General features: G+C 43.7%; 1 protein-coding gene across 1 annotated transcript; it reads right to left on the reverse strand.

The window, feature by feature from the left end:
* Positions 1 to 60,890: 60,890 nt before the first annotated feature.
* On the reverse strand, positions 60,891 to 121,506 carry LOC136582289 (SITS-binding protein-like). The gene is made up of 10 exons (XM_066583208.1): positions 120,866 to 121,506; positions 95,676 to 95,847; positions 84,220 to 84,427; positions 80,559 to 80,709; positions 80,199 to 80,393; positions 78,819 to 79,090; positions 74,013 to 74,149; positions 70,695 to 70,816; positions 68,783 to 68,962; positions 60,891 to 62,238 (listed from the first exon to the last, which is right to left on the reverse strand). Exons 1-10 carry the CDS (start codon positions 121,328 to 121,330, stop codon positions 62,062 to 62,064), a joined length of 2,079 nt encoding a protein of 692 aa, XP_066439305.1. The 5' UTR covers positions 121,331 to 121,506; the 3' UTR covers positions 60,891 to 62,061.
* Positions 121,507 to 121,896: the final 390 nt, after the last annotated feature.

Genomic DNA, 121,896 nt, shown 5'->3' on the forward strand with positions numbered 1-121,896 from the left:
TGAATTTATTCATCACTACCATGTATAGGAAATAAACATTTTAACTAAAAATTAAAAATAATTTATGTCAGAATTTAAAGAAAATAATATTAAACTACTAAGTCTCCTAAGTTGCTCACAAACTGGAATTTTTTCAAATGTGCTTCCAAAATAAAGTAAAAAAGTGGAAATACATATCTAATAAAAAATGAACACAATATGTATGCACATATTTCTCATAAGGCAGTTGAATAAAGTGGCAATTTTTTAAAACGTTCCCTCAATTTTGGTGTTTTTAATAAATACATGTAAATCACATTGGTCTAAATGTACCACCTAAATGAAATACAATATGCAACGAAACAATAAATGACACAGTTTACTTGAATGTGTAAAATGTTTCTAGAGTTATTCTCTGTTAAAGTGACACATGCCGGATATCCAAAATTTGGCCTCGTTATTAGGGCAAAAACAGGTTTGCTTCTAAAGGGGTTAATTCTAAGGCCAGCTTCAGATAAGCGTATTGTAGTATCAACCTGCTACGGATGACATTACAACCATAAATCATCAGTAAGTCATCAGTATTTGCCTCTGTACTGCTTTATTTTCTACTGGGCAAATTAAGATCTGTATTTGCCCAATAATAATAATCTTTATTTATATGGTGCCAACGTATTTCGCAGCACTTACAAAACAGTGGAGAACAGATACAAAACCACGGTTACATAGTAATCAGTTGATGGAAACAGTAGGGGTGAGGGTCCTGCTCCAACGTGCTTACATACTACAAATAATCAGGTGATACTGTCAGGACCGGCGGCTCGCGGGTCCGTTCCGTTGCTGCTGGTCCTGTCACACAGGCAGCGGCCGTGCGGTGCAGGGGAGCCCCAGTCCTTGTCATCTCCCCTGGCCGCCAGGCTCCTTCTCTCAGCCGGGTTGCTAGGGACGCAGCGGGGGCCGCCGCGCGCAGCGTCCTCCGCTCCCTGGCAACTCAGCACTCATCTTCTCCGCCTCCCGCAGGGCTGGGGGTGGGGTCCCCAGTGGGGCTGGGTGTTCCCGGTGGCTGTCAGACTCCCTGCCCCAATCAGCTGCTGGGGCGGGAGCTCTCACAGGATTTAAACCTGTCTGTGTGTGCAAATGGTTGCCAGTGTTAATTTGGTCTTCCAGCTGCACCCGCGTATTGTTTGACTCCTGTTGTAACCCCGGCTTTCTGACTTTCTGCTTTCTGGACTTGACTTCGTTTTTGCCTGACCCCTTTGTACCTCGTACCCTTCTATTGCCGACCCGGATAGTCTGACCATTCTAATGTTTGCTTGTCTCCAGTGTCTGTTTGTCGTTCACATGTCCCGCTTCCCTAGTTTAGTGTAGGGATCGCCGCCCAGTTGTCGCCCTGGGGATTAGCCCAGGGGGTCAAGTAGGCAGGGACAGGGGTTGCGGGTTTTTCTCAGGGACTTCCATTATCCCGGACCCTGTCCTGGCAGATACAGGAGGTAAGGGGGCTGGAGATGTGCACGGTATGGTGAGGTGCAGAGTGAGGGATGTTATACACACAGACAATGGTCAGACTTAGGCCTCGGTCAGACGACCGTTTTTTGCTGCGATTTGCAGATCGCATGACGGATGCGCATCTGCAAATCGCGTGACTGGGCCGATGATTTGCCAAAAAATCTGTAGCTAGCAGCGTTTTCGGCGAAACGGGGCCGATCAAAGGAGCGCTGTCCAACCCATTGAAATTCATTGGAGCGGCAATACAGCCGGCTCCATTGAAAGCAATGGGCTGCCGGCGAGTGCGGGATGAATTTTCGGGAAGGGCTTAAAAATATAAGCCCTTCCCTGAAAAACATCCAAAAATGTGTAAAAAAATAAATAAATATATATATATATATATATATATATATATATATATATATATATATACTCACCTTGTCCCTGCAGCCGGAGTTCTCCTGAACTACTCTGTGTAGTATTCAGCAGCCGGGGATTTAATATCCCCGCCTGCTGAATGAGCTGCCTCTCTGATTGGTCATAGCCCTCACCAATCAGAGGCAGCTCTCACTCACCCATTCATGAATTCATGAATGGGTGAGTGAGTGCTGCCTCTGATTGGCTGAGCGCAGGGACCAATCAGAGGCAGCTCTCAGAGGTTTGCGTTAAAGGGATGCCTAATCTTATTTCATTAGCGGAGCAGAGGGCGCAGACAGGGTGGTGGATTGAGATGAGGGAAGCAATGTAGGGCGGCGCAGTGCTATGAAGAGCTTAGTGGATGAATCTAATGAGTTTGAATTGAATTGTATTCGACGGACAGAGACTGCCACAGGGCAGAGGCGTCCGAGTAGCGGCTGGACAGGAAGATGAGCCTGGCTGCTGAAATAATACCAATATAGAGGCAAAAATGAACTGAAATAGGTCATGCTGTATATGAATAGATATATAGATTTACATTAGCTCCATCTGACGAGCTGCAAAACATGGACCTAATATAGAGGTAAAATACACTCCTCTGAAAGTGGCCTAAACTTTTGAAAGACGCAAATGGTTACAAAGGCTGAAAAGGAGATTATAGAAATTTTCAAGTCCATAGGACAGTAAGCCAATCTTATTTTTGATAATTTGATAGTTATTTCCATTAACTTTAGAGCTTATTTTAATGTATTCAGCTGCTCTGGTTGTGCCAAATAGGTATGACTCAAACGAAGACTTCAAAAGTGAATACTCAATGGCTTCAACTTTGTGTATAGGTGGACCAGAGATGAAGAAAAAAAAATGTAGAGAAGCAAACTGCTGCCCTCTAAATTGTTTCTGTAAACCAGAGGTGTAGATTACTTCAACAAGGTCAGTGTGCCCCGACCAAAAATCGCAGAGATCATCATCGCTGTTAACAAAGGGTGGAGCCCAACAAGCTTATTCAAGCTTAGACAACACATTTTGTAATTAGATTCATTTCTTCCTTGGGTCCATCATGTTGGTGAGAGCGATTATCTTCTCTACGATTTTTGTAGAGTATGGTCAAGACATGCTGCACTCCTGGAGGGAATGTGCATCTATAAAGAGTAGATCTTTGCCGAGCTGGAAATCCTTTATTGGAGGCATATGCTAGGCATGAATTCACAGCCTCATGTTGTCCACCTCCATCCTGAAACAATGATTGAGAAGACTAGCAATGACTGGATTCCAATGAGGTTTATCCTGAGTTCTTGAAGATTGTGTTAATCTTCAACAACCCTAAGCTTTAACTTGAAAATATGCTTTTTTCAGCCAAAAATCTTTTCCTGCAAGTTTCTACAAAAACTTTGGAAATTGTTGCTTGAAGGTACTCATGGCTGTAAACAACCCTTTACTACAGTTATCGGGCTACCTGCTTTTTTGACCATATAGATGTCGACATTTGTGAACTCCACACTTGAACCTAGATTTTTGAAGGTCAATGGGACTGCTAGAAATAGCTAAGATCAAGCTCTCAGCTATCTCCAGCAGTCCCCTTGAATAAAGTAGCAGTGCGCATGCATTACTACCGCTGTCTTAATTGCAGGACACTCTGGACACCCATCCTTGGGGTCATGGGTGTTGGACCCCCGCTGAAAGCAGCAAGTTATCACCTATCCTATGGAACATTTTTGTCTGAACTGACTCTTAATGCGCTATATTGTGTATTCTACGGACATCTAGTGGAACTCAGCAGCACTACAGTAATTGAAGGCAAATGCCTAGAACGTGAAGTCTGCAGCACTAGGTACAGTGCAGTGACTCCATTTTTCCTACGTCAACCCTGACCCTAAGTACAAACCTGATTCACTTAAATTGGGGTATGTTCAATTAGATAGTGTGGCTGGTCGAGAGTAGACAGTGGCAGAGGTAAGCTGAAGGGGTCACAGCTAGAGATGAGCGAGTATACTCGCTAAGGCACATTACTCGAGCGAGTAGTGCCTTAGCCGAGTATCTCCCCGCTCGTCTCTAAAGATTCGGGGGCCAGCGGGCGGGGGAGAGCGGGGAGGAACAGAGGGGAGATCTCTCTCTCCCTCTCTCCCCCCCCACCCCCCGTCCCCGCCGCAACTCCTCTGTCACCCGCGCCGGCCCCCGAATCTTTAGAGACGAGCGGGGAGATACTCGGCTAAGACACTACTCGCTCGAGTAATGTGCCTTAGCGAGTATACTCGCTCATCTCTAGTCACAGCCCCTTCGTTTCAGCAATCAAAATGAGAGTTGCAGTGGCTATCATCGCCCATTGAAAGAACTCTCCTTTAGGCCAGTTTCAGACGAGGGTATGAAAACACATCCATAAGGGCTCAGTCAGACGGGCGCTTTTTTTCACGCATGTTAGGCGCATTTGCGATTCGCATCTATTAGAACCAATGCTTTCCAATGAAATTGGTCACATGTCTGTTTGTTAGAAGCTGAAAAATTCACATCTGCAAATGATAGAACATGTACGTTCCTATGCAACTGGATTCATACTCCTTGCAATGTATCTGTGGCAACATCAGCTGCAGGGCAGACAGACGGAGTAGGAATCGCTGTAAGGAAACGAGGATGCTGCCGGTATATACAAAAGAATTGAGACACCCCAGTGGAAGAACAAGTGCGGTTGTTCAGCGCAAACTCTGCCAACGGCAGGAACTCTGCCCACTGATGAGCCTCTTCGCTAGCAAACAACCGTTGATATTGCACTAAATCTTGGTTCTTCCGCTCAGTCTGACCATTGGTTTGCGGGTGGAATGCTGACGAGAAGGAAAGCGACGTTCCCAGGTTTCTGGAGAAGGCTCACCAAAACTGCGCAACAAACTGAACCCCGCGATCAGATACAATGTTTTGAGGAACCCCATGTAGGCGAATGATTTCTTTTACACAAATCCTAGAAAATTCTATTGCCGTAGGTAACTTCTTTAACGCCAAAAAAAGTGCCATCTTCGAGAACCAATCGACAACCACTAAAATAGTGGAGAACTTCTGAGATTCCGGTAGGTCCGTGATAAAATCTACCGATACCTGCGACCACAGGCGTGAAGGTACCGGTAACGGTCTCAGAGGCCCCTCCGGAGGACACTGACGACTTTTACTGCATGCACAGACAGAGCATCCCGTAACAAAGTCACGGATCTCCTGAGCCATGCCTGGCCACCAGAAGTGTCTGGAACAAAGATCCAGAGTCCCCTGTACCCCCGGATGGCCTGCGAAAACTGACAAGTGACATTCTTCAATGACTCTGAGACATAAGGTCTCTGGCACAAACCAACTGCCCTCCGGCACCCCTGAAGGAGCGTCCTGCTGAGAGTTCTGTAGTTGAGGGACGAGGTTAGTTTCTACAGCTGCCACCCCAGGTGCCAAGATATTCTCAGGAGTGACTGTGTCACTTTCCAGTGACCCAAAACTCCTTAACAGGGCGTCCGCCTTCACGTTCTTCTCTCCCGGAATATAAGTCATGACAAAATTAAACCTGGCGAAAAACAACGCCCAACTGGCTTGACGAGCGGTGAGTCTTTTAGCATTGGCGGGATATACCAAGTTTTCGTGATCGGTATACACGGTAATGGGGTGTCTTGCTCCCTCAAGATGGTGTCGCCGCTCCTCACGGGCCCATTTGATCGCCAGTAACTCACGGTTACCCACGTCATAGTTACGTTCTGCCGAGCTAAACTTCCGTGAAAAGAACGCACATGGGCAATACCTGGATCTCCCACTGACCTCCTGAGACAACACTGCTCCTGCTCTTACCTCAGACGCATCTACCTCAACGAAAAATGGTCGCCGTGCGTCCAGCTGTACTAACATCGGGGCAGTAGTAAATGCTCTGTTTAGACGACTAAAAGCCTCTAGGGCCTCATGCGACCATCTTACCAAGTCAGCCCCTTTCTTAGTAAGATTGGCCAAGGGTTGAACAATAACTGAGTAATTCTTAATGAACTTTCAGTAAAAATTTGCGGAACCCAAAAACCGCTGGAGAGCCTTAAAGGGGTTGTCCCGCGACAGCAAGTGGGTCTATACACTTCTGTATGGCCATAATAATGCACTTTGTAATGTACATTGTGCATTAATTATGAGCCATACAGAAGTTATAAAAAGTTTTATACTTACCTGCTCCGTTGCTGGCGTCCTCGTTCCCATGGAGCCGACTAATTTTCGCCCTCCGATGGCCAAATTAGCCGCGCTTGCGCAGTCCAGGTCTTCTCCTGTTCTCTATGGGGCTCCGTGTAGCTCCGTGTAGCTCCGCCCCGTCACGTGCCGATTCCAGCCAATCAGGAGGCTGGAATCGGCAATGGACCGCACAGAAGAGCTGCGGTCCACGGAGGTAGAGGATCCCGGCGGCCATCTTCACCGGTAAGTATAGAAGTCACCGGAGCGCCGGGATTCAGGTAAGCGCTGTGCTGTTCTTTTTTTCAGTCCCTGCATCGGGGTTGTCTCGCGCCGAACGGGGGGGGGGGGGGGGGTTTGAAAAAAAAAAAACCCGTTTCGGCGCGGGACAACCCCTTTAAGATTATCTGGTCTGACCCATTGGGAGATTACTGCTACTTTATCAGACTCCATCTGAATCTCCGTGGGTGAAATCACATAACCCAGGAAAGAGACTTGTTTGGTACCAAACATACATTTCTCCAACTTGACAATCAGTTGGTACTCGCACAAACGGGTCAGAACCAACCTCAAGTGTCGCACATGTGAATCCCAGTCTGGAGAATACACCAGAATGTCGTCAAGATATATGACCAGAAACACCCCCAAGAAGTCGTGGAAGACCGCGTTCATAAAACCCTGAAACACAGCAGGAGCGTTACAGAGTCCGAAGGGCATAACCAGACATTTAAAATGTTCTAATAGGGTGTTGAACATGGTCTTCCATTCATTTCCTTCTTGAATGCAAATTAAATTGTAAGCCCCCCCTTAAGTCCAGTTTGGAAAACCATTGGGCCCTTACCACCTGACTCAACAAGTCCGGAATCAGAGGCAAGGAGCACTGGTTCTTCACTGTAATTTTATTCAAGGCCCGATAATCCACACAAGGCATCAATGTCCCATCCTTCTTCTCTACAAAGAACAGACCTGCCCCGGCAGGGGACCTGGACGGCCTAATATGTCGTTTGGCCAGAGCCTCTGAGATATAGGACTTAAGGGCGTCGTGCTCACGCCCAGACAAATTGAAAATGGCTCCCTTAGGGATGGGACTGTCGGGGATCAAATCAATACCACAGTCCCACTCCCTGTGGGGAGGCAAAGTGTCAGACAGTTTCTTGGAGAATACGTCCTGAAAATCAGACAAATACTCCGGGACAAACATGGTATCTGCTGAGCACAGGGATATAGTAGTTAAGTAATTATGACAGGATGACCCCCAATGTGCGAATTCCCGGGTGGACCAATCAAATTGGGGGTTATGCAGTGCCCACCAGGGCATACCAAGCACCACATCAACAGACATCCTTTCCATAACCAGGAAGGACAGATGAACTAGCCCGACAGGAATTAACCGCAGGTGGGATGACCTGGCAGAACTGGCAAACAAGCTGACAAACAGGAGCCTGACAGAGGCAGGATGCAAGCACACTGACAGAAACCAATAACTGGCAGTGAATGCACCTCACTGCCAGCCTTATGAATAGAAACCTTCGCCAAGGGGCGGAGAGAGGGAGGCGCTACCTCCCAGCAGGATCTAAAATACAGGAGCTCATGCATGGACCCGCAATCACAGGCACGCGCGCGGCGCCACCAGGGCCCACGAGCGTGCGCACCGCGCCGACCATCCACCGGCGCCCCCGGCAGCCGGACAACAAGCCAGGGAGACGTGCCCCGACCACGGGACGCAGCACCCGGCCGCCCGAGGTGGATCCGCAGCCGCCGCACGGTAACAGCCCTTCCCTGAAAATCCACTAAAAATAGTGTAAAAAACCCCACATACTCACCTGCCTTCAGCTGCCGAGGCTCAGCCGCGACTTCTGCAGCTGTCCATGAGTTCTGAGCTATCAGCAGCCGGGGATTTAAAATCCCCGCCTGCTGGTAGCTCTGATTGTGATTGGCTGAGTGTTATCAGCACTGGCCACTAGGTTTCATCGATAGCTTTAAAAAAAGTGGGTTGTGGATACAGTGCTGGTGTTTGCCACTAGGTGTCAGCAGACAAAATTTAGAAGTGTGTTAGTGAATTTATTTTATGAACTGGTGGATCATTCTTGTTGTGTCTCTGAGAACTTTTTAATGTTGCAAACTTGAGGCTGTCATTCCATAACCAGCCACAAGGTGGCAGCAGAGAGACAGTGAAACAGTCTCAAGCTGATGGCTGTAGATCAGATTGCCCGCTCTGCTCTAGCTGTAACTATGGCTGCAGAGTTCACAGGTGGGGGGATCTGGATCCCCTGCTCTATGCCCCGTCTGATGTCTGGAGCTGCTGATTCACAGGCACCAGCGCCTGCTGCTGGATATTGTGCTGCGGTGGATGTGGCTGGCCGACAGAACTGTTCAGACCTTCAGAGAGGAGGGGGGCTGGAGGGATCGGAACTGCTCTTCTCAGATAGCGCAGAACTTTCTCCTTTCACCTGGAGGCTGTGAGGGGGTGAGCGCTGGGACTCTGGGGCAGGTTTTTTAAATGGGCCAGTCATTTAATTTCAACTAATTTTCCAGTCGCGTTCCAAGAACCATAACTTTTTCATTTTTCCATTGACACGGCCATATAAGATGCAGCAGAAAAATCTTTTGAAAAATTAAATGTCTTTGAAAAAAAATCTAAGTACTACAGCAAAAAACAAACAAGTTTGGTATCGTAGTAATCGCACTGACCCATAGAATAAAGTTATCATGTTGGTTTTGTTGCAGTTTGTGCGCCGTAGAAACAAGACGCACTGAAAGATGTCGGAATGTCATTTTTTTTTATTTTACTCCACTTAGAATTTTGTAAAAGTTTTTTAGTACTTTAAATAGCACCATTGAAAAACACAACTCGTTCCACAAAAAACAAGACATACAGCGACGTCGATGGATAAATAGAGGAGTTACGGTTTTTTAAACGGGGGGAGGAAAAAAAGATAAGGGGGAAAAAAAGGGGGGCTGCGTCATTGAGGGGTTAAATAATGTACTAACTTCCTTCTCTGGGTCATTACGACGCAGGGATACCACATGTGTAATTTTGTTTTTCATTTTTTACAAAGTTAAAGGGAGAAAAGTGTTTTTATTTTAATTTTTTAAATACGTTTTTGACTTTTTTTAATTTTTCAAAATTTTTTTGTCCCTTTAGGCGACTTCCACAGAGACCCAGCAGGACCCCCTGATCACATTCCGGGGGTCAGCCCTTTACATGCTGCAGTCGTATAGACCATGGCATGCAAAGGGTTAACACGGCAGAGATCGGAGGTTTTCTCCATTCTCTGCTGTGTAAGAGCTGGTGCCCGGCTTTCCTCTGACAGAGGGAGGCCCCTCCCTCTGTCAGTCCTTTACATGCTGTGGTCGCATAGACTGCGGCATGTAAAGGGTTAACACAGCAGAGATCGGAGGTTTTCTCCATTCTCTGCTGTGTAAGAGCTGGTGCCTGGCTATCCTCTGACAGCCAAGCACCAGCTCTCCTTGCCACAGAGACCGTTTTCTGGCTTCTGACAAGCAGATGGACTCCTTGACAACCTGTAAACAAAGCAGCGCAGGAGTTTGAAAATAGAAGCGGGTAGTTGCTGGCAGATCGGTAATATATTCCTGCTTCTTTTTTTAAAGTCCTGCACTGTTTTGTGTGGGACTGTGCAGGCACAGCACAATGGCATTGTGTTCTGCAGGTCCCATAGTGAAACATAGCCCAGTAATCTTTCAGTCTATATCGCTATGGGCAGTGGAGCTCGTCCCGGAAAATTTCCGTGCCTGCCACTTAACCCCTTAATGACATGGCCTATTTTGGCGTTGAGGACCAAGCGAATTTTGGTATTTTTCCATCTCCATTTTTTAAAAGCCATAACTTTTTTATTTTTCCGTCGACGCGGCCATATAGGGGCTTGTTTTTTGCGTGGCGAATTGTAGGTTTTATTGGTACCATTTTGGTTACATAGACTACATTGTAAAACTTTTATTATTTTTTTTATGATCGTAGGGAGAGAAAACGCATCAATTCTGCCACAAATTTTTTTTTTTTTTAAAGCGTTAATTATGCAGCATAAATGATACAACACATTTTTTTCTGCGGGCCGGTACGATTACAACAATACCAAAATTCTTATATATTTTTTAAGTTTTTCCACTTTTCCACAATAAAAACCCTTTTTTTTTTAAATAATTTTTTTCTAAAGTCACTGCATTCAAAGGCCTATAACTTTTTTATTTTTCCATGTACGGAGCTCTGTGAGGGCTTATTTTTTGCAAGACGAGCTGTAGTTTTTATTGGTACCATTTTGGGGTACATACGTTTTTTTAAATCACTTTTATTGCATTTTTTGGGAGGCAAAATGCTAAAAATTAGCATTTTGCCTCAGTTTTTTAGCATTTGTTTTACGCTTTTTGCCGCGCAGGATAAAAAGCATGTTCAATGTATAACTTTTTGACATTTTTTTAATGCTAATATGAGAAAAAGCATAAAAAAGGGTTTTTTAACATTTTTTTTACATTTTTATTTTTTGTACTTTATTTTTTTCTTTTTTTTACACCACGTGTGTCCCTCTGAGGGACTTTTACTGCAGGACTTCAGATCACTGCGATAATGCATAGCAGGACTTCTCTCCTGCCATGCTTTATCGCTTACTATAGCGATCTAAGCTATGGCAATACAGGACGCCGGTATCTGGCGTCCTGTTGCCATAGCAACCAGCCGGGCTCTCGCGATGTTATCGCGAGAGCCCGGCTGGAGTCACAGAGGGAGTGACTCTGTGAACCCTTTCCCTGCCGCCATCTACTTAGATTTCGTCAGGGAAGGGGTAAACAGCGGTTGGGGCGCATCTCCGATGCCCCCCGCTGTTGCAGCGGGACGCCGGCTGCTAGTGACAGCCAGCTCCCGCTGCGGGATAGCGCGAGATCTGCTATGATCTCGCGCTATCCCCATGACGTAAGGGTACGTCATTTTGCGGGAAGTACCCTGCTCCCATGATGTACCCTTACGTCATGGGGAGGGAAGGGGTTAAGCGGTTAAACCATAGACATCAGGTTTACATTGCAATGTACAGTATCTCTAAAAGCTCATCTTCTGCCAGCTGCCCGTTTGTAATAAATGTTGGCATCCTACATACATGTATGTATAATAACATAATTGCTCATGTGTGTTTGTGGAATAAAAATTAATTAAAATTGTTGGCTGGTAAAATTAAAAACGTTCTAGAAGATAATTTGCTGGGGTGGGGTCTCTGAGATTTCGACTGCCTTGGGACCTGCACAGGGTGTAACCCAACTGCTCACATCAGTCTTCATTTTTTTCGTTAGCACAGATTAAGGAAGGAAACAGGCTTGGTCATGTCGACATCACAGAGTTGAAGAAGATTTAGGTTCCGTTTTACAACCAGTCGCATGAACTTTGTGAAATGGTGCGGTATCCTACTGCATGCAATAGCGGATGGGCAGACTGTGGCGATAAGGAGATGTAGATGGTTAGGGAAGTAAGTATAGAGGGTGCAAAAGTTCTTAAGAGTGTAAATGCTGCTACCTGAGTAGACCCTCGAGCTCCATAAGAAGCTACCAGAATAAGGAGAGGTGGAACTAAAAGCTCTTGGGCCCCAAAGCAAAATCTGTAACAGGGCCCCCAACCCATCATGTGCTGTCTATAATACGGGTGTCCTCTTATATGATAGAGGGGCCTATAGACCCCCTAAGGATCCAGAGCCCGGTAGCAACTGCCACCCCTGCACCCCCTATAGCTACGCCCCTGTAGCACATGGTGGGTTGGGATTCTGCTACAGGTTTTGCATGACTAAAGTATTATCAATATGCTGGGCTTGTCCAACTCAATTCCAAATCTGTTCAGTAACACCATGTAATGTTATTAATGCCCACAACGGCCTATTTATTAACCCTTTAAAGGGGTTGTCCCGCGAAACAAAGTGGGTCTATACACTTCTGTATGGCCATATTAATGCACTTTGTAATGTACATTGTGCATTAATTATGAGCCATACAGAAGTTATCAGAAATTTTTCACTTACCTGCTCCGTTGCTAGCGTCCTCGTTTCCATGGAGCCGTCTAATTTTCAGCGTCTAATGGCCAAATTAGACGCGCTTGCGCAGTCCGGGTCTTCTTCTTTTCTCAATGGGGCTCCGTGTAGCTCCGTGTAGCTCCGCCCCATCACGTGCCGATTCCAGCCAATCAGGAGGCTGGAATCGGCAATGGACCGCACAGAAGCCCTGCGGTCCATCGAGGGAGAAGATCCCGGCGGCCATCTTCAGCAGGTAAGTAAGAAGTCACCGGAGCGCGGGGATTCAGGTAAGCGCTGTCCGGTGTTCTTGTTTAACCCCTGCATCGGGGTTGTCTCGCGCCGAACGGGGGGGCTGTTGAAAAAAAAACAAACCCGTTTCGGCGCGGGACAACCCCTTTAACTACCAGTCATTTTTCACGTTTTCGTTTTCATGTTTATCATCCTCACCTTTTAGGAAACATAACTTTTTATTTTTCCATCGACATTGGCGTGTAAAGGCTTATTTTTTGAGGACTGAGTTGTATTTTTAATGGTACTATTAAATGAACCATAATGTATTGGCATTTTTGTTTGCCATGTGGGATAAATAATGCAATTCTTAAGCCCCATCTACACGGGGAGAACTATCTGGCAAACGATGTCTGACAGCGCGTTCCAGTGAAGCTCGCTCCTGTGCTGTTACACTGGAGCAAGTATCACTGGTATTGTGGAAAGTGCTGCCACTAGAGATGAGCGAGTATACTCGCTAAGGCACATTACTCGAGCGAGTAGTGCCTTAGACGAGTATCTCTCCGCTCGTCTCTAAAGATTCGGGGGCCGGCGGGGGGCGGGGAGCAGCGGGGGAGAGCGGGGAGGAACAGAGGGGAGATCTCTCTCCCCCCCCCCCCCCGCTCCCCGCCGTAACTCACCTGTCACCCGCGCCGGCCCCCGAATCTTTAGAACTATCTGGCAAATGATGTCTGACAGCACGTCCCAGTGAAGCTCGCTCCTGTGCTGTTACATCGGAGCAAGTATCGCTGGTATTGTTGAAAGCGCTGCCAGCATAGTGGTTGAGCAGCCGAGGACCGGCTGCAGTCTCGCCCCGTCTGCCTCTGTTCACTGTAAGCAGACAGTCATTTAGAACTGAGCGGCTGCTGTTTACACTGAATGGCTGCAGTCTTATATACACTTCCAAAAATACACAAGTGTCTGATAAACCCTCCAGGCCGTCCAATTATTGCTGGACGTGAATCCCTGTTTAACAACATATCTAGATTTCTAGATAGTGTCCTGAGGGTATTTGTGAGCAAAAGTCCCACATATATTAGGGACACCACTAATTTTTTTACTCAAATTACGGAGTGTCAAGATTACCAAAAATGTAATTTTAGGCACTTTTGATGTCACTTCCTTATATACAAATATCGAACACTCTAAGGAGCTGCAGGCTGTCACAGAACATTTGATGGGATCACAGTGGTCTAATAGATCCAGGGAATTTGTGCTTTCTTTACTTGAGGATGTACTCACCAAAAATGTTTTCCTCTATGGGGGCAAATTATATCGCCAAAAAATGGGAACTGCTATGGGTACCAATATGGCACCCACCTATGCCAACCTATACATTAATTGTGTGGAAAGATGTCGTGTATGTACCCTACCTGCCTGGAATCTTGTCCAGGCATGGTGGAGGTACATAGACGACATCTTCTTCATTTGGCAGGGGTCTGAGGATGAACTACATGGGTTCCATAAGGAACTCAACAATATATATGATGAACTTAAGTTCACCCTGAATTTCTCTACCAGCCAAATTCAATTCTTGGATGTTCTCATTACCATTTCGGGAGATACACTAAAAAACTGATCTGTATGTTAAACCTATAGATCGTAATAATGTGTTACTTTTTGATAGTTTTCATCCCCCAAGTATAACTCGCTCCCTTCCTTGGAGCCAAATGTTACGGGTAAGAAGAATTGTTGAAGAAGAGGTGCTGGATACACGGCTTAAATGTATGAGTGAGAAGTTTGTTAGGAGGGGATATCCAAGTGCTTTAGTCCAAAACGTTAGTGCTCAGGCGGCTACGGTACCACGAGAATCCCTCCTTGTCCCCAAAGACTCAGGTTGGAAACAATTAAGGGTCCCGTTAGTGTCTACTTCTGATATTAACAGCAAACGGGTTGCACATATTATCAAACAACACTGGTCACTCTTACAAAGATGTCATGCGGATATTGAGGCTTTTAACCCTTTCCAATCCAATTTATATCCTGGTTTTCCTAGGGGGCTTACTCTTTTCCTGTCGTTATACAACAGCGCTATATGCTGGCTACACCCAGTACTGCATGAGGTGACACGTTGGATAGGCTCCGATAGCAGAGAGGCTGGCAATATACAGTAAGAGAACCCCGACGGACGTCTTCCAACATCGGAGCTGTACAGCCTTAAATCATAATGTCTTCAGAGGTCAGACAGTGGATTGGAAAGGGTTAAGGCTCCTCCATTACTTTCATATCATCGAGGTCCCAATATTAGGGATAAAGTGATGTGTATGATGGCCACTGCTCTAAAACCACCATCTGAGCAGGGAACTCCATCTAGCCACAAGACTGGTGTCTTCCCATGCTCGGGTTGCACTTGCTGTGGCAATCTATTAAAAGGTAACAAGTTCTGTCACCCGTGTACTGGGGCTGTTTTTCCCATCCGTGGTAGATACACCTGTCTTTCTAGTTTTGTTATTTATAGGATTATTTGCCCCTGTGGTTTAATCTATATAGGTGAGACAACCACAGATGTAAAGAGTCGTATCACGAAACACAAAAGCAGTATTAGGACTGGCAAGATTGATGCCCCTGTTGCCAAATATTTTATTGAATGTGGCCACTCAATATCACAATTAACATTTCGTATCATCGATAGTGTTCCCAAATCAATACGGGGCGGCGATAGGGAAAAACAGCTTAAACTGTTGGAGCTGAAGTGGATTTTCACCCTTGATTCTTTGCAACCGGCTGGTTTAAGGCCTCATGTCCACGGGGAAAATCAGATCCGCTGCAGATTCTCCATGGAGAATCTGCAGCGGGTCCCTCCTGCCCCGCGGACATGAGCGCCGAAAATAGCAATTTAAAAGAATTTACCTATCCGGCGCGGGCGACGAAGGTCAGCTGTTCCTCACGGCCGGATCTTCATTTTCGGCCGGCGGATGAATTCCTGACGCCGGCGGCACGTCGCCGGCACGTCGTCGACGTGCCGCGCGCATGCGCCGGGCACATCCGCCGAGCCGAAGCAAGGGAGATGCGGCCGTGAGGAAGAGAAGAGCTTCGCGGTCCGCTGCGGGTGAGTAAATGCTTTAAATTCCTATTTTAGGTCTCCCGCGGATCCGGACGGCTTCCATAGGCTTCAATAGAAGCCCGCGGGAGCCGTCCCAACGGGAGACCCGCATGAAAATGGAGCATGGTCCAGATTTTTTCATGCTCCATTTTTTTTTAAAATCACTTTTATTGACGATCCGCGGGTATTTATGTACCCGCGGGTGGTCAATGCATCCCTATGGGGTGCGGATCCGCATGCAGGAAATCCGCTGCGGATCCTAAATCCTATTTTCCCCGTGGACATGAGCCCTAAACATTGAGTACAACTAGAGATGAGCGAGTATAGTCGCTAAGGCACATTACTCGAGTGAGTAGTGCCTTAGCCGAGTATCTCCCGCTCATCTCTAAAGATTCGGGGGCCGGCGGGGGTGACAGGTGAGTTGCGGCAGGGAGCGGGGGGGAGAGAGGGAGAGGGAGATCTCCCCTCCGTTCCTCCCCACCCCTCGCCGACCCCTGAATCTTTAGAGACGAGCGGGGAGATACTCGGCTAAGGCACTACTCGCTCGAGTAATGTGCCTTAGCGAGTATACATGCTCGTCTCTAAGTACAACCCTACCCCTTATATTTAAGTGTTATGTTTTTACATTTCTGTATGATGTCTCTAATGTGTTTATTTTTGTTTTTGTCTTTATCTGGAGGGAATTTGAGGACATCTCGTTCCGAATGTGCCCAGTTTTGCCTGAAATTTTGCTATATGTGCTATAAATTATGTCTCACCGATATTCACTGTTTAGGATTGATTGTCTTTACATCAGTGATTTTTTGATCTAGTATCGTTACTTGCTAAACATGTGCCACTAGAGGTTATCTAATAAAAAGTCTACGAGCAGCTAAATATTGAATGCTTTTGTGCTTATTATTAATATATTTGGTAAATGCAGTGAGTTTAGTAAAGGTCCTATTAAGTTGTCATGTTCATGATTGTATGAGCATATGGATACCTTTGCGGGTGCTGAATACATTAGTATATTAACCGCACAGTAGCCCCAGTAGTAATATTAAAGGAGATGTCCCGCGCCGAAACGGGTTTTTTTTTTTTTAAACCCCCCCCCCGTTCGGCGCGAGACAACCCCGATGCAGGGGTTAAAAAAACCACCCGCACAGCGCTTACCTGAATCCCGGCGGTCCGGTGACTTCAATACTTACCGCTGAAGATGGCCGCCGGGATCCTCTATCTTCATGGACCGCAGGGCTTCTGTGCGGTCCATTGCCGATTCCAGCCTCCTGATTGGCTGGAATCGGCACGTGACGGGGCGGAGCTACACGGAGCTACACGGAGCCCCATAGAGAAGAGGAGAAGACCCGGACTGCGCAAGCGCGGCTAATTTGGCCATCGGAGGGCGAAAATTAGTCGGCACCATGGAGACGAGGACGCCAGCAACGGAGCAGGTAAGTAAAAAACTTTTTATAACTTCTGTATGGCTCATAATTAATGCACAATGTATATTACAAAGTGCATTATTATGGCCATACAGAAGTGTATAACCCCACTTGCTGCCTCGGGACATCTCCTTTAATCTCTTTTGTAATAATATTAACCCCACAGTAGCCCAAGTAGTGATATTAACCCTCTCAGTAATAAAATTAACCCCACAGTAGCCCCAATAATATTAACCACTTCAGTAATATTAACCCCACAGTAGCCCCAGCAATAATAATAACGCCCTCAGTAATATTAAACCCACAGTAGCCCCAGTAGTAATATTAATCTCCTCTGTAATAATATTAAGCCCACAGTAGCCCAAGTAGTAATATTACTACCTCAGTAATATTAACCCCACAGTAGCCCCAGTAATAATATTAACGCCCTCAGTAATATTAACCCCACAGTAGCCCCAGTAATAATATTAACTCCACAGTAGCCCCAGTAATAATATTAACCCCCTCAGTAATATTATCCCCACTGTTGCCCCAGTTATAATAGCCCCCCAACCCATATACTTACCTCTTCCTTGTAGTCAGCGCCACTCCTCTTCTTCTTGGCGCTGATTCTCGTTGCACACCGACGGTAGTGTGTGAGCCTGAGACATTTCCTCCCTTCCCTTCTCCTCTCCCTTGGAACTAAAGAGGAGAGGTCTGGGGAGGAGGATCCCGAGTGCACATACTGATGTTAAAGTGTGCACTGGGATCAGCGCCACTGTGTGGATACTGGCCGGGGAGCTACAGCACCCCGGGCATTAATCACTATCATGGTGAGCAGCCGACGGTGCGCATGCCAGCAGAGAGAGCTCTGCATGTGCCCTACAGCCCGAGTGCCATAGGTTCGCTACCACGGACCTAGCCCCTGAGTTGGAGCCCCTGGCCATCGCTCGCGGAGCCCCAAGGGCTCTGCAGAGCACAGTTTGGGAAACGCTGGTCTAAGTGATAACTTGTTGCTCAGTGGTCACACAGTCGTCCCACTGATCTCATGAACTCCCGTCTGTGTCACCTTTCCTCTTATCAGTGCGGGTGCCTCTTGAGTATTTTGATAGTCCCATTGAAATGAATGGAGTGTTGACCACACATGCTCATTCAGGGTAACGTCACTGTTGGGGAAGAAGCGACACCCGCAGTGACAGGGGAGCGGGACATGGGATAGGGAATACCTTGTTATTCTGGTAAAACCCTTTAACCCTTCCCTGTCTACGTATCCCTAGAAAGTCTGTCATGTCCAGGCCTACACTATACCTGTATGGCCCAGAGCTTCATATTACTCTTCTTAATGTGGTCCCGGATAATATTCAGGTAAGTTGTGGCATTTAAATGTTGCTCAGGTCTTATTAAATTGGTTGTCTCATGAGGACACCTCCTGCCCATATATCCTATAAGCAGAAATTTAGCAGAAACTGAATGGACCTCATTATAGACAATGGGGTCCGTTTGGTGCTGCTTGGTTCAATCCTGAGCCGTTTGGCTGCGGGGATACCCCTTTCCTGCTCCATGAATGGAACAGAAAAGTCGAAGTCTGGGCACAGATATGAAAGCACCCTAATATCGTTATTTAGCCACTATGTAAGTGTTGTTTGGACACTGCTATGCCATTGCCCTGTACACCCCGTATAGTGATATTATTGCAAACTGCAAAGAAACATTACTTGTGCACATTATAGTAGCTTTAAAGGGGGATTCTGAGCATTTATTATTGATGACCTATTCTCATCATTAATTGTGGGGGTCCGCCAGTTAGGATCCCCGTGATCAGCTGATCCTCCTGTCTGCTGTCAGTGCAGCGGGGCCGGACGTGTAATACACAAGCTTGACACCCACTGAAACCAATGGGGAGAATGCCTTCTATTACACTTCCAGTTCTACCCCGTCTTCTGCTGTAACCCTTCAATCAGATCATTTTTTAAATTGAGATTTATAGTTTTTATACAATTACCGTGTTTCCCCAAAAATAAAACACTGTCTTATAATTTTTTTTTGCCCCAAAAAGGGCACAGTGTCTTATTTTGGGGGGGGGGGGGGGGGCTTATCCTCACCTGGTCCGCGGCGCCCTGATGGCTCCCGATGGTGTCCGGCGGTGCGGCTTCCTCCTCTTCTCACAGCTGTCTTCTGCTGGTGACGGGGCTTTGAAGACCTCGCCTCCAGCAAAGCGAGCGCTGTGATTGGCTAATTGAGCGCTGGCAGGGAATCACAGCCGGTGCTCCATGAGCCAATCACAGCCATTCAGTGATGCGTATTGTTTGCATTGTTCTGACTTGGAGGAAGAGCTCAGGCAGACCTCCCAGAGTGAAATTTATGTGTACCTGTATTTCAAATAATCAGCTACTCTACCACTAAAAAGTATTTGCATGCATTCTTCAATTCTGCTTCACTTTGTAATCAGTCCACGCTCAGGTAAAAACTGATCAGTTTTAGGGCTCAGTCGGACAAGCGTTTTTCTCTCGGATGTATAGGTTCATGAAAACAGAACGCAAAACACATTTATAAAAAACGCGTGACCGAAGTGGCAGACGCATTATTTATTTGCACTTGTTGTGCAGTCACATGAAGCTGAAATTTGCACATATAGTGTGACCCCATTGAAAGCAATAAGAGAGGATTGCTTTCCCCGTCTGAGGCTATGACAGCTGCAGCAGGGGATGCTGTCACATCCAGGGGTTTCACTTTGTTGTCAACAGAGCTGGTGGCAGCAGCCCCAGCCCCATTAAAAAGATATGGAGAAGATCGCGCTCCTCTACCACTGCTGTGACAGCTGTGGCAGGGGATTCCTTCATCTCCACGGGAAGTCACCTCATCGCTGAACACTGTGACAGTGAAAAATACCCCCCTCCTGAAAGCGCTGCCTGTGATTGGCAGAGCGCTTTGACCAATCACAGCCACTCAGCTGTGGTCAAATTTATTGTACAGGTTGTTATGGATACAATGATATCAAATATCGGGGTTTTTTTTCCAGTTTTTTTCAATATACAAAAAGTGGGAAGGGCACCATAAGCTTTTTTTTGTTATTTTTTACATTTTATTTTATTTTTTTTCTCCCTGTAGTGGACTTGAACCAGAAAACTCTGATTGCTATAATAATGTATTGCAGTACTTCTGTACTGCAATGCATTATCACTCACAACAGCAATCACAGGCCATGGCAGGCTCACATACCAGCATCTGTGTGCCATGGCGAGCCATCAGCCCTCCACGATTACATAACATGGGGCCGATGACGTCACGCTCCTTCTCTGAACCCTTTACATGTCATGATCTACAGGGGTAAACAGTGGGGATCGGTGGCCTCACTTCTGAGCCTGTGTTATCCACAGGACATAAGTTTGTGTCCTGTTGCGTTAACTGCCACCCTGCCAGGATGTAAACGTATGTGCTTTGGCATTAAGGGGTTAAAGAAGTCACACAAGCGTAGTATCTTGTTCCTAGTCTAGCTTTATTTCTTATTGGTGCAGTTTTGTTCCTGTGGTTATTTCTAGCTCAGTCCTTGCTTCTTAGCCTTGTAGTTCATTGTCATGCAGCCGCCTATACTTGTGATTGCACATTACTTCTACTTGTTTCGTACTCCTAGACCCTAATGCAAACTCATCACATGATATGACTTCATTGTATACTATTGCATTGCTCGTTTATAGTACTGCCGGCTTTTTATGTAGCAGAGAGGAATTTGGCCCCAGGATCTGAAGGATTGCCTTTTCTTCAGCATCATCTGTTTACTGCTGAACGGCTTTAGTCAATAAGATACACGGATGCATACAAGATACCGTAATTGTGGTATCTACTGGTTTAATGGCGCATAAAATCCACCGTTGAATAAAGCGTAATTATATAACTTACATAATAAAGCAAAATCTGTAAATTGTGCCTTTATACACTGCACACTTTAAAAGCATCCTGTGATGGCTCATTTGACCACCAGGTGGCAGACCAGTACTATTTTTGCAACAAAGGATCTATTTGCATTCAGTTGATATTAATCATGTATTGCAGGGGTGTCAAACTCATTTTCGCTAAGGGCCACACCAGCCTTATGGTTGCCTTTGAAGGGCTGATTGTAATTGTATAGTAAGGGCTTCTTCACATGAACGTATTTGCGCAGCGCATTACATAGTGAATAGAACTCAATGGGTTTGTTCAGATGAGCGTATTTATCTCACGCGATGCACAATTGCGTGAAAAATACACAACATGACCTATATTGGTGCGGGTTGTGCGCTACAATAGGCCATTGAAGGAAATGAGTGGGCACATAAGTGCAGCGAATACGCAGGAAACCTGCGTACTAACTGAAATATTTGCGCAACATTTCAATGAGCCATCTATGCCGAGGTGAGAGGTCAGCGGTCACAGACTCTACAGTGGTTAGCGCCGCTGGACCGGAAATGTAGGTGGGGTGAGTAGGATTCTGCCGGTGGGCCTCACAAAATAAGACTGCGGGCCGCGCTAAGCCCGGAGGCCTTGTGCTTGGCACGTGTGATATAGGGGATGCAAAGGCAGCCATCACACTGATGCCGCATAAGACAGTCAAAATTCTGCACAACTAGAAACACTTAGGCCGGCTGCTCACGAACGGATTTGCATTGCGGAATCCGCGGTGGGCGTTCGCTCCGCGGATCCGAAGCAAATACCATTCGTAACATGCTATGGAAATGCGCTTCTTCCTGCACACTTCTTACTCATCTGCATTACTTTACACTATATTAAATTACTAGAATAAACAATTGCAATGAATTACTTTGCATGAAATTAGCATTAAACTGATTATTTTATACTTGACATTACTTAGATATGAATATGTAATTACTTGAAATATGCAAATTGACTTTAAGAAAAATGACTTTTAAGAGAAATGCCTTTAAGAAAAATAACTTTAAGAGAGAGCGAATTAGCATGTAACTTTTAAACTGTATCTTTCTTTTACTTTCACCAGCACATATACTTAAACGTTGCATAACCTTTATAATACTTTGCAGCCTATGGTAAGTCTTTTGCATAAAGTATGAAAAAAACATGAAAAATGTGAAAAACAAACAGAGAAATGTCTCTTACGTAAAGAGTCTATGTTCAGAAGAGAAAGTGAGTTTTTTTTCTTTTTATCACCGATGACGCCGGGATCTCTTCATGATCCGAGTCCGTGGACCATTCGGTTAACGACAGCAGACTTTGCCAAGAACTTATGCCCAGCGAGGCCACAGAGGACGGACTGTCCGGGTCACGACGCCATCCTTGTGCCTTCCCGGGTAATGTGGCTGGTCAGCAGAACTCCTGAATCACCGGTGGGTCGGTGCGTGGAGGACTCAGCTTCCTCCTCTGCGGCCACAGATGCGATACCTGTCTAGGCCACCGCAGCAATGGTGGAATGGCTGGCAACAACATGGCATACCCCGCAGACTTGGGTGGTCTCCGCTGTCTACATGGCTGTAGAGTTCCTGGAGGAACAGGTCTTTTTTTAGCGGCAGTCCAGGGATGATGTCTTTTGTTATCTCCAAAGGTCCATCACCCCAATAGTAGCGGGGTTCGGGTGGTCGGTAACCTGCTGGTACTCCGCCTATCTCGCGGCTGTAGTAGCAGACATGTTTTTTGCTCTCTGAACGATAATGCTTCGCGCCCAGGAGTCTGCAGCCGCAGTTAGCTCCTTCCACTGTGGGCACCAGCAAGTCCATGAAGCAGGGGTAGTCCCCCCCACTTTGCGCCAGGCCATGGTGTTATCTTTTTGGCACCAATTGGGTTTAGTGGGAATTTGTTGGCGGAAGTGAGCTTTGGGGAGAGCCATTATGATGGGTGCCATCCCGGTTGCGCCAAATAAAATTTTAACAGTCCATCAATTTGATTAGGCGAACTAGGTTAGATCCTGTTCATGGGACGCCAAAGTTTGTAACGGGCTAGTCATTGCGGCCACCCTGCTACATATAAATCCTGTGAGTGACGCCAACTGCAACATTAGATATATAGATACTTGGTATAACGTAACGTCAAATAACATTTAGGCTCACTCACTCCCATGAGCTTCACATACGGTCAGGTAGTCTTTTCTTCTCCTCCATCTTCAGCAACATAAGGGCTAATGGTGCCCTCATGCGCCTCTGTGGTAGCAAACCTCAGATTGTAGATGGGTGCTCCTCAGCAGATGAGATGAATCTCTCTCTCTGGAACCCAATCACTCATACTTATAGATTCATCCACACTACGTCACATGACATAGCAAGATAGATACATTCATCATGCAGCAGAGCTGACAGGCAATGATTTTAATGGAGTTAGCCCTTCAGACGCTGCAGCTGTGCAACACACATACAGAAAATTGACATGACAGTTTTGCACAGGGCACCCACATAAGACAGACATGTATGACAATTATGGAGGGGTCCAGGATGTTGTTCTGGGACTCTAGGGTTCCCCCCTACTTAAAAATAACAGTTTTGACAGTGCATCTAAATAAGGCTGTGTATCCACGGGCGAATTTTGATTGCGTTCCCCGCGGCGCGGGGAACGCAGTGGACGCTTTCCATAATGTTGCTATGGAAAGTGCAGCCCCCCTTTCTATGACAATTATGGAGGGGACCAAAATGATGACCTGGGACACTACCCTGGGTGTGGAGCAGTGAGACTATGGAAATCTCTGCCTGAGGACATGGTGATGGCAAACTTACTAAAGAGTTCAAAAAGGGCCTGGACGCCTTTCTTGAGTGTAACAGTCTTACATGTTACAGTCACTGATTACTTAGAAAGATCGGTGATTCGGGGATTATTCTGATTGCTACACTTGGAGTTGGGAAGGAATTTTTTTCCCCTAAAAGGAGGAAAAATGGCTTCCAGCTCATGGGGTTTCCTGGCCTCCTCTGGATCAGTATGGTAGGATAATAGGATGAGTTGTACATGGGTGTCTTTTTTCAGCGTTACATACTATGCTACAATCGTCTACAGCCAGGCCATCATATGTAACCGAATCTGTTCCAACCCAACAGACCGGGAAACACATTGACATGATCTTAAATGTTTAGCTAACATCCCACTTCAGTTGATGATCAAATCAGCAGAGCCACCAGGATACCCAGAAGTCAACTGCTACAAATAACAAGAAAAGCTACAACACAACTGTGCACCTCTGTTGACGACCTACAGTACGAACTACAGCTGGAGGTACTAAGGAAAACTCCAAGTAAACATCATACCCTACAGAAGACATAGCAGGACCATAAGATCTTGGACAATCACATGGTCTACATCTAATGTTGTGTACCTGATTCTGCGCATTAAATCTTAATCGCCAATCATTTTGGAGAAATAGAAAAAAAAAAACTTAAAGCAATAATGAGATCTCATTGTCACATGTAAAGAAAAAAAAAGACTTATTTACCCGTGTCTAGGCATTTTTGTAGACAGGTTGTCTCAGCGATGATCATTTCTGTGCTTTCACACAGGAATGATCATTGATAGCGAATGGAGGTGGAATGGGCCGGGGATCATTCTGGCCGACCTGCCTCCATTCACAGTAAACAGGCAGTAGTTCATAGACGAACGCTTGCCTGTTTACACTGGCCAATTTGTCGTTCAGTTATTATATATGCAGAAATTGATGAGGAAAGAATTTACTGCTCGTCGTTCAGTCGTTCATGCATTTAGACTGAATGATAATCATTCAGGTTCTTCTCCTTGTATCCCTGTGTGTTCGCCAGTTAACCAACAAGACAAGGCATTATACAGACCAAGAAAGCTGTGCCATACGTTCAAATCAGCCCGAAGTGTCAAAGTTAAACATATAAAATGATGAGAGGCCTGTTCCGCGGCTCGCCAGGGAGAAGCCCCGCGAAAAACCCAGTTCATTGGCATGATGCGGCAAGTAAATATCAAAAGACGGAGAAGGCATCGCATCTGTTGTGTAACGTAACCTTTTTACAGGACAGAAGAAGATCAATTGTGTCTGACATTCTACTCAGTTTTTCCACCGATAACTGAAAAATCATCCTAATTTTGTTGATGCCGACACACAAAAAGGATAAAACCGCGGATGAGCCTTCGATTTTTTCAACTGACAAGGGGACACCAAATTTCACAGCAAAAAAAGTGAAAAACATTCAGTTAAAATTGATACTCGGAAGAGCCGCCCGGGCCGACAAATATAAAGTCGACCAAATAATGCAATACTAAGTTAGAGCCACATTCAAAATGGACGAGGAGTTTGTCATCATAAAATTCCCTGTCCAACTAGCAAGCCCAAAGATGAAAAACATTCCTGATGAACTGGAAACAAAGGAAAAGCCATATCGGACTTTGCCAACAGTGCCCCAGGACTCACCTATCAAACCAGGGTCACTGCTCTGTCAAACGAAACGTGTGATACAGTAACCAGATTCTTACTAATCCCATCATTGATTGAATCACCCCTGGGAAAAGACAGGTGGTCAATCATGCAGAACTTACCTCCTTTTGGGAACCAAATATTCCCACAGGTGAACCACACAAATTAGGGAAAGGAAGGAAATGAAAGGAACCTGACATCCTGCCAAGCTCCACTTCCTTCGTTAACTTTTCTCTAGCAACATTTGTTAACTCAATCACTAATTTTAAATTTTTTGAAAATGAAGGTTGACGAATTAAATGGTTTGAAAAAGACAAAACAAAAAAAACAGACCTAAGTAGGCTGGCTTACCTCCTCTTAAAATTCAGGGCGAGCGGCGGCTCCATCTCTCCCACTATTACTTTGAGAGCAGGTTTCAGATTTCTTAAAGCAGCGCAGAGCTAAATGCTTTCTTCCACAGAAAGAGCATTCATGCGGAATTAGCAAGCGTTATAAAACCGGCAGTGTCCTACATTTAAGGACCAGCATGCTTCCATTCATCGAAACATGGTGGAATGGAAGGACACTAAGGACCTCTGACCCATTATCATGAAGCTCTACACATGTGTCACCTGAGAATCCCAACCCATTTCTGGTCTTGTAGCTAGACGCTGCTGAAATTCTTCATCATAACGCCACCAGGCAGAATCACCGATTGTGTGGTGAGCCCTGAAAATCATACTAAAATAAATGAACAGCTGAGAAAAACGTTCTATCTGTATCTGACCTATGATGCAACTGAGGATAGCGAACCCCTACGCACTGCTCCTTACCGACCGTTGCCTGATCCATGCAGAGAAGTGACCAGATGTCCATGTATTCCAAACACTAAATTTTTTTCTTTCATCACCTCGGACAGGTGACACCTGGGAGGTGCAACTCTACAAAAATATGTATCCATTAGAGTCAAAGCCAAAGCTGGCTCCGGGGGCTGAGGGGACCTAACCAGATTAAGAGAAACTACGGATGAGGATGGAGCAGGTGTTAAAGCTGATGAACTGCCAGAGGCATCTAGCTTATCCAAAAAGGGCTGAGACAAATCCACTAAACAGCCCCTTCCACCCCACCCTTACGCTAGGCCTGAGGGCAATCCAATTCACCAGAAGCAGGAACCAGAGCAACAAAACTTGCACTGTCAGCAAATTCTGCACACCCAGAGGAAAAGCAGGCAAAGGAGTAAGCCGAGGAGCAGGAATGGGAGTTGGTGGGGGGACAGCTGCAGCTGCAAAGACACCTGCGAGCCTTTTGACACCAAAGGTCCCTTCTGCAGGCAGCTCCTACTCCTTTTCAGAGATGGACTCCCTGTGCTGGATGAGGATGAGGTGGAACTAGTGCTCGATAATGACTCAGATCACCTTGAAATTTCCCTGGTTAATCTACACCCTACAGAGCAGAATGACCTGGAGAGTCTGTGGTATAACTGATGCCACCCATCACACTATGAATGCTTGCATCTTGCACACCAACCTCTGCATGAGTGCCATATTGAAAAATAAGGGTGGCTAACAAAAGTTACCCACAGCAGGACATTGCACCGCCTGTGGGGGTGGAGGTGGGGATGGAAGAAGGAACTCATCCCCAAATCCTCCGATGCACCCCAAGCAGCTGGGCTTAATTCAGCATATGGCCAGCCACAGACCCAGTATGTCCGGAACCCACAAACCCTGAGAGTTTGAGCCTACCGCCCCAGCTTTCCCCCATCCACTACAGTTTTGCCACCCAAGATATAAGATTCTCTATACCCTCCTTTCTTTGCTCTTTCTCACCCCCTTTTGTTAACAATGCAAGGACATGGGAATCCTGTATTGGTTCTTCATAGATTAACACTTTCCTCCATTGGCCCCTACTCCTTGCTAATTACCCCATCCATATTAATAAGCAGTAAAAAACAAATGGAATGGAGCATGGCTGTAGCACTACAGTACACGGGATCATGGTCTATTTTACATGTTCCTTCTAACTTTCGGGCCCAACAATCGGGTTATGTAAAATGTCCAACTATCAGCCGACAAAAGAGCGAATGCTCATTTTTCAGCTAATTGTTCAATTTCAGCAAGCATAAAAATCTTTGCTTATGAGCTATACATCTCTCTATGTAAATGGGGGTAAATGGTGAGATGTACAGCCAGCCTATGGAGGCAAACAATTCTAATTACAATTGATCATCCCCATAAGCCGATTCTCGTTCAGTGTGAAGGAAAGTGAAATGTGCACTGACCAATATGTGTATCGATCAGTGCTCATTAGATTGGACCAAGAATTCAGGCAGTCCAAAAGGACCCTTAGTCTCTGAATGAGAAGGGTATCATCTCTGCTTAAGGAGAGCACTTAGAAGGTGAGTGAGGAGACTTATAAGGCCATTCATGCTCCTCTGGGAAATATGCAAATAAGGAAGATGGAACAATACCTCTGCAGCACCACCTATTGGATGACAGCATTCCTGCAAGTAATTGTTAGACTCTTTATGCAAACCTTATAACAATGACTGGGACTTTAAAGCCAAGACAGAATGCATACACAGGCAGCTGTTTCATGGTTTTTGCCCCTCATCAGTGTGTGCAGTAAGTTTTTGTCTTGGAGGCCTATAGATGTGGTTCGGGAGGGGTATCATCTCTGCTTAAGGAGAGCACCTAGAAGGTGAATGAGGAGACTTATAATGCTATTCATGCTCCTCTGGGAAATATGCAAATAAGGAAAATGGAACAATACCTCTGTAGCACCACCTATTGGAAGGCAGGATTCCTGCAAGTCAATGTTAGACTGTTTATACAAGCCTTATAACAATGACTGGGAATTGATCTGCATAGGAGCTGTATCCCAAAAGAAATGGTAGCAGATCAAAAGTATTTACAAAGTTGCTTCATTTAGATGCATTGAAGCAGTACTAAAAATGGCCACACGTCATCTTATTTCTCACCCCACGTTTCTGCAACCCATTGCGTATTACCGCTGTGCAGTCTTTGCTCTAAATCAATTCTTGGTACAATACAGCTTAGTGTATATACAGCAGAATTGCTTTAAGCAGCAAAGGTGCAGAGCCATTCTTGTTACTGCAGTAAGTAAGTAGAATGAGCAATTTTACTGATCAAATTAATTAAATTGCATACAAAATATCCTGTACTGTAACTGATTGGGTCAATGCAGCATTGAACTGGGCTGAAGTTGTTCTCTGACTCATGATTTTTGGCAGAGCATTGTGTTCCCTGTAATGTAAGTGACTGGAGCTTACTGAATAACGTTTTTATTTCAGTAATCGCTATGTCAGTCATTTTTTATTGCAATGTCAAAATTTTCTTCAACCTATTGTGCATCAAAATGAAGATTACTGTCTCTATTTCTAATGTGGCTCTGGAAGCTGCCAGCACTTTATTGGATGAGGTTCATTTTGCTGTGTAAGGACGGGTCAGATGAGGTTGATGGACGATTGTTAGTTTGGCTAAATGAAAATATAAAATGTATTATTTTTAGTTCTATTAAATCTTATTAAATAAAGAATTAACGGCAAAAGTTTCGCAACAAAAACAGATTTTAAGAGAGAAAGTTGAATCGTTCGGCAAGTTTGGGATTCAACGAAGTGCCCTTCATTGTTAGAGTAGGCTGATATGAGCCCCCCTAAAGAAATGATAATTTAAGGGGTAGGGGAAGGGTTTATAGGGGAAGGACCAATTTATAGTTTAAAATTGTAAAAACTTTGGGGGTGACTTATTAACATTTTGTGGTGTAAAATGTTGCACAATTTGGCACATGCACAAACATTTTACGACTTTTTCAGCGGTAGGCCACTCTGTGCCCCATTTCCGAAAAGGGGTGTGGCTTGTTGGGAGGTGCCAAAATGACACCTTTATGTAGAATTTTGCCAGAAATCTATGCCAGCTCCCAACTATGTAGGCACACAGAGGGGTCAAGATTCTAAGATATGAAGGAGAGTGTGGTCCTCATATATTAGGCACATTGTGCGCTGGAAAAAAATTATATTAAGACAGCCATTGAAAATGCAGGTCCTAATAAATTTCCCAGTTTGCCTTTAGCCAACTCTGGTCCAGAGTATTTGGGGCCTTCAGGAACAGACACCATTAAAGGGGTTTTCTCATGATTTACAATTGCTTCACAACAACTCTGTCTTTCCTGGTTGCTACTGACCAGGACATGTGACTGCTGCAGCCAATCGTTGCTTTTCTAGAGACCATGGACTTATAGAGTAGTTTGAAAAAAAAACGTTAATAATACAGGTAATCACATAATGTTACCCTAAGGGCGCCTACCCACTTGCGTTGCCGATTTTCGCGCGTGAAAAACGTGGCGTTTTCTGCGCGTTTTTCACGGCGTTTTTTGCGCGTTTTTCGCGGCATTTTTGCGCGTTTTTTGCAGCCCTCCATTGACAATCATGGGTGCATTAAGAGAAAAATAAGGAGACATATGCAACTGACAGTTCCTATGTGAAAAAACCCCACAAAACGGAAAAAAAACCCCAGATGGACAAGAACACATTCTATACTAATTGCTCTTGAGAAAAAACGCAAAACATCACAGGGAAAAAAAAAAATCGCAAGTGGGTAGGCACCCTAAAATTAACTTTTTATTAATGTTCATCATTTCACCATTGTCTACAGTAAACTGTGACACACAACTGTGTTGTGTTAATTACCCATGCATCTGTAGCTATGTATAAGATTTCTGGACTTTCTATATATTCCTTCTAGAAACGTCACCGAGGTTACATAACTGTGTTTTTTTACCTTAACTTTGTTGCTATGGATTGGCAGGCAGAGAGCTGCCTGCTGATTGGCTGATGGCATAGTTCGAAAAAGCAGCCAGGTGTAACTCAGCAGTTTTTGCAAATAGAAGAGAGCCTTGTGAGGAGTAAGCTGCCCCAGTGCTGCTGGAGAGCTGGGTTTTCCTGGTCCAGAGAGAGAGAGAGCAACTCAGATTCTTGTAGTGGCAATCTTCAGCTGTTGCAATGTGAGTGTTTGAGGGAGGTCTGCCAATCTTCCAAGGAAACACCAGCTACACTTACTGACTGCAAGTGCAAAGCCATCACCATGAGAGTGACCACCAGCAAAAGTAGATAGACCAACAGCCTGTATTTGGATATTCAAGTTTTGTTGATGTGTAATATGAGTACCATCACACAGGCTCATCACCAGTAACATGGATTATTTTTACTTCTTCACTGCACAGCCTCCCCAAAGGTACTGTGCCAATAATTCATTCATGGTATAGTGACTGCATATTTCAGTTAGCTGATTTAATCATTTGGTTAACCAAAGTTTCTGCAAGACTAAGTGACTTCAGAGTAGACTTCTAAACAGCATCTGAGGAGCTATTTGACCATGGCCAGGGTAAACCGTTGGCTGTAATAATTCTACAGTGCGCATACAATAAAAAGGACCCTCTATTTGTAGGATGCAGTCGGACTTATAGTGTTGATCGAATGTTAGTAAACTGCATTGTGTCCAAATAATACTGTTGTGTGTTACTGTCATATTTATTGTACACTAGCTGATATACCCGGCTTCGCCCGAGTTAATTTGGTACTGGTGTTTATCTGGTGTTCACACGGAAAATCTTATGAAGTCGTGGTTACTTTAGAGATACCGAGGAAAAACATATGTTCACCATTTTGCATAGTTCTCTGCGTTACCCAGGAAACACCATGGGAGGTAACCATGTGAGAGGAAGTGAGAGAATTAGATTCCATACGTAAAATTTGGACGCTAATTCTTTTGCACTTAGAATTGAATAATCGAGTTGGGACTCATTAGCTTTTCCTATTTATGACATATTCAATGCTTACGGCAAATTTCATGTTTCTATGACATTGGGAAGTGAGAGATTTAGATTATGTACATAAGATTTCGATGCTAATTCTTCTGCGCTAGAATTAAATAATCGAGTTGGGACCCATTACCTTTTCCTATTTATGACATAATCAATGCTCATGGCAAATTTCATGTTTCTACGACAACGGGAAGTGAGAGCATTATATTCCGTACATATAATTTGGACGCTAATTCTTTTGCGCTTAGAATTGAATAATTGAGTTGGGACCCATTAACTTTTCATATTTATGACACAATCAATGCCCGTGCCAAATTTGAAGTTTCTATTACACCAAGAAGTGAGAGCATTAGATTTCGTATGTAAAATGTGGAGGCTAATTCTTTTGCGCTTAGAATTGAACAATTGAGTTGGGACCCATTAACTTTTCCTATTTATGACATAATCAATGCTCATGCCAAATTTCAAGTTTCTCTGACATCGGGAAGTGAGAGAATTACATTCCGTACGTAATATTTAGACGCTAATTCTTTTGCACATAGAATTGAATAATCGAGTTGGGACCCATTAGCTTTTCCTATTTATGACATAATCAATGCTCATGCCAAATTTAACGTTTCTATGACACCGGAAAGTGAGAAAATTACATTCCGTACGTAAAATTTGGACGCTAATTCATTTGCGCATAGAATTGAATAATCGAGTTGGGACCCATTAGCTTTTCCTATTTATGACATAATCAATGCTCGTGCCAAATTTTAAGTTTCTATCACATTGGGAAGTGAGAGATTTAGATTATGTACGTAAAATTTCGATGCCAATTCTTTTGTGCTAGAATTGAATAATCGAGTTGGGACCCAATTACTTTTCCTATTTTGGATAAAATCTATGCTTTTGCCAAATTTCATGTTTTTACGACATCGGGAAGTTGGAGAACTTTTGGCGAGTCAGTCAGTGAGTCAGTGAGTCGGTGAGGGCTTTCGTCTTTATATATATATATAGATTTAGTAAGGCTTTTTTTTTGTTCAACTGAACTAGTGTAAAGCCTCTCCATAACCGCTGTCATATTCCATATCTGTAACCTGTTGCACTACCATTATGTTCAATTTAGGGTAGTGTTTCCAAAATTTATGCAGAGGGAGATAGCAGGTATGCGTCTTGTTTTAAAAGCAATAAAGTTTGCAAACGAGAAATTCTACCAGGTGGACAGAACATCCAAGCACGGACCTTCTCCAAGGAAAAGCTGTAGAGCTATAGATGATTCTAGTGCTTTAGAAAATGTTCATTTTGGCAGAAGGATGAGGGGACAGACAAGGATAAATGCCCCACTACTCATGACGTACCATGAAACAAGGACCACCACTTTCGAAATAATGCCAAACCTACAGAACGTAGAGCTGTTACTTCAGTGGTAGCCGCTTGAAGTATCAACTTGGCCAGCCCTTTACCACCTCCACCACTGACACGTCCCCTACCCCTCATCTTCTTCATCTTTCCTTCCAATTAATTAATTTATTTTTGCGGTTTACTTTTTAATGCACTTATATATAACTTATCCGCTAATTTTGTAGTTTGCAGAAAACCACTGCTAGCTGTGTACGGTCTGCAAATAATTCGTAGTGGCTTGACTGGTGACTTTGAACAACATCTAAGGCCACTGACACACTGTATGTATTTGCTGTTTCGCTGTTTGAGTTTCTCAATCCCTGGGCGGCATAAGATGTGAGAACAGAAGGCCACAGATTATAGCTTGCATATTTCTGCACTGTCCCTGTTGGTGCAGCATAATTGAATTACCTAAACCCAACTGCTAGATGTATAAGGTCTGCAAATAATTTGTAGTGGCCAGACTGGCGACTTTGAATGCCATCTGAGGCCACAAACAGAGAGCTACAATATTCCCGATGCCAAAGCATAGTTTGTTAGTCTGCTTTGCTGCTATATACAGTGACAGCAGCAGAAATATACCCTCTCCCAATGCACAGACCATGTTTTATATAGGTATATAAACATGATGCAGCTTCTTTCTCTGCTCCTTCCAATAGAACCCAGTTGAAGTTCTCTGCTGGTATACAAGCTTTCACACCAGCAGACATATATCCTCTGTAGAATATCTGTCCCTAACAACAGACCACATACTATATATGCATATAAACATGATGCAGCTTCTCTGTTCTGTGCTCAACTGTAAAATGGGCGCATACCCAACTCGATTTTGCTACAATTGGGTCAATTGTATCGCTCGGCCGATAAAGATGAGCAAGACTAGTTAGCAACATGGGCACCCCATCCCCCTCCCGCCCCACTGGGATATTTATATGCTCTGATAGGTCCTTTAAACTCTTCCCTTACAAAAAAAAAACAAAAACGCCTCATCTATTAACCGCCTATAGATTTTTTTCTTAATAGCAACAAAACGCGACTGAGCGCACGCAAAGGGAACCGACAATGAATGGCCTTATTATCCAGACTGAGATTTCTCATACAGAAACACAACTGTTCTGTAAATCTACAAAGAAATGGAAACACGGTCAGGAAATCAATTAGCGCTGCTTGCCAGGAAGCCATTTTAATTATTTAACGTCAGTGTTACCTTTATGATGTTGCATAATGTGCTGAGCCACAGACATTAATAATTCCATTGGCAGCAGAGGCGAAAGCGGTGTTCAACTTTCTTTGTGTCAGTGACAGAATGCTGCAGTTCTTAGGAAGAAGTCGCTTTTCTTAAAGAAGAACACAATTTAAAAAAAAAAAAGAAAAAAGGTACAAATAGTCTTGGATTATGGAAAAAGTCTTGCAGGAAGATACAAAGTTTTTACGACTTTGTTCATATTAGCATTACGACTTCTTTCTGTAACAACTCCAGTATGTGTTCTAATTCAATGCGGACCTTCTTAAAGTATTGAGTGTGATATAAGAAATAAGTGATGATTACATTAACGCATGGACACACATAGCCGCCGGCACTTAGTCACCAGCCATATAGTCATGCAGTAAAAAAATATGTTTTATTGACATTCGTAAATCTTCATCCACTTAGTTTTATTACAGCGGCCTTAATATAACCCGGGAACATTGTTGCAATACTGCAGCTCTGTACTTCCGGCGACATACAGTATATTTAGCTGATAGGACTCAGCCATATGGCCAGCATCTATTATTAGGACCTAAATGATTTTCCAAGGTGAAGCATTGCTCTTACACAATTTTTTTCTTTGCGTGCATGAGGTGTCTATCATCTTAAGGAAAATGTATCATCTCAAGAGGTTTTCCAGGGCATCTATCGATTCGATTAGGAAGGGCCATACCTGTTGGCTTGCTGGGGTTCTAACTTCCTGGACCTCTGCCAATCAGCACTGTGAAATAGCATCACTGGCGTTCTCCGACACGTTCTGCCTTCCCTTCACTGTTTATATAGGCACAGTAGATCCTACAAAAAACAACCATTTCTGGTCCCATCGATCATTCCGTTGAAATGTCACACAAGTCAACGTACGGACGAGCCTAAGTTCCCAGGTAAATAATGAAGGAGGCGCAGCAATCAAGTGCTGTAGTCTCTTTACTGTGTTGCAGGTCAGACTTGCACAATTAAACATTGGGGTCCTAAAATGTCTACCTTTTTGTTGAATAGACCCAGCAAAAACATTAGTGCTGCTCGTATATATCCAGGGAAGTCCACTGTGAAGGATTTTATCCAAATACAGCTACACGTTACGACCTGGATTGGAGTCTTCCTCAGGCATAACTTTCTACAAAGCAACCAAATGCGAGGTTCGTGTATTAGAAACACCACCCAGAACTCGTACGCATTTAATATTTGAATAAAATTACACAACTGTTATATTTATTTACCAACCACATAAAAGTGTAAGGTTCTAAGCACATATTTTAATCAAAACATGTGGGCCCATCTGCAAACCAGTGCTAGATTGGTGTGAGTAGGCCTACAAGTGGAAATGATTATGAGGGCCTACCCTCCATCTATACAGAAGATGAACACATCTACATTTAATTGCATTCTAGCTTATATTGCTTTCATTATACAAATAGTATAAATTATGTGTGAAATAACTTATAGGAATTATCCATAGATGCAAATGATTGGCTTCAAATAGGATTGTCTTCTGCTGCACCTTTGGAGCTCATTATCGTGCAAATCCCTGAGCCGTCACTTCCTCTAGTACTCTAGTCCGACCGGTCCCCTGACTTTTAAGAAGTTTTCGAAGTTATTTCTTTATACAGCTATGGGCCACCCATGCACAAAAGTATATAAAGGAAATGTGCTGACCATGTCCGCTACCATGGTCAGCACATTCCTCTTTCTCAGTAAGGCTTACCTCTTTTAGTAGATCACATAATCAAGACTTCAATGTGGCATGGTGTACGTGTTTTAGGCAATGTTCACATCTGCGTTCGCAGCACGCTCTATTTCTCGGTGTTCGTACGCAGCGTGAGCTTTATACACTGAGTATGATACACTGTCCATACACAATACATTACATATGGGCAGTGTTTCCATACGCAACCCCCCAGTGAACAGAATGGGGAATTTTAAAGAAAAGTCACACTGCGCATGTTTGTGAACGTGTGATTCGCAGGCATGCACAGTGCCATACGCAGCCCATATGTGGTCTCTGCCAGCTCTCTACCGTCAGAGGCTATGGCTGCCCCAAATGTGTAAAACACTGCGGGGAGACCTGCAGCGTTTTATGCATATGGCCGTGGGCATGAGCTCTAAGGGCAGCTTCAGATGGACGCATATGCGTGCGTTTTTTCGTGCGCAATATGCAGAGAATAGAACCCATTAATGTCAATGGGTTCTTTCAAATAACCTTTTTGCGTACATTTTGTTTGCGCGCAAAAAATAAAATCTGCGCTATTTTCTTGCCCATTTGTGGACCAAGGGAACCCATAGAAGTTTATGAGAGGTGTGAAAATGTGTGTACAGTATGCTGCGCAAAACCGCGGGGAATAGAACACATCTGGACCTCATTAGGCTAAATAGCCTTTTAAGTCAGGAGGGGGGCGTTGGGGTGTTGCGCGTGCATACAAACAGGCCCTGCGTGCGCAAAAAAGCACGGTACAATGTGCTGATACACGCAAAAATCAACCTTGTTCACAGTGCAAATACATTGCACTGAAACGTGCGTATTTGCACATACACTCATCTGAAGTCGCCATAAGTGCAGTGTAAAAAAAACCCAGAAAGCTCCATTCTGCTTGGTTTCCGTTTTTTTGGGATGGAAAAGAAAGTCCTGCGTTTCAGTCTTTTCTTTCTGGCAAAAATTAAAAACCAGATGAAACTGAAATCTATTGATCCCATTGAAATGATTAGACATTTTATTGGATGCATGGTTTATTTTAATTTTTTTTCCAATTTCTCTGTTTTTAGAACATTAAGATCAAAATGGAAAATGAAATGCTGTATATAGTGAATGCATCATTAGCCTGATAGCAATTTCTCTGGCTGCCTGCAGATGTCACTGCTGGGTCGGGGAAATGGTTGCATTTAGGTTTCGTAATTGCAGCTTTATTATAGTATGTGCAAAAATGTGATAACGCTACAATGATATACGCCGTACGTGGTGAGATACACTTGTCTAGTAGCAAGTGAAAAAGTAGACAAGTCCATCAAGAGCAACAACTTTTTATAGTTCTCTGTACGCCTAAACAAAGTCAAGGTGAAAGAAACTTTTACCTATTTGCCCATGACTGTAATTCTCCTCTTATCGTGTTTTCTCGTGGCAATGATCTGCGACACACATCACAGGTGGTGGGATCGAGACGTAGATTCAGGACACGATGTAGTTACCAAGTTACAAAAATATGCACTAAGCCAGTTCGCAAGTGTGAACCAAACTGCCCAGTCTCAGTCCAACTCAACAGGCTTGTTAGTTAACTGTCTAATGGTGTACAGTACACACCTTACAGTCTGATAGAGGCCGGCTTCACTTACAGCACATTGCATGGGAGTGCTCACCCACGCTCAGGCTAGTCCAGGGTGAGAAGCAATGGTTTATGTAAATCCTTGTTGCTGTCTAGATGCTGGCTCCAGGCAGCCTCCAGTTGCTCAGCACCCATCCCAGGTCCTCTTATTTCTGCTGTTCCCTCTTATAGCTTTTGCAGCAGACAAGAGTTGTGTCCTTATGTGGCACATGCTGTACGCTCCAGGCAGCTTTGTGTCACAGAGTCTCTATACTGCTACAGTACTGCACTTCTCACTCCATAGACAACAGCTCCCATGCAGACTATTATGTCTTCAGGAACAGCTATTTGGCAGCACTTCCAGATGGTTCTAGTCTTTTGCACTTCTGTTCTGTGACACAGCATTAATTCCTTTTATAGTGCTAACATCATCTCACCAAAAGAGCATGTTTAATTGCATAGTGCCACAATTTGGGCATATGGGATTATTTTGGTGCAATTTTTGTTGCAACTCATAGTCCATCACCAAGCCACGATTCAACCCTTTAGTGTAGGCCCTTACACAAAATGTGCCTACGACTGTGCCAAAGTTAAAAATATATATACAACGCTATAGCACAGAAGCTGAGAAATTGAAGACGGCATCTGAGATTCCTAAAATGTAGTCATCTGATGGCTACGTCAACCTTTATCAATAGTTTTGATCCCCACTACTAGCTACACGTGTGATGGATGCAAAAGGACAACCCCAAACAAAGTCTTCACTCTGGCCCCTACAATCAAAAACATAGCAACATAGTATGTTAGACCAAAAAAGACATATATCCATCCAACTTATTTCCCCCCAAATGTTGATCCAGAGGAAGTAAAAAAAAAAACAATGAGGTAGAAGCCAGTTTTTCCCATTTAAGGGAAAAAATTCCTTCCCAACTCCAATCTGGTAATCAGAATAATCTCTGGATCAACAACCCTTCTAAAATAATTAGTGATTATAACTACAGATGAGCGAGCACCAAAATGCTCGGGTGTTCGTTATTCGAGTCGAACTTCCCGCGATGCTCGAGGGTTCGTTTCGAGTAACGAACCCCATTAAAGTCAATGGGCGACTCGAGCATTTTTGTATATCACCGATGCTCGCAAAGGTTTTCATTTGTGAAAATCTGGGAAATTCAAGAAAGTGATGGGAACGACACAGAAACGGATAGGGCAGGCGAGGAGCAACATGCTGGGCTGCATTTCAGGTTCCCAGGTCCCACTATTCAGCCACAATAGCAGCAAGAGTGAGACCCCCCCCCCCCCGCACTGTCAGCATGAAGATCGTTCTCCTCTGCCACAGCTGTAACAGCTGTGGCAGAGAAGAACGATGTTTGCCCATTGAATTCAATGGAGCCGGCAATACAGCCGGCTCCATTGAAAGCAATGGGTTGCCGGCGAGCGTGGGATGAATTTTTGGGAAGGGCTTAAAAATATAAGCCCTTCCCTGAAATTCATCCAGACATGTGTAAAAACAAAATATATATATATACTCACCCGGTCCCGGCAGACGAAGTTCAAGATTCATTCTCACACACAATTATTTCTCCTTTGGCAAAGAGATATAGTCCTGCAACTCACCGGGACGGCCATGGGCAGTAAAATGGCACCGCAATATGCCAAGCTTTTTATGGCAAAACTGGAGAGTGACTTTCTGGCCTCCTGCCCCAGCAAACCATTGGCCTACTTCCGCTACATTGATGACATCATGATTATCTGGACCCACACCAAACAAGAATTAATAAAATTCCATGAAAGATTCAATGCATTCCACCCCACCATAAAACTGACTTTAAGCTACTCGGATACAGAAATCAACTTTTTGGACACCACCGTAAAGATTTTAAACAACTCAATACAGACATCCCTATACCGAAAACCGATTGATCGGCCTACATACCTCAGATGGGACAGTTTCCATCCTAAACACATCAAAAAGTCCATTGTCTACAGCCAGGCCATCAGGTATAACCGGATCTGCTCCAACCCAACAAACAGAGAGGAACATCTATACCATCTTAAAAGGACATTTATAAATCAGGGCTACCATCCCACCTCAATTGATGACCAAATCACCAGAGCCACCAGGATACCCAGAAGTCAACTACTCCAATACAAGGAGAAGGAAAGAAACAATCGTGTGCCTCTAGTAGTGACCTACAATCCGCAACTAGAGGTACTGAGGAAAACCGCAAGAAAACTCCACCATACCCTGCACAAGGATGACCGTCTGAAAACCATATTCCCGGACCCTCCGCTTCTGTGTTACAGGCAGCCCCCTAACTTGAGGAACTTTATAATCAGGAGTGCATTACCCTCTGACACACAAAAAGGAACTTATCCCTGTAATGTAAGGAGCTGTAAGACCTGCTCACATATACTGACTACGGACAGGATACGGATCCCCAACACACAGCAGGACTATAAGATCCCAGGGACATTCACATGTTCCACGTCCAATGTTGTGTACCTGATCATGTGCAGTAAATGTCCTGTTGGGGGTCTTTATGTTGGAGAAACAGGACAAGAACTGAAAGCCAGGATGAGATCTCATCGCCACACAATTGAACACAGAAAAAGAGAATTGCCTGTGGCTGAGCACTTCTCTAACCATGGACATGACATAGGAGATATGAGAGTTTTGATATTGAAGGGTGGTTTCAAGTCACAAAACCACAGAAGAATTTGGGAATATCAATTGATAACAACCTTTGACACGCTGAATACTGGGTTAAATTATTCCCCTGGATTTATGCGTGAATGGGAGGTGTGAGACATTTATTATACAGATAAGGCTGCTGGCGTGGTGAAAACCCCCATCAACAGTAATTCAGGGACCATAAACTTTCACTCCCTTATCAGTGTTTAGCTAAAAATGTCAGTGTACCTCTTGTAGCATGCTGACCTTCCTCCCCCCCCCCCTCCAACAGTAATTTATAAAACTTTCACTCCGCTATCAGTGCCTAGACAAAAAAAGATTTGTTTGCTGTTACAGAATTCCTTTTAAGTGCGAACCAATCACATCCATATCTGTGCCTTGTCATAAGTATGTATGTTATAAGTATGTATAAATATGCATGCCTCTTCAGATCCAATCCATTTAAGCCTGAAGAAGAACCCTGCGTTGGTTCGCAAGCTCGCTATTATTACATCATGTATTTTTTTTAGCCATTAAAAGGTATCATATCTACAAGATTACGTGGTTTCTCTTGCTGGGAACAATCACCTTTAGCGAGTATACTCGCTCATCTCTAATTATAACTTGTAATATTGTAACGCTCAAGAGAAGAATATGGAGGTTCCGGGAGTCAGACCCCCTATGATCTGATATCGATGACCTATTATAAGGGAAGGCGTTCAATATGTAAGTCCCAGAAAACGTCTTTAACTATAAAGTTTTATGTTTTCCATTCCCTCTCAAATGCTCCTGTCTTAATTAATCTTTGTCCACACAAGTGCCTTGAAATAGAAAAGTTCATTTATTAAAATGATTAATTATAATTAATTCTATGAGTTCGAATACAGAAATATGATAGCGACCCCAGATGAAGGTCTAGTTATTTTCTAGATTAGAGTTAAGCAACGAGCTGCAGAAATTATGACAGGAAAAGACTAAAATTAGCAACAGCAACCCTTTTAATGGACTTCCCATCCCATTCGAGGGCCACACTCTTAATACAAGCACTTGCATAATTAGCACTGGGATCCTGCCATGCACCTGGTATGCTAAAGACATTACTTACTTCCACTCGGATTTGGTGGCCGGCGGAAACATTTCTAGGTTGTAAACAATTTATCGGACCAGATGAGGTAAGTTTATTTTGGGCCCTTGGAATTTCTCTCCGAGGTATTCATCACATTACACTGAGGATCTGTAAACCCCACCTGAAAACTCCCCCCCAACTTCTAAATGTTGACTTCTGGATTTGAGGCTAAAGTGATTTGGAGAAGTGTATTGCTTGCAGCCTGGCACCTGATCATATTCCCATACCCCAGAGAAGCTGAGTTTATTTATAGGTCGTAAAACAAGAAACAATTTTGTTTCCTGCTGCATTAAATGACATCTCTTAGCAGGGTTTCCCAAACAGTGTGGAACATATGTCCTGATTAATATTCTTTCCTGTCATGTTGGACAAAAAGTGAGGAGAAAACTTGCTAAAAACTTTTCTCAAGTAAATAGGCTTCTGCTGTAGTGCGAATTAAAGGATTTTGCAGAAAATTGAAAGTACAAAATTTATTAAAGGAAATTTAAAAAATGTATAAAAAGTGTGGAGGACATGTCCACATCAGTCAATCAGAATACAGTTTTCATTTTTCGAGACTCATAGACTGGTAGAATTGGAAGGGACCTCCAGGGTCATTGGGTGCAACCAACTGCTCAATGTAGGATTCACTAAATCATCCCAGACAGATGTCTGTCCAGCCTTTGTTTGAAGGCTTCCATTGAAGGAGAACTCACCACCTCCCGTGGCAACCTGTTCCACTCATTGATCACCCTCACTGTCTAATATCTAATCTGTGTCTCCTCTCTATTAGTTTCATCTCATTGCTTCTAGTCTTTCATTGTACAAATGAGAATAGGGCTGATACCTCTGCACTGTGACAGCCCTTCACATATTTGTAGACAGCTATTAAGTCTCCACTCAGGCTTCGTTTTTGCAAGATAGACATTCCCAAATCCTTTAACGGTTCCTCATAGGACATGATTTGCAGACTGTCAAAATTTTTGTAACTGTTCTCTGAACTTGCTCCAGTTTGTCTATGTCTTTTTTTAAAGTGGGGCACCCCTAAACTGGACACGTGCCACTGTATGGAAATCCACACATTGCCCTATACACTAGTGCTACCTATACTACATGGCTAAAAGTATTGGAAACTCCTTGTAATCACTGAGTTCAGGTCTTTCAGCCACAAGTATTGTAAACATGCAATTACCATAGACAAACAATGGTAGTAGTATGGATCATACTGAAGAGTTTAAGAACGGTCAATGTGGTACTGTCAGAATGTCACCTTTGTCACAAGTCAATTTGTAAAATTTCTCATCTGTTAGTTCTGCTCAGTCACTGAAGCTGCTATCATTAAGTCGAAGCATCTAAGAGAAACAAGCGCTGCCGCAAGGCGGTAGACCATGCAGCACAGAGAGGGGCCGTCAAGTGCTGAAGTACATGGAATGGAAAACTCACCTGTCATCTGTTGCATCACTCACTATAGAGTAATTGACTACCTCTGGAGGTGATATCAGCACAATAACCAGGGGTGTAGCTATAGACTCATGGGCCCTGCTGTAAAGGTTCACCTTGCCCTTCCTCCTCAAATACAGCAGCTCAGCTCTAGTATATCACTAAATAATGTAGTCACCAGATGATAGTCAGATACCAGTTCTATACAGTGATAGTGATTACAGAGCATCATATCATCATCATCATCATAGGCTATTCACTCGTGGCCGAACATAATTGTATTCCAAGTATGGGGGCTTTGCGGTGGGTCTGTAGATGATTATAGAGATCTATTCTTGATCCGCAGGTTCTTTCGCAGTGACACATCACTTTCCAAGTGGAAGACAGTCCCGACAAGGGTTGGCTTGATGTGCTTTTCTCTTGATACGTTTCTCCCTTTTGCTCTCCATTCGTACCTCTACAGTGCTGTTGGTAACGGCTGACCCCTACATTGAGCGCTTGAGACTTGCCAGTTCTCGATTTCTTTGTCACAGCTTTTAAGGTTAGCTTTAAGTCCATCCTTAAATCTCTTTTGCTATCCAGCAACATTCTGTGTTCTGTTCTTGAGTTGAGAGTATAGTAATTGCTTTGGGAGATGGTAATCGGGCATTCGCATAATGTGGCCAGTCCAGTGAAGTTGATGGTGAAGGATCATCGCTTCAATACTGGTGGTCTTTGCTTCTTCCAGAATGCTGACATTTGTCCACCTGTCTTCCCAAGAGATTTGCAGGATTTTTTGAAGGCCACGCTGATGGAATCGTTCCAGGAGTTGAGAGTGACAATAGTAGACGGTCCACGTTTGCAGGCATATGACAAGGTTGGTAGGACAATAGCTTTATAAACAAGCATCTTGGTATCCCTATGAATGTCCCAGTCCTAAAACACTCTTTGCTTCATTTGAAAAAATGCACTCGCAGAGCTCAGATGGTGTGGTATTTCAGCGTCAATGTTAGCCTTTGGGGAGAGGTGGCTGCCAAGGTAGCGGAAATGGTCAACACTTTCCAACGTTACACCATTAAGCTGTATTTCTAGGATTGCCGAAGAATTCGTTGGTGCCTGCTGATAGAGCACTTTAGTTTTCTCGATGTTCAATGAGAGACCAAGCTTTTCATATGCTTCTGCAAAAATGTTTAAAGTGGCTTGTAGATCTTCTTTTAAATAAGCACAGATTGCAGTATGTTATCATCAGCATATTGGAGTTCTGTAATAGACGTTGTAGTGACCTTGGTTTTGGCTTTTAGTCTGTTAAAGTTAAATAATTTACCATCTGTCTGAAAGATGATTTCCACGCCGGTGGGAAGCTTCCCATCAACAAGGTGCAGTATCATAGCTATAAAGATGGAAAATAAAGTTGCGGCAATAACACAATCCTGTTTGATCCCTGACTCCACCCTAAATGGGTTTCTTTGGGAGCCATTGCTGTCCAAGACCATTGCCAACATGTCATCATGGAGGAGTCGCAGGATATTCACAAATTCATTAGGGCATCCGATCTTTTGGAGGATGGTCCAAAGAGCATTGCGATTCACTGTGTCGAATGCCTTTGCGAGGTCAATGAAAGCCAAGTACAGTGGTTGATTTTGTTCCCTGCATTTTTCTTGGAGCTGTCATGTTGTGAAGATCATATCCACTGCTCCTCTGGAAGGGCGGAAGACGTTCTGGGATTCCGGGAGGATGTCTTCTGAAATGGGTAAAAGATGGTTTGCAAGAATTCTTGCAAAGATTTTCCCAGTGGAAGGTAGAAGGGAGGTGCCTTGATAGTTTCCACAGTCTGTTCTTTCCCCCTTTTTGAAAAGGGTGATGATAGTGGCATCTTTAAAGTCTGCCCGGATTTTCTTGGTCGCCCACACTTTTTCAATCAGCTGATGGAGTTGTTATGTCAGCTCAGGTCCACTCTCTTTAAACATTTCATCAGGGATTCCATCAGGTCTGCTGGCATTGTTATTTTTTAATTGGTTGATGGCTTTGCTGACTTCCTCCAAGCTTGGCAATGCTGTAAGCTCGTTCCTGACTTGTTGCAGGATTTGCAACAGAGCCTCTTCAGCCACGTTAGAACTGTGGTTAAGGAGGTTATGATAGTGCTCTTTTCAACCTAGTGCAATTGATTTTTTTATCAATTTAAACAATATAGTCACCAGATGATAGACACTAGTTCTATACAGTGATAGTGATTACAGTGCAGTTACCTCCAGTGATCACAGGTGCCATTTCCACTGATTGGAGTCGTCCTTTTCCCCTTTATCTGACAGCAAGCCATGACTTGTCTCTGGACACAATCCCCATCCTGCCATTATCTCCAATGTCCCTCTCAGTGTCCCACACAATACTAGTACCCCACTTTGTGCCCCATACAGTAATAATGCCTCCTCTGTGCTGCATAATTAATAGTGCCACCCTGTTCCTCCCACATGCTGACAAATTATCTGCCTCCTGTTGCAACCCCCACAAACTGAAAATCTTAACTTTGTTGCATCACCCCAAATGCTGAAAATCTACCCCTTCCTGCATCCTCACCAAATGTAGAAAATCTGCCCCCTATTGCAGTCCCTCAAGCTTTGTGTACACAGACTAAACATAACACCTATACACACCAACACCTGACTGCTCGCACTGTGTGTATAGAGTACCTGACTCTTTCCCTGTCTCCTGGCTCTCTGAGTACAGTATGAGTGCCAGGGAGCCATAAAATAGGGGAGCTATACGCGCCATGCGAGCAATGAGATGTTGGCGTGTATACTGTATGTCTGTGCTCACTGGAGTTACAGGGACTTGAGGGCCTAGCGGCTGCAATCCTGGCCAACAATGTGGTGGGGGGGCTAGGGGCCCAGATTCAGCTGTGACCCTTCCCCATAGTTATGCCACTGGCAAGAACTGTGCATCAGGAGTTTCCTGAAATTAGTCTCCATTGTTGCGTAGCTGTACACAAGTCTAAGATCACCATGTGCAAAGCATTTTGTTAGTTACACCAACCCTTTCGTGATTGGGACTTTCCTGTATGGAAATTAGACCAGTGATCCCAGAGGAAATTGAGCAGTCTGAGTATCTTCCAATGAGGCCTGTCATCGGTGCTAGACTAGCTGAGGCCAGGATTTCATACACTGCCAACCCTATGGAGTTTTCTTGTGTAAGTGTCAAGTCAAGCAAATTGCAGCCAAGCACAACATGGGTGCTCCAACTAACATGTCTGAGGGCACAACCTGCTTTTTCGTAGCACGGATGGGCTGTAACAGCAAATGATCTTTGCTGTCTAAGAGAAACTGAAAGGCGACACTCGAATGTTGCACTATGTAGATGGGAGGGTCAAAATTTAGTGCAAGCAGCCCTGAATCAATGAACCCTTCCTTTCAGCATATCAGTACCTCCATCTAATTTGCGGCAACTACAAAAACTTATCCACATGGGCCAATATTTATGCAGAACGATTCCGATAACTAGTAGAATCTTTGCCACAACAATTTTGCTGGGGTTCTGGATGCCAAAAGAGGTCCATAGTGCTACAAGCATTTCTCAGGGTTCAATTCTTGGCCCACTTCCCTTTACATCTACACGGCCCCCACTGGACAAATTATTAGCAGATTTGAGTTTTGCTTTCTCTACGCTGATGACACCCAATTATATACTTCCTCCCATGACATCACACCCTCACTACTACAAAACGCCAGTGATTTTCCGCTATTTCTAACACTGTCTAAAACTTAATCTCTCAAAAACGGAACTTCTTGTGTTTCCACCATCTACTGACCGACCTAAACCTGATATCTCCATCTCAGTTTATAGTACCACTATAACTCCTCAGCAGCACGCCTGATGGCTTGGGGTTACATTTGATTCTGACCTTTCCTTCACTCCCCGTATTCAGTCACTTGCTCGCCCATATCACCTCAAAAACATCTCCAGAATCTGCCCCTTCCTCACTATGAAGACATAGACACTAGACGTCTTTTTAGAGCACTACAATATTACAGGATGTAGACATTAACTTACCAGAAGGGTAGTTGATCTCAAATGTTGATCTAGGGATTATTCTCCCTGTCATTATGGAGTCGGGAAGGAATTTTTTGGCTTCTGCCTCACTGGGTTTTTTTTGCCTAGATCAACAAGGAGGGGGGTGGATGGAAACAGGCTGAACTGGATGGACATTAGTCTTTTTTCAGCCTAGCATACTACCGTATGTTACATCAAAAACCTTTACTGTTGCTCTGATCCACTCTCTGCTTGATTACTGCAACACGCTATTGACCAGGCTTCCCTCCTTTCTAAACTCTCTCCTCTCCAATCCAACCTGCAGCCAGGGTTATCTTCTGATCAAGCTATTACACTGACATCATCACCCTGTGGCAGTCAATACACAGATTCCTTCACCCTGGGCCAGTCACTGCACTGGCTGCCCGTCAAATCTAGAATACAATTTAAACTCATCACTAACATCCATAAGGCCCTCCAATAATGCTGTACCGCCCTATATCTATCCCCTCATCTCAGTGTACCACCCTATCAGCTACCTCTGCTCTCCCACCTCCAAGATTTCTCCAGAGCTGCACCAGTTCTCTGGAATGCTCTACCCAAGACAATTAGGTTAATTCCAAATGCCCACAGCTTTAAGCATACCCTTAAAACACATCTTTTTAGGGATACCTGTCCTATTCCCTAATCTAAACCCTTCTCCATCTACCCTGCCTCTACAATCCCCATTGGAAACCTGAACCTTTTCTTCTTATAATTTGGAAATACCCCTGGATGCTGGATGCTTCAACACACTTGGACTGTTCCTATGACTCATTTTGTGTATGTCTCCCCTGATTTCCAAAGTGCTACGGAATATGTTGGTGCTATACAAATAAAGATTATTCTTATCACTAGATGAGTGGCATACTAAAGTGGCCACTCAGTATAGGTGCCCACATACTTTTGGCCATAAAGTGTACAAGACGTCTGCTGTGTGAACAGTTCTGCATTGGTGGTCACTAAAGTCTTAGCCCGTTTTTTCAACGGATTTGTTACAAATTAGCAGTACGTTTAGACCTCAGTTATACAATATCTGCTCAAAATAAAATGAAAGTATGCAACATATTAAAAGTTATATGACCAAGGACAATGCACCCATATCCACAGAGATCCATGGTTGCCCAAGACCATACATGACCCTGGGATTTGCATTCTCTCCTTTCATATAAAAGTAAAGTGATGGTCACTTAATCTACTGGTCAGACTTTGCCAGAAGAAACTTGACCTCGGAGATATCAATGGGTGGCTGCTCTGTTTTGGTACATGGTGATATTTAAGAGGACATATGTGTTAACATAATAAATATTCAGCATATTTGCTGGTGCAGATGGTGTTACACTAACATTTCGCTAGCTCTTAGGAACCTTACTTATGTGATAGTAAAACATCTTGGCACGGAGCATGAGTTCTCCATGCTCCTAAATGTTTCTACATCTAATCCTAACACAATAGTGCTACTGATGAAGCTAATGAACAGGGTAAAGCTGAGAAACATTTGTGCCCTCAGCTGAACTGCATCCGCTCTTTTGAGTGTATGCACACAATGTTGTATGTTGCACACTAGCTGCTGTGAGCCTATACTGTACCCATGGCCGTTCTTAGCTATGTGTAACCCATGCAGTCGCATGGAGTACCGGACACCAGCCGGTAGGCATGTGGGCTAGGGGTGATCCCCCCCTTTGGTCCACCTGCCCAGATTATGTTTTTCCTTAATATGAAACCACATGAATAATTCTCCTCCTCTATCTCTTACCTTCGCATGTACTGAGGTGCAACTGTCAGCCCTTTCAGCACCCCTATAACACAATGACTTAGTTCTGCTACCGTATTTATGTTATAAGCTTGTTTTTAGGGCTGTTTTTATGTTATGAGCTTGGTTCTGGGGCTGTATTCTTGATATGAGTTTTGACCTGCTGTTATATTTATGTTATGAGCTTGCGTCTGGTATTATATCTATGTACTAAAGTTGGTTTGTGCTGTATTTATGCTATGAGCTTGGTTCTGGTGCATTATTTATGATATGAGTTTTGCTCTGGTGCTGTATTTATGTTATGAGCTTGGTTTGGATATTATATCTATCTACTGAAATTCGTTTGTGTGGTATTTATGTTATGAGTTTTGCTCTGGTGCTGTATTTATGATAGGAGTTTGGTTCTGGTATTATATGTATGTACTGAAGTTGGTTTGTGCTGTATTTATGTTATGAGCTTGGTTCTGGTGCTGTATTTATATTGAGTTTTGCTCTGCTGCTGTATTATTTTATGAGCTTGGTTCTGGTATTGTATCTATGTAGCAAAATTGTTTTGTGCTGTATTTATTTTATGAGCTTGGTTCAGGTGCTGTAATTATGATACTAGTTTTGCCCTGGTGCTGTATTTATGCTATGAGCTGGCTTCTGGTATTATATCTATGTACTGAAATTGGTTTGTGCGGTATTTATGATATGAGCTTGGTTCTGGTCTTATATCTATATAATGAAGTTGGTTTATATGGTATTTATGATATGAGCTTTGTTCTGGCATTATATCTATGTACTAAAGTTGGTTTGTGCTGTATTTATATTATGAGCTTGGTTCTGGTGTTGAATGTATGATATGAGTTTTGATTTGGGACTATTTATATTATGAGCTTGGTTCTGGTATTATATCTATGTGCTGAAGTTGGTTTGTGCTGAACGTATGTTATTGGCTTGGTTCTGGTGCTGAATGTATGATATGAGTTTTGCTTTGGTGCTGTATTTATATTATGAGCTTGGTTCTGGTATATCTATGGAGCGCTAACACACTGAGGCACCCTGTAAAATCACATGGGGTCCTTAAAGTCTCCATATCATAGGCACTCAGCTTGCAAGAGCCTACATCCACATGGCTATGCCAAATACATAAAACATAAGACCTTCAATGTTTTGAACGGAATTAACCCCTTCCTACATCCTGATGTTATAGTACAAAGGGCTCTGATAGCTGAGGCACCTTGATGTACAATATACTACTGTCACTGCGCCAATGAGTAGGCCTGCTGTAATACATAGCTGCAACTACTGGGATCTGTGAGAACTCTAATTCAATAGTTAAAGGGGTTGTCCCGCGCCGAAACGTTTTTTGATTTTTTTTCAACCCCCCCCCCCCCCCCCCGTTCGGCGCGAGACAACCCCGATGCAGGGACCTAAAGAAAAATCCGCACAGCGCTTACCTGAATCCCCGCGCTCCGGTGACTTCTTACTTACCGGCTGAAGATGGCCGCCGGCATCTTCTCCCTCGGTGGACCGCAGGGCTTCTGTGCGGTCCATTGCCGATTCCAGCCTCCTGATTGGCTGGAATCGGCACGTGACGGGGCGGAGCTACACGGAGCCCCATTGAGAGAAGAAGAAGACCCGGACTGCGCAAGCGCGGCTAATTTGGCCATTAGACGGCGAAAATTAGTCGGCTCCATGGAAACGAGGACGCTAGCAACGGAGCAGGTAAGTGAAAAACTTCTTATAACTTCTGTATGGCTCATAATTAATGCACAATGTATATTACAAAGTGCATTAATATGGCCATACAGAAGTGTATAGACCCACTTGCTGCCGCGGGACAACCCCTTTAATCCTTTCAGTGCCTGATCGCAGTAGTAGTCCCATAGACTTTGAACACAGTGAACATCTTCAGCCATCGCTGCATTCAAATCAGGGACATAGGACCCCCATTCTCATGATTGGTTTGAGTCCCAATGGTGGGACCCCCAACGATCAAACACTTATCACCTATCCTGTGAATAAGTGGTATGTGTTGGTCTTCGGAAAACCCTTTTATTATATGTGAAACCACTGAAATGACACTTGGGTTCCAGATTTAAAGCACATGGAAGCTTTCACACAACACCATGGAAAACATGTTTTTCTCAAATTATTCTGCTTTACTGTCCCATCTGTTTCAGTTTATCATCCACACTTTACAAAATTCCAAATTTTTTCAGTTTGCTGTGCAGATATAAAGAAAGGTCAAGCAAAAGTTTACTGCTTTATTTTTTACTGTGACGTGCTGTATTATATTCCCAGAACACAGCAGGGTTCACATACGACACACTTGACACAGAAGTGGTCGATAGCCAAAAAAGAGAATAGATAGAAAGGAGTAAACTACTGGGGGTAGTTCTTACGGTAATAGGTTAAAGGGAACATGTCCCAAACTTTGTGTTCTTATTGGCCATCACTACGGGATTATCCAGCCCATGAGCTTACTAAAGATTCCCGTTGGGAGCCTAAACTTGGAAGCAGCCCACCGATTTGCCCTTATAATAATATTTTGGTTGGTGGTGTGAGGGCTTTAGTCATGTCAACCTATGGAGAGAAGGTAATGGATCTTTGAGGTGGTTGGCATCTATCGTAGGAATGGTCATCCCTCTTCAATTAAGTGCTATGATCACCAGATGTGTTGTTCCCACTGGGACAGTCCTGGAAAACAGGTTCTGAAATTACCTGGAAGACAGTACCTAGTAGGACAGATTTGTCATCTCCCAAGAGGCTGTGATATGACTGTGGGCTCAGATGGTATTGTTCTGTAGGGTAAAGGACCATCCAAGTCCTCTGCAGTTGGACAGTACTTCTCGACTGGTTGGAATGTTATTGATGCTCATTTTGTCAATGATGTTCTTTCCTTTGTAGAGTTATACAAAGTCATTTTAATATTAGCTATATAATGATGCTGCTGTGACATTAATTTTCCAATGTAATGTAAGGTGGGAGAGTTGATGTATTTTTTATGATATAGTGAGGTCGTTTAACTTTCTTGTATTGTATCTTCAAGAGGAGGCAGGATGGAGGAATGGGGTTCGAGTGGAAAGGAAACCCAGAAATAGTGAGTAAGTGTGAGCAGTTATGCTCCAGATGGAAGTGAAAAGAGTTTTTCCTGAGTTGCGCTACAGTGCAGTAGCAGACGTCCCAAGGACATTGTCCTCCGGTGAGTAGCGGAAGATCAGAGAACTCAAAACCAAGGGGCAGTAAGAAGGCAAGTGGTTCCTCCATCCCTTCCAACTACTGTACTCCCATGTCAGTTGGCCTGAGCTAAAGCAACTCTGGTTAACCGGGTGCAGGGTTGTCAGAGTTTCCAGTGCTAACAGGTCTAAGGACTGTGTTATCCTGGGATCTAGAGCCGAAAAAACCTGTATAACCGGACAAGTCAATTGTACAGTTGCTTGTTGCAAATAAAACTGTTCTATTATGTCTGCAATGGTGGCTCTTTCTTAGTACATCAGCTACAACCAGACCCTCCGGTCTATGCCAGCTAGTCGGGCCCATTTTCGAGAACGGTGCTCACTGGAACCACTATGGCCACAACCTAGCCATGAATCCTTAGTGTTGCAGCTGTCCATTTATGAGGAGAAATGGACTTTGACCATCCCAATGGAGCGCAGCCTAGTCCCACCCACTATAGGGACAAGCCAGCCCAGTGATGTTAGGGCTACTACTGACCTGGGTGACCGGAATGACGAACTCTCTCTGTATGCTGCCCCATTACAATAACACAACATCTTGGGTTATTTAATAGGTTGGGGGACGGAAAAATGGGTAGGTGGGTGGGGGAGGGGGGTTAGGGCACACATAGCACATCTACAATATACCCTAGTCATGGTTGGTCTACAGCAATGCCCCATACTCCTAGTCCACCAACAGTTGGTTGTCACCTAATGTATTTAATATTGCTTTAGAGTATTACTAAAGTTTGTACTTGATAAATATGGAAACATTTGCTATGATGACCCCAAAGCCTTGCATAATGCAATGAGTCTAATAATGAGAGCTAAATCTGTCAAGCACAGGTTGTGCCAACACATGCTGATAACAGATGTTGAATGCTACTAAGTGTCTGCACATGAGATATTGAACTCCCAGAAGGTTATAAATGAAATGCTGTAGATATGAGGTTGACCAGGATTTATTGAGGGCCATTTGGGGTAAACCTTTTTTTTAAGCCCTTGAGTCCGTGCATACCAATATAGCAATTTGTGGGGTGTGACATGGAAAAAGCCTAAAGATGTTATTTCCATTGGTATAATAACAGACTATTTGCTGCCTTCCAGGTACAACGTCCTAATAGTACATTACTGCAGTAAATTGTGCGCTACTCATTAAGCTTGAAAACCCTGTTAGACAGCATCCATTTGACTCTCACATGAACCAACTTTGGTCTGCAATTGCCTATCTGTCCTATTTTGGTCCATATATTTCTTGCCTGCAACTAGAGTGGATTTGAACATACAAAACAGGAAACCTTTTACAACCCGCTGATGAAATCTCCTCCTGTGTTTTAGGAAGGGACCCCAAAATATGGCCATGGGTAATAAAATATTCGCCTCCCAGGGGGAGGAGGCGGGCTGGGCTGGGAGCAGTGCACTGAGCTCCCGCCCTATCTCCGCCCCCGTCCTGCCCCCTCCCATTGCAAAGAAGGAGTGAGGAGGAGAAGAATGGTGAGTCTGCGATGGGGAGAGAGGGAAAAGGGGCGACGGTATGGTAGTCTCTACGTATATGCACCAGGACCCATGCCGTCTGAACGGGCGCACAAACATTTGATTTGTGCGCCTGCTCACCAATTTTATCTCTCCCAACATAGCGTATATCGGCCGGCTATATGTTTTTTTTAGCAAATTATGATTAAAAAAAATCACAATTACTGTTGCTGCTTTGCAAAAAATGTCCAACCGCACAATATAGAAAATGTCTATTTAAGGGTTGCGGCAGATTGCGCAACTGTCACCACAGCGGTGCGTTTTGAGCATGAACATGGTTTGGAGATGGCAATAATCCAGCTGATACGCACATGACGGCGCATAGTATTGTAATTTTTGTGCTGGCAATGCCAGTTCACACAAGCACACACATGACACTCCCTTTCCGTGGAATAGAATAGCTTTTAAAAGCCTAATAAGGGCAGCTACCTCCACCTTTCCCCTCGCTTTTTTGAACCTGCCATAGACGTCTATGGCAGCTTTCTGCATAAAATGCAGACAGATAGGGCAAGTCCTATCTTTTCTCACGCGCATTAGAACAGACCTATTCAAATCAATGGGTTCACTTTATCACATTTTGCGGACGTGAGTTTCACTTACGCAAACATGTTTGTCACGGAACCCAGAAGAAGCTGTGGATGGTCACGTGGCGTTCCTTGTGCCGCTCACAGGCTTCAGCAGCCCTAGAAGAATCACCGCTGAAGCCTGTAAGTGGCTGAGTGGTCAGATGCACAATCAATGGCACATGACCGCCCCCTGCTTCTTCCAGGTTCCGTGCGGCAGGCACTGGGGCAGCAGTGCTAGACAGTGACCCGCCATGATGGGCCACATAACTAGTGCCAGGCTCTTCACTCATTATAGCTATAGTCAATGCAGAATTATGTAATTAACTACTTCTTTGACCTGAGTGGGAGAAGGAAGGGGTGTCAAATACCTGGAAGAATGTTTTTTTCTTGGTACATGGACTGATTAAAATCTGCTAATCTTTGAAAATCTGACAATCTGGCGCCCATATGGTCAAGCAGGGGATTTATTATATGATAAGTGACAAATAAAGCAATATTTCCTGATATGAAGCAGTGAAGTTATGTGATGCAATCTGACAGATATCTAGACAGATTTTTAAGTTCTTAATTAAGCTTAAGCTTCTTGTGTATTCAGTGGGACTTATAAAAGGTCATTCTGGAAGAGGTTTATATAACTCACCGGTGGGTTTCACTGATCTTACAGGGTATTCCTATCTGAAGCATTATGGTATATCAACAGAATATGTCAGACATACTTGTTAGGTGGAGGTGTTGCTCTCAGAGTCTCAACTATGAGGAGAGCACCGACCCCTGTTAACCATTGCAAAGTTGCCTCCAGTTTCATTGGTTTGAAAGGGTGTGTCTGGTTGTAAAGCATTAATGGACGATCCTACAGATAAGTCATCAATAGTAGATTTCAAGGGGCCCACTGCCAATCAGCTTCACCAGGCTGATGCACCCATGTACAGAACTGATTTATGCAGGAAGCAGACAGCTTCATTCTGACTGTAGTGGTCAGGCTTGGTATCACAGGCCAAGTCCCATTGAAAAGAATGGGAACTTTGTCTGCAATACCAAGCTTGGCCACTGAAGTGGGAACAGAGTTTTTTGTTTCCTGCAGAAATCAACTCAGTTCACAACCACACTGGACTGATGGGCTGGGGTCCCAGGTCACTGACCCCTATCAATCTACTATTAATGATGTATCCTGAGGATAGGCCATCAATACTTTACAACCGGACATCCTCTTTATTGTAGAGATGGCCACTTGCTCGGATCCTGCAAATATGCATACCCCTCACATGGCCAACCTTAGCTATGTGCAACCTGTGCAGCCACATAGGGTGCTGCCCGCCAGCCTCTGGTGGGTGGGCAATGTGGCAGTAGGCCAACCCCTTGCCTCCTAGAAGTAGCTCTTACCCCTTTTCTGCTCTCTTGCCAGCTGACACCTGCCGTTAACAGCGGCAATTGGAGATAACACCCTGTGAAGAGATTGCGGGGTGCAGTCCGGGTGTCATAGCTGTCAGGGCCCTCTAAAAAACCCCAGGTCAGGGCTGCTATATATATCTACTTACTGAGATGAGCCTGTGGCACTTCTCAATAGGTTAAGGGCTCCTGTACACTTGTGTTTTTCTTGCACTTGTTTTTTCACGCGATAAGGCTTCTTTCACATGAGCGCATATCGGCCGGCCATTTTCATGCTCGATATACGCTGTGATCTGATGAATTGGATTCAAATGCATCAAATCACATGGCCGTATTCCCGCAGAACTATCTTTTGGGCCGGAATACGTCAGCCGCTGCATGGGCTCCTATGGGAGCCAATGACAGCGGCGAGAGAAGGGAGGTGGGACTGCTAAACTACCTCCCTCTTCTTCCCTCCCCTCCGGCTGTTTGCAATGGGAGCAGGTGGAACTAAGCATCTTCCCCCTCCCATTGCTGGCTGCGTGTGAAAGAGCCCTAAGAGTCCCTAGTTGTTATAAGCTCTCTGCTGTGACTCATTGTGGAGATCTCTAGTAGAGGACCCTCCATCTAAGTGTTTTCTAATATCTAATCTGTGTCTCCTTCCTTTCAGTTTCATCCCATTCCTTCTAGTCTTTCCTTGTACAAATGAGAATAGGGCTGATCCCTCTGCACTGTGACAGCCCTTTAGATATTTGTAGACGGCTATTAAGTCTCCTCTTCTCTAAACTTGCTCCACTTTGTCTGTCTTCTTTTAATTTGGGGTGCCCAGAACCTGACACATTATTCTAGATGAGGTCTGACTAATAGAATAGTGAGGTCATTGTTTTTCACATCCATGCAATGACATCTCTAATGTGTCTTCGATACAAAGATTGATAAATGAATTACTTTGAAAGAAGTAAGCCTCAGTTCAGCCAGTGTTTGCTGGATCAGATCAATGACCACTTGGCAGCCAAAAACTTTAGTTTAAGTAGTTTTTCATTCCTTTACTAATGATGACATATCCGCAGGACAGGTCATCAATAGTTGATTGGGTCTACCACTCAGGATACCCACTGATCATCTGATCCCCCGCCCCGCTGTCAGTGCAGCTGAGCCACATGTCCACGTTCGGAGCTGGAAGTGTAATAGAATTCTTCGCTCCTATTAAAATCAATGGGAGTGCTGTTTTGCATTACACTTCCACCTCCTCATTGCATTCAGAGCCAGAAGTGTAATAGAAGGCATCACTCCCACATATTTCAACAGGAGCAAAGCCTTCTATTACACTTCAGACTCCAACCCAAGGTGGGTATCTGATCTGGCTACACTAACAACAGAAGGATCAGATGATCGGCAGGGATCCCAAGTGGCAGACCCATGCCAATCCACTACTGATGACCAATCCTGGGGATAGGTCATCAATAATAAATGCCTGGGAAACCCCATTAATTCTAAAGCTACCGATTTGCAGATAGATAATACAAGCCATTGTTCTGGAGAGACTGTATTCAAAATGTGTCTTCATGAGGTAGCGATAAGTAAGTTTGCAAATTAACGTCACTCGTTTGGTATTAATGGACTGTATTTCTGCCATTGGAAATGATATAGGCTAATGTACGGATCTGTCTTTAACTATGAATTATGGCTCTGTAATATGAATCACACTGATTGGCTTTATATTTGCTAATTTTCCAAACTCACATAGCCTCTATTATTCAAGAAAGCCTACATGCCAGAAGTACTCCCTAGATTTATCCAAAGTCTCTCACCTGCTAAAAATATGTGGCTTTAATAAGAGTGCAAGACAGAATTCAGCATTAGCTAGCTAGCGTGGAGGAAGATTTTACCCGATTAATCCTAAATCGCCACATAAATCCTTTTTGCTGTGTGAAAGTATTAGTATGAACTGAAGAAGTCAATCACTAGTTTGTTTTACCTAAAAAAAAAGTTAAAAAGTAAAGTAGGAACCAAGTAGAAATGAGCGAACGTACTCTTTTCGGGTGTTTTTGCACTCGAGCACCGCTTTTTCCGAGTAACTAACTATTCGGAGAAAAGATTCGGGGGGCGCCGGGGGTGAGCGGGGGGTTGCAAAGGGGAGTGGGGGGGGGGGGGAGAGCTCCCCCTGTTCCCCACTGCTACCCCCAGCTCAACCACGTCACCCACCCGCCCCCCGGCGCCCCCCTAATCTTTTCGTTCGAGTAGTCAGTTACTTGGAAAAAGCGGTGCTCGAGTGCAAAAACACCCAAGCCGAGTACGCTCGCTCATCTCTAGAACCAAGTAAACTTCCAAGTTACAGGAAACATCTTTTCCGAAGTATTAAAGGGGTTGTCTCGAGGAAGCAGTGAATTTTTTTTTTTGCCCAGTCCCCCTAATTAAGCATATATTACTAAGCCCCCCTGTAAATGACTTTTCTAGCTGGTTTGTACTTACAGTTCCTGCGTTTCAGCAACTTATAAAAATTTTCCCAAGATGGCCGCCGGCTCTTTTCCCATCGCTTGCTGTAGCCCGACGTGCGCGCTCCCGAGACGCTACCAGCTGTGTCTCCCTGACAACCAGATGCCCCGCAGCCGCCGACCGGACCCCTGGATTGAACGCGGCTGACCACGGCACACAGTCACCCACCGCCAGGCAGCAGGTAACCGGCGCAGCCCCCCCCCCCGGCACAGCGACAGCTCCCCCCCCCGGCACAGCGACAGCCCCCCCCCGGCGCAGCCCCCCCCCGGCACAGCGGCAGCCCCCCCGGCCCATCACTTACCTGGGCGGCAGGACGGCAGGATGGCGGGACAGCTGGGCGGCTTCTCGGGACAGCTGAGCGGCTCTGCACCTTCCTCTAACAGAGAATGGTACAGAATGGCCGCTCCAGCGCGCTCCCGAGCAGTGACAGCTTGCCTGCGCATGCGCAGAAGAGCTGTAGCGGGGAGCACACTGAAGCGGCTCGTGCTGAAAGGAGAAGACCGGACTGCGCAAGCGCGTCTAAAAAAGCAAGCTGCCAGCGAATTTAGACGGAGCCATGGAGACGAGGACGCTAGCAACGGAGCAGGTAAGTGAATAACTTCTGTATGGCTCATATTTAATGCACAATGTATATTACAAAGTGCATTAATATGGCCATACAGAAGTGCTTAACCCCACTTGATTTCGCGAGACAACCCCTTTAACAATATTTAATCAAAAGTGAAAAATCTAAGGGTGGTTTCACATTTGCCTTGGGGGTTGCACTTTCCTGCTCTGGGGAGCAGGAAAGGGGAATCCCCATGGCCAAACAGATCTGTCTTAGGGTGAAAAAGGGGAATCCCCATGGCCAAACAGATCTTTCTTAGGACAGAACTGAACAGTGCCAAAAGTACCTCATTGACTGAGCTTTCCGCTCAGCTGGCTGGCTTTTAGCCGGAAGAAAAAGTGCTAACCCCATTGAAGTCCCCCCCCCCCCCCCAGCAAGCCACATACTGCTATGGACGTGCGGACGCTGGCACGTCACAGCCGGAAGTGGTAATGCGGTGAGGGGTCAAAGCGGCGAGGGGTCGAACTTGGCGTGGTACTCGCTCGAGTAACGAGCACCATTGAGTATGCTAATACTCGAACGAGCATGTTCGCTCAACTCTAGTATGGTTTCTATTGCCTATGATATGCAGAATAATGCAGTGTGTGTGCTATTCCGCCCAGTGAAAATATGGAAACAGTACAGACCTATTACAAGTCAATAAGATCTGTCAAGATCTTTCATATCCATCATAGATCCTGTAAAGATGAACTCTAGAGCTCTTTCGTATGTCAAAGCTCATCAACACATTTCAGGGATGTTACACAATGTTCCCTTACTTAGGGATGATTGGATGCTATTTTTCCTGAGGAAGGGGACATTGTTTAACATCATCGAAACGTGTGAGATTTGATATATTGTACTGCTGAAATATTTTTAATAAACTCTGTTGTATTGGAGTTCTGAAAGACTTTTATTAATTGGATGAGACTGATCCTCCGCTATCTTTGAAGAGCCTACCTGGATCTGAGGGAATGAACTTATTTATCCACTATATAGCATGCTCGCAGATATGTGAGTATATACTAGTATCTACTGGTAACCTACTCCCATAGTCCCAACCATTGAGCACATATCCTCTGCATGCTTTCTTTTGCATGGTACGTGGTTCACTGTGTTGGGGCAGATTTGGCATGAGGGCTGCTCACCTCCTTGAAGAGGTTGTGGTTGATTGATCTGTCATTTCCAATGGAACATTTGGGTTTCTTACCATTATACGGCTCTTTGTAGATATCGGTGAGGCACTAAAGGATGCCAAACAACTGGTAGGTCCTCTTTTTTCTGAATTAATTCTCATTATGGGAGCTGGTAACTGGATTAGCACCATTGAGATTTTTTGTTGTGACACTTCTTTAACTGTGACCAGATTTTCACAGGGTGAAAGCGGGACAGAGAGGTGTGGTCAGGGGCGGGGCTTATCACGACATAGGATTTTACCTCTGTCCTTATAAAAAGTACAGGGCTGTTTAAAAAAAGGCTGGAAGCAAATTCTGCAGCATTTCCGCATCCAAAAAACAGTCAAAATCCGTACCATTGATGCTGATTTGGACTGTAAATACTATGCGTTGCTCCCCCTCACCTTCTACAAAGGCTTCCCGCTGTCAGCGCTCCCCGGCTTCTGGTTCCCAGCAGCCTGTAGTGGCCTCACCTGACCGCATATATTTATTTTCAGCCCCACTTCAGCACTATTCAGCAAATCCAGAACCAATCACTTTGCTGGATTTGCTGAATAGTGCTGAAGTGGGGCTGAAAATAAATATATGCTACGGTATCTGACCAGCGGCGCCGCACCTAACTAGGGCGCTGAGAACCGGAATCCAGGGAGTGCTGACTGCAGGAAGCACATTTTTTTGCTCATGAAACACAACCACGCCCTTATTAACAAGCTTTTAGCTTATTTAGCTTAATGAGATCCAGATGTGTTCTTTTTTCACAGAATTATGCAGCGTATTGCACATTTGCACGCATATTGAGTGTGCATTTGTGCACCTCCCATAGACTTCAATGGGGACCCCTGGGGCGCAAATACACACAAAAATAGAGCATTTCCTATTTTTTTGTCTTTGTGAAAATAGGAAAATGAGAACGAACCCATTGAAATCAGTGGGTTCTATTCTGCGTATTACAATCGCAAATATGTCCGTGTGAAGAAGCCCTAGAGGGAGAGCTACTATTCAAGTATTTTCACCCCCTAGGGCAGCTTAACATGAGTGAATGCGCAAAATTGCTCGTCGCAGCACAACGTGTTTGCACTTTAAACAAAGTTGATGAGGTAGATGTTAAGGTTGTGCATCTGGGACCTGTGGTTCTATAGGCTCCTTGTGCACACCTTCACAGGTAGGGGTTAATTGAGTTGGCTGGGTATGGTATTCTCCACCAGCCAATCCCACTTGTCTGCAGCAGATAAATACCAGCAAAGTCTTGAGAGAGATTGCTGGTTATTTTAGTGCTTTAGTTTTTCACTGTCTGGGTACCTACTGTCCCTCCACTCCTTGGGTTCTGGGGTGCGTGCATTGTGTAGTGTGTGGTACAGTGACCACACAGGTGGAGGTGGCCCACAGGTTTCTCCCTACCCTTGGGCAGGTACGGCCTCCAGACATCTGATGTCCTATGTTTGTGTCAGATGGGTGATGCCTGACATTGTTACCTATGTCAGCAAGATGGCTGATGCTCCCCATTTCTCTGGAGTGAGGACACTTGGACTGGCTATGTTTTACCATCTGTATGCATGTGAGCTCTGGGTGGGGTTCCCGTTATTTGTTGTATGCACAACCATGTTTGTTGGTGTGAACAGTGATGTGTGTTATGTCTGTGCAGGTGGCCAGACATGTGCTTATTTGCAGTCCTGTTCTGTGTTCTGTGTGTGTGAACAGTGTCATGCCCGGTGTGTGTTTGGTGCATCTCTCCAGGTTCCTGATCAGAGATAGCTAGATCCCAGATGAAGACAGTGGGGACGACCTTATCAGGACGACTACCCTGCTTTTATGCAGGGGTTACCCACTTACCCTAATTGGTAAGGGACAGAAGTCCTTCTATCATTGCCTGGAGAGGTGCAATTTGTACTTGCAATACTATGTGTGTGATTGCAGTTTTAAATGGACTCAATCATGCGTCCGTTCTGAGGAGTGCACCCCACAGATGTAACAGTTGATTCGTGCTTGTGTCTGCGAATATTACTTTATTTTTTGCACACACAGGGTCAGTTCACACACACACAAGGAAAATGGAGTAAAGAAATGCAATGCAGAGACAAGAAACAGTAAGACGACCAGGGTAGGTAAAGTTGGATAATTTAATAGCGCTATATCCAAGCATCAGTAATCTGGAGTCGATCAGACAGAAGCAGCAGTAGATCATTTCGTTACTCCAGAGAGGTAGATATTGAAGTTGATTTGCTAAGACTGGCAATAAATATTGTAGAGTTTAAACTGTTTCAACATCGCAACACACAAAGATTTCAGTTCATTTCACGGGCGATTGCCAAGGACAATGTATCTTGGGAAAAAAAAACTTATCATAATGAAGTCCGACTGTAAATTCTAAGAACATTAAAAGTCACCAAGAAGTTTTGTGACCCTATAAAATGCAAGTCATAGAACTCCGAAATGACGTTTCGTAAATATACTTTAGAATATATGGGGGGGGGGGGTAAATCATTGTTAATTCTTAGTATTATTATATTAAAATCATCCCCCTCCCATGCCATAGCCTAAACAGCCATTTTCTCACAGCTTGCTGCTTCTTCAGCGCCGAGGCTCTGTCCTTCTTTACGGGATGTCACAGACTGCTGTAACCAATCACAGACCTCCGCACTAAAGTGATTGGCTGCAGTAGTTTGTGATGTCCCATAAACAGGCTGCTGCAGCTTGTAAGCATGATGTCCCAACGGGACTGGACAGGGGAAGTTGGGAGAGGTGAGTACATGACTGTTTGTTATGTTATACCCAGGGGAAGGGCTGATTTTAAGATAATAATTTATGCTAAACAAGCCTTTTAAGAAAATTATTGTCCAAAAATGATTGATTTGAAACTCCTTCATCCTTTTAAAAAGTCAAGTCCGCAGCAGCTGTGGAGTGTATTATGCTGTTCTTTTCCTTCCGGTAAGATGCCGGGCAGCTGAGTGGAAACCAAACGGATCCCATTATAGTCAATGGGGTCCATTCAGCGCTGTTCGGTTCCGTCGTAAGACTGAGCAGTTCAGCCACGGGATTCCCCTTTCCTGCTCCCCGAACAGGAAACTGGAACCCCTGAGCGCGGATATGAAAGCACCCTAAAACTGACAGGTTCCGTCATCAGATTGTGACGTCTATACAAATATGACTTCCACAATTGTCAATGGAATACGTCCATTGCAAGTATTTTATTGCATTCTTCTCTTAATAAGAGACACTTCTGCTTCGTCTTCTTAGAAGGTATACACAGAGTTGGAAGATGTTTTTTTAAGCTATGATGTTTTCTTTATAAATACTGGAATTTCGTGCAGGCTGCAGTTATAGTGCCGCAGTATTGTGCCTCCATCAAACACCCGGGATGTGCTGATGTCCATCCATTTATAATCCTTTCCAGGCAGGAAAACATCTCTCTGAATTGCGCCTTTCTCGGTGATGGGAGCAATCAGCATCTAGGAACAGACAAAAAGGAGAAAGTCGCTAAATATTCACTGTGACGATTGATGATGGGACCCCTCAGCAGCTCGTACAGGGCTCCCCATGACAGGGCTTCTAGTATAAACTTCTTTATTTCAGGTTACACTGAAGTTCTTTGGCTGAAATCTTGTTGCCATTTTAGTGTATACTATTGATTTTTTTAAAAATTGCAGCCTTAGGGCTCCCACCCACTGGCGATTTTTTTTTCCTTTGCATTTTGCGTTTTTTCTCAAGAGCAATTAGAATTGAATGTGTTCCTGTCCACTTGCGTTTTTTTTTTCAGTCCGTTGCAATTTTTAACATCGGAACTGTCAGTTGCACATGTGTCCTTATTTTTCTCTTAATGCACCCATGAATGTCAATGGAAATTAACGGAAAAGGCGCGAAAAAGCCGCAAAAAAACGCCGCGGAAAATGCGCCAAAAACGTGCGGAAAACGCTGCGTTTTTCACGCATGAAAATCGCAAATGCCAGTGGGTGGGCGCCCTTAGGGAGGCTTCAGACAGACGTATTTACGTGTTTCTGTGTGTAAAAAATACACGCGCACAATACACAGAGAATAGAACCCATTGACATGAGCAAATCAACCTTGTTCACTGCGCAAATACGTGACACTGAAACATGTGTATTTGCGCATAGACTCTGACGGAGCCCTTAGTTGTAGCATTTTTGTGATGTTCTTTGCCATTAAAGGGAGTCTGCCAGCAGTTTTGGAGTCAGGGAGTGTTTTTACCTGTATTTACCTTGTAAGTAGTGCCAACTTGTAGAAATAAAGGGAAAGGGACTTGTATTTGTATAGCGCCAACTTACTCCGCAGCGCTTTCAGGTAATTTATTCATTATTTCTCAGAAAGCTGGGTACTCATTTTACAGACTCCGGAAGAGTGGAAGGCTGAGTCAACCTTTAGGCAACTACCTGAACCAAGCAGGGATTGAACCTGCAACCTTCAGGTCATGAGCAAGAGCTTAGGACTGCATTGCTGCTGCCTTAGCACTCTGCACCACACCAATAATGCAGGATGATTATTGGTGTGGCGCATATTGATGTGCTTTTGGGAATTAATGAGTGTTAATTGGGAGGGCAAAATGTTCAAGAACAGTGGGAGCCAATCAGCGTTTGGACGGAGGTACATGTCGAACAATTGCACACCTCCTTCCAAAGTTATTGTCTAGTCATTGAGAGACAAACTATTTCCTGTTTACACCAGATAATCAACCAGTGACTATTTTTAGGTGAGCAGAAAGGAAGTGACTAGCGAACAACTTCTTACTTGTCACCTGGTTAGTGGCTGTGTTGACATGGAACAACTGGGTTAGGAAGTGTATTGTTTCATTGTTTTTCCTTAAAAAGAGCACTTAGAAGCTGTAAGGAGACTTATAAGGCCATCCATGCTCCTTTGTGAAATATGCAAATGGAAAGATGGAACAATACCTCTACAGCACCACCTATTGGAAGGCAGTATTCCTGCAAGTCAATGTCAGAGCTTTTAACAATGACTGGGAATTATGACCCAAAGCCAGAATCTTCTCTAGAAGGCAAAGGTAACCATGCACAGACAGTTGCTTTGGGGTGATTGTAGGTTTCTGGCTTGGCTCGTGAGAGGCCTATAGATGTGGGTTGGAAAGGGTATGGTTTCTCCTTAGGGAGAGCACTTAGAAGGTGTGAGGAGACTTATAAGGCCATTCACGCTCCTCTGAGAAATATGCAAATGGAGAGATGGGAGGCAGCATTCCTGTAAAGGCCCATTTACATTGGACGATTATTGCTAAAAAAAAAATCGCTAATAGCCTAATAGGTGATCGTTTTAGCGATAATCGGTGCGTGTACATGTGCACCCATCGTCAGCTTTTTGGCTGATTGTTACAATCAGTCCAACATAAAAATCGTCACTCATTTTTATCAGTAGTTCTCCACGGAGAGTGCTGATAGCATTGTTTCCCTGTGGAGAACAAAGGATCTGATCTGAGTGCAGATAATTGCCTTGGGCTAGTAACTGCATTCAGGGAAGGCTTCATTTGCATACCTAATTGGTATTTAAGTAGCTGAGTAGCTACTTAAATACCAATTAATTTTTATGCAAAATGATCGCTCAAAGCTGTCACTCTAACTGTCTCTTGAGCGATCTTTGAGTGATCATCTGCTCGTGTAAATGGGCCTTAAGTCAATGTCAGACCTTTTAACAAGCCTTGTAACAATTGTGTCTGGGAATTGTGAGCTAAAGCCAGAGGTATTGTTCCATCTTCCATTTGCATTATTTCCCAGAGGTGCATGCATGGTCTTATAAGTCTCCTCACTCTTTTTTAGGTGCTCTCCTTAAGGAGAAACAATATCCATTCGACCTGCTGTACACTGATGAGGGGTAATCGCCCCCAAACAGTCTCTGTTCATGGCTATCATTTCCTTCTGGAGAAGACTTTGGCTTTGGCTCACACTTCCCAGACATTGTTACAAGGTCTGACATTGACTTGCAGGAATACTGCCTTCCAATAGGTGGTGCTGTAGGGGCATTATTTCATCTTCCCACTTGCATGGAACATCTGTCGCTTATGTTCACTCTATGGAGCGACTATTCAGGCAATAGTTGACCCGTGTAAAGCCCGCCTATTGTATAAATGCATAATAAGCATATCTACTGTATACAAAGCTCTGTGTAGTCCCTTGTTTAGCTGATGCCTTAGCGGATGCCCCTATAAGCTGGCAGAAGAGCTTGACCTGGAGCCCCAAGAGACCAATGATATAATCTGTCCGTAAATGGAGATTATTCATTCTGATGCTATATACATTTTACTATAGTCTGTGACTCTGTATACTCTCACTCTGTACATTGGCTTCCTAATATATGGCACCCATTTTTAGGTGCCATTGTCACAAGATAACCAATGCTATTCACCTCACCTGTCAGTGGCTTTAAGGTTATGGCTGATCAGTATACAACCCTCTTATGAACATATTCAGCGTTGTGATGAATGCAGATGTTTCCAGAGCTTCTACGTTTGCAATGGAAAGGATGATTAATTGGCTTTAACTTCAAAATAAGTCTTTACAACCCTTTCCTTATATTTTGGACTCTGCAATTTATTGACGCAAATCTGTTGAGCATTTGGCACATCGAACAAGATCAACATCAAAGCAACAGATACTAATATGATCCATAAAGCTGTTTGAAGGGGATCTTTTCTTAACATGACTGATTTTAACCAATAAACTTTGGAATGTTAACAACCAGAGAAGATTGGGCAAGATTTCAAACTCTGCCCGATTCAGCATCCAGCAGCCTCCATTTATAAAACCAGAAGTGCCATAAATGGAAACACATGGAAATGGGGGATTCTTTTTATATATTACTTGGCTAATATTTCTAGAGGTACAATAATGTTCCCTACTGTGGGATTTATAGACCAGCAGTGTCATGTGTAACAGATTGCCTCCAATTAACTTTCTGATTTTGCTTGGTTTCTTCTGATACAATATTCTTCGGACTATTAAGCCCCATTCACATTGGCATTTCCCATTTTCCTAATGAAGGGGCGGGGGGGGGGGGGGGGTTCGAATCTTCCCCGGAATCAAACATTGCAAGATAATACAGGAAAATGGAGAAAGTCCAGCGTTGGGTTAAATTCTTTCAGTCTTAATTAATAATAATCTTTATTTGTATAGCGCCAACATATTCCACAGCGCTTACATAGACAGGGGGAATACAGAAAGACCAAAAATACAAAAATTACAGAACCACGGTTACATGTAGTAATCAGTTGATGGAAACAGTAGGGGTGAGGGTCCTGCTCCAACGAGTTTACATACTACAACTAATGGGGTGATACAGAAGGTAAAGGGGCTGGAGATGTGCACGGTATGGCGAGGTGGAGAGTGACGGATGCTATACACATAGACAATGGTCAGACATTTAGCCGTGTGACGGCAGAATCGGTATGACTGCAGGAGCGGTTTATGATGGCTAGCAGGGATTGCAGTCAGTAGGTCAGGGAGCATGTTATCAGGTGGAGTACAGAGGGGAGTGTTTAGGGAATGCGGTATGCCTCCCTGAAGAGGTGCGTTTTTAAGAGCACGCCTGAAGTTCTGCGAATCCTGGATTGCTCGGGTAGCCTTTGGTAGTGCATTCCAGAGGCCCCGTGCTGCTCTGGAGAAGTCTTGGAGGCGGGAATGAGAAGTTCGAATTAAAGGGGCGCTCAGTCTGGTTTCGTTAGCAGAGCGGAGAGCCCAGGCTGGGTGATGCATTGAGATGAGGGAGGCGATATAGGGGGGCGCTGCACTGTGGAGGGCTTTGTGGATGAAGGTAGTGAGTTTAAATTGAATTCTGTATTTAACGGGCAGCCAGGACAGTGACTGGCACAGGGCAGAGGCATCCGAGTAGTGGCTGGACAGGAAGATGAGCCTGGCTGCTGCATTCAGGATGGATTGGAGAGGGTAGAGTCTGGTGCAGGGGAGGACGATCGGCAACGAGTTGCAATAATCGAGCCGGGAGTGGATGAGGGCAACAGTAAGCGTTTTTAGTGTGTCCACAGTGAGAAAAGAGTGGATTCTTGCGATAGCCCCAAGGCAGCGGGCATGTTGTCTAGGAGTTATGGTGGCACCACACACTGAGATCGAGATGTCAGGAAGAGGTCGGTTAGTGGAGGGTGGAAATACCAGTAAGTCAGTTTCAGAGAGGTTTAGTTTTAGGTAGAGAGAGGACATAGTGTTAGAGAGATTATCATCTTAATTAGATGATCCAGAGAGACAGAAATGAAGGAACAAAGGACATGTGCCATCTCAGATCATCTGGATCATCTAATAAAGACCAAAAACTTTTAACCCAACGCTGGACATTCGCCATTTTCCTGTGCATCAATTGTGGTTCCAGCAAGTCCTTGCTTGGGAGCGACTGCAGAGGAGCTGGTTTCTGGTTTGCATTGCAAGATAATAGGTTGAATTCAGGGGCATAGCTATAGGGGGTACAGAGTTAGTTGCTACCACGCCCTGGTGGCTTAGGGGGCCCAAAGGCCCCTCTATCATATAAGAAAACACCATTATTATAAATGGCACATGGATGGTTAAAGGGTCATGTTACAGATTTTTCACTGGGGTCCTCTACATTTAGCCTCTGCTTAATCTTTTAAGATTCTAGCAATGCACTCGCCTGATAGTATTGCATTAATGGGCTTCTTAGGAGACCCAATGATGCAGAGGAAAGTAGTGTGTAAATATTCACAACATATAATTACAATGCAGGTATTTTAGCTTTTTCATAAGAATGATTTTACACGAAGTACAAACCCTCAGATGTTTGCAGCTAGAAAATTCTTACCTTTTAAATTTTAGGCATTTTCCAGTCCATTATAATATCTGGACACTGGGCGATCACTGCATTAGGAACACCTACTCAATAATGGGTTGGTACACGTTTTTGGGCGATCCCAGCTTTCAGCTGTCGGGGAACAGATTCCATAAGGGGGTGAACATATTTCATGCTCAACATGGTCTATGCTCGCTGCAGAATCTTCGGCAGTTGTTGCACATTTTTCGAATAGGTGGGAGCAGATCTCACAGCCTATTCAGGTATATACCAAGCATGTTCAATAGGGTTACAGTCCAGTGAGTTTCGGGGGTGAGGAAATGGGAAAAATTAAATGTAGCATTCATCCAACCACTCACTAGTGATCCAAGCTCAGCGACACAAAGAGTTGTCCTTTTGAAAGATGGCAACATGGTCAGGGAAGACTTCCTGAAGATATGGGTGCAGATGGCTAGTCCCTGTAGCATTCATTATTCAAGAATTGCATGATGACCTACCTTCCTAGGCCATACCAGAAAAATGCTCCCCGGACCATGACACTACCACTATTGGCCTGTTGAATCCCAACAGTGCACCCATCAGATAGGACTTCATGCTGTTTACCCCAGATGTGGACCCAGCCATTCATATGGTTCAGCAGGAAAGAGGACTTGCCACTTCAGACAAACTTTTGTTGTGTCCAAGGTCCATTAAGGTCTTTCCTGTGTTCCTGTGGGACATTGCTGAGTCAGTTGGTCCACTGTGGCGTACCATTGCTGAGATACTGGATATGCCACCCAACATGCACCTCTAGGATCAACCACATGTGGCCTGCCTTTATGTGTGATCTTCTGTTAGAGGTCTATCCATGGTTCAACCAGTCTTGGCACGCTTGATACTGTGTTTTTCGAGCAGCCAACAAATGCGACTGCTTCAGAAATACTGGCATCACAACTTCGGGCACCAACAATCTGCACAGAGGAGAGGTTGGCACATTGCCTGAGAGCAGATCGTGACGCACCCATCACATGGTACCGCATTACTGATTACAAGATGTCATGCGCCAGTTGTTCCTAATGCAGCGATCATTCAGTGTAGAACATCTAATATTCGTTTTATATTCTGCGGTTTAGGATTAGTTAATCGTGAAGCACACATAGTAAAGGATACTTGAACTATTAGGAAATGATGGAGAAATATATGAGTTTTGATGACAGTCAATATCGATACCGGTATATCTGCCCTCACCTCATCTCCAATCAGAAACTCGTTATCTACTGTGAAAGCCAGCGGATCCTGCGGACTGAGCCACCAGACAGGTCTGAAGATGGGGATCCCTGTGTTCAGCCAGTCTTCTGCATATTTTAATAAGAGTGGGACAACCAAATGTTGATGCTTTTGTATGTATCGTCTTGTTAGATTCAATACCTGAAAATGACCAAACAATTAATGAACCATTTCAGTAATGAAGCCACCATATACAGAACGCCATCATCTACTTGGCACATGTAATATGTAAGTTTATATAGAAAGGAAATATGATTTTTTTGAAGCTAACCTATTTAAAGGGGTTTCCAGGCAAAAATAATTGATGACCTCAGGATAGGTCATCAATAGTTAATTGCCAGGGACCTGCCACTCAGGATTCCCCGTAATCACCTGATTGCCAGGCCTGCTGTCAGTGCACTTCTATTGAAATCAATGGGAGCTGAAGCAGCTATTACACTTCTGCGTTGGAGGCAGAAGGTTTGCAGGTGTAGTAGCAAGCTTCAGCCCCCATTGATTTTAATGGGAGTGAAGCCAGCTATGGCATTTCCGCTGTCATTCCCTATGATGCATGTCCGGCCGGCAAATTGATAGCAGGCTGGGTGATAATGTGATTGCCGGGGATACCGTGTAGCAGGTTGCCCACGATTAGTTATTAGTTACCAGAAAACTTTTCTCTGAAAGTCATTACTGAATGCACTGAGAGGTGCGCTAAGTAGTCTGCCGGTCCAAATTTAATAGTGGCGGACTGCTTAACAGAGCTGCTCGATGCATGCAGCAGACGTTTTCAGCCCTCCCAATGGGGGAACAACGGGAGAGGTAAGTATAATACTTACATTACCGAACTCAGTGGGTTACCTGCTTTCAGCCCATAAGCTTAGCTTATAGGGCTAAAAGTTGCTGACAGAGTCTCATTAAGAACAGGTATTTATAATAGATTATAGTTTAACTATAACATCATGGCCGGATTTGCATTGCGGAATCCGCAGCGGGCGTCCGCCTCCAGATTCCGCAGAATATACCACACATAGCATGCTATAGGAGGAAAAATCGCAGCATGATCTATTTCAGTGCGGATTCCGCACGGACGGCTTCCATTCAAGTCAAGCTGTGCGACCCGCGACCCTTCCACAATGGTATTCCGTGTGCTTGCCTAGCCACGTTGCGGGAAAAGCCAGGATTTAAAAAAAAAAAAATACTGTACTGCGCATGTCTGATGGCTTGATGTGCGGTCCATCCACAGTACAGAGAAAGAAGAAGAAAAGCAGGTAAGCGCAAATGCCGGCTGGGCACAGAGTCAGATTCCCTGCAGGCTCCTGCATGCATAATCGACCCGGTCGTGTGCAGATGGCCTATAGCAAACCCTAAAATCTCTTCAAACTATGTACCTCAACATTTTATGCTGCACCCCATGGAAACACTAACAAAATTGCCTTTTTTGTAGCACATTTACATATAAAGTCCGTTTCACAGGACTATCCCATGAAAAAACAGATACTTAGGTGAAGTGAAACTTTTCCCTTCCTGCTAATCTTCCTCTGAAGTATAACTTGTAGGGACTGAAGAGAAATACACGCCATCAAGATCGTCTTGTACAAGGAGCCATGTTTAACCCTTCATAGGATATAGTCTTCATATACAGGATCTAGACACTGTGGATGAGACTTAGAGGGCAGAAGAGGAGAATTAACTATAGGGGATGCAGGGGATGCGGTTGCACCCGGGCCCCGGAGCCTTAGGGGGCCCATAAGGCCTCTCTTCTCCATATAGGGAACCCAATGTTATGAATAAAGTATTATAGTTGGGGCCCTGTTACAGGTTTTGCATCGGGGCCCAGGAGATTCAAGTTACGCCTCTGCTATGAATGCTTTTTCCGTTTCAAATGACAACTCACCCAGTTATCGCAGCAGACCCATGGCGGAGTATTAAATGACATAACAGGTAAAAATGTGACAATTTGCAGCCATCGGATAAAAAGTTCCTCTTCTGTTATGAATTCATCAGCAATTGTCCCACCTGCAGAAGACATTGCAAATATTGTACACTGAATACATAGTATCTATTAAACTCTTATATTGTATACAACAAAACATTAAAATGCAGAATTCAATCAGTAATTTGGCTTCATCCGTCTCATACAAGTAACTAACATCAACCATTCCTCCAAAACTTGCATTAACAATATAATTCTAGCCATTATCTACAGTATTCAGATATTACAATTCAGTCAGAAATCAATCATTCACTAGTGCAGTGATAGTTAGGGATAGAACCATGATTATTCTGCTGCCTGAGCCAAGATAAGCAGATTTTTCAATACCAGATGGAAAGCTGTAGATAGTTGGTACAAAGTAGACATGGCAGTTATTGTGATATCACAACATATCACCACTTACAGACTCTATTGACTCAATCATACCCTCTCAAGAGAGGTAAAGAGAGGGTGAGGATGTGTAGCAGTCCAAATCAATATGGAATGAGGTCAGCAGCACAGCATACATACTCACAAAGGGAGAGACTTCTGAATCCCAAATTAGTCCATAGAAATATCAGAGGATCGAGCAGTGGATGGGGTGTATATAAAAAGATATCCTGTATGCTGGGGACCTAATAAAGGATATCTTTTTATGATGTGAAGATTTCACATTCCTTTATATAAACCCCATCTGCTGCTCGATCCCCTGATATTTCTATGTGACATGACTAGTGTAATGAAAGTCATTAGGACTAGCTCTGTGTGCTGGGGCTGTGCATGAGGACTAAACCTTGCCCCCAGGTAATGTCACAGTGGCCATCTTGGCCCATAGATTTGAGTGGTGTGTGGCAGCAGCAGGAGCTGCTTCACAGAGGCAGAGACAGACTCCAGACCAATGTGTAGGCAGCAGTAATGTGAGAGCTGCATGCAGGGCTGTGAAGGACGGGGTAGCAGCCATTATCAAAGACCCATGAGAGATGTCAGCAAGATGGGGCCAATGATCTAGGGGCCAAAAGATTACACATTGCGTGGAAGGAGCCAGAGTCTCCATTCCTGTAAGGGGCGTTGTCCCCAAAGAGGATGACAGCACCATGGACTTTTAGTTGACGAAAACTGCAAAAAATGTAGGACCGTTCCAATGACTTTAGTGTGCGCATAGTAGAGATGGTGATTATGGCGTACAAGCTAGGACTGAGGAAGTATCTCCCCAGGGAGCATGATATGGGGAATGCAAGAATTGGGATGACGCATTTTTCAGGTTTAGTAAGATAATGGGAGTTATATGATTTTTACCCAATAGAAGTTATAGGATGTTCACATGATATAAGATGTTAGTTGATACAACGTGAAGTGTAAAACAATGTGACGGGATACAGGGCTCTTTGGGATCACAGTGCTATGCGCTTTTACGATGATGTTAGATTCCTGTGACATTAAAGTTAATCAAGATAATATTCACACCTACGGTGCATGTGAGCCTGTAGTGACAAGATGCTCCTAAAATTAGTGATGTGCTCTGGCACCTATGGTGCATTGGGCCATGCGGTTGACATGCCGTGGACCTTTAATAATACAGAGTACAATAATGAGTATGAAGCATCACGAGGGCAATGGTTAGTGATGATGGATGTAAGTACATGTACAAAAAGTCTTGTACCACCGAAGTAATCGCCTAATGGACATGGTGGCAAAAGATGCCAAGGGAAGTAGAGGAGATGCATCCTGCACCTATGGTGCATTGATCCCGCATGCATGGAGACTGTTCTATAGAAACATACAGTATATCATAAGTGTGAAATTGTGGTTAATTATACATATTATTAAATGTATTCATACCCTCCCATGGAGTGACGAATAATTCCAGTTTGTTTAGTAAAGTTAGTTCTTTTTTTAAATGTGCCGCCTCCTTCTTTCACTGCCAATACATAACACCACCACCTGCTTCATCCTTTTTAAGTTTTTTTTGCCATATTGGACTGTAGTACAGAGAACGGAATCAACATTTGGTGTATTCTTTTCACTTGTGGTTGCATTTTCACAGTTGTATATTTACTTATAAAGATACTGGAGAACATAATATGCTTCTATTTTCCACTTGTTCATAAACTCATGGAACAAAATTAGCATGAAACAAATGTCTGTGGCAGGCAATTATGCTGTCTAAGAATTTTCAAGCATTGCTAGACCGAATAAGTCTGTTGTGGTGCCATAGTTAGAGTGATCTCAATGACCTCTCCCCACCCATAACAGGTGTCCAGACTTTGGAAGTTAAACTTAAATGAGGATACCAAGCAGTCAGTTGACTTGGGGCACTTGGGCTTGGTTGACATATAGAGGTTGCCAAGAAGCTTGACAACCATAGCATCATCTCATAGAGAAACGTGCAGCCTCAACCTTGTATATGGTTGGATCTGCCATGATCCAACAATGTAGTAGTGGACACACATAATATCATCATGGCGCCCATGGCTAACTAAGGAGGCACATTGTTAATCATAAGTAATCTCTGTTGTTTACCTAAGGCTTTTACATTTGGTTGGAGGACAACAAATATCACCTGTTATGTCATCTAAAACATTGTCTTCATAATTCCTACTTTACTTCTTAATAATATTTGGATACGTATTAAATGCATTTATTTAATGCAAGGGGTGTTATTAAACGGAACCGGTGGTTCACCAATATGGTCGAACCATCAATCATAATAAACTTGTTGAAAACCTCATATCATTAGAGGCTCAGAGATTTGTCTAGATACTTGGGTCTTGACAAAGTCTTCTACTTGACTTGCCTGGTTCTGTTTTACAGTATAGAAGATTATGATCAGTTCTTCTTATGTATCATGCATGTGAAAGCTCCTAGAATCCAAGACCTTTTGGATCAGACTGGAGTCATGCATAAGGGTGCGCTCACATGTTCAGGTTTGTTGATGCCATTTTTGAAGCCCAAACCAGATGAGGATCATAAAAAGAAAGAAAGAATAAAAGACGGCTACAATTTATCCCCTTTTTTGGATCCACACCTGGTTTTGGCCTTCAAAAACAATGTAAAGAAAAAGTGAACACAACCTGAATGTGTGGACTCACACAAAACCATTTTTATTGGCATCAGTGGACAATAATGGAGATATTAGTAAAGAGGGTGCTTCATTACAGGTAGCCGGAGTAATAGGAAAAAGAGGAGAAAAAATAATCATTTTTATTAATAGTCAACTAATCCAAAAAGAACATCATTTACCTACTGCATCTGGAATGAAAAAATTGTATCCCAACAAGCTGTAATGTAGAACAGACGGGATGATTCCTTTTAGCCCTTGGTAGCTCCAATCTGAATGAAGCAGATGCATCTGAACAAAGAGCGGCAAATGATTGGATCTGATGACAAAGAACAAATTAAAGGTATGAAATGATGCATCATCCATCATCTTCCAAGCCGTATCGGAATGTTCAAGTTGAACAGATGTCCCCAACAATGTTTGGAGCAAGTGCTGTTATTCATAATACTGTACATTACCTTAGACCATTCAAAGCCCCTATAATGACATTTCAGCATATGAATTAGTGTTGGTCTCTGTGAATCTCACCATAATAGGGTAACTAGTAACATACCATTATGGAGTAGTCCATTGCAGACTACCCCTTCCAAAGTGTCTATTTTTGAATGTTTATTCGCAGGAACGCCCTCCTGGCTGCATATTTGGTATTTCAGCCACACTTCAGTAGCAGTGAGCGATTCCAGCGACCTGATTGGTTGTTGGGTACACCCCCCCCCCCCCTTTGGAGATGTGCACAAGTGCTACTTCACGAGACCAGCTGTGGGTTAGGGTTTAGGGTTAGGGTTCGGTTTACGGTTAGGGTTAGGTTTAGGGTTAGGGTTGGGTTTAGGGTTTAGGGTTAGGGTTTAGGGTTAGGGTTTAGGGTTAGGGTTTAGGGTTTAGGGTTAGGGTTTGGGTTAGGGTTTAGGGTTGGGGTTAGTTGCCGATCCTCCTACGGCCCTGCTGCTGCTTATTTAACGGGCCGGCCACTCCTGCACATCTCCAAAGGAGCGGGGGTGTACCCAACAACCAATCAGGTCGCTGGAATCGCTCACCGCTACTGAAGTGCGGCTGAAATACCAAATATGCCTCCTGGCTCCATCGCTGCATACACAGCACTTAAAGGTGTTATCCAGGAAAAATTAAGTTTTTGAAAATCTGCTCACCAGGCAAGAAAAAGATTTTAAAAAGCCATAATGTCCACACCCAATTCACCATCACTCCCCTTCTTCTGGCATGCGGTCCCCCGCTGTTCTCCACTTCCTCTTGCAACAAGACAGCCATAACGTCATTGACACCCAAGAGCGTGTGACACTCACCAGCTCACATCCACTGCAATAGGAAGTGAAGAGTAATGGGGCATCGGCTTGATAAAGACTCGGCATGCGTGTTGAAACATCGCTGTAGCTGTATATGGGCAATATGGAATACAGTTCAACCAACTGTGATTACATTTGCACCGCAGTTGCTGCCTTCTATTGCATTATTTGGACTGTACTATTGGATTTGGGTCTGATCCACGGTGAGGCGTGCATCTGGAACTCAAGCTTAATGGGGTTGTCCCAAGAAGAAAACCCTTATTTATATGCCCTGTTAGCATATACGAACACCATAAAGTGGTGTAACTTTCTTGGTATCCTCTATTAGCTGAAATGGACTTTCTCTCTATTAGGCCTCGGTCACACGGGCGTTTATGCCGCGATTTGCGGATCGCATGACGGATGCGCATCCGCAAATCGCGTGACCGGGGCCGAAAAATCGCCCGAAAAATCTGCTCCTAGCCGCGTTTCCTTTGAAACGGGCCCGAGCAGTGGAGCGCTGTCCAGCCCATTGAATTCAATGGAGCCGGCAATACAGCCGGCTCCATTGAAAGCAATAGTCTGCCGGCGAGCGCAGGATAAATTTTCGGGAAGGGCTTAAAAATATAAGCCCTTTCCTGAAAATCATCCAAAAATGTGTAAAAAGTAAAAAACAATGTATACTCACCTTGTCCCTGCAGACGGAGTTCAGCCTCGGCCGGCCGGCAGTTCTCCTGAATTCATGAATGGGTGAGTGAGTGCTGCCTCTGATTGGCTCAGCGCAGGGACCAATCAGGGGCAGCTCTCAGCTATTGAATGACAGCTGAGTTCAGGAGAACTGCCGGCCGGCCGCGGCTGAACTCTGTCTGCGGGGACAAGGTGAGTATATATTTTTTTTAACTTTTTACACATTTTTGGATGATTTTCAGGGAAGGGCTTATATTTTTAAGCCCTTCCCGAAAATTCATCCTGCGATCGGCGGCAGCCCATTGCTTTCAATGGAGCTGGCTGTATTGCCGGCTCCATTGAATTCAATGGGCAAACATCATTCTTCTCTGCCACAGCTGTTACAGCTGTGGCAGAGGAGAATGATTTGTGTTGTATATGTTCTCAATGGGGTCGGCGCTGCTGCCGCCGGCCCCATTGAGCGCATATAGAGAACAGGAATCGCAGATAGGCGCGATCTGCGATTTCTGTTCTATAATTAATCGGACGAGCGCATAAAAAGCGCTCATGTGTTCGATACCATTGCAAAGCAATGGTTCTATAAAATCGGCGATCGCATGCGCAGGTGCAAATCGCGCGAAAAATCGCCCGTGTGACCGAGGCCTTAGGCTTTATTCACATGGGTGCTGCAATTTTTGGCAGCCTGCATCGTGGCTGAAAATCGCATGTATGAGAGGCAGCCGCGACCAAGTCGAGGCTGCATCTCCTGTTTTAACGCCCATTCAGACGGCCGAGAATACTTTCGGGCGGGGGGAGAGAGTTCAGCTTTGCCAAACTCCCTCCCCCTTTCCCGGCTGCCGGCATAGGGAGTGGGCGGGATGGGGCGGGAGGTAGTGTGTTAAACTCTCACCCCCTTTTTGCCCCTGGCTGGCTGCCGGCAAGAGGAGGGAGCGTGACGGGGCAGAAGCTTAGCAGAGCTAGTGTGCTTATCTCCCGCTCAGTCTTGCTCCCTCCCTTTGCCAGAAGCCGGCAAGATGCAGCGTGAGGAGGGAAGGGGGATGGAGTTTAGCAGCTGTTGCTTAACTGCCTCCCACCTCCCTTTTTCCGGCTGCTCTCATAGGCTCCCATAGTAGTCTATGGGACCAGTCTGCATATTCTGGCAAAAGATAGGTTCAGACCTATCTTTTCCGGTCAGCATAAAAGTGGCCGGCTGGAACGTGCATCGTGTGTGCTATATTTTCCTGCCGTCCGATTTTATGCACCAAAAAATTGCCCGTCTGAACAAGTGCATTCGAATCCAATGCTTCAGATGGTCGAGATTTTCAGCCGGCGACAAAACGCTTGTGCAAAGGAGCCCGTAGAATGGTTCTTGCTCCTTTTGAGCCATCCTTGTATTCAGATGAATGGACATCATGTGACACTACTTTTTTCCTGCAGCTTTTGAGGAAGGAGGGCTGGGGGGGTGGCAGGAGCAGGGCCCAGAATGATCAGCTAATCACCCCAAGGCTGCATTGTGAAAGGGATTGTCACTGATTTGACAACCTCTAAACCCCCCAGTAGTCATGTAAAAATTGGAAAAACCTTTAATTGTAGATTTTGAATTTACATCTCATGTCAATATATTTGACACAGTACGCAGTTGCCCTAAGCGCATTCTTAACCCCTTAGTGCTATAACTTATTTTAACCTTTAAGCCAGTAAATCATACCCCTCTTGTGTTCCAGTGGTCATCATCACGCTTTCATTTTTTGTCAGCGTAGCTGTACAAGATATTGTACTTTGCAGGACGAGTTCTAGTTTTTATACGATCCAATTTTAGGTACATAGCATTTATTGCAGAACTTTTATTAATTTTTGTTTTTGCTTAGGGGGGACAATGGAAAATAAGTATTTTCACCGTTGCTATTTACTTTTATGGTGTTCACAGTGTGGTTTAAATTTCATGATAACTTTGTTCTATGGTTCAGTACGATTATGACATTTAAATTACTTTTTTAGTCCTTTTTTTGGGGAAGTGGGTGATCATAAAAGTGTTATTTTAGCTTTTTTAACAGAATTTACCATGCTGGACAAATGAGGTAACATTTTATAGTATGGATAATTATGGATGTAGTGATACCACTTATGTGTAGGGTTTATGCGTTCTTTTTATTTTTTCTATATTTAAAGTCTTGTGTAAGAGAAAGAAGTTTAAAAATGTTATTTTCCCTCTTAAAAAATGTAGATGCCAAGGTTAGCAATGACTGCAACATCTGTGGGGTTAACAATGTAGAAGAGTGATTAGATGAGCAATTCTTTATCATTTCACTCTTTTTCTGGGGGGGAAAACCCCATATGTGACAATCAGAGAGGAAATATACTCTGTGACTGATGAAGGAGTGATAACATGAACAAACATTCATGTCACCCCTCTCTTCAGACAGAGGAATATACAGGAGAATCGTTCCCTTTTAGAGATGAGCGAACGTACTCATTTAGGGCGATTTCGCAATCGAGCACCGCTTTTTTTCGAGTAACTGACTACTCGGGCGAAAAGATTCGGAGGGCGGCGTGGTGGAGCGGAGGGTAGCAGTGGGGAACAGGGGGGAGCTCGCTCTCTCTCTCTCCCCCCACTCCCCTCTGCAACACCCTCACCCCCGGCGCCCCCCGAATCTTTTCGCCTGAGTAGTCAGTTACTCGAAAAAAGCGCTGCTCGATTGCGAAATCGGCCTAAACAAGTACGTTCGCTCATCTTTATTCCCTTTGTTCCTCTGCACCACTGACTGAAAACTGACAACTGTAAATTCAGTATTCCCAACCCAACTTCAAATGGTTGTAGTTTCAGTTCTGTGTTAAGGCCAAAAATCATAGAACTAGAGCTAAAGCTATTTAAAATAGAACTAGTTCTATTAGTCGAAAACTGTAATGTCCTATTCCAGCAGAATGAACAAAGCTGGTCCGACATTGTTGGGGGTCAAAATTTACCTATGTTTTCTACCAAGTGAGATTCAATGTAGTTGGCCAAAAAACTAAACTCATTAGCTAATTAGAATTCAGTTGCCTTACCTTGTACTTGCAGTAATAATTGCAGAATTGCCGAGGTTTGCAACTGCTTCTGCTGCTAGATATTCATTATAAGAGTCCCCCTCCAATCCTTTGGGAGCTTGTATCGAGTGCTGAAGAAATGTATTCCCTTCTGCACCTTCAAAGACAACATATTCAGCCCCAAGCTTCTTTATTAAATTATTCACTTTTGTAAAGTACCAGTGAATCGCAGCTTCATTCGTTATATTCAGTCTTACAGAAAATTGTCCCCTCCATTTTGACAGGATCGGAGTCTATAGAGAAACAAAATATGAAATGATTATATGTAAAATAATCTGTCTCCTTATCTACTTAAAGGGATTTTCCAGGACTTACATATTTATGACTTATCCTCAGGATAGCTCTTGAATAGTTGGGGGGGAGGGGGTTGCCTCTCGGAGTGTCCACCAATGAGCTGTTTGCTGGACCCATGGTCAGTGCAGACAGTTCTGTCAATGTTACAGTGGCCTGGATTGGTAATACAGGCACAACTCCCATTGAGTTCCTATTGCTGAGGGTAGGTCATCAATAGTTAAAGGGGTTTTCCCTACATCTAAAATTACCCGCTATCTACAGGATAGTGGAAAACGTTATAATTGGTGAGGGTAAGATCCCCACTGATCCCAAGAATGGGAATCCCAGTGGTTCCTGCATAAATGGAGGGGAGGTCGTGAATGCACCACTCCATTCATTTCAAAGCAAGCGCCGGAGATTGCTGAGGGCTGGTACATGGCAATTTCCGATATTGTTATAGTGATGAATGCAATGTTGGCATGCATGTACAACATACGCTCAGTTTATGTAGGGACCATTGGAAGCCCCTTCTCAGGATCCTGTGAATAGGGTATAACTTTAGATCTTGGAACTACCCCTTTAAGTCTTGGAAAACCCATTTAATGTTGAGTACTGTATCACTCGAATTATGTGCCACTTCTTTGACCACTTTCTTCGATGCCATCCCCTTTATTCTTTCTACACTTGGGGCCTCAGCTTATCACATAACAGAATAAGTTAGTATAATACTTTTCTTAGTAGTTTTAGGCATATCCAGAGTGGCCTACATGTAAAGTTTTTTCAAAAGTTTTACACATTTATTTTAACAAATATAACTAAATAATCAATATTAATTATATGTATTTGTATACTTCAAAGGCATTGACCCACTTCTAGCTGTTTTGCTGCAGGAAGCATACAGCTCCATACATAGTGCAGTGGCCCGGGTTGGTACTGCAGGCTTTCATTTCAGTAGGACTCAACCTGCAACACCAACCCCGGCCACTGCAATGTATGGAGCTGTCTGCTTCCTGCAGCAAAACAGCTAGAAGTGGGGCAACCCCTTTAAGTAAAACCAATAATATATACCAGTGAACCATCTAAGTGTGAGCGGAGACTGAGCCAATAGTTGTCTTGTCCTTCATTCAAATAATTTAGCAGTTGTTCTGAATTAACACTTTGGTACGTAGATGAGGTAATTGAAATATTGAGATTCTTAATAGCATATGGATCCCGGCGGCGTCTTTGACTCTTTCCACCTTGGTCTGTGATTGGTATGTGGTCCTTGAAAAAAACATAGAAAAAAAAAGATTTTTACAGTGATTAAAAATGATCTAGCGCAATACCGTTCTATAACATTGGGTTCTGGTTTCTAATTTGAACTAACTTTTTAAAATTACAATGGCACCAGATGTTTTTACATATTGCAAGGTTGACAAGCAGGCTTACCTTCATAGAAAGCAACATTGTGGAATGTTCATTGAGTGATATCAGGCATTCCCCCAGACCATGCCTCCTTAATTTATTATGGAACGACCTTACTTCTCTTTCAAGTTTTGCTGCAGAATCCGATACCCCGTAATGTTTCCAGATTGGCATCCTGTATTGGAGGCCATAACAGTCATTATTGCTATGTACTGCCAAAGCATGGTGAAATACTTTATATTCTTAATACTATAAATTAGCCAGCAATAGGGGTAAAGTCTGTAAAATCATTGCTCTATGTGATGATGATCTAAGGGAGTGCTGCATGACACGTGGATTTTAAGAATCTAGATAGTGAGGGGGGTCTAAGGTAACGAAAAGGCTACTGGTAACATTTATGGTGGTCTATATATTCAAAATAGGAAAAACTCACTTCATGCGCTCCGTCAAACTGTGTCAGAATAGAGAAATCTTACTTGTTGAGGGGTGCCTGGACTCCTGGCACCCCCAATATCCAAGGAAGCAGAAAGACTCCAGTGGAGCAGGTGTATTTCTCATAGGTCGGTTTATTACATATAAAACAAGTGGATTGGCGCTGCAACGCGTTTCGGCTTCTGTCAAGCCTTTTTCAAGCATAAAAGACAATTGGCAAGTGGTCTCTATTTATAACAAACATACACTAAGGGAAAAGGAGGAAGGGGAGGGGGAAAGGAAACAATCACCCTATGCAACCTCTAAATAATAGATACATTACGATAAATGGTATCATATCCCCATTTTAATGGCACTCTATTGCTGTTATTTGTATAATATGTATAAAATAAAACATATCAAGCGGTGCCCGCAAAGTAGCGCGGCGCCGTTCAATGACATATTCTGGAGTCCAGGGAGAAAGGGGGAAGTGCTATTTGCCGCACCGGGAGATGGAACATTCCCTGAAATCAATCGGGTAAGCGTTAAGTATCCTAGGTTACAAGAAGGAGGCGGGGTCTTATCGCGTCACCCTTGGGAAGCCTCCCACCACGTCATTGAACGGCGCCGCGCTACTTTGCGGGCACCGCTTGATATGTTTTATTTTATACATATTATACAAATAACAGCAATAGAGTGCCATTAAAATGGGGATATGATACCATTTATCGTAATGTATCTATTATTTAGAGGTTGCATAGGGTGATTGTTTCCTTTCCCCCTCCCCTTCCTCCTTTTCCCTTAGTGTATGTTTGTTATAAATAGAGACCACTTGCCAATTGTCTTTTATGCTTGAAAAAGGCTTGACAGAAGCCGAAACGCGTTGCAGCGCCAATCCACTTGTTTTATATGTAATAAACCGACCTATGAGAAATACACCTGCTCCACTGGAGTCTTTCTGCTTCCTTGGATATTGGGGGTGCCAGGAGTCCAGGCACCCCTCAACAAGTAAGATTTCTCTATTCTGACACAGTTTGACGGAGCGCATGAAGTGAGTTTTTCCTATTTTGAATATATATTTCTTTCCTCCTCAACACGATTGTTTTGGAGTCGCTCGCTGCTGCTCTCCCTTAGGGGATGTTCTAGGACTGTCAACGTGTACTGCCCCAAATTTGGCTTGAAAGGCCTTGTGGACCAACGAACTGACCGGTCTCTTAACCATAGGACCGGATCAGTTGCGGTGAGTGTCTATTCACACTAGTCCTGTTTTCTATTTTTCCATATACCATTGGAGCGCCGCTTCTGACCCAAATATTTTGTATTTATGGTGGTCTGGGATACTGAGGAGTCTAATTGAAGAATCCTTGGTGGTCTAGAGTGGTAAAGGAGTTAAGGGAGACATCCTTTGTCTAGGAATGCTCTAGAATATAGAATAGGTTAATCTTAACATTTCTGAAAGTCTAGAGCAGTGCTTCACAGCTAAATCACCTCTTCAAACTTGTTTAGGGTACTTGAAAGCTGGAGTTGAGAAAAACTGGTTCATAGTAATGAAGGAGTTAAAGCAACCCTCCGATCTTGGGACAAAATTCTATCCTGGGACTGGAGGGGGATGGGTGTATTACCTGCAGATGTTCTCTGCCATCCCTCCGATTTGCCGGTTCAAGTCCCATTTTCGACCATCCAAAATGGCCAATGCAATCTCTTAACTACCTAATATCCACAGAGTATTGGTAATGTTAGACTACTAATGCACTATACCTGATCTCTGATTGGCTAGAGCTACTCACATGATATGCACTTGCTAATCAGAAAGCAGTGCACAGTGCTCATTGGGTAGTTAGAAAACATTTTGTGCACCCAAAAACATGGCCTAGAAATGGTAGACTGGAGGTGTGGCAGAGAAGAACAACTCCGGATAATATACCCTCCTCCTGAATTTTGTCCCGAAACCGAAGGATTATTTTAAAGAGGTTATCAAAAGAAATAGATGATTTAAATGCTGCCTGTTGTAAAAAATAAAATAAGACATACCTCACCTGATTACCTGCTACTTCTGTCCCGCCAGAGCCTGATCCTCCTCTGCTCTTCACTCCAGCTGCAGCAAACCAACGATGACATCACTGCCACCAGAGACATATGACTGCTGCAGCCAATCATGGACTCACTCACCAGTGATTAGCTGCAGTGGTCACATGTCTCATTGTTGAAATATCAGCTCTGCCACATCCAGAAGTACAGGCGTGTTCGGGACCAGTGAAACAGGAACGGTGGGGGAGATTGAAGATTGAGTGAGCCAAGTATGACTTATGTTATTTTTCAAAGCAGGTAACGCAGCTTTGAAAGATTTTTTGTGTGCTGGGATAACCCCTTTATTAATGGTGACATACCAGGGTAGTGAAGGGCTAGTACCCTAGTGACATCCCACAATGGCCCCCAGTAGTAATAGTGCCCCCCTGAGACCCATATACTTACCCCTTCCTCCTCCTCATGGAAGCGCCGCTGTTCAGCGCTGTGGCTGCGCTGATCCCAAGTGCACACTGTGACGTCAATGTGCTGCCGAACGCCTCCTACCTCTGCTCTCGCAGAACCAAGTAGGACGTCAGGGGAGGGAGGAGGAGGATCCTGGGTGTACACTGAAGTCACAGTGTGCGCCGGGATCAGTGCCGCTGAGTGAATACCGACAGGGGAGCTGCGGCCCCCGGCCGGTATTCACTAACGTGGTGAGCGGCCGACAGCGGCGTGTGCCAGCAAGGAGGGCTACACGTGCCATAGGTTTGCCACCACTGCTCTAGGAACATCATTTTAAAGTGTCCCTATAAGAAGATGGGAGGAGATAGATAAATGGTGACTAAAGGGTACTTTACATGGATTGATTATTACCGGAAACAGCAAATTTGTGCAATAATCATCCCATGTATATGCGGCTGCCATCAGGGCACTGAGAAAAAAATTGCCTAGTGATAAAAGCCAGTCGACTCTATATGGCCATGTAAAACAGGAGCCACTCAATGTTTGAGCGACTCCTGTTTACTGTGAATAGAGGTAGGTGGCCGGAATGATCCCCGGCCGCTGAGCCTCCATTCACTTTAATGACTATTGCTCCTGGTTAAGTACAGGATCAACAGTCAGGTAGCAGTCTGTTGGACAACTGTTAGGTACTTATGGGCCTGACAGTCGTGTTGTGTAAAGGGACCTTAGAAACTGCATCGGCAAGACCTACTGCAGGTGTAGAAATGGGTAAAAGGATTTCCTTGTCTGCTTTTTTTTGCCTCACCTGATAATACTGAGGTTTGGGAGCATCCTCTGGTTCTTATATAGCTGATTTCCTACTTCTTGATGAACAGTCTGCATGGACTCTCCAATGCACATGGTGTACTGTAGTGGGAACCTCTCAGTGCTTGCTGGTGTCTCCACGCAAAAATATTTATTCTTCTCAATTGTCATGGAAATCGGAACATTTGGACTGATCAGAACTGATACACCTGGTTACAAGATAATGATGGTAAAAATAACAACAGTAACAATAAATCAGACACCATATTACACAGTTACCCTCTTACATATTATTAATATCATTTTGTGGTGGAATGATGAAATTACAATGTCTGTAATTTACTGTCATCATAGTATTGTCTAGTCATTGTCATTAATATGGGGAGGGGGTTAACCTAGTGATCTGGGTCTATACTCAACTCGACCCATGCCCACTGCAGCAGCTCCGCCAGTTGTGGATAAGTGGGGACAGATCTCAAAGCCCTTTCCAGTATATCCCGAACATGTTCAATGGGGTTACAGTCTGGTGAGTTTTAGGGCCAAGGCAGTGTGGAGAATTCATTGTCATGTTCCACCAACCACTCCCTAGTGCTCCATGCTCAATGACACACAGCGTTGTCTTGTTGAAAAATGGCACTGTGGTCAGGGAAGACTTCCTCAAGATATGGGTACAGATGCTCAGTTGACTGATCCTGTAGCATTCACCATTCAAGGATTGTGGTATGATAACCAATGGTCCTAGGCTATGCCATGAAAATGCTCCCCAGACCACGACACTATCACCCCTGGCTTGTGCAACCCCAGTGGTGCATGCACGAGACATGGCTTCATGCTGTTTACACCACATGCCAACCAGTATGGTTTAGCAGGAAACAGGACTTGTTACTCCAGACGACTTACTGCCATGTGACCAAGGACCATTGATGTTTTTCATATGCCCCTGGGAAGACATTGTTGGCAATGATTTGGGGTCATAGGGACACCCTTGCTGGTCTTTGGCTATTGAACCCCAGTCTACACAAGGTACAATGCATGGTCATTGCATAAATTTGTCTAACTTCCCCACTGTTGTACTGCAGGGCCAGTTGGTCCACTGTGACATATTGCTGCTAAGATACCCAACATGCCACTTGAAGCTCACCTCTCCAATCAACCACACGTGGCCTGCTGCTGTGTAATCATCTGTTGGATGTTTGTCCATGGTTCAACCTGTCTTGGTATATTGTGGTTCAGGAGCAGCGAACAAGTTCAACTATTGTAGAAACACTGGCACCAACAATGCACCAGCAGCCAAAGTCACTTAAACCACCACGTTTACCCATAACTGCCAAATAGTGCCTTCTGCTGCACAGAGGAGAGGTCAGCCCATTATCTGAGAGCAAATCATCATGTGATACCGCATTACTGATCACAAGATGTCACATTCCAGCTGTTCCTAATGCAGTGATTACTTAGTGCAGTAATTCAGTATGTAGTGTATAGGTCGTTATTTGAGGCTAAGTGGGGAATGGCTGTTCTGAAATGTTCTTCAACTAAATTACTATAGTCTATCTCACAATGAGAATGCAGCCAAAAGCTGCGTAACTGTATCACTGTATTACTGTATAGCTGTTGGCTGCATTCTTTTTGTGAGGCAGACTGTAACAAAAAGTTCAGAAAAGTTTCTTCCCATGTGATCACTACTTTTTCCCATATATCTCCAGTTTATTGGATGATAAGCACTTAGTCATATGGGTGACAATTAGAGATGAGCGAGCATACTCGCTAAGGCAAACTACTCGAGCAAGTAGTGCCTTATGCGAGTACCTGCCCGCTCGTCTCTAAAGATTCGGGTGCCAGCGGGGGAGAGCGGTGAGTTGCGGGAGTGAGCAGGGGGAAAGAGTGAGAGAGAGATCCCCTCCCCCCCCCGTTCCTCTCCGCTCTCCCCCACCGCTCCCCGCCCCCCGCCGCCACCCTTTCTGTTGGACTGCTGTAAAAACAAAAGTCGAAAAACAATGGCACAATTGCATTGTCTTTCTAGTTCAGCTCACTTAGGGCTCCTGCACACTTGCGTTTTCCTTGAGCGTTTTTTTAACGCGATTGTCAATGGGACTTTCTAATGTTAAAAACGCATCACAAGTTGGTGCTTTGCGATTTTTGTGCGATGCGTTTTTAACATTAGAAAGTCCCGTTTACAATTGTGTGAAAAAAAATGCAGCGATATCGCATGAGAAAAACGGGCAATAAAAACGCAAGTGGTTGTCCACCCTTATGGATCTTAAAATGCATGACCGAAAGAAAGAAAAAAGGAAAAAAACAAAAATGTCAGGTCTTCAAGGGGCTAAAAGAAGCACGTTTATCTGTTATTTTTCTTTAAAAAGGTAGCAGCTGATAAGTAGAGGTCCCTCAGACAGCAGTTCTGTAATATTGCCCCACCACCACCACCACCACCACACACACACACACACACACACTGTGATAGTGCAGGGTGCCGCCTGAGATCAGAGGCTCAACTTGTCTCATGGTAGACTTAGACCCCATTTACACTGATAGATGATCGCTCAAACGAGAGTTTGGGTGACAGTTTTGAGTGATCATCTTTGCATAGTCTATCGTAGTTACTAAAGAGCTATGCAGGCAGAGCAGGACACCGCCGTTATCGTTCGGTGAACAATACAGCTGTTTTGCATAAGCAAACAGCTGTATTATTCTCCCTGATTACAGCTTGCATCCCACTGTGAACTACCAGCGGGACATGAGCTGAAAGAATCTTATCAGCGCTGCCGACTGTGATAATAGCCTGCTAAGAGTTCATCGCTCAATTCTACTTTTCTAGAATTGAGCAAGGAATGAATCGTGCATGAAAACTGCATGATGTCCGTGCATTTAGATGAAGCACTTATCGCTCAAAAGACGGCTTTGAGCGAATTTTGAGCAAGAATCGTTGTGTCTAAATGGGCTTTTATACCTGCTAATGGGGAACCCAATTAAAATACCACTACAGCCATTTAAAGATGAAATTTACTTAGAAAAGTAGTAATATAAAGGCACTATATTCATACGTATAAATATTATTTGCCTGCACATATTGCAGAGTTCTACAGTGTATATGACTTGAATAACATATGAGGCATACCAGTTATTAGAAATGATAAAAAAATGTCACAATCACTCCAGGCTCCCCAATGACATGACTGTCTTCTGGAGCCCGCTTGCATTTTTGTTGATTTACCTGTCATGAAAACAGCACTGTGATGCGGTACTAGACACAGCTATTCCAAGGAGACAGCAATCGGTCATTATTTATGATTGATTTGTTTTGTTTTATATTTGCAATGCTCCATAAAAGTTCCATTAATATTTTAGGAAAGTGTCAATTACTTACAAGGCTCTACTCTCTATTCTCTAAGCAGAACCTGTGACCTGGGAATTAGCCCAAGAGACTACTTACGAGATAAAATATTCTAGTACTTATTTTAGTAACTGATTCTTTAAAATACAGTAAATTATCAAATACACTTTCCGAAATGTCATCAGCTCTATTGTAGTCAATGATATGTAATACAATCCATCTAAACAGTTGACACATGGACAAACCCATAGACAAATGAAATGAATCGGGAAAAGGTATTAGAACCTTTATACTGCGTGCACAGAATACTAGTCTTAATTTATGTATAAATTGTTACACTGAACCGGTGTATTAAAGACATAAAAAAAGTTTAGTAGAACTGTAGGATAAAAACTATGGCAGAAGGTTGCAAGTTCAATCCCGGCCTGATTCAGGTAGCCGGCTCAAGGTTTACTCAGCCTTCCATCCTTCCAGTAAAATGAGAAACCAGCTTGGTGGGGGGGTAATAAGTAATAATTACCTGAAAGCACTGTCATCACTTGGCACTATACAAATACCAAGATTTATTTATTTACAGTGTCAGATGCCCCTTAGAGGAAATGATTCTGAGGAGGTATAAAAAGTTTGCTTATCATTAAGAGGATCAGCCTTCAGAATCGAACTAAATTGGTTCATTCCAATTTAGTTCAAACTGAACTGGAACTTCACCAATAGCCCTAAAACTGGTATATAACATTATCAAAAAATCATAAAAGCCTTGTATAACACTCTTCGGTCACCTAGGAGTGTATCTAAGTATGTTTGCGCTGTAATTAAGGCAAAGTTAATGAAGAAAAAGAAGAATAGAGAGGAAAGAAAAATTTTAGCAGTTTTGGCCCAGATAAACCACCTGAGGTTCAGGTTTGCATTGAACCAAATGTTTAGCAAAATTCACACGAAACAACACTACTAATACTTAGAAACTACAGCTTCACATTGGAAAAAATATCCATTCAAGAAACAAGAGCTTCATTTTCTTGGCTACGTCATTTTGACATGGGCCTTCACATGATCCAGTAAGGGTATTTGTGGTTCAGAATTGACCTGATCCCTTGGGACTGATAAAAAAAATGTATTCTGTTGGTGACCATGATCTTCTGGTGGTGAAAATAATTACCATTTTAATTGACCACAACCATCTAGAATATCTCAAGTTAATCCATAGTCTGAAACCACATCAATCACATTGGGAACTCTTTTTCTCTAAATTTGAATTCATACTGATGTGATCAGGCAGAGACAAATTTTAGAGCAGATCCTTTTCCATATCCTTTGACTCATCTGACTCTCTTCCTGAACATCCAGTATGTATTATTGATCCAACTTGTATTTCCACGAGCAAGGTTTATCTGAAAGCTTTTCCCATATGATGATCCTTTGTATCTCCTGATCTACAACATAAGGTGTTTGGGGTCCATTCCTCTAACTGTTTCAAAGTTCTGGAGAGCATTGTTAAAAAGCTTTGAGGAGCTCCTTGGATTTCTTTTCTGGTTATCACCCTCAGAGTAATGGTCAGATGGAACAAAGCAACGTGGTTTTCAAGCAGTTTCTTCGAACGTATGTGAATGCTCACCAGGTTAATTGGTTAGGGCTGCAACCTTAAGCCACGTTTATCCATAAAAATTCCAACTCTGAGTCCACTGGTAAATCTCCCTTTGAAAAAGTCCATGGTGGATGTCTAGTCATTCTTCTTTCCCTCACGGAGCAGCATCAGGTACTTGCTGTTGTGGACATCTGTACAAAATCTCCAGGGTAAAGGCTGATGACAAGCACCAATGCCTGGGAATGAAATCTGATTTTCCACAAGAAATATTTGGCTTACGGTCCCACCTTATAAACTAGCTCCACATTTCATTCAACCATTCCAGGTACTTTAAAAAATCAACCCAGCTATCTTACTTCTGAATGTGTCTCCTTCCATATTATGCTTTTACAACGCCTGTCATCCCTTCATTTTCTAAAAAAATCAAGACTGCTCCTATCCCTACTGAATCTTCTACTGATTTGAAAGTCAAGTAAATTCTGGACTATAAGAGAACATGTAAGAAACCCTATTATTTAAATGACTGCGAGAAATTCAGTTTCAAAGAAATTGCATTCCAAAGGTGATCAAGGAGATCTGAGAGGATATTTCAAAAAACATTTTTTAAAGTTCTTCAAGCAGGCAGGAGGAGGGGGTATTGGGTGGATGCTGCTACGCACTACTTCCTGTTCTGGTAGCAGGTTCCTACTTGCACAGTCATTGGCCTTGTCAAGTTGCTTGACAACCTGACTTACTTCTTCCTTGTATGGGAATGCACCTGCTGACAAGGTTCTTTACTCACAGCTTCATCGAGTTGCAGTGATGATTTCGGGCTTGATGGTCTATTTAAATTGCAAAGGATCCCTACTTTTAAAGGTGCATCCTTTGTGTAGCTCTTGTTCCCAATTTATATTCCGGACTCTAACCATTACCCAGACTACTCTACATTTCCCTATATATACCCACCTTCAAAATCAGTGACTATTCTGGGGACCACAACCTACAAAATTCACTGGGAATTCCATACCTCCTTATAAGGGATAAAGGGAACCTGTCAGCGGGTTCATGCTGCCTGAATCATGGGCATTATTAACCTATGTCAGATCTGCACATTGCCCCCATGTAAGTGTTATTCTGAAACACTGCAGAGTTCCAAAATAAACACGTTTTATGTTTGACAGAGCCCTCGAATCAAAGAGGTGGACCGTACTGGATTTTCCCCACCCTCAGCATATTGTCTGACAGCTCTCTTCCTATACACAAGCAGGGAGAGAGCTGTCAGGCAACATGTTGCGGGCAGGGAGAGCAAAGAGTGACCCGCCTCTATGACTCAAGAGCTCCATTCCCAAGTTAATCAAACTTTAAAGCATTGTGCATATCTGTATTGGGCTTATGCTTCTTGTGGCTTATGCTTCATGTTCTCTTTAAGGGTGATAAAGGGGATTTCCATAGTAGATTTGCACCCTAGTTTACATAGGCAATAACAATTTTGGCTCACTTCATCGACTTCTCTGGCTCGAAATGTAACACTATGTATGTAGAACATGTGCAAATCCATTTTAATTGTATTGAAACTTTGTTACCATTACACACAGAATATATAATCAATAAGGTTGAATAGGTTTTTAGAAGAAACAGAGCCTAGTGCCAAGTTATTTGGCTCTAATGACCCTTTGGGGCACATTACTATGTCAGAGCCAGAGCCCCCACTTTGGTACTCTAGTGGGTTAGTCTGACCCAAGTAGTATTCACTAATATTACTGAAGCAAGGCATATACTGAATCATAAAAAAACATTTGTACCATCTACATTCTCAGCAAATACCCAACAGGATTTACAGCTAGACCTTCATTCACACAAGTCAAAGATTAAGTCTGCTGCCCAAGCTCAGTATCTAAATACCCTAGCCACAAGTAACTTATTAATGCCCCCCACAGTGGCACTCAGCACTTGGGTCATATGCATCACCAACGACCTGTTAGCTATGCCCCTGAGCAGATATATATGGCATACATTACAGAGACATTTGCAAAGTTGTGAAATTCCTTAAGGGGTATGTTCACCTCTAACTATCTTCTGACATGTCACTGGATATGCAGAAATATATTATTGATGGATGTTAATGATCCTCAATAAGAACAAGAATGAAGGCACGGAGCCCCTTCTGATTAAAGGGAATTTCTCACTATGATAAAAAAAAATAGTTGTCCTAGAACATCTAGCGGATGCTCAAATTAAAAACAAATAGTGGGTGCTCCACAACTAAATAGGCGGAATGAACTCTCATTCAGGACATTGCTTAAGAGTGTACCCTGTATGTTTATTTGTGAATCCACTTTGCTAATTGGCTGCGCTGCACTGAAATAACCTCCACTGGAGGTCTTGTCTCCGACAGGTTCAGGATCGGTCTTACTTGTGGTAAGATTAGTGGAATGGTTGGGGGTCCGTTTTATGGGCACCTTCCTCATCTGAGGAAACTGGTTGAAGAATGCCTGGTCTCACGGCTACCTGGGCACAAGACGTTGGGAAGAATCTGAAGCCCAGAGCGGAGCCGACGGACGATGAGTGAAGTTTCTGTGCGAGCCCCGAACAGAAATAGGGCATGCCGCGGTTTGTTTGCCACGCGAGATTTCGCATGGCCAAACCGCGGCCGTCTGCATAGGATTGCGTTTGTTAACACAATCCTATGCAGGCTTCCAGCGGCGGAAATCCCGCAAGAAATCCCGCTGCAGAATTTCCGCCCGTCTGCAGGCGACCTTAGATATCCTTATCTGCTTTGTGCATCAACCGGAGAAGCAGCGGTGAAAAGTCAAAGAACAGGGGGCCTCTTGGGAACGACACTCTGAGAGGGTTTTCCCTATCACAGGTCCAAAGTCCTTCTAAAGGCCCATTTACACTGAAAGAATCACTCAAAAATTGCTCAAACGGCAGTTTGAGTGACAGTTTTGAGCGATCATCTTTGCATAACTCTAAGTAGCTAATTAGCTACTTGAGAGTTAATGCAGGCAGAGCAGGATACCATTGCAATACCTCAGAGAACAAAGGAGCTGTTTTGTATATGCAAACAGCTGCATTGTTCCCAGGAGCTTTTAGCTAGTATACCGCTGAGAACTGCCAGTGGGACACCAGCTGAAAGGATACTTTCAGCGCCACCTGCTGAAAAATCACCTATGAACGAATAGTGCATGAACAGAGCAAGATGGCAGCGCATTTAGACACAATGATTATCGCTCAAAAGATGGCTTTTGAGCAAATTTTGAGCGCTAATCGTTGTGTCTAAATGGGCCTTATCTCTCCAAAACCATCTCCAGTCTTTTATACTTAGTATGATCTACTGCTTGAAGATTTGCATCGTAAATATCAATGCATAGAGTTATTTCTCGAAAAAGGTCACAATCTGAATTGACCATTAACCAGATCAGATAAACAAAACTGATTCTTAAATCAATGGCAGCACTAAGCTTCAAATATACATAAGGCTCCAATTCAGTTTTAAGACAATGATTAATTAGACAATAGAATCACAAGACTCTATAGGCAGTGGTGATAGTATCACCATTGTCCAGTAATTCTATGTCCAGATATTTACATGGTTCCAGCAAGTCTATAAGGACTCAGTTATACAACCCTTATAATTTATACATTGAACATTCATGGCTGTTTGATGGAGGACTACAAATAGCCAAATATATTTCCACCACGATTTTTGGTGTGCAACAGGAGCGCAGGAATCAAGGACTGGAGAAGGGAAAAGAAAGATGCCTTACATGAGGACAGGGGACTGCTGGCTGAGAGGGCATAGGAGCTGGATTGCCCCATCTGAGAGAGCAGAACAACTGGAGCTGAAGAAAGGACAGAAAGCATAAGTAGAGAAGAGTGCTGTTGACCCCCCCAGGCAATGCTGAGGGATCGCTGGGGGGCGGTAGAAGCTATGGCCTTTGCATGACAAGTTGACATGGACAAAGTCAACAGGCCTGTTGCAGAAGACACGAACTGCATTAAGAAAATTGGACTGCTCAGGAAACTGCTGTTGCTCACGCTACTACTTATGGCCTGAGATCTTGTTACAAGAAGCAGGGTGCGAATCTTGGCCCACAGACACACTTCAAGTGGGTTTCTTATGCCGTATTTGTAATAGATTGCATTGGAGTGTTAAACCCTTAAAGAGGAGCAGCGCACAACATGCAAACCATGCTTATTAGCGCGAACCCATTGAAATTAATCGGCTCTATTGTCTGTGCTTTGCGCTTGCAGATTTTGCGTGTGAAGCTGCCCTTAGACTTCTATGGGGACCTTTTGTGAACAAATGTGCTTAAAAGTAAAGCATGCTGCCTTTTTTTTACGTGTGTGTAATTTGGGACGCAAAACAAGGAGGTGTGAACTGACCCATTGAAACCAATGTACAGGAAAAGGGAGAAGATCCAACGTAGGATAAAAACTCTGTCTTTATTGAAAAACCCAGACAGACATAGAGGAACAAGAAGCATGTGCCATTTTACATGTTTCAGACAAGCCTGTGGCCCTTAATCATAGACAATATGCTTTCCTGGGTCATTGATATTCAACATGGGATTTAGGCCTCTCTCACACAGGCAGAAACAATCTCGCTACAAAACGCATGTATGTGAAACCCATGCCCTCCAATGGGTTCTTTCACATGTTTTGTAGTCTGAAAGAACCCAATGGAAACCATGAGCTTCACATACATATGTTTTGTAGCTATGATTTTGCAGCGAGATTTTGTAGACCGTAGGAAAGAGGCCTTATATCTATTGTGGATCTGATAGGCTACATTAATTGAGAATATCAATATGGACGTTTTCGTTTTCGGTCCTCTATTTTGGGAATTTTATGCATAGGTAACTATGCACACAACTAGAGATGAGCGAGTATACTCGCTAAGGCACATTACTCGAGCGAGTAGTGCCTTAGCCGAGTATCTCCCCGCTCGTCTCTAAAGATTCGGGGGCCGGCGGGGGGTGGGGAGCGGCGGGGAAGAGCGGGGAGGAACGGAGGGGAGATCTCTCTCTCCCTCTCTCACCCCCGCTCCCCGCCGCAACTCACCTGTCACCCGCGCCGGCCCCCGAATCTTTAGAGACGAGCGGGGAGATACTCGGCTAAGGCACTACTCGCTCGAGTAATGTGCCTTAGTGAGTATACTTGCTCATCTCTACACACAATCTGTCTGAAATATGCACTTTTTCCGTGATGCTTTATTCAGATAATCCCGCGTTAGTACAAATGCACATTTGGGTGATTTAACACCCATTATGGGGATTTCCTATTTGCCGTTGATTATTCCCATGTTAGTGCAAACATTTATGGGATTCAATAGACGGTTGAGTGGTAGATGTTCAGTAGTGGAACTATTTATCTTTCTACATGTTCAAATCGGCAAAAGTATGGATTTGTTTCGATGTCCCCTTTACAACGTTCTTATTGAGGTTTGAATGGCAAGCCTTTATATATAATGGTATTGATTGCCATATTTTATTTTCGGTAAAGCCCTACATGACTAATTCTATCTTGAGTAACTATATATATATGAGACATTTTTATGTATGTGTCTGCTTGACAAAGACCTTCTGGTCAAAAAGTTGCTGTTATTGTGTCCTTGAAGGAATAAAGACTCTTAAAATTTTCACCTTAAGTGCCGTCATGTCTTTCTTAGCCATTTCAATCGCCACTAGGCAGCCAAAAAAATATTGTTCATTCTTCAAAAATACTATGATCACCTGTGTGCAAATATGCATACGTCTGTGTGAAGGGGGCCTAAGATTGCCCAAAACTGAAAAAATGTTTCACTAATACCAAAGAATTACTTGTCCACGTGTTACTGGACCCCCACAATGTGGCACCACTATGATTTCAAAGCTCTGCATTTTCTACCTGAACATGATATTCAAGGTCTGCCATTTACAGAGGTAGCCGTCAATTTTTTAAATTCGAAGGGTTTGGATTCTTTTTTAAAAAAGCAAGTTTGGCGTCATCCACTGAGAGTGAGGCCCATCAAATTGACACATTGACAGCATCGGGAGCCGGACCAAAGAAGAGCCCATCCGGATGAAAGAAGGTGAATATGGAAAAAAAATTGGGATAGAGTCATCGGATTCGTGGCTGTAGAGCCATATAACCAGCCCCTCTTTAGCTTCATGGACTCCATGGATGTTTTTCTTCAAGCTTACTCACAGTATAATATATTAACCAGCATGGAAACTTTGCATACGTAATTCCAGAGTTGTAAGGAGACCTCCCTACATGACCTACTGTGATAACTGAGCAACATTGGAGGGCAAACAGAAATAGACCTGTGAATTCAGGTCTAAGACACAAGACGCCCGACGCCGGTTGCTGGCTTCCACTGTTAAACTCAACGGGTTTAAAATTTAAAGGTATTATGCACAAGTTTTTTTTTAATTTTGCCTCATTTATCATGAAAAGTACTGCAGTTTAGTTTCTTGCACATCCAGCACAGCCATCACTCTCTGATATAGAGTCTGCTCACACTCTAATGCATGTAAACTCAAAAAATACAATATAAAAAACATGTAATTTTTGGACTTACCAGTTGATCCTAAGAAGTATCTTTCTAAAACAGAACCATAGGCCCCACGGCTAGATTTCAGGTTACTGATCACAAATGGCTGTAGAGCCACATTTACATTGTTTATGGGCCAGTGGTGAGCGCTGAGGCTTGCTCCACCATACCATGATACATTTGTCATTGAAAAGCAATCCTAAAAAGAAAAGCAGAAAGGATTTGGTCAAAACCTGATAAAATAGGGCTTATAAAACTAGAATGTTGTATTGTTAAACCAAGGAGGGTCGGGATATTATTCAAGCAAGTAGACCGCCCTTATTGTTGCCCATCTCTAATTAGCCCACATCAATATTATTTGTCTCTGAAAAGTATGTATGTAGATCATATACATCAAGTATTGGCTCTGATTTCTTTACATTATTATATATTTATCACATTTAAAGCGCCTCTCTGTTGATTTTTTAATTTATTCATTAAGTAGCTATCACCCCTAGTATATACAAGTCGGCTAATCATACCATGGTTAGTTTTTACGTCCTATTTGAAAGTCCCAGCTTCTTTCTCCTCAGATGGTCATGCAATGTCAATTCTAACATAGTAACATAGTATGTAAGGCCAAAAAAAGAAATATGCCCATCCAGTTCAGCCTATTACCCCCCAATGTTGATCCAGAAGAAGGCAAAAAAAAACCCAGAAGTCAATTTTCCGCATTTAGGGAAAAACATTCCTTCATGACTCCAATCTGGCAATCAAAATAATCCCTGGATCACCGAATCTTCTGTAGTTATTAGTGATTATAATATGTATTTCTGACCAGCTCAGATCTACTTGGGGGTTATGGATTCCTTTTCTACTCAGTTTCTCGGTTTGTGTGATGATGTTACATGGATCTACCACAGAATCGGTGTTAAAGAGCAGACAGAAACTCATGTCACAGTTACTAATAATGATCACACAGCTCCTGTCACACAGTTATAATAGAGGAGATCACAGTTCATCCTTTCGTCTGAATGCTTATTGCCTGTAGCTGATTTAGCCAAATACAGATATTTATGATGATTAAACTGCCCCTGTGCAAACAAAAATAATATAGCTTTAACTAATGTTGGTCTGATGCATGATGGTAATGATTGGAAGTGAAAGTAAAAACATCAGCATCAGGATGGTGTCTGACAGGGGGCTGCAGTGCAGTGAAGTGACTAGAATACACAGAAGAGATGTTGGGAGTGTGACAGGCAATCAGGTGAAGGAGGCAGGGATAGAAAAAAGACATTTCTGCAGAGTGTGGCTTTAATCTTTGTAATGTTAAACCTAACTCTGCCACATGTGTACTTTATTTGCAGCTACAGTTATTGTGTATTATGGTAGATTAACATTCTGTGGGCAATTAGCATTTCCTGATCTGAAACTATGTACAGCTGGTAACCAAATCTACTTATTTTCACATTGCAATTTACTTAATAAGCCTTGGCTAATATGGATAACAGGACATTTAAAAGTGTTGTAACTTTCACTTGTGAGTTATGTCAGAAATTTGCTTTATCAGCATTTTTTTTGAAATGGGACAAATGTTTCCAGCCCCTTCTCCTTTCAGCACAGCTACATGCTCTTATTACCATATGTGCATGTGTAGCGTACATGTACATCTCCCGAATATAATTTGTTTATGCCGTCTCTCAATTCCTTAGTCGGAGCGGTAACTTTTTATACTGGGAACCAGGAAAGCATTGAACATAAGACGAATGGAGCCTCTTGCCCCAGGCGGCATCCTGCAGCTTCACAGAGGATGCAACACTACAGCTAATGTCCCATTTAGATGGGAAGACAGACTTCTAAATGACTGTACCATCGATGGTGTCACTGCTAGATTGTTGGCGCTCGTGCTAAGCATTTAGACAGATCACCGCTGGCTACTCGCTCATTTTAATGAATTTTGCACAATAATCGGCCGTGTAAATGGCCCTTATTCCGCTCTCATTACACCGTTTTGTACAGCGTTTATCGTGGCGTTTCAGCGTTTTTTAAACGGCGATGTGTCACCCATTGAAATGAGCGCTACCTTTAAAAAACAAACATACCCCTTGAAGACTTGACATTTTTTTTTTTTTTTTTTTCATTTTTCATTTCAAGAGCTTTTTTATTTTGGAGTGGAAATTGAAAAAAAATGCAATTCTGACATGTTTTGGGGGTCTGGTTTTTAGAACATGTATAGTACATTGAAAAGGACATTTTCATTTTATTCTGTATGTTAGGCTCGATGTACACAAGCATATATCAGCGGGTGTTTTCAGGATCGGCCCATATATGCTACCGTCTGATGCATTGGATTCCAATTCATCAGATCACACGGGCGTATTCCCTCAGCGTAAAAGTGCGCGGCTGGTCAAGATAGCTCATTTCATCTGGGCATTATTACACTGACCAGGAAAGATCTTTTGACTGGAATACGACCACTGCCATAGACTCCTATGGGAGCCAATGACAGCTGCAGGAGAAGGGAGGGAGTTTAGCAGCGTGACTGCTAAACTCCCTCCCCTTCTCCTCTCTGCCCCTTGCTTGCTGTTTGCAATGGCAGGGGGTGGGGCAGGAACAGAGCTAGTTGCTAAGCTCCCGCCCCATCCTGCCCCTCCCATTGCTGGCTGCCAACAAGGGGCAGAGAGGGGGCGGGAGGTGATGTAATTATTGTCGGTGCCTCAGACATTGCCCCAGGTGTTCTTACCATAGGATATCCTGAAAACATGACCTGTTGGGGGTCCCTGAAGACTGGAGTTGGGAAACACTGATCTAATCACTTGCGTAATATACTGCAATACTTCTGTATTGGCATATATTGGACTTTCACAGGCAGCATATTAAGCCCTGCTACTGGCAGGGCTTAATAGGCTAAAATACATGGCAAGCCTAGAATCCTTCAGTATAATCTCTGTAGATGCAGCTCATTCAGGATAGTTGCTTATAAACAGTTCATATTGACACTGCAACTACTTTTTGTTAACTTTGGCCACCAAACCGCCTCCCCTTCTTCCTTCCCACGAGGTAGCAGTGCCTAAGATGAGTGGCTCAACTCACCTCATAATGTACAAGAAGTGAAGCTACTCTGGCTGGATTTAATATTCAATTGATGTGGTGAAGTTAAGAGAATTATATTGGAAGTGTTCCTAAGGTGGTTCTGGCTTGGTAAATGCCATAGGGATACACCAGGCATAAAGGTTTAGTGCAAAAGAGAAAAAAGTCTGGTCTGCCGGGACAACTCAGTTAGTCAAAGAGGCCAATGGCTAAACACCAGCACATTAACAGCTTTTGGGATGCAGCTCCTTCCTCAGAATGGCTGGAGGAAGTGCAGCCTACTGGCGAGGCAGGAGCCTAGCTGTGTTTGCTTAGAGGATGTGACAGGTGTAAGGAGGAGTCAAGTTTTTAGCCGTTGGCCTCTTTGAGTAGTTATTAAGAGTTGCGCCACCCAGTCCAGCCTTCTTTTTTTTGCATCAACTCACCTCTTGGCAGATGCGCCCCTATATGGAGGTAGGGGGCATCTTTCTATAGTCTACTTTAGACAGCAGAGAGATTGGGTTTTCCCTGGCTAGGAATCAAGTCTAAATTCAGGCAAAAGCATTAAATTTACTTGAGTTCTTTTCTAATCGCCCATGAACTCAAATAGAGAACATTTGGATGACATCTATAGGTATGATTGAACCCTGTTAGATCCTTCTAGATCAGACACTGGGTCGCTTTCCAAGTGGTCCTGGTAAAGTGATAGGGGCAGGGACAACATGGACTAACAAATTTATCATAATCTATATTCTGGAAAATTATGTCCCAAATCTGCACCTACTCATAACTGTCTTAGGGTAGTTTCATATCTGCATTGGAACATCCAATCGGAGGTTCCATCGCAGATCTGGCTCAAAATGCCAAGAAAGCTGGGCAGCTCAGCAGAAATCGAATAGACTCCATTATAGTTAATGGGGTCTGTTCAGCGTAGGCCACTTCCGCAGGCCACTTTTGATTTTCTAGTGCACGTACAACTCAAAGATGAACCAAATTTATTAAGAGGCTTGCGTCTCTTTATAAATTTGTAGCATTTTACTCAAGCCTTCTTTGGATTAAGACCAGCCTATGGATCACCAGTCTTAATAGATTTTACCCTGAATGTAGATGCAGCATGTGTACTGGAGACTGGGGGCTGCACATTGGTGAACATGATCCGTGTACGAGAGTCTTAGCAGCTTTCACTGGAGGACAGGTTGTGTGACTTGAAGCTGTATATTAGAGAATATGATCTGTGTACCGGATATGGAGCTATATGTTGGAGAACAAGATCTGCATGCTAGTGACTGGGTCACAGGGAATATCAATTTGACAACGGAATCAACGAAAGAAAAGAAATCCCATCCTTTGTAAATGAACAGAAGGTGGGAGCCTATAGTCATAAAACTAATTAATTAAATCGATTGAAATTTCTATGGAGGCGTTTAATTAGACTGGTGTCTCATATACCAGTCTCAAACTGATGTGCAGTGGAGTAAGAGTCATCAAATTTGTTTAGAGGTGCATGCCAATTAATACATTTGATGCATCTTTGGCTGTCTGTGGATCACAAATTAAAATCTATGCCTGCTATGAGCCGGTGTAGATTTGCACTGCAATTAATGCCAATTTCTGGCAAAAATGATAGTAAACATGTCAGACTCACTTTTCTCGCCACTTTTGAAAAGTGATCAGAGAAGTAAAACGTTGCAAAATTTAGTACAAATGTGGCATGGGCCAAGACGCTCAACTTTTTTATGCCAGGAAGATGGAGTAAATCACTTACTAATTTCCTCCAAGTGTTTTTTTTTAATACATTTGTGAGGTTATGGCTACACCTAGAAATTTTAGATCTCACTGCAAAAAAATCACTATGAAATTGCTGTTTATAGTAGCTTGAAAATATCTTCAAAATCACTACAATCACACGAGTTGCTAATTATGCTTATACTTCATACTGGAATTTCAAAATAATGTTAAAACATAGTAGCTGGTATTTCCTACATACAGCAGATGTGCAAACGGTAGGTCCCTGGTTTGCGTCAATATTCCTCAGCGGGGAGTCCCCTTTTCACTGAACACTGTGACAGTACAGTGTTCAGTGACAAGGGGACTCCCCATGGGGAGTAAAGAATCCCCTGCCACAGCTGTGGCAGAGGATCGCGATGTTCTCCCCTTGCTTTCAATGGGATAGGCGCCTATGCAGTCCCATTGAATTCAATAAATGGCGTAACGCTGCCTGTGATTGGTTGAGCACTCAGACAATCAGATACAGCTGAAAGAGATTCAGAGCAGTGCAGAAGACATGGCTGGATGCGCCTGAGACCCAGCAGCTGAGAAGAAGTAAGTACGTTTTTAAAAAAAATTTTAACACATTCTAGGGATGACTTTCAGGGAAGGGCTTATATTTAAAGCCCTTCCCTGAAAATCCCTGCAGGGCTTGCCAGCAGCCCATTGCTTACAATGGGACTGCAGAAGTGCCAGTCCCATTGAAAACAATGGGAAAACATTGCAATCCTCTGCCACAGCTGTCACAGCTGTGATAGCTGTGGCAGGAGATTCTTTACTCCCCACAGGGACGAAAAAATCCTCTGCCACAGCTGTGGCGGGGGACTCTTTACTCTCCGTGGGGAGTCCCCTTGGCACTGATCACTGTGACAGTGCCCTCATAGTGCTCAGTGACAAGGGGACTCCCCGTGGGGAATATTTACACAGCAGTGGCAGAGAGGTGATTATATATACACGTTTTATTTTATATATATATATATATATATATATATATAAACAGGGATGATTTTCAGGGAAGGGCTTATATTTAAAGCCCGTCTCTGAAAATCACTGCAGGGGTTGTCGGCAGACTATTGCCTTCAATGGGGCCACTGCCAGCAGCCGCGGCCCCATTGAAGGCAATGGACACTGACCTGCATTCACGAGTATTTGTGCACGTACATGGGTGCGCAGTTTTGTGCACACCTATGTTTGGCACACGCTCGTGTGAATGCACCCTTAATTGTTTTTCTTTATAAGGCTGAGGGCAGAAGAGCGATTTTTTTTTTTAGCACATGTATAGGCGTGCTAAAAAATTGCCTATATTAGAACCAATGCTTTCCATTGAAAGTAGTCACATGTACGTTTTTTTTAGAAACGCTAAAGAAAAAAATCAAATCGCACCTGCAAAAGATAGGACATGCGAGCACAAATGCACCCGATGTGCTATTCTTTTTTTAGCACCTATACGTGCACTTAAAAAAAAGAAACGCTCATGTGACCGCGCCCTAAACATGCGTTTATTGTGCAAAAGTAGTAGAAAAATGTTAAAAACCTATATCAACCTGGTATCACAGTAACCGTATAAGAAAATAATCCTCTTATTTTTTACAGAACAGTAAAGGCCATACAAATAAAACCCAAAAATGGTGGAATTTCTGGAAAGAGTTCCATTTCCTCCCCACAGAAACAAATTACTAAAACTTATTTAACACATTATATATACCTCTGCTATTTCTATCATGTCCCTGTTCACCCGCTCCCGCCATCCAGCAGTGTTCCCATCGGAAGTTGGCGCACATCACAAAAATCTAACTCTTTTCAGAGTCCTGTGCGTGAGTCTCCTAAACAAGTCTATGGGAAAGCATGCGCACAAGACTCTAGCGGAAGTGGGCGAGTATAAACAAAATACATCACCAGGCTACCTGTCACGCCCCCTAACAGCACCATAACTTAGTTCATGGGGTTGTGGAGACGTGACAGGTTCCCTTTAAGGTTTCAACTACTCTATAGAAAAAAAGTCTTACTAGAACAAGCCTAGGTATAGCCCTAGCGTAATAAGTAAATGGCTGGATTAATGAATAAGACACTCACTCTTCATGTAGGGGTTTCATAGGAAATCATGAGAACTCACTCCTCATCAGTAAATGACACTTAGATTAAACTTGTTCCCAACTGCCACTTGTTGCCGCTCCTCAGCTGTTCACTAAAGTCCTTCATAATGAGGAGAGAGGACTTGCTACATCCTAACAGCAGGTTAATAATACTAATTAATAGAACTACATTGAAATAAAACTAAAAACAATTTAGGATCTGTGATTTGCTAACTGGAGTGTCTGTGTGTGAACTTTGGTCAAGTAACTTATTAGCCTCAGTGCAAATCCTATATAGCCATTACGTGTTTTTTTTTACATTCCCAAGACAAGATTAACTAGGTTTAGTAACTCACATGACCTAAGGGCGAAAATCATATTAACAAATCAAAGCACCCTTGTTCCCACAGATGAACCTGGAAACATAGCGTATTATGTGAGGGATTGGTGAGCTATAGGCAAACTGCATATGTAGTAGTATACAACATATGGAAATAATATTCCTCTACTACTGGAAGAGCCTTTACCAGGGGTGTAACTATAGGGGATGCAGGGGATGTGGTTGCACCAGGAGCCTTAGGGGGCCCATAAGGCCTCTCTTCTCCATATAGGGAACCCAGTACTCTGAGTAAAGCATTATAGTTGGGGCCCTGTTACAAGTTTTGCATCGGGGCCCGGGAGCTTCAAGTTACACCTCTGGCCTTTACCATAGTTAATGATCCAGAAACAGAGGATGGGAGCGAAGCTTAAATTCCAACAGACATGTCCCATTTATCTCCTATCCACAGGCTAGGGAATAACTGTAATTGTGTGTGTGAGGGGGGATAGGGGGGGGGGGGTTCCTACCATTAATGAGAATGGAAGTCCACAAGGTTTGCTGTCTTTATGTTGAGTTTGATTCTGGTACTGTATTTATTTTATGAGTTTGATTCTGGTGCTGCGTAACTAACCAACCCTACAAATCCCTGATTGCTGTTACACACCAAGATGGAAAACAGAGCTACCACTCTGAGAAGAGCAACCCTGTGGGTCTCATCCTATACTGCAGACCCTGATATGCCCTACAACATACAAAATATGTAGACTATGAAGTGTTGCTGCTGCCATACACAGCTTTTGTAGTCTCTTGGAGATGGAACCTTTTAGAAAAGTTACTTATGCTCAATTTAGTGAAGCCTACTGGCATTTTGTCACAGTAAACAGTGCCATGATGAACCCAGTGTTTTTGAAAGAAACAGGTTGGGAAGGTGACAAGTTTGGTATGTGTAGGGCACATCAGGGACTCCAGAATAGGGTGTGACCCACAGGGTTGCTCTATTCAGAGTGGTAGCTCAATTTTCCATTTTAGGATGTAACAGTAATCAGGAATTTGTAGGATTGTGACTACTGCTCCATTAATTCAGAGATCTCTCTGGGACCCCTGTTGTCATGATCGGTGGGGGTCCAAATGAATAAAATACAAGATCTACTAAATTTTTCCCCATAAAACTACATATCAATCTGCTCAGCTCCTCTTGTTCTATAACTTAATGCCTGCAGTTTGGACAGAATATTCAAGCTGATAGATTCCCTTTAAGAACTTTACATCTGTTATACTGTAGTGTGACCCTGAGAAGTGCCTTCCAACAGGCGTATCATGCTTCTTCATTATTGTATGCCTGTGCAGATTCATCCTGGACTGTAGTTTCCGCTTAGTTTCCCCCATCCATATTCCTTCAGGGCACCTTGTACATCACGTTGGAGAATGCCGGTGATTTTGTAGTCCCCTTGTGTTTTGGGTATGTGGACTTGTTGATTGGACGTGGGTACGGGTATTGTATTTTTTGCTGTTACAAGGGAAAATGCCAGTCTCTGATGGTGATGAGGAGATTCCTTAGATTCAGAGGCTGTTTGTATGAGAAGAGAGGTAAATCTGGGAGTATTTTTATGTATGTTGACTTTGTGGAATAAGGATTAGAGATCAGCCATGATTTTCCTCAATATCTTCATCTCGGGGTTGTGTAAGACCATTAAGGGCATCTTGATGTTCTCTTTCATTTGCATTCCAATAGGCTAGAATCCTTGTGGCTCTATGGATCTACTCATCTATAACTAGTGGATGGTATCCCTGTTGGAGGAATATATTCCTCACGAATGACAGATGTGTTTTCTGTCTTCATTGTATGAACAGATCCGGATCTCAGAGCTTGACTATAGATGACGTACTTCTTTATGTGTCGTGGATGAAAGCCGTTCCATCTCAGATATGATGGACGGCCTGCAGGTTTATGGTAGCTTGATATTTCCATGGTATTGTTATTGATGTATGTGGTTGTGTCTAGAAAATGTATTTGAGATATATCGGCTCAGTGGGCCTGTTCATAGGATGGAACGTGTTGAAATTTTTGTCGAAAGCCAACAACTCATCTTCAGAGCCAGTCCAGATTATGAGCAGATAATCAATATAACCGAAAGTATACTTGAGGTTCAATCATACAGGTTAGCAAAAATTCTTCCTCTAGTTTGGCCATGAAAAGTTTAGCATGCTGTGGTGACATTTTGTACCCATAGTGATACCAGAGTGTAAAGTTTGCAGAAAATGCCTGTGGTGTCCTGGTTAGCCAATAAAGATAGCACTTCTATAAAACTTTTGTCCTATTTATACAAGAGTATAAGCATATAGATTTTTCTGGCTAGCATGGCACCATGCCATTTTTGCTGATCCCAAAAAATGTATAATATTCTGTCAACTAGTTATGCAGTTTAATCCCTCGCTGCTCTTGAGCGGATGGTCAACTGTCCTTGTTTACATTACAGAAGCAATTAGTGGGGCACACAGCCAGTGATTAACCACCAGTGGTCATGTACCATTATGGAGCATAGAAACTGGTAGGGGATCATGGGAACATTAAAAAAGAGGAGTGGGGATTTAACAGGTAAGTAGGTGTTTTTTGTTGTTTTTACCATATACAGCTACCAGATTTTTTTTTATACCTGGACTCCGACATAAAGGCATCTGAACTCATGTGTACTATTAAATACCTGTTATCAATGGAAGTCTAGATTCAAGACCACTATGATAACTAGATTGTAATGGTGAAGTGAGCACCATACCATTTCAACTTTCATAATCTTCACCAGGATAGGTCATCAATAATTATCGACAGGGGTCTGCTGCTCAGGAGCCACGCCAATCAGCTAATCACCAGGCTTGCTGTCAGTGCAGATAGTACTCAGATAGGAATCCGATAGAACTGTCTATATTGCAGTGGCCCAAGTTGGTATTGCAGGCACAGCTGCCATTAAATCTGATGTAATACCAACCTGTGCCACTTCAATGTTGACAGCACTATCTTCTTTCAGCTCTGTTCGCACTGGCAGTATGCCTTGCAATCAGCTAATCAGTGAGGATTCTGAACAGCAGACCCCAGCCAATATACTATTGATGACCTATCCTGAGGATAGGTCATTAATAGTAAAAGTCCTGGATAAGCCCTTTAATTTCAGTGAAAGTCCTACCAGCTTCCCTTGGAAACATGCAAAGTTTTGAGTGACGTCAGCCCAACGGTCATCACTTTCCAAAGAGCTGCAACCCCATCATGGAAGACTAAGCTTACAGACTCGGATTTATATTCTAACATCTTTTATTCTTTAATGGTTTCTACCATTTGGAAATAATGCTGTAGAATCAGAAGTTAACACAAAGTATCTTCTACATTTAGAGGTCTTGTGCAAAGAACAGGGTTATTTGTAAACTGAAATGTGAGAGTCATGACTAAGCAGTGGTTCCACCCTAAAGTGCTTCATCATTGAAATTTTTCCAAGGACCCTAAATTAGAAATAATTAAAACTGTGACTATACTAAACCATAGATTATTCATAAACTGTCCTGGGTTTCCATCTCACATTACTGTTAGATTTCCAGTCAGCAAATACCACAATATGTATGTCATCCTACTGTTGGAGAAACCGTTGAATGATCAGAACGAGATGCAAATGATGAGTTACTTGGATACAGCAGCAAATATAATCAAACCCACACATATGACATTTGTATATCTGGAATGGACAGTTTGTCTTCATGGTCCCATTAAACCATGCACATTGCATAGGGTTGTCGTATATGTTTACCCAATAGTGGTTAAAAACACCTACATAAAATGGTCCGGTGCATCTGAGGTGTAGCCAGGTGCTGGTGGGGCATGTGCTCCCAGTACCAATAAGCAGTCCAGGCTTAGGTTAGATGGTACCTTGTGCAGAATTTGTTTGGCAAGTCATAAGAAAAAGACAATATATATTGCACTGATAGGCAGTGTACCTTTATTCTGATTGTGCAGATACAAGCAAGCTAGCAGCATACCCACACCAGAAAAGCTCAGTAAGCTCAGTGAATAAATATTGTAAGTAATGCAATAGGGGGTCAGAAGATAATTAAATATAATATAAAATATAACCTTTATTAGGTGAATGTTAAAAACTTAGAGTACATATCAAAGCCCGCTATACTAGGCTGCCTCATAAACAATGCCAAGTATAAAAAATGCAATACATAGCATCTAGAGATGAGCGAGCGTACACGCTAAGGGCAAATACTCGAGCGAGTAGTGCCTTCTGCGAGTACCTGCCCGCTCGTCTCAAAAGCTTCGGGTGCCAGCGGGGGGCGGGGAGCTGTGGGGGAGAGTGGGGAGGAACGGGGGGTAGATCTCTTTCTCTCTCTCTCTCTCTCTCTCTCTCTCTCTCCCCCCTGCTCACTCCCGCAACTCACCGCTCACCCCCACCGGCACCTGAATCTTTTGAGACGAGCGGGCAGGTACTCACAAAAGGCAATATTTGCTCGAATATTTGCCCTTAGCAAGTGCCCTCACTCATCTCTAATAGCATCCAAAATATGACATATGCATGAAAAGGCAGTATATATTTATAAAACCCACCATAAAACCCACCATCCTGTACTGCCTCCAAGTAATAACTGGTTTAATAACTTTGAGGTAAAAATAAACAGAATTGGGAAGTGCAGAATGTTCTAAATGTTTATCATATGTATTGTGGCAAGGCGGTGCACAGAATGGCCTGCCGGGGGCTGTAAACAGGCCTTCTGTGGACTGGAAGGTGTGTTAATCAGCAGGTACAGCTCCAGACACACTCAGTTCACTCCTGAAAGCCAGAGAGAGAGGCTGTGGTAACTGCCTGAGGTCTGGTATGGACCAGACTAGGGTCTGACACTTGTCTGACAGGGCAGGATGACCCCAAGACACCCTGGGTGGGGAATAGTGACAAGCATCTTATAGGTTGGAAAACCTGCAATAGTACTATGTTCCAGGGTGTGATGTTGTAAATGATTTGCTGTGTGAAATAAAACAGAAGCCAGAATTTCAAGTCATCAGGTGGTCCTGAGTCTCTATGGTATAGTGCCAACTATCTTGGATGGAGAAGATGGTGATGCCCCCAGGTTGCCACAATTGGTGGAGGATGTGCTGGCAGAAAATGGTGAACAGAGATTGCATTTAAAGGGCCAGAAGGCTGAAAGTGGGGTTGTCGTGAGCAATGAAGGTCCTGTAGCAGAGGATGGCTGCCAAACAAGTTGGGGGACTTTCTTATGTTGCTGTCACAAATGTTTTGTGGGCTGGTGCAGTGAAAACTGCACAGTGTGCACTGGGGCATAGGAGAGACGTGTCAAGAAATTGCACTTACAACAATGTAACTGCAATGTTTCATGATGCGTTTTCATTATAGGATGGGGATTTCAACACAAGTGGCAGAGTTGAAAATGCAGTTAGCTAAGAAAAATGGTGAATTGGAGATGCCTAAAGCTCACCATCAGAGCCGCAGGCGCTGCTGGAGATTACTCCTAACATCTCTCTTTGCCTTACTCTACTCTATCTCTCTCGCTCTGCTGACTAGTATAGCTAGCTTAAAATTGCTTTGTGCCATTGTGGCAGTTACTAATAGCAGTTAGGCTGGACTTGAGCATTGTCCCAGACTGAATTAACGAATTTACAATCTGGCAGCTGGTTCATGTGAAGCTACTAGTCCTGGCAGACGACTCACTGGTCTAGACTGACCACTCAGAGACACTGGGGGCCATCTAAGATAGATTCTACTCTGATAGTGCCTGCATATGTTGTGCGCACATCCTTTTAACCTGCTGGGCCAATAGGTATTTAACCTGGTAGCTGTTCATTTAGTAGCCACCAGCCCTAGTGTACGGTTCATGGTCCTATGCCATATACCAAAGTAAACCTGGTTATTCCGTACAGATGCAGGTAGCACTTATACGGATCGTGTGCATTATCCTCACACGATGCACATAGTGCACATCTAAGATTTCTCACTCCAGAGTGACACACCCCCCATGTCTACCTTCAGCTTCTAATTGCGAGCTAACTTAGATCCAGGTGTATTGATCTATAGATGGGTAGAGTATGCTGGCGAACCCGAATATTGTTAGGGTCAAGCAACATATTATAATAAGGCAAGTGGGAGTATCCTCTTTGATGAAATATTGACAGACACATCTGAGTTATTCTTCTGTTATACCTTTTCAGTTAGTAAACTCCTCTCTGCTCACTCAAGGGCATATTTTTCGCCTGGCTCCTGATGAACTATCGGTCATTCCGATACAGAAACGCGTCAACCAAAAGCAGAAGTTTTCTATGCGAGCAAAAACAAACTCCAAAAATAAGCTCTTATTGTTGAGCAAAAGCAGAAGTTCTCTATATGAGCAATAAAATAAAAAGCTCTCATCCTTCGAACAACAACTATATCTACGTAATAACAGAAATTTCTTGTACACGAGCTATACCAATAAAATTCTCATTTTATTGTTTTGGAGAGTTTTCATGAGAAAAATGGTGAAAAAAAGTACAAGAAACGCACCATTTAATAAAGTGTAATACACCAAAAGACATTGATCTAAACCTCTTACACATAAAAGTCTTTAAAATAAAGACTCTTGGTGCTTTTCTGGGAAAGAATATACGGGAGTTGGTGATATCCTCTCTCCCTCCCCTATATTTCCCGGGACCCCACTGGCGTGGATCTGTCTGTCTTGTGTTATATGTTTTATGTTTTGTTTTGTTAGTAGGCCCTGATCCTTTTTATATATTAATTCCAAATAAAAGTGAAATTTTAAATTCTATATCTGTGATGGCCTTAGCTTTGGACTAATATAGATATTACATACCACTGTGACTTCGTGAATTGGAGTCTCTGGCAAGTGAACTTCAGGAAAACTCAGAATCTGAGAAAAATGCTTGCCACCAGGCAAAAAAAGAAATAAGGCTCTTGGAAGATATGCTGGATGTCAAAGAAGCTCAAGAAGCACTCCATGAGCAAGAGGTACCCCAGTTGAAGAAAAGCTTAGTTGAGAAAGCTGAAATTCATGAAACTCGAATCCAGGAGCTTAAAAAGAATTATGCTCAAGTTATGGAGGAACTGTCCAAACAGTTGGAGCAAACTAAGCAGGCTCTGGAAAGGGAACGTAATGAGTTGAACAGTGAGATTAAGGTACAACTGCAAGACAAGAGTGACTCTGAAGACAAGGGAAAAAGGGTAGAGGCCCAACTTCAAAAGCTGCAAGTAAAAATCACTTGAGGTAACAGAGTACAGGCAGAGCTGTCTGAGAAGGTGAATAGATTGCAGGTGGAATTAAAAGCTCAGATTGAAGATTCTCAGAAATTGTTGCAAGAAATAATTAGTCAGAAGCTTGACCTTAGTACCAGGTTGAAACAAATTGAAGATCATAGAATCCTTGAATGATAGAGTTGGAAGGGACCTCCAGGGTCATCGGGTCCAACCCCCTGCTCAGTGCAGGATCACTAAATCATCCCAGACAGATATTTGTCCTGCCTCTGTTTGAAGACTTCCATTGAAGCAGAGCTCACCACCCCCAGTGGCAACCAGTTCCACTCATTGATCACCCTCACTGTCTAATATCTAATCTGTGTCTCCTCCCTTTCAGTTTCTTCCAATTGCTTCTAGTCTTTCCTTGTGCAAGTGAGAATAGGACTGATCCCTCTGCACTGTGACAGCCCTTCAGATATTTGTAGACCGCTATTAAGTCTCCTCTCAGCTTTCTCTTCTGCAAGCTAAACATTCCCAGATCCTTTAACCGTTCTTCATAGAATATGATTTGCAGACCACTACCTATCCTGGTTGCTCTTCTCTGAATTTGCTCCAGTTTGCCTATGAGAGATGAGAAAAATGTGTTCTTCAAGCAGTTAGACGGAGATGCAGAAACAAAGAAAAACCTGTCAAAGCAGATTTCAATACTTCAGAACATGACTGCAGATATGACAAAGAAAAAGGAGAACCCTGCATGCTTGGTCTCTGTTGAAGAGCAAGAGAGCGAAACCATAGAGGAACTGGAAGCTAGAGATCAATAAAGAAAAAGCAACTGCCTATGATAAATTACGAGAAGTTTAAAATGAGTCTTCAGCAGGAATTAGAAAATATTATTGTGGAGCTTGGTCACCATTGTCAGATGGTGTCCAACTGGAAGAAGAAACAGAAGATGTGTGAACAGTGGCTTACTGAAGAGAAAATCATGATATGCCATTGAATATGAGCGAGCTGAAGAAAGGGCTCAGGAGGAAGAAGTCAAAGTGCTCTCCTTGGTGTGGACCCTGGAAGAGGCCCCTGAAATGAAGGCCGAGGCAGAACGGCTAAACAAGCAGGTGCGTGTGGAAATACAAGACTGGATTAGCACCAAGACGGATACCAAAAAGAGAACTCTGGTAAAAGAAAAGCTCAAGAGCGTGCTCTAACAACCAGTAGAAGGAATGAAGACCCTGTTGGAGAATCTTGAAAAATAGATACAAGCAGTAAAGCATGCCAAATTGTGCTTAGAAGGTGACCTGGGCACTACAGGTGAACAGTTTGTGAAAACTGGAAAAGTCTTGAGGGAAGAAATTGCCTCCGTAAATGATAGTAAAGATATTGAGAAGGTGAGGAACAGATGGAGAGTGAGCAATCCTCTGAAGTACAATAGACCAAAGTGAAGGCAGAAGGTGAGGCTGCTGAAGCTGAAAAGGCCACTAAAGAAACAGAGCCTGGAAAAGAGGTCTCAGAAGTTGCAGGTCAAGAGAACAATGAGAAAGATGAGTGGCAGCAAGAGATGCAAGGTCAAGAGGTGGCAGCTAGGAAAGTGCTAGTTAAAGGAATTCTGTCATTTAAAAAAAATAAAATTCTGTACTTGCCTATTCCTCCCCAGGCAGTCTCCTTACCAGATCTTCACCTCGCCGATCTTCTCCTCGCTCCTTTAGTCCCCTGGGTCACCTCACCACAAGCCGGCCGGATCGTTTTCCTGTTATGATGCGTACATTGCCAGCTTTCTCCTTCCTGCAGGTCAATGTACCCGGTCACTAGTGACGGAGCATTCACTGTCTAGTAGGGAATGTCGATCCTTGGCAGTCTGCTTTAATGCACAGCATCAAGTCTAGTGCGCAGGCATCGGGTCTAGTGCGCAGGCGCTAGTGTTCATAGTATGTATAGTGGCGAGACCTCGTGCCTGTGCACTAAAGCAGGCTGCCAAGGATCAGTATTCCCTGCTAGGCAGTGAATGCTACATCACTAAGGACGTAGCGTACATTGCCCTGCAGGAAGCAGAATGTCGGCAATGTGCGCTTCGTCACAGGAAAAAGAGGATTTGGTCGGCTGGAAGAGACATGACCCGGGGGAATGGAGGAGCCAGGAGTAGTTGAGTAGGTGAGGTAAAGATCTGATAAGAAGACTGCCTGGGGAGGAATAGGCAAGTACAGGTTTTTTTTAATGACAGAACCCCTTTAAGGAACAGACTGAAGAAAATGTTGTGAAAGTAGTGGATAATATGCAAAAATGTGAAAAGGTTTCTAGTATTAAAGGACATGAAGAAAACTGCCGTGATAGCATGACACATAGAGATCCCCTAGATTGGAACTTTGACTCCATAGGGGCAAATGCAGTGATTTTATCGGGGCCTTTATTGGGGAGGTGTGGGGGCCTTCTGTATACAGGAGGTACAGCTGTATGAGTGAGTCAGGAGGAGTTATAACCTCCAGAAATATTCAGTTCCCTGCTGAAAGCCAGAGATAGAAGCTGTGGTAATGGCATCAGGAACTGAGAGCCTGAGGTCTGGCACGAACTAGACTTTGTCCGTCATGTGTCTGACGGGGAGGATGACCCCTAGACACCCTAAGTGGGGAACCATGCGGGTTAGAAACCCTGAAATTGTACTGTGTTCCATTATGTGATGCTGGCAAACACATGATTGCCAGGTCAAATAGAGAAAATGGCAGTCCGGCTTCCACTATTCCATATATAACACTCATTAAAGGGGTTGTCTCGCGGCAGCAAGTGGGGTTATACACTTCTGTATGGCCATATTAATACACTTTGTAATGTACATCGTGCACTAAATATGAGCCATACAGAAGTTATTCACTTACCTGCTCCGTTGCTAGCGTCCCCGTCGCCATGGATCCGTCTAATTCTGATGTCTTCTTGCTTTTTTAGACGCGCTTGCGCTGTGCGGTCTTCTCCCTGGTGAATGGGGCCGCTCGTGCCGGAGAGCTGGTCCTCGTAGCTCCGCCCCGTCATGTGTGCCGATTCCAGCCAATCAGGAGGCTGGAATCGGCAATGGACTGCTACATGGTGCTACACGGTGCACCATGGGAGAAGACCCGCGGTGCATCGTGGGTGAAGATCCCGGCAGCCATCTTAGTGAAGGAAGAAGTAGGAAGAAGGAAGACGTCGCAGAGCGGGGATTCGGGTAAGTAATATACATTTTTTTTTTTAACACATCCCTTGGGGTTGTCCTGCGCCGAACGGGGGGCCTATGGAAAAAAAAAACCCGTTTCGGCGCGAGACAACCCCTTTAAGTGCTATATAGCCAGGAAAAGAAAAGGCAGAAGCAGTTATAAACCAGTTCTGCTTCTCCTCCGGGTCTTCGGCTGTCTCTGACACAAAGCACCCAACCTGCTCCTGCTAGACTGCAGGACAAGAGCTTTAAATCTGCGCCATATATTTATGATGGTGTGAGATTTAAAGTCCAGGACCAAGAGCCGTATACTTATGGCGCTTGGTCCTTATTGGGTTAAAAATGCTGAAATTGACAAACTCCAGGCTGTCTAATAGATAAGTGAAATTTCCCATGTCACCATTAGTTGCCTCCCAAAAGTAGTGACATAAATCCAATTACAGGACTCTTTCAAGGTACTGTAATTGGAATAAGTACACTCTTAATCCTTAATAAGGATATGTCGGAGGGAGATCTGGTGCCAGTAGCATGCGGCTCGCTCAAAAGAAATGAAAATGGCTGCACTATGCAAATAGCGGCGAGCCCCGTGGCGCACTACATTATTAGTGTAGCATGCTAGCGGCCATAGTAACAATTGCTACATTTGTATAAATCCTTCTCTCCAGGAAGTATAAGCCTGGGTTCTCACGGGATGGAAATCCCACAGAAATCTCACTGCTTGGCCGCACCGAAAAATGGCAAGATTTCCGCGGGATAAGCGCAGCTTGAAAACCCGCGGCCAAGGCTTCGCCGCCTGCATCTCTGCTGCAGCCATCTCTCTCCATAGAAAGGAGAGAGGCCGCTGCGGAAATGAAAAAAGAATTGACATGCCGCGGCTTTGTTTTCTGCGCGGCATGTCAGTTTCAGTGCGGCTTGGCTGCAGCATGTGGGCAAGATTTTTGCAAAATCTCATACACTTTGCTGGTTAATCTCGGGATTAGGAGCCGCGGGTGGAATTGCCGTGCGGACATTCCGCACAGACATTCTGCGGCAATTCTGTCCTGTGTGAACCCAGCCTTAGGAGTGCAAAGGTAGCAATCACAATTGGGCTCTAAAACCTAAGAATATTTTTGCATGCGATGGACAAATCTGCTGCAAAATTTGCAGTGAAATTGCGGTGGATTTGCATCAAAATCTGCATTTAGGACATGTGGATTATGGAGTGAATTTGTAGATGGTGATTTTGTCCCATACATGAAGGCACCCTAAGGGGGTCCGAGATATCCCCTTTTACCAAAGGAAAAAATGTAAGCTAAGGCTCCATTTGCCTGTTTGGCACCAAAAGAGCATCCTTTCTTCCATCCATCAGGCTGGTATTCGCCAGCATACCTTTCATAGAATATTGTAGTAGACTAGGCTATGCTTTTCAGAGGCTCTCACCAAAGCGTATACTGTGCAGTACACTTTTTTTAAACATGGGAGCCAATGAGTGATGTATGCTTCTGTATGCCTATAGTGATTTTTTTCTGCAAGTTTGCTATTTTTCTCATGTCATTCCCATCTATCGTGTGTACGTTTTCCACGTGCGTATAAAAAAGGCTTTCAAAATGGACAGAATTAGTCCTTGCAGACAGTTCTGCATCACAATGTTATCCCAATAGGGCTTGATTTCCACTAGAGATGAGCGAATCTACTCGGTTCGGGTGTTTTTGAACTCGAGCACTGCTATTTCCGAGTAACTCACTACTCGGACGAAAAGATTCGGGGGGGGGGGGGGGGCGGGGGGTTGCAGAGGGGAGTGGGGGGGAGAGAGAGAGCTACCCCCTGTTCTCCACTGCTAACCTCCGCTCCCCCACCCCGCCCCCTGAATCTTTTCGTCCCAGTAGTGAGTTACTCGGAAAAAGCGGTGCTCGAGTGCAAAAACACCCGAACCGAGTACGCTCGCTCATCTCTAATTTCCACACCTATTAAAATCTGTGCATCCTTACTTCAAAACCGCATGATTAAATTCTGCAGCGTAAAAGCTTCCTACTGCGGAATTAAGGACGTCTTGCGGAATTCTAGTTGCGGATTTCTAACATACAGGAGATGTAATTCCTCAATTAAAGTCTGTGTAGAAAAAAAAGCACTAGAAATTCTGCAAGATGTTCCGTAGAACGCATTCCACAATTAAGGCCTTAGTCAGACAGGCGTTTTTTCGCGCGATTTGCGCATGCGTACGGCGATTTTTCAAAACCATTGCTTTGCAATGGTATCGGACACATGAGCGCTTTTTATGCGCTCGTCCGATAAATTATAGAACAGAAATCGCAGATCGCACCTATCTGCGATCTGTGATTCCTGTTCTCTTCTCTATATGCGCTCAATAAGGGGCCGGTGGCAGCAGCGCCGACCCCATTGAGAACATATAGAAGACAAATCATTCTTCTCTGTCACCGCTGTAACAGCAGTGGCAGAGAAGAACAATGTTTGCCCATTGAATTCAATGAAGCCGGCAATACAGCCGGCTGCATTGAAAGCAAAGGGCTGCCGGCGATCGCGGGATGAATTGTCAGGAAGGGCTTAAATATATAAGCCCTTCCCTGCAATTCATCCAGAAAAGTGTTAAAATAAAAAATATATATATACTCACCTGCTCCCGGCAGCCGGAGTTCCGCACGGCCGGCCTGCAGTGGGTGTGAAGGGGGTGTGAGTCAGACCTGCCCCCTGATTGGCTCAGCGCTGAGCCAATCAGAGGCAGGTCTGACTCACACCCCCTTCACACCCACTGTAGGCCCGCAGCGTGGAACTCCGGCTGCCGGGAGCAGGTGAGTATATATATATTTTTTATTTTAACACTTTTCTGGATGAATTGCAGGGAAGGGCTTATATATTTAAGCCCTTCCTGACAATTCATCCCGCGCTCGCCCGCAGCGCATTGCTTTCAATGGAGCCGGCTGTATTGCCGGCTCCATTGAATGCAATGCGCTGGACAGCTCCGGCCCGTTTCTAATGAAACGTGGCTAGGAGCAGATTTTCGGGCGATTTTCGGGCACCGGTCACGCGATTTGCGGATGAGCATCCGTCATGCGATCCGCAAATCGCGCGAAAAAATGCCCGTCTGACTAAGGCCTAACAACGCAACAAAATCCGCACTAATTGACAAAATCTGCATCTGCGCTCCGTTTCACAGACAATTCCATAGAAAATTCTTCTTTTTTTAAATTATGGTTGTGATGGTTACATGTGCAGCGTCCGAGGAGCAGGCCCCAGACTAGGAGACAGCGAGGATGAGTTGTACGAGGGGGTGCTGATAAGTCTTTGGCTTTCTGTTCTTTTTTTGTTTCTATGGTAATGAATGTTACGTCACATGAAAGCCTTATGTGTCCAAATATATGTTTTCAAAATGTTATGTTTGTAGCTTATGACAACAGTGATCTAGGCATGCAGGAAAACAAAATGGCGGAGTCTAAGGCGATATTCACCGCAAATGAGATCAGAGGAGCGATAAAATTCTTGGTTCTGCAAGGATAGCCTGTGAAGGATATTCATGGTGATATGTCGTAGACAATGGGGGATCTATGCCCTTCATATTCTACAGTTAAGAACTGGGTTGCCAAATTTAAAACGGGCCACTTCAGCACCAATGATGAGGAACCACCTGGACGACCAAGAGAGGTTATTGTTCCAGAGATTGTCGATGCTGTGCACAACCTCATACTGGAGAATCAGCGAATTTAAGCTAAAGGAATAGCAGACATCATGGGGATTTCTGGTGAACGTGTTTGTGTCATTATCCATGAACATTTCAACATGAAGAAGCTATCTGCAAAGTGGGTCCCCAAATGTTTGACAACAGATCAGAAAAGCATGCGAATGAAAACTTCCAGGTCCATTTGTCAGCGTTTCCGGACTGATAAGAACTTCCTAGATGGACTGGTCACTATAGATGAGACCTGGATTTATTTGTATGACCCTGAAACCAAGGAGCAGTCAAATGAGTGGAAGCACAGTGGTTCTCCTCGCCCAAAGAAGGTCAGCCACTAAGGTGATGGCGTCTGTGTTCTGGGATAAGGTGAGCGTGCTGTCAGTGGACTACCTTCAAAATGGTTCCACCATCAATGCAAGGTATTACATTGAACTTTTGGACCAATTGAAGGCAGCTGTGAAGGCTAAAAGGCGCGGCGAGCTGTCCAAAGGAATCTTGTTTCTGCAAGACAACGCCTCCGATTACACTGCACAAGCAACCACGGCAAAACTGGTGGAGCTAGGCTTCCAGCTGGTTGACCATCCGCCTTATTCACCAGATCTAGCTCCCTCTGACTATCATCTGTTTCCAAACCTGAAGAAACACCTCAAGGGGACCAAATTTCACACCATTTCTGATGCCATGGCTGCTATGAATGACTGGCTTGAGGCACAACCGAAATCCTTCTTTTTGCAAGACTTAACAGAACTTGGAATACCGATGTAAGAAGTGTGTTGGCATCAGTGGAGAGTATGTGGAAGAAATGTAAAGTTTCATCTTCCTATCTCGTTTCTTTCTGGGTAAAGCTAAAGACTTATCAGCAGCCCCTCGTAGGCCTTGTCATGGTTCCTCTACTGTCCCCTGCCCAGAGGTTAGCCAGGGACTCGTCCACCAGGGCCAAGGGCAGGCTATTAAAGTAAAGGGTAACCGGGAACTGGTTTACCTTAGTTATTTCTTTATGTTGTCACGGGTGATGCCATTGTTCCTTCCTCCGCGGCGAATGCGACCGATGGATAATAAAGGATCCACACACAGAAAAGTCTATTTAAGAGTCACACCGGGTCTCTCAATCTCTCTGTCAACAGCGGACACTCGACTCTGCGCAACATTCTCTCTCAACTCTATGGAACGTTCTCTCTCTGTCTCGACTCTGTGGAACATTCTCTCTCTCTCAATGGCGGACACTTGACTTTGGGGAACGTCCTCTCTCCCTCTCTCTCTCAGCGGCGGACACTAGACTCTGTGGAACGTCCTCTCTCTCTCGATGGCGGACACTCGACTTTGCGGAATGTCATCTCCTCACAGGGGCTTGAAGCTAGCCTGCAGTCTCCTGGGATAAGTGCTATCCAGGTGAGACGGGCGATACCTTTCGGCTTCTTCCATCCTTACTAACACAGCACATGGAAATGCTGTGTTCAGCGCTTCAAAGACACATCAGATACTCCAAGTGTCTCGACTCTCAGACTGGTTCAGGCTAGACTAGGCCAAGAACTGACCGGCTTTCTCTCTCACATACACCTTGCATAAACATATATACCCCAAAAGCAAGGTCACATGACACACAAAACGATACATTGCTAGACATCTTACATACCACACAGTTAAAGGGGTTGTCCCGCGCCGAAACGGTTTTTTTTTTTATTCAATAGGCCCACCGTTCGGCACGAGACAAACCCAATGCATGTGTTAAAAAAAAAAACGTTTAGTACTTACCCGAATGCCCGCGCTGCGGCGACTTCTTCCTTCCCTTACTAAGATGGCCGCTGGGATCTTCACCCACGGTGGACCGCAGGTCTTCTCCCATGGTGCACCGTGGGCTCTGTGCGGTCCTTTGCCGATTCCAGCCTCCTAATTGGCTGGAATCAGCACACGTGACGGGGCGGGGCTACGATGACGACGCGGGACCAGCTCTCCGGCACGAGCGGCCCCATTCACCAGGGAGAAGACCGGACTGTGCAAGCGCATCTAATCGGGCGATTAGACGCTGAAATTAGACGGCACCATGGAGACGAGGACGCTAGCAACGGAACAGGTAAGTGAATAACTTCTGATAACTTCTGTATGGCTCATAATTAATGCACAATGTACATTACAAAGTGCATTAATATGGCCATACAGAAGTGTATAACCCCACTTGCTTTCGCGGGACAACCCCTTTAACCCTTTCAGTGCTGCAGAGGTGCACTACATACACTTCATGCATATTGATGAAAATATAAATGCATATGACAAACCTGAAAGATATTTTGAAGTGGCCTGTAGCTCTGGGCCACTACACATACATTGAAAAAGAAATTGCACTCACATCATGTAAGTGCAATCCGCTTTTTTAAATGTACTCATAGACTACTGTGTTTCCCCGAAAATAAGACAGTGTCTTATATTAATTTTTGTTCAAAAAGGTTTAACTTTTTTACATGTATAGCTGTCTGGACACTATTTAAATTGACTTTTTTAATTAACTGTTAGCAGGGCTTAATTTTGGAGTAGGGCTTATATTTCAAGCATCATCAAAAAGCCTGAAAAATCATTTTGCATCCTCAAAAATTCTGGAAAATCATGCTATGTCTTATTTTCAGGGTATGTCTTATTTTCAGGAAAACACGGTAGAATGGATGATTTTCGTATGAAAATTTGCACCAAAATAGGACATCCTCCAATTTTGTTTTACTCAGATTGTTCATTTAAGTGAAAGAAGCCCATGTGACTATTCACATTGAAATCAATGTTTTCTATTTTCGTCCGATTTTAGACTGATTTTTGCGGTCTGAAAACTGGACAGAAAAATCGCCCGTGTGAATATACCCTGAAGGCCGGCTTCACATAAATATATGCATAATTATGCACGCCTTAGCGATTTTTCTTTTGCGCATGCATCCGTGTATTTTACTGTACTTTTTCCACCCTCAAGTTATGTTTATTTGCATGCGGGGGAAAACGCACCAATTTAAATGACTAAATTGTCTAATGAGTTCCAGATGTGTCTTTTTTTCCCAACAGAATTACGCAGACTTTCACGCATTTGCGCACCACCCATTGACTTCTATGAGGACCTTTGGTGCGCAAATCTGCAGAAAAATAGAATATTTTCAATTTTTTTGCACAACTGAAATGTGCGTGCCAAAATACGGAAATGTGACTGAACCATTGAAATCAATGCCTTCTATTGTCTGCGTATTGTGAATATACCGTGTGAAATACGTCCCTATGAATAGACCTTAACGATGTATATCTTCCCATGGATTATATGTTAAACACCACGCTCACTTGGGGCCACTTCTATAAAAAAAGCATATTAGGGCACCTTCACACGGTCATATTTGCACTCATTTTTTCGTGTGTTCACAATTTCTGCACACAACACTCAAAAAATTGGTCCCTTTGATTGCTATGGGTTTGTACACCTTTCCTTTTTTACATGCACATTTCGCACACACTCTTCCCGTAGAATTAAATGGAAGGGGGGGGGTGCAAATACGCAAGGAAAAAAATACCACATCTGGAACTCATTAAGCTAAATAGACATTTAGATTGGGGTGTGGCTGTGCCCGGTGGGCTAAAAACCATGCCTTGTGAGTGGAAAAAGAACAGGCATGCGGCAACAGCAAAAAAAAGACTCGTACATCTCGCAAACACCTTGCGCTAAGTCGTGCACAATTGCGCATATGCTGGTGTGAAGGACTGCTTAGAAAGTTCCTTTTTTCCTGGAAGGCTCATGTAATTTGCTAGCTTGTACGCCTCCATACATATCACCTAGGGTTCTGCTGCCTACAACATCATGCAATGACATTTTTGGCAAGTTCATTTATCGACCGGCGTCACCCAAAAACACGAAGAACAATTTAGGGTAAGAATATTTTCTTTCTATGCATTACACAAACATACATTATTCCTGATGGGCTACACTTACCTTTAACTTAACATCGCAGTGTATTGGGGTCCACGTAATATTGTAGCACTCAGTACCAGCTGAGAATTTCCGTTCTAGCGTGATCTTAAGGTCCGTTATAGAATCCCAAGTGTAACAAAAGTCGGTCTTATTGAGCCAGCATAAGTTTTTAACAAAGTTTTGTTCCATGTCGGGAAAGTTTCCTACATCGATCTCCACGTAGGTTTTGTTTTCACTCAATGTCTGTAGTATCAACATGTGAGTATTCCTTTCCCATATCAGTCCACTGACCGCTCCTTTCAGGATCCAGTTTTTGTTCGGTTGGTCCATCACCTGCCAATAGATAATGCCAATAGTCATAATGAAGAATATTGCAACCCCGATACAAGCGACGGCTCCTTTCCATGTTTCGTTCATTTCCTTGAGTCCAACATCCCAGTTAACGTCAGGGATAGGGTTGGGGTTCCTTGTACGCGTGTGAGGCATTGCAAACAGTATCAGGCTGCTTATATTAGAACTCCTCCAATAAAATCTGTTTCTTCTCTATAAGAAAAGAACATCAAACATTATGTCGGATAAAGCATTTTCATATGGGAACTTTGAAAAGCCATCTTCAACCCAACACATGTTGTAAGAAGTAAAGGGAAGTTATTCTAGTCTAGTTGTACTCTGTACTCTCAGCGGAAGGAGAGAGCCTTGAAATAGCTACAACTAAAAGGAATCAGCTTAGAGCCGTCCCACTGCCAGATTTGTCTCAGGTGCTTGAGCAATGACGTCTGCAGCATGTGTACTGGACCTAATCAATTACACCACTTGTGACCCTAAAAAACTTTCTTCACACTCCAAAAAAGTTTAACACATTCTTCTATGTATTTGCATGAATTGTGCTCAATGTCGTTGGGACATTTCAGATTTGGATTTGTCAAGGTAGGTCCAAGGGTGTCATCCTGCCTTGGCAATACTCTGGCATGTTTCACTGCTGACCTTAAGAGACTCCCTAAACTCTCCCCTTAGGCCAGCTTCACACGAGGATAATCGTACTTGCTCACGCT

Source organism: Eleutherodactylus coqui, chromosome 11, assembly GCF_035609145.1.
Source record: "Eleutherodactylus coqui strain aEleCoq1 chromosome 11, aEleCoq1.hap1, whole genome shotgun sequence".
NCBI lineage: Eukaryota > Metazoa > Chordata > Amphibia > Anura > Eleutherodactylidae > Eleutherodactylus > Eleutherodactylus coqui.

Excerpts from the sequence above, each read along its gene's own strand:
- LOC136582289 (XM_066583208.1), bottom strand. The coding sequence starts at position 121,330 with ATGCCTCACACGCGTACAAGGAACCCCAACCCTATCCCTGACGTTAAC. Across the intron at positions 80,394-80,558 it reads CAATGTTGCTTTCTATGAAG|GACCACATACCAATCACAGA; the intron begins GTAAGCCTGCTT and ends GTTTTTTTCAAG. Across the intron at positions 68,963-70,694 it reads GGGTCTGCTGCGATAACTGG|GTATTGAATCTAACAAGACG; the intron begins GTGAGTTGTCAT and ends GGTCATTTTCAG.